The following is a 144179-nucleotide window of genomic DNA, read 5'->3' as shown; positions in this document are numbered from 1 at the left end:
CTGGGTTTGAGCCCAGGCTCTGTCGCAGCCGGCCGTGACCGGGAGGTCCATGGGGTGGTGCACAATTGGCCCAGCGTCGTCCGGGTTAGGGAGGGTTTGACCAGCAGGGATATCCTTGTCTCATCGCGCACCAGTGACTCCTGTGGCGGGCCAGGCGCAGTGCACGCTGACCAGGTCGCTAGGTGTACGGTGTTTCCTCCAACACATTGGTGCGGCTGGCTTCCAGGTTGGATGTGTGCTGTGTCAAGAAGCAGTGCGGCTTGGTTGGGTTGTGTTTCGGAGGACGCATGACTCTCGACCTTCGCCTCTCCCGAGTCCGTACGGGAGTTGCAGCGATGAGACAAGACAGTAACTACTACCAATTGGACACCACGAAATTGGGGAGAAAAAGGGGGTAAAATAATACAAAACCCCCCCCAAAAAATTAAATACACTGTAGCAAGCTAGCAAGCCCTCATTGGCGACCATATGTTATTGAGCGCCGCAATGTCAGATTCATATGAACATTTTATGTTAACTATCATTGAAGTTGGTGGTTACTTACTACTGGTTTCAGATCAGAGCTCCCAGTCGGAGCTCATTTTTTCCCAAGTTCTGAGTTCCCAGTTGTTTTGAATGCGGCATTCAACTCTGGTATCCTACAAAAGGAACTTTCGCTACCCGGAGGCAAAGTCATTAATATTGCCGCATTGCTTGCATATTTCAGATTTTTCTCATTCCAACTAGCATGTGAACACGGCATATCTGTTGGGTGAATGGTTAAGGCTTCTTGGGGATACAGTCAAGAGCCCTGAGATTGTGTGTGAGTGCCTTCAGAATGGGGTAAGCAGAGGGGGGTACAGGGGGGACAATCGGACAGAAGCTGGTAGAATATGGATTCGGGGAGAGAGAGAGGGCCGGCAATTGCATTGGGGAATGTTCCTACGTGTCTGATCCTGAATCCAAGTGTAGATTGATTGAGAGTAGGAGAGAATGGGGTGCGAAGGATATATACAGGTGGTTCAAATGATCCATTCAGTGGTAGGGTGGGGGCAGGGGTGTATATCCCAGATTTCAATGTTAAGAATATGTAAGCGATTAACTGAATATGTCTCAGTTTATGCGGCCAAGTTGATGGCCATGATTATAGGTTTGGGATGGGTGGAGGAGATGAAACCACTCAGAGTGGTGATCTGTTCTGATTTGGCTGCAGTGTTGAGTAGTGTGAAGATGGGAAGGTCGGATAGGGGAGACTTGTTTGTGGAGATGATGGAGCTGTTAACGGGATTGGAGAGGATGGGAGTGATGGTAAGCTTTTGCTGGTTTCCCGCCCATGTGCGTGTGGAGTGTAATGAGAAGACCGATGTGGTGGCTAAGAGTGCTGTGAGGAGAGAGGGGGTAGATATTCAGGTCCCACTGGGCCGCAGGGAAGTCAAGTCATTGATCCGCGCAATGGGCTTGATCTTTGGGTTAGGGAGTGGGAGGCTAGTAGTAAGGGGAGGCAATTTTATCACGTGCATCGGTCGGTAAAGGAAGAGGTGGGGAGTATGGGATGTAGGAGAGAGGAAGTTGCATGGAGTAGACTACGGTTTGGGCACATATGTTTGAATGCCACGTTGTGGATGATAGGGAGACATGATACAGGTCTGTTGGATGAGTCTTTAGTGGAGGAAACCGTGGAGCATGTTGTGATATTTTGTGAACTATATGACATAGATAGGGAGAGATACTGTGAAAGGGTTAGAGAGGCTGGACCAGGTTTGGGCTTCGGGTGGTGTAGTGGGGGGAGGAAAGGAGAGGGAAGTGGTGTCTAGAGCTCTATTTCACTTTCTTAGAGGAACAGGACGAATTAAGATAATTTATTGTAGGTAGACTGTGACTGGCTTCACACTCCAGTACAGTAGGGTGCTGAGTATGCGCCGTAAAAGTTGGATGCCAACCCAATCCCAAAAAAGGAGAAGAAGTAGAGGCTTGCCTGAAATTAACAGCTGTCTGGAGGCAGATAGAACAATATCATTAGGAATTAATAGGATCTCTATGCATAGAACCCAGCAGAAGCAGCTAGTTCGATGTTTAAGTGTGAGAGAGAGCTTACCAATGTGTTTGGGTTGGAAAGGGCAGTGAGTAGTGTGGACGAAATAAGGAAATTAAGAAAAGGGAGAAGCAACAGCTGTGATGGAATGCGAACAATACGGATGTCAGTTCTGATGATATGGAGCAGGAGGATGAGGGTCAAGGACCTGAATGGTCTGTTGTTGAAAGACATAGGAAGAAGAGTGATCATGATACTGAAAGCAGTGGAGCGTCTAGTAAAGAAAGCATAAAGAGGGCCAAGGTAGGAAGCAAGACTAATAATGTGTCGGAGTGGTAATGGTGTTTGATGAGACCACAGGGCCTCATTTACACCTTATCTGACAATCCAAGTTCGTAGAGAAAGAGATAAGTGAAGTCAAACTAGCCTGGTTCATCAGCAAGGGAAGATTCTGCAAATGGAAAGCTTAATGGGAAGAAGATTAAAAGCCATGTCCCTGGTGCTTATGCTGAGGTTTGAGCAGGTTTTGCCTGGAAAAGTACAGATAGGATTCCTTAGTTTCACTGTCCGCGAATTTGTCCCATCCCCATTGTGGTGTTTTAAATGCCAAAGAATGGGACATGTAGCTGTTCAGTGTTAAAGGAAAGAAAATATGTGCCAAGTGTGGAGGGGAACATGATTACGGTGAATGTGGGAGCAATGTGAAGGTTAAGTGTTGGAATTGTGGAGGGGAACATAGTGCAGCATTTGGTGGATGCCAGGTGCAGAGAGAGGCTATAGAGGCTCAGAGATATAGAATAATTATATAGTTGACTGTTTCCCACTATAGCGCCATAGGAGACTCTAAAACATGAAAGCCTTTAAAGACTGGTATAACTCATTAGAAGTTACTTTATACCCATGGTAGAAAGCTCAAGGGGGTGGGGTTTCCTCGTCACCAAGTTCAATAACCAAACACGCACACGAAGCACAACTAGAATACAAATGGGGAATTTATTAGGGAGATTTGCACAATGTGGGAAAGGGGGGAATTCTGCAACCACTTCACAGTCCACACTCCGTTCTCATTGTCCGTTCCATTCTCCAGGAGTAATCCTAAAACTCGGGTCCTCAGCCAAACTGGTTCGGTACACAGTGGGGGTAATCAGACAGTCCAGGTCACAATGGGTAATCACACAACTAATTCTCTCTCTTCTCACACTCTCCATAACACAGGTTTCCCTCTCAGTCCTCTCCCTGTTTGTGCAGCCCGCTTCCTCTTTCATCCCCAAGCACTCCATGGCTTAATGATCCACAGGCTTGCCTCGTTGGGACAGGAAGTCCATATAAGGCTCAGAGGTGGAGCCAGCTGGCTGCAAGATATCTCCCTTCAATCACCACTCCCCTCACTTCTCCCTGCCGACCCGGGCGTTACTGTCCTTATTCCGTCACATCCAAACCAGTGGTGCATGGTCCGTTACGAGGGTGAAGTGCCGTCCCAATAAGTAATATTTCAGCGTCTCCAGCGCCCACTTAATTGCTAGATATTCTTTCTCCACGGTGGAATATCTTTGTTACTGCGGCAACAGCTTCCAGCTAATGTGCACGACTGGTTGTTCCTCACCTTCTTGTAGCTGTGATAGGACGGCACCTACCCCTGTTTTGGACGCATCGGTCTGTACCACCAGTGGTTTCGAGAAGTCCGGTGTCACCAGCACGGGTCCAGAACACAGTGCCCTCTTTAGGTCTTGGAAGGCTTTCTCCGTCTTCTCGGTCCACGTCACCTGGGTGAGCAGACGGCTCCTGGTCAGATCTATCAGGGGGCTGGCTTGGGAGGCAAAGTGGGGAATAAATCTCCGGTAGTAAGTAGTCAATCACACAAACGTGCATACCTGCTTCTTGTGAGGGGGCGGGGCCAGTCCCAAATCACCTCCACTTTCTTCACCTGGGGTTTAACACATCCCCTCCCGATTGTGTACCCCAGGTACCCAGCCTCCCGCAGGCCGAGCTGACATTTCCTTGGGTTAGCTGTTAGCCCCGCCCTCCGTAAGGCCTGCAATACCGTGCTCACCTGGTTTAGATACGTCTCCCACTTGCTCCCATGGATCACAATATCATCGAGGTAGGCCACCGCATACTCACGATGGGGATGGAGAATCTGGTCCATCAACCTCTGGAAGGTGGCCGGGGCCTGGTGCAACCCAAAAGGCAGCTTCTTGTAGTGGAACAGCCCATCAGGGGTGGCGAAAGCAGTTTTCTCCCGCACCTCGGGAGCTAAGGGCACCTGCAAATAACCCTTCATCAGGTCGAGCGTGCTGATAAATCAGGCTGTCCTTAGCTGTTCAATTAGTTCATTAATTCGAGGGATGAGGTAGGCGTCAAACTTTTAAATTTCATTTACCTTTCTGAAATCATTACAGAAGCGAATGGTGCCGTCTGGATTCAGCACCAACACTATGGGGCTGTACCACTCACTTTCGACTCTTCAATAATATCAGCTTCCAACATCGTTCTTACCTCGGTCCTGATGGCCTCCCTCCTTGCTTCCGGTATGCGGTATGGTCTCAACCACACCTTTTTCCCGGGTTCGGTGATGATACTGTGCTGTACCAGATTGGTGTCCTGGTTCACTGGAGAACACATCCTGGTTCCCCAGTGGCACCTCCGCTGGCTTGGTCTCTGTGGTTCCCTTCTTTGGGGAAATAGAGTAGAGTACATCACGTGCATTCCATTTCTTTAACAAATTCACATGGTAAATCTGGGTCAGATGCCTACGTCCCGGCTGTCTGACCCTATAGTTAACTTCACCCACCTTCTCAAGGACTTCGTATGGCCCGTTCCATCGGGCCACAAACTTACATTATGAGGTGGGGACCAATACCAACATTTTGTCTCCTGGCTGGAAGGCTCTTTGTTGTGCCCCTCTGTTGTACACCCACGGTTGGGCCTCCTGGGCCTCCAGCATGTGTTACCGTACCGGGGCCACATGGTTGCCATCCGGTCTCTTATATCTTCTACGTGTTCCACCATGGTTCGATGGGGCGACGGTTGCTGTTCCCAGGCTTCTTTAGCCACGTCCAGCAGTCCTCAGGGTCGTCTCCTGTACAGGAGTTCAAAGGGAGAGAATCCTGTTGAAGCTTGGGGCACTTCTCAGCTCGAGAACATCAGGGAGGGTAGCAGCTGGTCCCAATTCTTTCCATGCGGCTCCATCACCTTCTTTAGCATCTGCTTCAGGGTTTGATTGAATCTTTCCACCAACCCATCGGTCTGCGGGTGATACACTGAGGTGCGCAACTGGGTTATTTTCATTCGTTTGCAGATATCCTTCATGATTCGTGACATGAATGGGGTTCACTGGTCGGTTGATATCTCGTCAGGGATGCCTACTTGGGAGAACAGCATGACTAACTCATGTGCAATTCCCTTGGTGCCCATGGTGCGCTGCGGAATGGCTTCCGGGTACCTTGTGGCATAATCCAGAATCAACATGATGTAATGTTGCCCTCGGTTGTTCTTGGGTAGAGGTCCCACCAGGTCCATTGCAATCCTCCTGAAAGGGACAGAAGTAATGGGTAGGGGAATTAAGGGGCTGCGAAAATGTGGTTTTACCACCACCTGCTGGCACTCCGGGCAACTGCGGCAGTAATCTTCCATTGCTCTCTTTACACCCGGTCAGTAAAATCATGCCTTGATCCGGTCTAAGGTCTTCTCCATCCCTAGGTGAGCCCCAAGAAGGTGGGAGTGCACCAACTGCAGGACAGGTTGTACAAAGGGACAGGGAACCAACAACAACTCCATACATTCATCATTCTTCTTCATGACCTGATACAGCAATTTCTTCTTTAAAGAAAAACGAGGGTAGGTGATCTGACTTACCCCCTCCATGGTCCATCCGAGAAGGGTTCTGTTGACACCTGGGGGTCCACTTCCTGGAATCCACACATCCAGGCATCTCTGGGCACCTCCCTCTAAAACCAGAAATAAATAATTCTAAATAACAAACTGGCTTTATTAGCAAATTAGGAAAAATGTCTCACCCCATGTTCAAGAATGGCCTTTTTCTCGCTCATTTTATATTATAATCTCCAAAATATAGTTATTTTTTAAACAAAGCGATTATTATTATTATTAATTTAGAATTATATAAAAGCACCTTGGATATTCTCACAGATATATTATTAACCCTGTTATTAGCAGGACAATATATAAACAATGGGATTGCCTTGCAGTTCTTCAGCTGTATCCTCTGAAATAGCGGTGGGCGCGCATGGTTCAAGGCACGAGGGCGGGGGCACAGGATGGGCCGCAGAGCCGCGCACAGAAGATGGACCTAGCCCATTGGGAAGGGAGGAGGAAGGGGGAGGGGGGCTGGACCCCCACCCCACCCCACTGGGTAGCACAGAGCAAGGGGCATTGCACTAATAATGGTGCAGACTAGGGAAATGTTCCCGCTGTTCTTAGTGCCAGTCTGCACGTTCAAACTAAAACAATATAACTAATAATGGCGTGAAAAATACCCCTTAGATAAGAATTCGGAGGGCAGATATGATTAAATATTAAAGCATTAGACCTCTCACTAAAGGTGTCACTCAAAAGTTGTACTAAATCCGAACTGGATTTAACGAAAAATGGCATGAAAAGCATACATCTGTAAATCCCAAACTCTGAAAATAATTGGAAAGGTAGATACAAATGATTTGTGACATTGTGGTTACAATAACGAATGTAAACAAGATGCTGTGTTTTTATTTACAGTAGTTATAGACAGCTGGGGCCTGTTGCACAAAAGTAGAATTAAGACATCCGGGATAAATGACTCAGCTGAGCTCAATGAAGCCAAAACATGTGCGTCCAGGCTTAATTGGTTGCACAAAGACCAAGCCAGGATGAGCAGACACGGATTCATTAAGCCAGGTGAAACCAATCCTGGATAGGTGCGCGCTCACGGCTCACTCAAATAGACCCCGCCACAGATCACAGATTAACTGATTTACCATGGCAACTAGAGCCGCGTACTTTTCCCCGTCGGAAGCACAAATCCTCATGGAGGCATACGAGGAGGTAAAATATATAATTAAGAAGAAAGGCAACACCGCCACAGTGATAAAGCAAAGAGAAAAAGCGTGGCAAAGTATTGCAGACCGCCTGAATGCGTAAGTAGTGCACAATTACACAGTCACCGCTCCGCTGAAACATCACAATTACAATTCAAATATTTAATTCACATCTCCAAAAATGCAGTTGTACTGTAATTATGAAACGGTTAAATTTTTAATTGAAATGCACTGCAGATATGAGTGAAATTGTGTAAAGTAACTCCATCACACTGTATAAAGCTATGATAGATTTTTTGATATTTTTACTGAAAACAAGACAAAAATACCAAGTAATTTTTTGCAGTGTGACTCCATTAAATGTGTGTGTGTGTGTGTGTGTGTGTAGATTAAACATGAACGGGCCAAAACGGACATGGCAGCAGGTCAAAATCAAATACAAGAACATTCTGCAGAATGGTATGGTCCCTGACTAATATTTAACAAAGCACAAGCATATATTGTACCCAGAAGGTGCCTGCTCACACATTGTCTGTACTGTTTTAGCAGTGAAAAAGAATACCCACAGACAAGGCACGGGTGGTGGGTCACCAAAGGCTGACCTTACCCCAGCAGAGGACATGGCCTTGGAGCTAAATAAAGGCAGGCCCGTCTTAGAGGGGATCCCTGGGGGGAAAGAGACGAGCATAGGTTCCTCCCAAGATGCCACCCGCTTCATTCAAGGTATGTCCTTCCATCTCTACATGGGATACAACCACATTCATATTGAATCAATTTGGACTGTCTGACTTTGGTTTACCTATTGCCTTGCAGTGTCTGGCAGCACTGTGTTCCTGTTAGAGCCACCAGCACAAGCACCAGACGATGCTGATCCAGTGAGTACTCCATCAAAGGCATACTGTAGGCCTGGCATGTCTTGTCTACTAGCTTCAATATGAATCCGATTAAATGTGATAGGGTGAAGGCCCCAGTGCAGCAGCAACAGCACATGATGGAGACGATGATGAGGAGGAGACCATCTCTCTGGATTCCAGAAGGCATGAGGTATCATGTTAAGACTGTGAAAGTACTATTTACTCTACAATGGTGAGGAGTCCTCATCAAAATCAAAAAATCTAATTTCTTTTACAGGACCCAGATGCTATACAGTGGGAAAACCAGCCTGGCAACATAGTGCGTATTAATAAAAGGACACCACATCCTGCCAAATTCCAGCTGCGCTAATTGTATTGTGTTCACAGAGCTCACAAGCTATCAGAAAGTTGTATGGCAACCACCTCCGGCGCCAAATAGAACTGGCAGACATAGACATTCAGTACAAGAAGAAAAAGATGGAAAATCTTGCACTGGAGTCCGAAATAAAAAAGAGGACAATTAGGAAACTGGACCTTGAAATAAAAAAACTTGAGAGGGAGGTGAGATATGCCTTCAATGTACACTGTATGCTAACTGTAACACAAATGTATTAATCATTATTTTTCTTTCCTCCCCCAGCTCCAAGAAGATGACACAGCTCAAAATAAAAATTAGGTATATTCTCGTAAAGTCAAGTGAGCCATGACATATGAGCTCTTATTGTGAGCACACAGGACGGTGGCATCTTTCTAAGGTTTTTTTATTTTCCCAGCAATCAGTACAACCAAGTCATCGTTATAAGGCATCGCCCTCTTTTGCCCACCCCCAGCACCAGGTGTGGCCACTAGCCTATATGAAGGCCCAAAATTGTGTGTTCCTTTCTGCTCTGACAATGGCATGCCCATTCGTGCGAGATGTGGTGGATGAAGAAGCACTTGTGCTGAGGAGAGCCTTCAGGCGAGAAAGGGTCTTCAGGGGACCGGTTGGACCCACTGGCCTTCCCTGATGACCATCTATATGAAAGATACAGGTTTTCTGCAGATGGCATCAGGTATCTATGCAGACTACTGGGTCCCAGGATTAAGCACCGCACTGCACGGAGCCATGCACTGAGTGTGGAGCAAATGGTTTGTGTGGCCTTGCGCTTTTTTTTCTAGTGGAGCCTTCCTGTACTCAGTGGGGGATGCAGAACAGCTGAACAAGGCCACAATTTGCCGCACAATAAGGAGTGTGTGTCTGGCTATCAAAGCATTAGCAGATGTCTTCATCTCCTTCCCTGGCCACAGAAGACTCTGTGACATCAAAGAGGAGTTCTATAGGATTGCAGGTAAGAGGATCTACAAATTACAGGACAACTGTTAACACATAGTAGGATACTCATTACTTTGTGTGACAGGTTTCCCCAATGTCATTGGTGCAGTGGACTGCACACACATAAGGATAAAAGCCCCCTCAGGTGCCCATGAGGCCGATTTTGTGAATAGGAAATCCTTTCACAGCATTAATGTTCAGGTGAACATAACTTTTTGATATTGTCCATTGACGAACACTCTGCATTGCAAGTGATGTGCATTGATTGGTGTAATATTCCTCATCTTATGATTTCAGATGGTCTGCAATGCTGACTGTGTGATCAGCAATGTTGTGGCAAAATGGCCTGGCTCAGTCCATGACTCCAGAATCTTTCGGGCCTCTGAAATCTATCAGTGCCTATCACAAGGTAAGCCACACAACCCCTATTTATAACCATCATGGCTGTGTCAAGAATATCACTGTGTTTATGAGGTAGTAATGATGAGATTTTGTGTTGACAGGTGAATTCTCTGGTGTGCTGCTGGGAGACAGGGGGTATGGCTGCCAGCCTTTTCTCCTGACACCTTTCACAGACCCCCAGGAAGCACAGCAGGCCTACAACCATGCCCATGCCAGGACCAGGGCCAGAGTTGAAATGACCTTTGGCCTCCTGAAGGCACGCTTTCACTGCCTTCACAAATTAAGGGTCAGCCCTGTTAGGGCATGTGATATTACTGTGGCTTGTGCTGTCCTCCACAATGTGGCCTGCCTGAGGAAGGAGAGGGCCCCCAGAGTGCCACCAGCCATGGACTGGGACAATCCGGCAATCTTCCCTGATGACGACAGTGGTCGGCTGCTGAGGGACCAATATGTGTTGAATTATTTTAGTTAGTATGTGTGCTTTCAATTTTGGTTAAATATGTCCTGCGGTGGCAGAGGAATTGGGTTTTTTTGGGTTCGTTTTTTTACGAATTTGGCCTCTTATGATGTTTGTGCGGTATACTGTGTGTAATACAAGGCTGCAGGGAGGCTACTGCATCCATTCATTTGTCTGTTCAGTTGATGTGTATGGATTTGTCCTGCATTTATTTTAGTGTGCAGACATGCAGGGTGTGTTATATACAGACCTTTGAATGTGTATGTATCATTTTGTATAATATGCTTGGATTCTGTGCTTTCCATCTTGTAGTCACTGTGACTTCAGTTTCGAAAGGAGCTGATGGTTTACCTGCTTTGTTTTGTCCTTATTCAATAAAGGAACATAATGTTACACATTGTGTTTTTATATTCATATGGAATGTGTATTTGTTTATATGACAGAGTACTAGGGCCACACTGAAGAAAAAGGATAAAGTCATAAATTTATGAGGCTGGTTCTTTCTGCAGAAAAGCTACATATTGTTTTTACAGTTTTGATACTTATGACAATGTGATACTTAATATTCTGGCACATCAGCATGTCTTTGTTTATGAAACCATACTGAAGTACAATTTCACGAAATGCCCCACATCTGTCATTTTAACAACTGTCCTCCTTTAAAACAACCGGTTACAATATTATTACTTGTGTTTTTTTCCCCTCTGTGGCCCTAATATTCTATCATTTTATATATAGCCTTATAGTCTATGGGAAACTGTAAATTATCTAATGATAGCAACATAATCTAAAAATTATTTTTTATCCAAAATCATTGAAATTAATGATCACAAACGTTTAAATAATGACAGTGGGTCTAGTTATGTGATAACAATGTATAGTGAGCAGTGAAATAACTATTGGTTTCCATTTGTGGTGACTGCTGACTGACATTAGGGATGAGATTAAATAGATCCTGGAATTTAGCCTGGTCTGGAGCAGGCTAGCTCCACAGAATAAATCTCCATGGTAATTTATACCATAACATATCCTCCTGCCCCCTATCCATCTTTAGTGCAACCGGATTACGGATCAATTGAGCCAGGATCACCAAGATATCCTGGCTTAATCCCTTATCCTAGTTTTGTGCAACAGGCCCCTGGTGGCATTTTGAAAACAGGTTTTCAAACACTTGTAGCCCGATTAGCAGGACAACAGACTCTTTATAGCCCAGCTACTGTAGGTGTGAAAGTCACCTTTCCAGTACTCCTCACCCTGCACCAAACTCCACCTTTAACACAGTTACAATTCAAAAACTAGCTGTTTATCTAAAAAAAAATGACATTCCGACCAAAGAGAACAGATGAAATTGTCGTTTTCATCAAGCCAGCTTCTTTCTATGGTGCTACCTGTTCCAGGGTTGGGACCATAACCACGAGAGGACTTGAAAATGAGCCGGAGCTGAGAGGATCACCAAAACTAAAAGGTATTTTGGTTTCAGTGCATTTTCTTTTTAACAAAGTATATAGCCTATCAATGTGTAGGCATACTGTGTAATACAATCAATAATTAAATAAAGGTTTAAAAATAAACAAATAAAACAAATTTGCGCACTAAAAACATGAATGTGTTTTTGCAGAGCATACAACCATGCCGACAACCATCCGTGGAGATCAGTGGACAAAGGGCTGTACAATGGGTCGCACTGAAAAAACGCATGGTTGACAAGCAAGTGGTTAGTTTTGCTATATTCTTAAAATGTGTACGCAGCATTTGTGTGTTGGAGTCACTTTTATTTCTTAATTGATCTACCGTTTCTATCATAGGCCACTGTAATCGATGGGGGCTCAGGGCGGTACCATTCTGTTCATCTGATGAATGTGCATATGGATATGGATTCAAACTTTGAAGACCGAGATTGAGTAATTTTTTTGAACTTAACAAGACAAGTCAGTTAAGAACTAATTCTTATTTACAATGAGGGCCTACCAAAAGGCAAAAGGCCTCCTGCGGGGACGGGGGCCTGGGATATTTTTTTTATTTTTAAATACAATATAAATATAGGACAAAACACAGATCACAACAAGAGAGACAACACAACACTACATAAAGAGAGACCTAAGACAACATAGCAAGGCAGCAACACATGACAACACAACACAGCGGTAGCAACACAACATAACAACAACATGGTAGCAACACAACATGGTAGAGGCACAAAACATGGTACAAACATTATTGGGCACAGACATTAGCACAAAGGGCAAGAAGGTAGAGACAACAATATATCGATAAAGCATCCACAACTCTCAGTAAGTGTCCATGATTGAGTCTTTGAATGAAGAGATTGAGATTTAACTGTCCAGTTTGAGTGTTTGTTGCAGCTCGTTCCAGTCGCTAGCTGCAGCGAACTGAAAAGAGGAGCGACCCAGGGATGTGTGTGCTTCGGGGACATTTAACATAATGTGACTGGCAGAACGGGTGTTGTATGTGGAGGATGAGGGCTACAGTAGATATCTCAGATAGGGGGGAGTGAGGCCTAAGAGGGTTTTATAAATAAGCATCAACCAGTGGGTCTTGCGACGGGTATACAGATATGACCAGTTTACAGAGGAGTATAGAGTGCAGTAATGTGTCCTATAAGGAGCATTGGTGGCAAATCTGATGGCCGAATGGTAAAGAACATCTAGCCGCTCGAGAGCACCCTTACCTGCCGATCTATAAATTATGTCTCCGTAATCTAGCATGGGTAGGATGGTCATCTGAATCAGGGTTAGTTTGGCAGCTGGGTGAAAGAGGTGCAAATAAGATAGAGGAAACCAAGTCTAGATTTAACTTTAGCCTGCAGCTTTGATATGTGCTGAGAGAAGGACAGTGCACCATCTAGCCATACTCCCAAGATCTTGTATGAGGTGACTACCTCAAGCTCTAAGCCCTCAGAGGTAGAAATAACACCTGTGAGAGGAGGGGCATTCTTCTTACCAAACCACATTACCTTGTTTTTGGAGGTGTTCAGAACAAGGTTAAGGGTAGAGAAAGCTTGTTGGACACTAAGAAACCTGTCACGTCCTGACCATAGAAAGCTGTTATTTTCTACGGTAGAGTAGGTCAGGGCATGACTTTTTTTTTCTAGGTTAGATTGTCTATGTTGGGTTGTTCTAGTTTTGTATTTCTATGTTGGGCTTTGTTTGGGATGATCTCCAATTAGAGGGAGCTGGTCATCATTGTCTTTAAATGGAGGTCATATTTAAGTTGGTGTTTGTCCCACCTGGGTTTGTGGGAGATTCATTTTGAGTAGTGTATGTTTCACCTCTGCGTCACGGTTTGTTGTTTTGTCATTCAGTTTATTTATGTATTGCATAGTTTCACAGTATGAATAAAATGTGGAACGACACACACGCTGTACTTTGGTCTGCTTCTCCTTACGACAACCGTGACAGAATCTCCCACCTCCAAAAGGACCAACCAGTGTGGAATGGACCAGTGGACTTGGGAGGAGATGAGCAGGAGTATATCCAGGGCTTTGGAGGAATTAGGGGCAGGAGAAAACCGCCTCCCATGTGAATAGGTGGAGGCAGCGAGAGCACGGCAACGAGGGAAGCACGAGAGGCAGCCCCAAAGATTTTTTGGGGGGGGCACACAGGGAGATTGGCAGAGTCAGGTTGGAGACCTGAGCCAACTCCTCGTGCTTACCGTGGGGAGCGAGTGACTGAGCAAGCCCCGTGTTATGCGGTGATGTGCACTGTGTCGCCAGTGCGCATTCACAGCCCGGTGCGCTCTGTGCCTGCCCCACGTACCAGGCCTCCAGTGAGGTGCGTGTCACCAGTCTGGCACCACCTGTGCCAGCCCCACGCATCAGGCCTCCAGTGCGCCTGCCCAGTCCGGTGTGTCGCCTGCTCCTTGCATCCGCCCTGAGGTGCGTGTTACCAGTCTGGCGCCACTTGTGCCAGCCCCACGCATCAGGCCTCCAGTACACCTTCCCAGCCCACAGCTTCCTGCAACGTTCCCCAGTCCGGAGCCTCCAGCGACGTTCCCCAGTCCGGTGAGACCTGTTCCGGCTCCACGTAAAAAGCTTCCAGTGATGATCCATGGTCTGAAGGCTCCAGTGATGATCCAAGGCACGAAGCCTCCAGTGATGATCCATGGTCCGGAGCCTGTAGCGATGATCCATGGCCCGAAGCCTCCAGTGATGATCCATGGCCCGAAGCCTCCAGTGATAATCCATGGCCTGGAGCCTCCAGTGATAATCCATGGCAAGAAGCATGTAGGGATGATCCATGGCCCGGAGCCTGTAGGGATGATCCATGGCACGAAGCCTCCAGTGATAATCCATGGCCCGGAGCCTCCAGTGATAATCCATGGCACAAAGCCTCCAGTGGTGATCCATGGCGCGGAGCCTGCAATGATGATCCATGGCATGGAGCCTGCTGCGGTGGTCTGCAGTCCAAAACCTCCAGCGGCGGTCTGCAGTCCAGAACCTCCAGCGGCTGTCTGCAGTCCAGAACCTCCAGCGGCTGTCTGCAGTCCAGAACCTCCGGTGATTATCCACGTTCCGGGGACACAAAAGCGGAGGGATCAGCGGGCGGAGCGGGGGTTACGCCCCGAACCGGAGCCGCCTCCTTTGCTGGAGGATCCACTGGATGAGAAGGTTCTGTGTACTGCACCAGAACCGCCATAGACATTTGTCACCCTCCCTACTCTCCCTTTTTTTTTAGGTGCATTCGGGGTCTGCGCCTTTGGGGGGGGGGGGATACTGTCACGTCCTGACCATAGATAGCTGTTCTTTTCTATGGTAGAGTAGGTCAGCGCGTGACAGTTTTTTTTCTAGATTAGATTTTCTATGTTGGGTTGTTCTAGTTTTGTATTTCTATGTTGGGCTTTGTTTGGAATGATCTCCAATTAGGCAGATGGTCATCATTGTCTCTAATTGGAGGTCATATTTAAGTTAAAGTTTGTCCCACCTGGGTTTGTGGGAGATTAATTTTGAGTAGTGTATGTTTCACCTCTGCGTCACGGTTTGTTGTTTTGTCATTCAGTTTATTTATGTATTGCATAGTTTCACAGTATAAATAAAATGTGGAACGACACACACGCTGCACTTTGGTCAGCTTCTCCTTACGACAACCGTGACAAAACCTTTGTTGTAGAGCATTTAACCTGTTAGGGCTAGGGGGCAGCATTGACACGGCTGGATAAAAAACATACCCGATTTAATCTGGTTACCACTCCTACCCAGTAACTAGAATATGCATATACTTATTACATATGGATAGAAAACACCCTAAATTTTCTAAAACTGTTTGAATGGTGTCTGTGAGTATAACAGAACTCAAATGGCAGGTCAAAACCTGAGAGATTCCTTTACAGGAAGTGGCCTGTCTGACCATTTGTTGAACTTCTTTTCCATCTCTATCATTTACTAAGGATCTCTGCTCTAACGTGACACTTCCCACGTCTTCCATAGGCTCTCAGAGCCCGGGAAAAAACAGAATGTCGTCATTCCAGCCCCAGGCTGAAACACATTATCGCCTTTCTCAAGTGGCCGATCAAGAGACACTGGCTTATGCGCGTGACCCCGACCGCCCCCGCCTTTGGGATTTTTTCCTCTGTTTGCCGAAAAGGAGATTCCCTGTCGGAATATTATCGCTTTCTACGAGAAAAATGTCGTAAAAATTGATTTTAAACAGCGGTTGACATGCTTCGAAGTACGGTAATGGAATACTTAGAATTTTATTGTCACGAATTGCGCCATGCGCGCGACACTTCTTTACCATTTCGGATAGTGTCTGGAACGCACGAACAAAACGCCGCTATTCGGATATAACGATGGATTATTTTGGACCAAACCAACATTTGTTATTGAAGTAGCAGTCCTGGGTGTGTATTCTGACGAAGACAACAAAAGGTAATGAAACTTTTATAATAGTAAATATGATTATGGTGAGTGCTAAACTTGCCGGGTGTCTAAATAGCGAGCCCGTGATGCCTGGGCTATGTACTTAGAATATTGCAAAATGTGCTTTCACCAAAAAGCTATTTTAAAATCGGACATATCGAGTGCATAGAGGAGGTCTGTATCTATAATTCTTAAAATAATTGTTATGCTTTTTGTGAACGTTTATCGTGAGTAATTTAGTAAAATGTTAGCGAATTCCCCGGAAGTTTGCATCACATGCTAATGTAAAAAGCTGGTTTTTGATATAAATATGAACTTGATTGAACAAAACATGCATGTATTGTATAACATAATGTCCTAGGGTTGTCATCTGATGAAGATCATCAAAGGTGAGTGCTGCATTTAGCTGTCTTCTGGGTTTTGGTGACATTATATGCTGGCTTGAAAAATGGGTGTCTGATTATTTCTGGCTTGGTACTCTGCTGACATAATCTAATGTTTTGCTTTCGTTGTAAAGCCTTTTTGAAATCGGACAGTGTGGTTAGATTAACGAGAGTCTTGTCTTTAAATGGCTGTAAAATAGTCATATGTTTGAGAAATTGAAGTAATAGGATTTTTAAGGTTTTGAAAATCGCGCCACAGGATAGCAGTGGCTGTTACGTAGGTGGGACGAATTCGTCCCGCCTAGCCTAGAGAGGTTAACACAAAATCCGGGGAGGGACCAGCTGAGTATAAGACTATCATCTGCATATAAATGGATGAGAGAGCTTCCTACTGCCTGAGCTATGTTGTTGATGTAAATTTAGAAGAGCGTGGGGCCTAGGATCGAGCCTTGGGGTACTCCCTTGGTGACAGGCAGTGGCTGAGACAGCAGATTTTCTGACTTTATACACTGCACTCGTTGAGAGAGTTTGTTAGCAAACCAGCCCAAAGACCCCTCAGAGACACCAATACTCCTTAGCCGGCCCACAACAATGGATTGGTCTTCCGTATCAAAAGCTTTGGCCAAAATAAAAATAGCAGCACAATATTGCTTAGGATCAAGGGCAATGGTGACATCATTGAGGTCCATTAAGGTTGCAGTGACACATTCATAACCTGAGCGGAGACCAGATTGCATACCCGGGAGAATACTATAGACATCAAGAAAGCCAGTCAATTGATTATTGACAAGTTTTTCCAACACTTTTGATAAACAGGGCAAAATAGAAATAGGCCGATAACAGTTAGGATCAGCTTGATCTCCCCCTTTAAATAAAGGACAAACCGTGACTGCCTTCCAAGCAATGGGAACCTCCCCAGAAAGGAAAGACAGGTTCAAAAGTTTGGAGATAGGCTTGGCGATGATAGGGGCAGCAACCTAAAAGAAGAAAGGGTCTAAACCATCTGACACAGATGTTTTTTTGGGTCAAGTTAAGGACAGACGAACCCCTAGCCAACAGCCAATGGCATCGCACGGCGCGAAATACAAAACCAACTAAAATACCACAATTCAATTTTCTCAAACAATCAACTATTTTACACCATTTGAAAGACAAGACTCTCGTTGATCTAACCACATTGTCCGATTTCAAAAAGGCTTTACAGCGAAAGCAAAACATTAGATTATGTCAGGAGAGTACCCTGCCAAAAATAATCACACAGCCATTTTCAAAGCAAGCATATATGTCACAAAAACCAAAACCACAGCTAAATGCAGCACTAACCTTTGATGATCTTCATCAGATGACACTCCTAGGACATTATGTTATACAATACATGCATGTTTTGTTCAATCAAGTTCATATTTATATCAAAAACCAGCTTTTTACATTAGCATGTGATGTTCAGAACTAGCATACCCACCGCAAACTTCCGGTGAATTTACTAAATTACTCATGATTAACATTCACAAAAAACATAACAATTATTTTAAGAATTATAGATACAGAACTCCTTTATGCAATCGCGGTGTCAGATTTTAAAATAGCTTTTCGGCAAAAGCACATTTTGCAATATTCTGAGTACATAGCCCGGCCATCATGGCTAGCTAATTTCACACCCACCAAGTTTGGCCCTCACCAAACTCCGATTTACTATAAGACAAATTGGATTACCTTTGCTGTTCTTCGTCAGAATGCACTCCCAGGACTTCTACTTCAACAACAAATGTTGTTTTGGTTCCAAATAATCCATAGTTATATTGAAATAGCTCCATTTTGTTCGTGCGTTGAGGTCACTAACCGAAGGGTGACACGCGAGCGCATTTCGTGACAAAAAAAATCAAAATATTCCATTACCGTACTTCGAAGCATGTCAAACGCTGTTTAAAATCAATTTTTATGCTATTTTTCTCGTAAAATAGCGATAATATTCCAACCGGGCGACGTTGTATTCATTCAAAGGCTGAAAGAAAAAAATGGAGTAGTCTCGTGGACGCGCATCTCCAGTGTCACTGTTCCCTGCCTGACCACTAACAAATACTCCTGCTGTTCTTAGCCCAGAGACAGGAGACACGTCATTCCACTTTCTGGCGCCTTCTGAGAGCCAATGGAAGCCTTAGAAAATGTCGCGTTACAGCACAGATGCTGTATTTTCGATAGAGATGCTACAGAAGGACAATAAATTGTCAGACAGGGCACTTCCTGTATGGAATCTTCTCAGGTTTTGGCCTGCCATATTAGTTCTGTTATACTCACAGACACCATTCAAACAGTTTTAGAAACTTTAGAGTGTTTTATATCCAAATCTACTAATTTTAGTTTCTGGGCAGGAGTAGTAACCAGATTAAATCAGGTACGTTTTTTATCCGGCTGTGAAAATACTGCCCCCTATCCCAAACAGGTTAAGGAGCTTCCTTAGCACCTCAGATTCAGTGACTGCCTGCAGGGAGAAACTTTGTAGCGGGGCAGGGGAAAAAGAGAGAGAAGCATCGGGGATACTTGCATTGGAAGGGGTGGGAGATGAGGAAATATTGGGCTGGCAAGGAGGCATGCCTGAGTCAAATAGGAATCCTGACTTAATGAAGTGGTGATAAAAGAGCTCCCATGTGCTTGATGGTAGGCTTTACCCTGGTCTAAGGTGCTGAACCAGGAGTAGCCACCAAGGGTGTCTGTCAGGTCTTTGATTCTGGATAATGGGTGCCTGTCAGCTACCGTCTTCTGGTTTAACAGGCGGTAGTCAATACAGAGGCGCAACGTTCCATCCTTTTTACGGACGCACACAACAGGAGTGGAGTAAGGAGACTTAGACTTCACTATCCACCCCTTCATCAGAAGATCCTGAATATACCCCTTAACTTCTTGGAACAATGGCTTCGGGACTGATGAGTACGCTCTCTGCACAGGAATGTCATCTTTGAGGTTGAGTGACATTTGCAGGCTTGGAATACACCCCATGTCATTGCTGTCTCGAGCAAACGCTGCTGATTCTTTATATAACATCTTCTTGGCTGTCTCTTCTGCCTCTCGTCTAGGTGACTGATGTCAACTGGCGGGTGCCACAGTGATGGGTTTCCATCAGCTGGTGGGCTGGTAACGCTGTTGACGTTCACATTGAATTCTGATTTGCTGGATGAGACTGTTTCAACCATCTTCTGAATGGGCTGAATACTGCCCAGAGCTGTCTTTTGTGGAAGGATGATGATGTGTTTTGATGCTACATATGGCCTCTTTGGGTCCTGGATTTCTAGCAAGCCTTCACCCATATCCAGTTGCTGTAGCAGCATACTCTTTTTATCTGGCTCAAACCACACTGGGGCATCAGATTGGTCCATACTGAGCGGAACTCTACACTTAACCCAAGCTTCCTGGCCAGCGGCAATGTCTCAGGCATCCTTGTTCCACATTGGGTTTTACGGTCTGCATACAGCTCACAATGGCCTTTGCTTTGTCAATCGGGACAGAGATGGCCCCACAGAGTAGGGTAATGAGGGTAGGTATGAGTCTCTCTGGTTGCCCTTGGACCAGTTCTTCAAGTACACTGATCCCAAGCAATGGCCTATCCAGTGGTAGACTACTCACTAGGAAAGCAACATTTATTGACAGGCTGGGGTCCTCATTTTTTACATTTAACTAGGCAAGTCATTTAAGAACAAATTCTTATTTTCAATGGCGGCCTAGGAACAGTGGGTTAACTGTCTTGTTCGGGGCAGAACGACAGATTTTTACCTTGTCTGCTCGGGGATTCGATCTTGCAACCTTTTGGTTACTAGTCCAACGCTCTAACCACCTGCCGCCTCATTCCTAGGTAAGTTTACTGTTATGGTAACCCAACCGTCGAAAGGGATAAGGTCTCCATTTACTGCATACACCTCCAGCTCATCATCACCGTTAATGATTTCAATTAGTTATCTGATATCAAGATCAGGTAGGTATATGTCTTTCCAAATACGATCTATCATGCTGACTTGAGCTCCTGTGTCAAGCAAAGCACTCACTGCTAAGCCATTCAAGTTACATTGGGTCAGGGCTCTTCTCCCTATGAGTCTTGCAACATGTTTATTTTTAGCAGCTGGTTGGTCTGGTGAGGGTAAAGTGGAGATCTTTCTCAGCCTACGTCTCTGTTGTACGCTGACTACTTCTGGTGTGATACAGGGAGGCGTATTGGTATTACCACATGGCTCTGTATTAAGCTCAGTTCTTTAGACACTATTAGCCTGGGATGGTTGTCGGGGCCCGGTCACTGGGCGTCCCCCTGCAGCGACCGGCTCCAGTTTCCCTGGCGCTTTGGTTTCTTTAGACAGCCCATGGCCCTGTGACCTTCCTCACTGAAAAAGAAGCAACATTGACTGTTTCATTGAATCGATTATGCTCGTGAGTAGGGTTGCATAGTGTTGGAAACTTTCCGGTAAATTTACGGAAATTTACCGGACATTTTCCATGGGAAGTTAAGCCCTGGAATTTGGTGAATTTTGCTTAAAATCATCAAAGAAGTTTGCTTATAACAGTGAACCTTTTTTGTGGGATACACATAAGGCAATTTTAGGTCTTGTGGCATATTTTGGTTAAACTATCCCCAATTCAATGGAACTGCAACCCTCTGCATGCACAGTGCATTCTTCCATCACATGTGCAGTGCACTCTTCCATCACATGTACATCTGATTCTCAAGATCTTACACACTAATGAGATGCTATTGAGCCCACCCTACTACACTGTCTGAGCCAAGGACGGCATGCTTTCTGGTAAGTTTTGATTACAATACTGGGTGGGGTGAATATATTTCATATGACATATATGATTCTTTGTTAACTAGTAAATAGTAGCCTACAGCAAAGTGTGTTTAAATCATTTCTAACTTGTTAACAATTTCAGCTAGTTAGTATTTGCTTACATGTGGGTTTTAGCTTACTTGAGCCTGCTAACTGAGGAGTGTTAATTCACCTGAACTATTTATCTGTACATGGAATTGTATTTGTTTTGTTTTTACTCATTTTCTTCTCATCTTCACAGGAAAATGCCACGGGCACTATCTCAGAGGTGGGACCAAGTCATTGTTTTACAAGTCACAAGTAAGTCTTAAGTCTTAGCACTCAAGTCCCAACTCAAGTCCCAAGTCCTAAACTTTGAGTTTCGAGTCCTAAACAAGTCATAATGTGCTCTTCACCAAATGTAATACCATTTCATATTTTTAACAAGAGTAATAGTTAGTATATTACAATTATGCAAGTCATGAATGCTTTTAAAAATATATTTATTACTTTCCAAATAAACTTTATATTTCCATGGAAATACATGGGTAGCCATAAGAAAGACCCCCCCCCCTAATAGCGATCGACTATCGAGGATCGCTATGGGACGCAATCGGGAGATGTAGGCTTGTACACAATCGCCCAACCTTAACACACACATTTACATTTACATTTAAGTCATTTAGCAGACGCTCTTATCCAGAGCGACTTACAAATTGGTGCATTCACCTTATGATATCCAGTGGAACAACCACTTTACAATAGTGCATCAAAATCTTTTAAGGGGGGGGGGGGGGGTTAGAAGGATTACTTTATGCTATCCTAGGTATTCCTTGAAGAGGTGGGGTTTCAGGTGTCTCCGGAAGGTGGTGATTGACTCCGCTGTCCTGGCGTCGTGAGGGAGCTTGTTCCACCATTGGGGTGCCAGAGCAGCGAACAGTTTTGACTGGGCTGAGCGGGAACTGTGCTTCCTCAGAGGTAGGGAGGCGAGCAGGCCAGAGGTGGATGAACGCAGTGCCCTTGTTTGGGTGTAGGGCCTGATCAGAGCCTGAAGGTACAGAGGTGCCGTTCCCCTCACAGCTCCATAGGCAAGCACCATGGTCTTGTAGCGGATGCGAGCTTCAACTGGAAGCCAGTGGAGAGAGCGGAGGAGCGGGGTGACGTGAGAGAACTTGGGAAGGTTGAACACCAGACGGGCTGCGGCGTTCTGGATGAGTTGTAGGGGTTTAATGGCACAGGCAGGGAGCCCAGCCAACAGCGAGTTGCAGTAATCCAGACGGGAGATGACAAGTGCCTGGATTAGGACCTGCGCCGCATCCTGTGTGAGGCAGGGTCGTACTCTGCGAATGTTGTAGAGCATGAACCTACAGGATCGGGTCACCGCCTTGATGTTAGTGGAGAACGACAGGGTGTTGTCCAGGGTCACGCCAAGGTTCTTAGCACTCTGGGAGGAGGACACAATGGAGTTGTCAACCGTGATGGCGAGATCATGGAACGGGCAGTCCTTCCCCGGGAGGAAAAGCAGCTCCGTCTTGCTGAGGTTCAGCTTGAGGTGGTGATCTGTCATCCACACTGATATGTCTGCCAGACATGCAGAGATGCGATTCGCCACCTGGTTATCAGAAGGGGCAAAGGAAAATATTAATTGTGTGTCGTCTGCATAGCAATGATAGGAGAGACCATGTGAGGATATGACAGAGCCAAGTGACTTGGTGTATAGCGAGAATAGGAGAGGGCCTAGAACAGAGCCCTGGGGGACACCAGTGGTGAGAGCACGTGGTGCGGAGACAGATTCTCGCCACGCCACCTGGTAGGAGCAACCTATCAGGTAGGACACAATCCAAGCGTGGGCTGCGCCGGAGATGCCCAACTCGGAGAGGGTGGAGAGGAGGATCTGATGGTTCACAGTATCAAAGGCAGCAGATAGGTCTAGAAGGATGAGAGCAGAGGAGAGAGAGTTAGCTTTAGCAGTGCGGAGAGCCTCCGTGACGCAGAGAAGAGCAGTCTCAGTTGAATGACCAGTCTTGAAACCTGACTGATTTGGATCAAGAAGGTTATTCTGACAGAGATAGCAGGAGAGCTGGCCAAGGACAGCACGTTCAAGAGTTTTGGAGAGAAAAGAAAGAAGGGATACTGGTCTGTAGTTGTTGACATCGGAGGGATCGAGTGTAGGTTTTTTCAGAAGGGGTGCAACTCTCGCTCTCTTGAAGACGGAAAGGACGTAGCCAGCGGTCAAGGATGAGTTGATGAGCGAGGTGAGGTAAGGGAGAAGGTCTCTGGAAATGGTCTGGAGAAGAGAGGAGGGGATAGGGTCAAGCGGGCAGGTTGTTGGGCGGCCGGCCATCACAAGACGCGAGATTTCATCTGGGGAGAGAGGGGAGAAAGAGGTCAAAGCACAGGGTAGGGCAGTGTGAGCAGGACCAGCGGTGTCGTTTAACTTAGGAAACGAGGATCGGATGTCGTCGACCTTCTTTTCAAAATGGTTGACAAAGTCATCCGCAGAGAGGGAGGATGGGGGGAGGGGGAGGAGGATTCAGGAGGGAGGAGAAGGTGGCAAAGAGCTTTCTAGGGTTAGAGGCAGATGCTTGGAATTTAGAGTGGTAGAAAGTGGCTTTAGCAGCAGAGACAGAAGAGGAAAATGTAGAGAAGAGGGAGTGAAAGGATGTCAGGTCCGCAGGGAGACGAGTTTTCCTCCATTTCCGCTCGGCTGCCCGGAGCCCTGTTCTGTGAGCTCGCAATGAGTCGTCGAGCCACGGAGCAGGAGGGGAGGACTGAGCCGGCCTGGAGGATAGGGGACATAGAGAGTCAAAGGATGCAGAAAGGGAGGAGAGGAGGGTTGAGGAGGCAGAATCAGGAGATAGGTTGGAGAAGGTTTGAGCAGAGGGAAGAGATGATAGGATGGAAGAGGAGAGAGTAGCGGGAGAGAGAGAGCGAAGGTTGGGACGGTGCAATACCATCCGAGTAGGGGCAGAGTGAGAAGTGTTGGATGAGAGCGAGAGGGAAAAGGATACAAGGTAGTGGTCGGAGACTTGGAGGGGAGTTGCAATGAGATTAGTGGAAGAACAGCATCTAGTAAAGATGAGGTCAAGCGTATTGCCTGCCTTGTGAGTAGGGGGGGAAGGTGAAAGGGTGAGGTCAAAAGAGGAGAGGAGTGGAAAGAAGGAGGCAGAGAGGAATGAGTCAAAGGTAGACGTGGGGAGGTTAACCTCTCTAGGCTAGGCGGGACGAATTCGTCCCACCTACGTAACAGCCACTGCTATCCTGTGGCGCGATTTTCAAAACCTTAAAAATCCTATTACTTCAATTTCTCAAACATATGACTATTTTACAGCCATTTAAAGACAAGACTCTCGTTAATCTAACCACACTGTCCGATTTCAAAAAGGCTTTACAACGAAAGCAAAACATTAGATTATGTCAGCAGAGTACCAAGCCAGAAATAATCAGACACCCATTTTTCAAGCCAGCATATAATGTCACCAAAACCCAGAAGACAGCTAAATGCAGCACTCACCTTTGATGATCTTCATCAGATGACAACCCTAGGACATTATGTTATACAATACATGCATGTTTTGTTCAATCAAGTTCATATTTATATCAAAAACCAGCTTTTTACATTAGCATGTGACGTTCAGAACTAGCATACCCCCGCAAACTTCCGGGGAATTCGCTAACATTTTACTAAATTACTCACGATAAACGTTCACAAAAAGCATAACAATTATTTTAAGAATTATAGATACAGACCTCCTCTATGCACTCGATATGTCCGATTTTAAAATAGCTTTTGGTGAAAGCACATTTTGCAATATTCTAAGTACATAGCCCAGGCATCACGGGCTCGCTTATTTAGACACCCGGCAAGTTTAGCACTCACCATAATCATATTTACTATTATAAAATTTCATTACCTTTTGTTGTCTTTGTCAGAATACACACCCAGGACTGCTACTTCAATAACAAATGTTGGTTTGGTCCAAAATAATCCATCGTTATATCCGAATAGCGGCGTTTTGTTCGTGCGTTCCAGACACTATCCGAAATGGTAAAGAAGTGTCGCGCGCATGGCGCAATTCGTGACAATAAAATTCTAAGTATTCCATTACCGTACTTCGAAGCATGTCAACCGCTGTTTAAAATCAATTTTTACGACATTTTTCTCGTAGAAAGCGATAATATTCCGACAGGGAATCTCCTTTTCGGCAAACAGAGGAAAAAATCCCAAAGGCGGGGGCGGTCGGGGTCACGCGCATAAGCTAGTGTCTCTTGATCGGCCACTTGAGAAAGGCGATAATGTGTTTCAGCCTGGGGCTGGAATGACGACATTCTGTTTTTTCCCGGGCTCTGAGCGCCTATGGACGACGTGGGAAGTGTCACGTTAGAGCAGAGATCCTTAGTAAATGATAGAGATGGAAAAGAAGTTCAACAAATGGTCAGACAGGCCACTTCCTGTAAAGGAATCTCTCAGGTTTTGACCTGCCATTTGAGTTCTGTTATACTCACAGACACCATTCAAACAGTTTTAGAAAATTTAGGGTGTTTTCTATCCATATGTAATAAGTATATGCATATTCTAGTTACTGGGTAGGAGTGGTAACCAGATTAAATCGGGTATGTTTTTTATCCAGCCGTGTCAATGCTGCCCCCTAGCCCTAACAGGTTAAAGTCACCCAGAACTGTGAGAGGTGAGCCATCCTCAGGAAAGGAACTTATCAAGCCGTCAAGCTCATTGATGAACTCTCCAAGGGAACCTGGAGGGCGATAAATGATAAGGATGTTAAGCTTGAAAGGGCTGGTAACTGTGACAGCATGGAATTCAAAGGAGGCGATAGACAGATGGGTCAGGGGAGAAAGAGAGAATGTCCACTTGGGAGAGATGAGGATCCCAGTGCCACCACCCCGCTGACCAGAAGCTCTCGGGGTGTGCGAGAACACGTGGGCAGACGAGGAGAGAGCAGTAGGAGTAGCAGTGTTATCTGTGGTAATCCATGTTTCCGTCAGCGCCAAGAAGTCGAGGGACTGGAGGGTAGCATAGGCTGAGATGATCTCTGCCTTGTTGGCCGCAGACCGGCAGTTCCAGAGGCTGCCGGAGACCTGGAACTCCACGTGGCTCGTGCGCGCTGGGACCACCAGGTTAGAGTGGCAGCGGCCACGCGGTGTGAAGCGTTTGTATGGCCTGTGCAGAGGGGAGAGAACAGGGATAGACAGACACATAGTTGACAGGCTACAGAAGAGGGTACGCTAATGCAAAGGAGATTGGAATGACAAGTGGACTACACGTCTCGAATGTTCAGAAAGTTAGCTTACGTTGGAAAAATCTTTTTGACTAGAATGATTAAAATGATACAGTACTGCTGGCTGGTGAAGTAGGCTAGCTAGCAGTGGCTGCGTTGTTGACTTTGTTTGAAAGTGTAGCTGGCTAGGTAACCTCGATAGTTACAGTGCTACACCTTATCATGATACAAAGGCAGCTATGTAGCTAGCTAACATAACACTAATCAAGACGTTCCTTTGTAATGTATTTAGTTTCTACAATGCTGCTCGTCGGTAATAGTTGGCTAGGTTTGGAAATGGCGTCGCGGGGGACGAAAATAGCTGGCCAGCTAACCTCGATAATTACTCTAAACTACACAATTATCAAACTATGACAAACTATGACAAAGACAACTTATTGACTAAAATGACTAAAATGATACAGTACTGCTGGCTGGTAAAGTAGGCTAGCTAGCAGTGGCCGCGTTGTTGACTTTGTTTGAAAATGTAGCTGGCCAGGTAACCTCGATAGCTTCAGTGCTACACCTTACAAGGCAACTATGTAGCTAGCTAACACTAGTTAACCTGGCTAGCTAACCTCGATAATTACTCTAAACTACACAATTATCTTAGATACAAAGACAGCAAAGACAACTATGTAGCTAGCTAACACTACACTAATCAAATCGTTCCGTTGCAATGTATTAGTTTCTACAGTGCTGCTAGTCAGTAGAAGTTGGCTAGCTCGTTACAGTAGACTAACATATGTCAATGGCTTTAGGAACAGCAGTAACATCAGGCAGGATTTAGGCTACCAACTGCCTAGCCAGTTGTAGCTCAATCTTGGGTGCAATGATCACGTTCCCGCACTGACTGACTGTGTGGAGGCTCATTGATTTAACGTTACGTTAGCCAACATGCTACACTAACAAAGTTATGAATTATATATCTGTTGGCTATATTTGCCATGACTTACTGTTCTTTGTGCAGCTTCAAATGTCGAACAAAGTCGGAAGTTGTTGCGCCTCCGTCTGTCATTTTCTTCCCGCATGTTTTGCAAGTTGCAATCCGTCTTTTGTTGATACAGTGTAGTCTTTATATCTGAAAATAATAATTGTGGGTTTCATCTTTCCAAGGGCTCCATCTGAATTCACCCGCCGACGTTCCTCTGCACTGCCACGCACAACTTTTTCTCAGCTGGCACAATTTGATTGGTTGCTGTCCGATTCAAACCAATTTGACCCCTCTGTATTTTCAAATCCCCACGGTGGAGGTAGGAGAGGCCTCTTAAGGAGATCATCTTCTCGTGTTTTGGGTGTTCCGTCAGCCCAGACTGCAGGCTTCTGCATGGCGTGTCACTGTTTTGTGTTGTAGAGGGCGGTGTGGACACCGGCTGTGAGGTAGGTACGGGAACATGTTGGAGAAGTGTCTTGCTAAGCTCCTCATAGCTTGCAAGCACTCTGTAAGTATTTGGTGTCGTTTTGACTGTGCAAGCTGTGACTGTGTGAGCTATGTCAGTAGCTGGAGTAGCATCAACTGGAGTAGCTGTGACTGCATGAGCTTTTTCAGTAGGTGGTGGGATTGTTAATGTGTCGCACGGCTCAATAGTATCACTTGGGTCAAACAGTGGTGTTACATTATGAGTAGGGATGCACAATATATTGGTGAACATATCGGAATCGGCTGATATTAGCTAAAAATGCCAACATCGGTATCGGCCTGATGTCTAGTTTAACGGCGATGTGAAAAAGCGATGTCAAAAATGACGTGCATACCTATATAATGTAGGTACATCACATAATGACGCCGCGTAAAATTTTGCGCAACACGTGCAACACAGCATTCCTAACCTAGCCCACAATGTCTGCTGTGTGGATCGAGCAGTCAACAAGTTGAGAGTCATTTGAAAGAGTAAGAAAATTTCAGTGAGACAACTCAAAGGCGAAATCCATTAACACCAAGATAATGGAATTCATTGCCCTTGACAATCAACCATTCTCTGTCGTGGGGGATGTTGGCTTTCGCAACTGGTCGAGCACCGGTACACACTACCAAGTGCGCTATTTTTCAGATGTTGCCCTACTGGAGTTACACAGTAATAGCGTCACTGATATTGCCTTCACGACATACTATGGAACGCCATTTGGGTCTTTGCGTGTCAAAAAAGATACATGTCAAATAACACTATTTGACGCTTTAAATAAGCTTTTAATTTGACACGTCAAATAACACAGCTCTATTATAGAATGTTGTGTGTTCTGAATTTGCACGTGCAAGCCAAGCACCACCACTTACTATCAGTAGCACTGTCAAAGTTGAACAAAAAAGTCTGCAAACAAGCAAACACCAGTCACGAACAATGTGTTTACAATACCACCGTTGGTAATAAAGCATTATTTGTTCGACCGCAACTTCTGGGGTAGCTAGCTAGCTTTAGCTTGGTACCTAGCTAGCGCCAATACAATCAGCCTTAAAACAATGACCAGTAGAAACTGCAGTAATTTTCATTATTCTTAGCAATGATTTAGGAATCCTAGTATTAGCTAGGTTGAACTTATTATTCGCCTTTTGAAATTGAACTTCAGTTCATGAAAATAAATAGCTAGCCAGCTACTTAACCCTGTTGCCCAAAGCTAACATTATAAGCAGCCAGCTAGCTTCATCTGGCTAGTGAGGCTTGACTGGACCGGGTTATGTGTTGGGAAGCTGGCCCAATAAGGATTAGGCACAATAGTGGAATTTGCGGTTTGCCTTCAAAATTAAAGTACCTCTTTGAATGTGATGCAGAAGGTTACAATTGGTGCAATCATGCCATATTTAGACTAGATAATGTTAAACAACGTTAGAATGTGAAGCAATGAAATGAGGTATCAGTCTACTCGGTGACACCCACAGAACACAACTGTGAAGAGTTTACTCAAATATTAGTGTTGTAGCGCTTATCGCGGGACTGTGACCGTGTGAAATCACCTCCCCAGTCAGCCTATTGTGTGTATTGACATTCATATTGCACTATACAGCTTTACCTAAGGATTGGGGATCAATGAAATGGGGTATCAGTCTACTCAATACCCAAGATAGTTTTTCCTAACGTCCTCCTCAGAGTTATCAGACTCCAAAACATTCATGCAGTATTGTTTTTCCTCTGGAATAATGTTCAATACACATAGGTTGACAATAAATGTGGCTCAATTCACATTTTTTTCATAGTCCTGCAATAAGAGCTACGACGCTAATGCTCTCTGGGTGTCACTGAGTAGACTGATACCCCATGTCATTGATCCACAATCCATAGGTAAGGCTGTACAGTGAAATAAGCATGCCCCCAATGCAATTCTAAAGTATAATACATCCAGTGTGATTTCAACAGATTTTTGTCAAATTATTGTCTTTTGTTGATTTTATATAACATTACAACCTTGTTTAGCATGATCTATTCAATTATGGCATAATTCTACTATTTGTATTCATTTGCGTCACTGTCAATGACATACTTTTATTTTGAAGGCTAACCGCAAAGTCCACTATTGCGGCTAATCCTTATTGTGGCTAGCTTCACATAGATGGATCCGACCACCATTAATCAAATAAGAACTGTCTTATAAATTAGGGTTATTTTATATGATGACACCTAGCTATATAGTTTTTTGGGGGGGGAAGAACATTGTTTGCATCCAGGAGCTAGCTAGCTTTTTTTATGACCAGCAGTGTAGGTGCGTGAGACAACTTTACCAGCGTCATAGCATAAATATCAATGAATCGTTGTGACATATGAAATACGAGTGATAATGTAATCACTACGTAAAAAAATGTATGAACCTGTATGAACCCCTTAAGCTATTATGTGACTTGCGATCATATTCAGGTCCTGATTTGTCAACAAGCTTATTTGACACGTTAAATAGTGTTATTTGTATATTTTTTGACACGCAAAGCCCCAAATGGCGTTCCATAGAAATCCTGGCTGAGAATGAAACGACTGAACAAATGAACAACAAAACAGCACAGCAAGTAAGTGAACAAAATAGGTTTTGATTATATTTAACTGGTAGTGGGGACATACGTAAATGACAACAAAATAACCTTTTGGACAGTGTGGTGTGAGTGTGTGTGTGTAACATTTACTTAACTAGGCAAGTCAGTTAAGAACAAATCCTTATTTACAATGATGGCCAACCCCGGCCAAACCCGGATGACGCTGGGCGTCAATTGTGTGCCGCCCTATAGGACTCCCAATCACGGCCGGATGTGATACAGGCTGGATTCGAACCAGGGACTGTAGTGACGCCTTTTGCACTGAGATGCAGTGTCTTAGACCGCTGCGTCCATCCGTGTGTTAACTATTTAACTGTACTAGAATGCTTAAAAGGCCGCTACATTTTTTTTATTGGTTTTCGGTATAGTTTTTTTGGTCAAGGAAAATATTGATATAGGTATCGGCCAAAAATGGCATATCGGTGCATCACTAATTATGAGTCTGTATAACAGCATCAATGTCATCTTTCAAAATCGACAATTCAACCATACCTCCATCCTCAATACTCACAGTATTGGCAATTTGAAAAAGTTCCTTTGCTGACAGGCTGAGCAGGCTCTTCCTCCCACTGTCCGACATTGCAACTTCTTCCTTTTCCTCAGGAACGGTCAACACCGTCCAGAATCAAGAATCCGTCTCTGCTCACATCAGTCTGTCCGCAACATGGATTTCAGGAGCAGATCCGTATTGGTCCCAGATGTTATCTATCACTGATCAGCTCCTGAGAAACAGGTGGCGCCTATCCCAGACGAGCTCCCAAAAATCTGTTACAGGTCCCAGTTTTGGGACCGGTTCAGCAGATAATAAACTCAGCAATAAAAGAAACATCCTCTCACTGTCAACTGCGTTTATTTTCAGCAAACTTAACATGTATAAATATTTGTATGAACATAACAAGATTCAACAACTGAGATAAACTGAACAAGTTCCACAGACATGGAATAATGTTTCCCTGACCAAAAGGCGGGGTCAAAATCAAAAGTAACAGTCAGTATCTGGTGTGGCCACCAACTGCATTAAGTACTGCAGTGCATCTCCTCCTCATGGACTGCACCAGATTGGCCAGTTCTTGCTGTGAGATGTTACCCCACTCTTCCACCAAGGCACCTGCAAGTTCCTGGACATTTATGGGGGGGGGAATGGCCCTAGCCCTCACCCTCCGATCCAACAGGTCCCAGACGTGCTCAATGGGATTGAGATCCGGGCTCTTCACTGGACATGGCAGAACACTGACATTCCTGTCTTGCAGGAAATCACGCACAGAACGAGCAGTATGGCTGGTGGCATTGTCATGCTGGAGGGTCATGTCAGGATGAGCCTGCAGGAAGGGTACCACATGAGGGAGGAGGATGTCTTCCCTGTAATGCACAGCGCTGAGATTGCCTGCAATGACAACAAGCTCAGTCTGATGATGCTGTGACACACCGGCCCAGACCATGATGGACCACCTCCAAATCGATCCCGCTCCAGAACGCAGGCCTCGGTGTAACGCTCATTCCTTCGATGATAAACGTGAATCCGACCATCACCCCTGGTGAGACAAAACCGCGAGTCATTAGTGAAGAGCACTTTTTTGTCAGTCCTGTCTGGTCCAGCGACGGTGCGTTTGTGCCCATAGGCGACGTTGTTGCCGGTGATGTCTGGCGTGGACCTGCCTTACAACAGGCCTACAAGCCTTCAGTCCAGCCTCTCTCAGCCTATTGCAGACAGTCTGCGCACTGATGGTGGGATTGTGCGTTCCTGGTATAACTCGGGCAGTTGTTGTTGCCATCCTGTACCTGTCCCGCATGTGTGATGTTCGGATGTACCGATCCTGTGCAGGTGTTGTTACACGTGGTCTGCCACTGTGAGGACGGTCAGCTGTCCGTCCTGTCTCCCTCTAGTGATGTCTTAGGTGTCTCACAGTACGGACATTGTAATTTATTGCCCTGGCCACATCTGCAGTCCTCATGCCTCCTTGCAGCATGCCTAAGGAACATTCACGCAGATGAGCAGGGACCCTGGGCATCTTTCTTTTGGTGTTTTTCAGAGCCAGTAGAAAGGCCTCTTTAGTGTCTTAAGTTTTCATCACTGTGACCTTAATTGCCTACTGTCCGTAAGCTGTTAGTGTCTTAATTAACGACCGTTCCACAGGTGCATGTTTATTCATGGTTTATGGTTCATTGAACAAGTATGGGAAACAGTGTTTAAACCCTTAACAATGAAGATCTGTGAAGTTATTTTGATTTTTACGCATTATCTTTGAAAGGCAGGGTCCTGAAAAAGGGACCTTTCTTTTTTTTGCTGAGATTAGTTCCTGATTAGAGAGATTAACACAGGATAAATTATGTGGCTGCCTACAACCCCCCCCCCCAGCTGAAGTCAGAAGTTTACATACACTTAGGTTGGAGTCATTAAAACTCATTTTTCAACCACTCCACAAATTTCTTGTTGACAAACTATAGTTTTGGCAAGTCGGTTAGGACATCTGCTTTGTGCATGACACAAGTAATTTTTCCAACAATTGTTCACTGTTCCAGTGGGTCAGAAGTTCACATACACTAAGTTGACTGTGCCTTTGAACAGCTTGGACAATTCCAGAAAGTAATATCATGGCTTTAGAAGCTTTTGATAGGCTAATTTACATCATGTGAGTCAATTGAAGGTGTACCTGTGGATGTATTTCAAGGCCTACCTTCAAACTCAGTGCCTCTTTGCTTGACATCATGGGAAAATCCAAATAAATCAGCCAAGACCTCAGAAAAAAAATTGTAGACCTCCACAAGTCTGGTTCATCCTTGGGAGCAATTTCCAAACGCCTGAAGGTACCACGTTGATCTGTACAAACAATAGTACGCAAGTATAAACACCATGGGACCAAGCAGCCGTCATACCGCTCAGGAAGGAAACGTCTCCTAGAGATGAACGTACTTTGGTGCGAAAAGTGCAAATCAATCCCAGAACAACAGCAAAGGACCTTGTGAAGATGCTGGAGGAAACCGGTACAAAAGTATCTATATCCACAGTACAACAAGTCCTATATAGACATAACCTCAGCTCAGCAAGGAAGAAGCCACTGCTCCAAAACCGCCATAAAAAGCCAGACTACGGTCTGCAACTGCACATAGGGACAAAGATTGTACTTTCTGGAGAAATGTCCTCTGGTCTGATGAAACAAAAATAGAACTGTTTGGTCATAATGACCATTGTTATGTTTGGAGGAAAAAGGGGGATGCTTGCAAGCTGAAGAACACCATCCCAACCGTGAAGCACGGGGGTGGCAGCATCATGTTGTGGGGGTGTTTTGCTGCAGGAGGGACTGGTGCACTTCACAAAATAGATGGCATCATGAGGAGGAAAATGATGTGGATAATTTGAAGCAACATCTCAAGACATTAGTCAGGAAGTTAAAGCTTGGTCGCAAATGGGTCTTCCAAATGGACAATGACAGCAAACATACTTCCAAAGTTGTGGCAAAATGTCTTAAGGACAACAATGTCAAGGTATTGGAGTGGCCATCACAAAGCCCTGACCTCAATCCCATAGAAAATTTGTGGGCAGAACTGAAAAATCAAGTGCGAGCAAGGAGGCCTACAAACCTGACTCAGGAAAATTCACCCCCAATTTATTGTGGGAAGCTTGTGGTAGGCTACCTGAAACGTTTGACCCAAGTTAAACAATTTAAAGGCAATGCTACCAAATACTAACTGAGTGTATGTAAACTTCTGACCCACTGGGAATGTGATGACAGAAATAAAAGCTGAAATAAATCTCTCTACTATTATTGCCACAGCTGTCATAGGAAGGAGCGGACCAAACTGCTGCATGTGTATCGTTCCACATTTTATTTTCACTGTGAAACTATGCAATACATATAAATAAACTGAATAACAAAACATGATGCAGAGGTGAAACATACACTAACTCAAAGACAATCTCCCACAAACCCAGGTGGGAAAAACACCTACTTAAGTATGATCTCCAATTAGAGACAACGAGGACCAGCTGCCTCTAATTGGAGATTATCCCAAACAAAACCCAACATAGAAATACAAAACTAGAACATAAAATAGAAAAACTAAACTAGAAAAAAAACCTGTCACGCCCTGACCTACTCTACCATAGAAAATAACAGCTTTCTATGGTCAGGACGTGACAGTACCCCCCCCCCCCCAAAGGTGCGGACACCGAACGCACCAACACAAAAAAAGGAGGGTAAGGGAGAGTGAACAAATGTATATGGCAGCTCTGGTGCAGTACTCAGAACCTTCTCATCCCGCAGAGGAGGCGGCTCCGGTTCGGGGCGTAACCCCCACTCCGCCCGCTGATCCCTCTGCTTTTGTGTCACCTGACCCTGGATTGTCGCCGGAGGTTCTGAATTGCAGGCTGCTGCTGGAGGCTCTGGGCTGCGGAACCGTCGCCGGAGGCTCTGGGCTGCGGAACCGTCGCCGGAGGCTCTGGGCTGCGGAACCGTCGCCGGAGGCTCTGGGCTGCGGAACCGTCGCCGGAGGCTCTGGGCTGCGGAACCGTCGCCGGAGGCTCTGGGCTGCGGAACCGTCGCCGGAGGCTCTGGGCTGCGGAACCGTCGCCGGAGGCTCTGGACTGGGGAACTGGCGACACAGTGCGCATCACCGCATACACGGTGCTTGCTTCGTCACTCGCTCCCCACCGTAAGCACGGGGAGTTGGCTCAGGTCTCCAACCTGACTCTGCCAATCTCCCCATGTGCCCCCCCCCAAAAAAAACATTTTTTGGGGACTGCCTCTCGGGCTTCCGTCGTTGCCGTGCTAGTTCCTCGTCTCGTTGCCGCTCTGCTCTCGCTGCCTCCACCTGTTCCCATGGGAGGCGATGCCATCCAGCCTGGATCTCCTCCCACGTCCAGGATCCCTTTCCATCCAAGATGTCTTCCCAGGTCCATCTCTCCTGACCACGCTGCTTGGTCCTTTGGTGGTGGGAGATTCTGTCACGGCTGTCATAGGAAGGAGCTGACCAAAGTGCAGCGTGTGTGTCGTTCCACATTTTATTTTCACTGTGAAACTATGCAATACATATAAATAAACTGAATAACAAAACAACAACCCGTGACGCTGAGGTGAACCATACACTAACTCAAAGACAATCTCCCTCCAACCCAGGTGGGAAAAACACCCACTTAAGTATGATCATCAATTAGAGACAACGAGGACCAGCTGCCTCTAATTGGAGATCATCCCAAACAAAACCCAACATAGAAATACAAAACTAGAACATAACAACATAGAAAAACTAAACTAGAAGAAAAAAACGTCACGCCCTGACCTACTCTACCATAGAAAATAACAGCTTTCTATGGTCAGGACGTGACAATTATTCTGACATTTCACATTCTTAAAATAAAGTGGGGATCCTAACTGACCTAAGACAGGGAATTGTTACTAGGATTAAATGTCAGGAATTGGGAAAAACTGAGTTTAAATGTAGTTGGCTAAGGTGTACGTAAACTTCCGACTTCAACTGTACCAGCGTGACACAGGCACACTTCTGATTCATTTTGATCGGCAAGGCTATTTTCTTGCCTAAATTCTCCCCCCCTTCTGTCTTGGGACTGCAAGGCCTGGCACACTTCAGAATCATTTTTGGTGACCTATCATGCCCTCTGATGTGTACCACAGGAATAATTAGACGCTAGACTCTTTTCCTACATTTTTTTACACTTTTTCTCTTTGAGTTTAACAAATCAAAAATGTATACTCTGGGTGATAAATAAAGTTCAAATATATAAGTCAACATGAGTGCTTATCCATAATCACAGTAAACTGTTATAATAATGGGAAAAAAATTTAATAAAAAAAATAAATGTATAATATAATAAACAAAACTATGCCTGAATGTGCCTCCATGAAGAATCCCCTTCCCAATAGGTCCCTTCGCCCTCAATAGGACACCCCCAGCACCTCCACTGTCCCCATCAACCTACCTTCAACCACACAACACAATAATGATAATATAAATTCAGATTAAAAAAAATATACCAAGATATATATATATATACACATACACACACATGTACAGTACATATACATAAACATATTCACAGGACACTCAACTTATCTCTTATCTCTTTTCCTACATCAGATATGCAGGTGACATTTCCACCTGGATGACAGCACATAATCAGCAAGACGGTGATGCCCTTCATCCGAGGGAATGCCTGCCCATTCTCAGATGTTAGAAAATCTGAGATGATCACAGTCATTTACATTCCAGTCTTTGTCAGCTCCATATTTGACTACTTCAACTCACACCCTGCTGGAATCCCTGCATTCTCAGATTCCCCTCTGTTGTTAATCTCTAAATTGAAATCAATAGTGTTTAAAAATGCTGTACTTGTATTAACATATATGTTCAGATCATTCCTGAGAGAGAAGGGGTGTAATATCTCCAGATGGGCGTGTGGTACCCTTCCTCACCCATGCCAACAAGATGTTACTTGTGGGTTCTTTGCCTTGAAAGTAAGTATGAGAATATAAGTAATGTATAATTAACCTACTGGAAGTATACTGACTAAAAAGCAAAACAGAACTGTCAAATTATATTATAGCTGTGTCGTTGTATACTTGCAAATTAGAATCTTAAGTGTAACATAATTTTGTTGGGGAAAACTGAAATGCCCATAAAAAAAATTCTCAGTTTGGTGAATACTAGAGGTAGTATCATCCGCTTTGTCTGATAATTAAATCATTGTAATTCAAGAAAATGTATTTAATGTTTTTAATATATTAAAATTTTCATCATACATTTCCGATTGGTTGTGACCGCTGCCCACAATGGTTCCACCAGTCCTGTATGAAAACTATCCCATCATTAGAGGATTATGTCTGCGCTGCCTGTCAGGACGAGGTTAGGATTGAGTTCCAAGCGACGGTATCGCCTGGAAAACTTTCCATAAAAAGTGGACTAAATGTTCAGTCGAGCTGTTGCAGCTTTCCAATATTTGTTTGTCTTTTTATATTTAATTTGTCATTTTATATCTTATTATGCAAAGATCAAAATTAGTATTTTTTTATTTAATGTTTGTTAACAAACTTAACTTTCTGTGATGTTTTGTATTATTGTGTGATAATATTTGTGTGTATTATCATTATTTTCTTAAACATTACAAAATGTTTCTAAAATAAATGTTTGTTTCTTTATACTCTAATTTTGCTTTCTGTGGCACACACTAGTGGTCAACATGAGCTACCAAAATTATTCTGAAGTGTGCCAGGCCTTGCAGGCCCAAAATAGAATTGGGGGGGAGAATATCAGCAGGCAAGAAAATAGCTTGCCGAAATCCCCCCCTCCTAATTTCCTTATTTTGATGGGGGGGGATTTCGGCAGGCAAGAAAATGGCCTTGGTGAAATGTAATTTATTTATTTCACCTTTATTTAACCAGGTAAGCAAGTTGAGAACAAGTTCTCATTTACAATCCCGCACCCTCCCTTCTAATTTCCTTAATTTTGTGGCTAGAGATACTTGCTGTAGAACAAACTTCACATCAGGATAGGCAACCGAAATGAATAATTCATGTATGTGTGTTATATTAAACATAGAGGGAGTAAAATGTAGGAAAGCATTTCAGAACAACTACTAGCTGAATAAGACATGGGAGACATGACGAATTTTGGCAAAGAGATTTATTTATTGACTAATACACTTGAAACAAATGGCCAAACTGAAAACTGCAGACATTACTAGTGCCTCCCCCATGATCAAACCAACATAAAAAATTAAATGAAACGTAGCTTAACGTGATCAGAAATCTCAACTCGCAAGCAAGTCGCAGCAATGAAGAATAGTCAGGAGCTCATGCCAGGGCACACAGGCTACATTAGCTAACTGGTTAGACATGATTTCACGACGGGCAATAACTGTCGACTGGTCTGTTTTCAGACAAATATGTTCAACTCATCTTTTATCGACTGACCATCACATTTAGGATTACTCAAATGTGGCTAGCTAGTTAGCTCAATGGCAAGGCAGTAGCGCTAGGCACTAACTAATCATGGACTCATGCCCTACTCGTTGATACATTTGCTCATATCAAGCAACACATACCAGACAGTTTGTGGAAAGGTAAACATAACAAATAGTGGGCACATTTTTTAAATGATCGGACAGTGAGACTAAAATTAATTGGTAGAGCTGGTGAAGCTTTAATTTATTTCATCATTAGGTATGTGCTACTGCTCATGACAGTTGATGAGCTAGCTAACGGCAGGTAGCCTAGTGGTTAGAGCTCAAATCCCCGAGCTGGCAAGATAAATATCTGTCGTTCTGCCCCGGAACAAGCCAGTTAACCCACTGTTCCTAGGCCGTCACTGAAAATAAGAATGATTCTTAACTGACTTGCCTAGTATAACAGACAGCTATGTGTAGCGTCTGTGTGACGTCACGCACTCAAGAAAGCTAAACCAATCACCCAACGGGTTCTTTGTCGAGACCCTCGTCCTACCGAAGGAAATTTCTGCGACTGAGAAGAGGAGAGCTGAATACCGGTATAGATTAATCAGCTCTCTGTTATTGTCAATGCATGTCCCGAGGTTCAGCTTGTAGACTTAAACGTGGAGGCATGCGAGGGTGTCTTTAAAAAAAAAGTGTCATCTTCTTTTACCCCAACAACAGAAAAGTGGATGAGGAGCATCGCCTGGGCAGGGAGGGGTCCCGTGGTGCAGGATTCATAACAGTGGGCTGAGCGGCGCCGCCATCTCCGTATGGAGCCGAGTTGTGTGCAGGCAACTATGGCTATGCTCGATGTCTCAAAAAAAACATCCACTATTTCTCGGAGTGTTGCCGTGGAGCGCAAGAACCTCATCACCGTTTGCAGGTAATGTGCGCATTTTTAAGATGTAGGCTATTACAAAATGGGTGTGCCTACAGATTTCGCTCACTCCTTAGGTTTAGGTCTACAGTAGCGTATTGTGAGGCGCTATCTCTTGTTTTTCTTATGAATCATTTTGACATTTGCAGACAACCTTCAAAACGAAGAGACCCAGCATTTCCACCACCCCTTCAATACAGAGCACTTGCAAGATACACTACAGCAGCCTTAGCTTGTGAAGCAATTACGTCATCCACAGGCCTATACTGTAACAAGATGACTTGGATGGGGAGGGGGCATATCTTTATTATTTAATGTTCATGAGCGAAACTACACATAGACTAACACAGCACAAGCGTGACTGTTTAAAAAAAAAAATGTTAATGAATCCTTTCCATCGACCTGGCTCTTGTGAGTTGAGAGTGTTTCATGTCATCATGGGCAATTTATTGTCTCCGCGCGGATGGGTGTCGTTGCTATGACGACAACCTTCTATGGGCAAGGACATAGCATAGCAGCTGGTACATTACATTACATTTAAGTCATTTAACAGAATGTAGGTACTCCCTGGTACCCCAGGGAGTCAGGATACATAGGCTCACGAGGCCTTTAAAATTGCCTACAATAGGAAGATGAGTAATAGGCTATTGCAATGTTGAGTCCTTGGAAATGCAATGTCCTTAGAAGTGGTCCTTAGTCTTTTTAAGGCTCCAGTCTTCTATAGTGTTATACAGTAACCCACAGGACAAGGGAATCGCCTCCTACAATTTTGCAGCATTTTTCTTCATTTTGGGCTCAAAAGAAGTGCATCACCCTGCTACATGCCACTGGCCACTTATATTCCGCTGTGTTTTGTATTATTGTTTTTTTCCCATGTTTTGATTTTGGAATGCCACAGTTGCCATAGGTAACAGTGCTGTCACAATGCATATGATGTATGCATTTGTGGGCCAATTTGTAAACTGTAGACTGACTACCTTACCCATAATGCTCCACTGTCCACACACTGGTTCAATCAATGTTGTTTCCATGTAATTTAATTTCATAAAATTACGTTGAACCAATGTAGAATAGACATTGAATTGACGTCTGTGCCCAGTGGGGCTCATTGACTGATCATTCCAAATTACCATAGCAATTATGCATCACAATAGTAATTCTATTTTGAAGGGCCTTCTATGATGTAAGGCAGGCCAGTAACTTTTGCAAACAAATTATTTTACTGTGCCTGGTCGCAGACAGACTTTTATAGTCACACAAGATGCCACCGGTGAATTTGAAATTAGTTGCCTAAAAATTGACTTGGCTCCAGTTGCATTTGAAACCCCCTAAAATGTCTGTGCAAAATTGTTTTTCTATGGTTGCAGTCCTCAAAGATTGAATTGCATTGAATCAAATTAATCCGATCCAATGATTTACCGCCCATAGTGTGGGGTGCCGCTAGTGTCCTTATAGTTGCATCAGAGCTATAAATATAGAGCATATTCTACATTAAGATCCAGTAGAACACATTAGAATTGAAAGAAAAAATGACTACCCGAACTAACCATGGATATAAATTCTCGTGTCTTGCCCTAGCTCGTTTGAAGTACAATGAAAAATCAGGTGAATATATGCACTGCTGGCTTCCCGTATTGTCAACCAATTATTCTCTTGTATCCGGGATGCCCCAGTGTAGCTGAAGGAGACATTGTTACCCTCCGAACAATGGAGAGTGAAATCACTTGCTTCTCTGCCTGGGCTTGTTACCAAACTACCGTTAGAATAAGCATTGTGATGTGTTACTCAACAGTGTGTGTGTGTGTGTGTGTGTGTGTGTGTGTGTGTGTGTGTGTATGTGTATGTGTATGTGTGTGTGTGTGTGTGTGTGTGTGACTGACTGCTCCCCTCCCTGAAATTCATCACAATGACTGACCACCTCAACATGAATGGCCCTCCATTTACATAAAGTCTCACACTAATATTTCTGAGCAGTGCTTTAGGGTGCAAAACAAGACAAAACACTGAGACTGTAGACTAGGATCCTTATCTATCTGGCTCTGCAGTAGCCTACCCATCAGAGTCTAATGACCTTAGGAAATGTAGGAGGTTGGAAATGGTTATTCAGCAGGGGTTAGTGCGACCAAATGGCTATTTTCACCCAGTAATATAGCTCTGTCTCATTGGACATTCTGTGAAAGGACTTCCTGAATTATTTAACGTAAAAGTTAGTGCATGAGTGTTTTGCTCTGCAAGAAATATCTCTTAGTTACCATAACAACAGATTGGTAAAAGGAAAAACATATTGTATGTAGAGGAACATATAGGCCTACAATAGGCAGATCTTGTCTTTGCCACATTGAACTTGCAAATTATACTGTTATTGCTTTTGTTGGAGCATGTGCTGTTTTCTTTCCTCACTGAGTCATTTCCTAGAAGTGTCTTATTCATGGAGTGTTGTAAATTTGAGCCTGCCGGTAAAAGCTGATTGACTCTTCCTTTGAGAGCTTCCTGACAGACTCCTGTTCTAAAATTATTGGAATCATTATTTGGTTTTCTGAATTTGTAATGATATTATAGTCTTATGAAGGTATTATGACAAGTTGCTTCAAGTATACTTTGTCATTTTTGGTCTGTTAACCTCTCTAGGATAGGTGGCACAAATCGTCCCACCTACGTAACAGCCAGTGTAATCCCGTGGCGCGTTATTCAAAAACCTAAAAAATGCAAAAACTTCAATTTTTCAAACATATGACTATTTTACACCATTTTAAAGACAAGACTCTAGTTAATCTAACCACACTGTCCGATTTCAAAAAGGCTTTACAACGAAAGCAAAACATTAGATTATGTCAGCAGAGTACCCAGCCAGAAATAATCAGACACCCATTTTTCAAGCTAGCATATAATGTCACATAAACCCAAACCACAGCTAAATGCAGCACTAACCTTTGATGATCATCAGATGACAACCCTAGGACATTATGTTATACAATACATGAATGTTTTGTTCAATCAAGTTCATATTTATATCAAAAACCAGCTTTTTACATTAGCATGTGACTAGCATGTGACTAGCATTCCCACCGAACACTGCCGGTGAATTTACTAAATTACTCACGATAAACGTTCACAAAAAGCATAACAATTATTTTAAGAATTATAGATACAGAACTCCTCTATGCACTCGATATGTCCGATTTTAAAATAGCTTTTCGGTGAAAGCACATTTTGCAATATTCTCAGTAGATAGCCCGGCATCACAGGGCTAGCTATTTAGACACCCAGCAAGTTTAGCACTCAGAAAAGTCACATTTACTATAAGAAAAATGTTATTACCTTTGCTGTCTTCGTCAGAATGCACTCCCAGGACTTCTACTTCAATAACAAATGTTGGTTTGGTTCAAAATAATCCATAGTTATATCCAAACAGCGGCGTTTTGTTCGTGCGTTCAAGACACTATCCGAAAGGGTAAAAAGGGTGACGAGCATGGCGCAATTCGTGACAAAAAAATTCTAAATATTCCATTACCGTACTTCGAAGCATGTCAACCGCTGTTTAAAATCAATTTTTATGCCATTTTTCTCATAAAAAAGCGATAATATTCCAACCGGGAATCTGCGTTTAGGTAAACAGACAAAAGAAAATAAAGCATTCGGTCGACTCGGGCACGCGCCTAAGCCCATAGTACTCTGATCGGCCACTTGCCAAAAGCGATAATGTGTTTCAGCCAGAGCCTGCCTCGATATCGTTCAGCTTTTTCCCGGGCTCTGAGAGCCTATGGGAGCCGTAGGAAGTGTCACGTTAGAGCAAAGTTCCTCAGTCTTCAATAAAAAGAGCCAAGATGAAACACCACTTGTCAGACAGGCCACTTCCTGCATGGAATCTTCTCAGGTTTTGGCCTGCCATTTGAGTTCTGTTATACTCACAGACACCATTCAAACAGTTTTAGAAACTTTAGGGTATTTTCTATCCAAAGCCAATAATTATATGCATATTCTAGTTACTGGGCAGGAGTAGTAACCAGATTGAATCAGGTACGTTTTTTATCCGGCCGTGTCAATACTGCCCCCTAGCCCTAACAGGTTAACACCCTCATCATTCACATGAAACAATCTTTGTGTTGATTGGTGGAAAAACGATCAGTTAGTAGTGACCTAACCGTCTCTCTCTTCCTGATAGGTTTTCAGTAAAGACTCTGTTGGAGAAGTACACCGCCGAGCCCATCGATGACTCATCAGAGGAGTTCATCAACTTCGCAGCTGTCCTCGAGCACATCCTCAGCCACGGCTTCACAGGTAAAACTAGTATAAACTATAGAACATTGACATATTATCAAATACATTTGAATAGTTGCCAGTACATAAAGACATATCATTTTAAAGTATCACAATCAGAAGAGGGATGCATTCCAAAAAGCAGTGTTTTGAGAGTGACCAGTCTCTACCCTTTCTTTGGGCGGGGTCAGGGTCGGGCAGCTGGTTTGATGGACAGCGCAGCTACTGGGACTTCATCAGGCTGGCCTGCGGAAAGGTCCAGAACAGCTGCATCAGCAGCATTGAGAACATGGAGAACATCAGCGCCTCGCGGGCCAAGGCAAGAGATTGGCATCCTTACTTATTTACTTACTTAAAGCCTAGTAGCGCTATGTTTGTCTCATTGGCATTTGGCAGGGACTACAGATTAAATGTAGCTATCAAGCTAAATCTGGTGCAATGGCATGTTGTACATGGTCCCTGACAAATAAACAAATAAATACATGTGATTAATAGTGTCTGGCTGTCTGCCTGTCTGTCTTCTGCAGGGTCGAGCCTGGATTCGAGTAGCCCTGATGGAGAAGAGACTCTCTGAATACATATCCACTGCTCTGAGGGACAGTCGGACAACCAGGTCAGCAGTATGCTCTGACTACAATGCAACCATGCCTCAACCATGCTATCGTAGCGGATATGAGTCTGGCATGGTTGCTCATGGTCACGTGATGAGGTAGCCCCACCTGCGAACGTCAAAACCAGTGTCTGCCCTCGGACCAAGAAGGAATTTCCTCTTGGACTAACGGTCTAAGACGTGACCCACGGGAGCAACCAACGTGTTAGAGGATATTCCATCTTGGTCTGAGGGCAGAGACTGGTTTTGAAGTTCGCAGGCGGGGCTACCTCATCACATGATCAGGAGCAACTATTGACAGCCACTATGACTATACAATGTTCACCAAAGTCCACAATACAACCATACCTGAACTAAGCCACAACCATACAGTGTGCACCAACAACTAATGCAGGCACACAAACTGGGTGCATAGCATGACAACTAGGGCTGTTGCTTTGACTGTATTAATGCTGCACCGGCAGTCATGAGTCAGGACTTGGGCTGTGGCAGTCACAAAATTTAGTCAGACGGTGATTGTCAAACAAATAACTGTTGGTCTCAAGGTAATTGAGCATTCAATTAAATAAACACATTTCGCATCTCCTGGCCTCCACACATAGCCTACAAGCCACTGATGCAAACCTTTGGAACATCTACATTTTAAAAAGTCGAATAAATCCATGTAATATAGCCTACACCTTCACAATAAATACATTATTTATTTTAGACAGGTCTAAAGAAACATGATATGAAGAAATTGTAGTCTATTGCAGAAGAACAGAATAGCATACTCTTGAGTTGTTACATCCTGATCTGGCTATGCCAAATGGCTGTGGGCTTCACTAGTTCATTTAGCAGACAAGATTTGCTTATAATTCCATGTCATTATTTTATATTATTTTTGAATATGAAGAATACAATTGAACAAAGCTGAATAAAATAAAAAGGATATTTTCTCCAAATGATTTGAGGGAGTGCGCACATGCGGCTATTCTGTGTTGAGTGGTTAACAAAGAAATAGGTACTTTTATATGTTTAATTCAGAGTTATTAATGTAACTTTAGTTGTTTTACAAACATTGGGCTATATGTTTAGATTTTTAATACACTGTCAGGCTGCATGATGCGACTCTAATGATGATTTGAAAAAAGTTGCTTGAAAGGCGTGAGCTCTGCTTTGTTTTTTTTGCGCATGCTGAACATACTTCATCAGTCTCTCATTCACAATTTGACAAGCACTTGATATTGCCTCAAATTTCCCGGCGTCATCCCCTGTGTGTGGCCGTAATGCACCCTAAAAAAATCCATGCCTTTTGCTAGTGGTTGTTGTGCCCATGGCCCAGAGTGCTGTGTTGTGCCTTTCTCCCTGAGTGCTGCGTGATCCGAATCACCTCTCACTCACATGGCTCTCCATCAAGTGATTGGGTCTTTCTCACAGGCTACAAGTGAAGACAGACACATCGGGGACGCAACTGCACGCGTCCTTACCCAATTCCAAGGTGCTTATTGAAGATATTGGAAGAACTGTCCACATTTACTTTTCATCAGCCAACAAGTCCTACGAACAGCAAAAGCACTAGCCTATGTCAAATTACTATCCCCCATAGTACAAAAGTTGACCTATTCTATTCAGTGCGGTAAATAAATATTCCAAACATTGTTTGGGACATTTGTGGTATGCGATAGATCCCAAAACTTTTTTTATGCAATGTGGCTGATGCAACAGATCAGAACATTTAGCAATTTAAAAAAAATAAACTATTAGGCTATTTCTTCACATTATAAGAGCAGCAATGCGTACATGGCAGTAGGCTATAAGCGCAAATGTTCCATTGGTGGTAAAAAAACATTATCAAAAGTGACTGCAAATGTGATTATGCATGTAATGCTTTTATTATAAAAGTGCATTTTTATGTGAAAATTATCTTTCCCAAACTTGAAACTCACACGCCAGTTAGGCTCTACACCCCTTGTAAAGCGGATTAATGTGCTTAATTTTAAGAAGTTATTTGGCCACTTTAGTTGTGATACAAACCTTATCAAAACATATATGCCTATGGGCTAGGCTACATGAGGTGTGCGATTATGATTTGAAAAAGTAACGCAAAAAAACCAAACCCTCTGGGTTTCCATTAGGATGGAATGGAAAATATGGCGCTGTTCAACGTGATGGTCGGGAGTAGGCTACAGCATAAGAGGATTGGAGGATTCTAAATTGTTTGCCTTCATTAGACAACTTTGTTCCAATATTTCTGTAAATCAGTGATATTTATTCCCATAGTAATTTGTTATGGATCCATAACTAAATCAACAGCTGCATTTTGAAAGAGTATTTTTATCATTAATTTATTAATGAAAACATAAAGATGCTGATGAAGAAACACAGTACTGTACAATATATGCTTTTACATTTGTACAATAAAGCATTTAAAGCATTTTGAAGATGTAAGCCACCTGCGTTTGTTTATTAGGCTACTGTGCAGTCTGACAAGTAAACATAGCCTACAATACATACTGTAGTAAACATGGGAAATTGCCTAATTCCTTACATAAGGGAGAGCAGGCCATGTCTGTACTAAAGAATGCGGGAGACCGGTGTTCAATTCCCCCGACGGGGAGGAAGGAGTAGGCTGTACTTGTATATAAGAATTTGTTCTTATCTGATTCCATATGTGTTATTTCATAGTTGTGATGTCTTGACTATTATTCTACAATGTAGAAAATAGTAAAAATAAAGAGAAATCCTGGAATGAGTAGGTGTGTTCAAACTTTTGACTGGTACTTACTTAATTCATTTGATTAATATTATGGTGTTTCTGTTCCAAGAAAAACGTAAAACCCTCTGGGTTTCCGTTAGGATATCTAAAAATATTTTTTTCAATGACGTGACGCCAATAATTACATTTAGGGGATTGGAGGATTCTAAATTAATATCTAAGGTGCATTGTCCATTAGGATCCGTGACAATATCTAAGGGGCTTTTATATAATTCTAAATTAATTAATAATAATAATAAATTGCTTTGTTTAACAAGTAACGATATTTTGGAGATTTCGTTTTCATTTAACCTAAAGTGAGAAAAAGACACACACACACACACACACACACACACACACACACACACACACACACACACACACACACACACACACACACACACACACACACACACACTGTTGAGTAACATATTCTAACGGTAGTTTGGTAGTGAAAAAAAGGCAATTCTTGAACATGGGGTGAGACATTCTCACTAATTTGTAAATAAAGCCAGTTTGTTATTTAGAATTATTTATTTATGGAGAAACCTAACTTGATTATTTAGCAAACCCAGATGATGCTGGGCCAATTGTGCACCGCCCTATGGCACTCCCAATCACGGTCGGATGTGATACAGCCTGTATTCGATCCAGGGACTGAAGTAATTCCTGACATTTAATCCTAGTAAAAACATTCCCTGTCTTAGGTCAGTTAGGATCACCACTTTATTTTAAGAATGTGAAATATCAGAATAATAATAGGGAGAATTATTTATTTCATCTTTTATTTCTTTCATCACATTCCCAGTGGGTCAGAAGTTTACATACACTCAATTAGTATTTGGTAGCACTGCCTTTAAATTGTTTAACTTGGGTCAAACATTTCGGGTAGCCTTCCACAAGCTTCCCACAATAAGTTGGGTGAATTTTGACCCATTCCTCCTGATAGAGCTGGTGTAACTGAGTCAGGTTTGTAGGCCTCCTTGCTCGCACATGCTTTTTCAGTTCTGCCCACAAATTTTCTATGGGATTGAGTTCAGGGCTTTGTTGTCCTTAAGCCATTTTGCCACAACTTTGGAAGAATGCTTGGGGTCATTATCCATTTGGAAGACCCATTTGTGACCACGCTTTAACTTCCTGACTGATGTCTTGAGATGTTGCTTCAATATATCCACATACTTTTCCTCCTCATGAAGCCATCTATTTTGTGAAGTGCACCAGTCCCTCCTGCAGCAAAACACCCCCACAACATGATGCTGCCATCCCCGTGCTTCACGGTTGGGATGGTGTTCTTCGGCTCGCAAGCCTCCCCCTTTTTCCTCCAAACATAATGATGGTCATTATGGCAAAACATCTGTATTTTTGTTTCATCAGACCAGAGGACATTTCTCCACAAAATACGATCTTTGTCCCTATGTGCAGTTGCAGACTGTAGTCTGACTTTTTTTATGGCAGTTTTGGAGCAATGACTACTTCCTTGCTGAGCGGTCTTTCAGGTTAGATCGATATAGGATTCGTTTTACTGTGGATATACAGTCGTGGCCAAAAGTTTTGAGAATGACGCAAATATTAATTTTCACAAAGTCTGCTGCCTCAGTTTGTATGATGGCAATTTGCATATACTCCAGAATGTTATCAGGTGAATTGCAATTAATTGCAAAGTCCCTCTTTGCCATGCAAAGGAACTGAATCCCCAAAAAACATTTCCGTTGTATTTCAGCCCTGCCACAAAAGTACCAGCTGACATCATGTGGGTTAAAATATGATCTCTTGAAGAGAGAACAGCTGTGCAGCCTGAGGCAAGGAACAGAGCGCAAGCTTTTTTTGCGACTTTCTCAAATCATCAATAGCCTATAGTCGCATCATGCAGCCTATATATGTTTTGATTTATAAGACTTTCGAAGGTTTGTATCATTCACAACTAAAGTTGCCAAATAACTCTAAATCAAGCATATAGGCCCTGTTTCAAACCCTTTTGCGCTCAACATAGCCACTTCATATGCCCACTCTAGAATGGGAAAAATATCCTTTCTATTTTATTCAGATAAGTTACATTATATTCTTCTTACTATAAAATCGTATAATATAAAATAATGGCACGGGACTTATAAGCATATCTTGTCAGCTAAATAACATGCCTACAGCCTATGGCATTGAGCATAGCCAGATAACATACAGTAGGCCAACTCATATTCTGTTCATTCTTCACATCATAATGTTTCTCTAGACCTGACTAAAATAATGGATTTATTGTGATGGTGTATATTAAATTGATTTCTTCGACTTTTTTAAATGTTCTAAATGCGTGCATCTGTGGCTTGTATGTGTGGACTCCGTGGAGGCCTGGAGATGCTGAACTTGTTTATGTTAATTAACGTGAGACCGGCAGTCTTTTGCATAACAATAACCGGGTGACAAAATGTCATGACCGCCACAACCTTAATGACAACTAATAATCCCAACAAACACCTAGGGTCCTGACACACCATATTGATGTGTGTGTGTGTGTGTGCTACAGGAGGTTCTATGGTGATGGGGCCATCATGCTAAGGGAAGAAGCCATGGTCCTAACAGGGATGCTTATTGGACTCGGAGCCATAGACTTCAGGTGAGGCTGGGAGAACATGCTTGATGAAATCAGAGAAATCAATTGTTTTTCTAGTGCTTTTAAAAAATGAATTTGTCAGAAAATGCTTTTCAAAAACAAGGCCTTGAGAAAGTTTGAGGAAGTTACAGCAACAATGGCAGAGAGAAACCAGGAGAGGAACTCAAGAGGGCCTTATTATTCTGTGATGGACATAGTCATATGACAAGGTTGCTGTCCATAGGTCCATGTTTGATTGGGTTATGACTTTCTGTCCACAGTTTCTGTCTAAAGGGGGAGGCCCTGGATGGAAAATCCTCTGCTGTCATCGACTACACGCCATACCTAAAGTTCACACAGAGGTAATGTAGAGCTATGTTAAAGCCACAATCTTGATTAAACAAACATTGGACAATACATTGTTTATACATTGTTTATAAAGACTGAAATGACCATAAAACATAAACAACCTTGTGTATTACAACCTGGTGTTATGATAGTGTTAGACAGTTTAAATAATCATGACGTTTGAACATGTTAGTTATTTTTTTAAATTTTTTACAAATAATCCTAAGTAAATAATATGGATCTTTATTGGAATCTTTGACATGGTAAATATTGTCCTTGTTTTTAGCGTAAGATCCCATTGGGGATTAAAACATTGTCCTTGTGTTGTGCATCTCACCAATAAGTCACTGCTGGGAGTGTGTCGTTGTTGTGGAAAGAATGACTTTCTCATGCGTGGTCCAGCTCCTCAACCAGTGGGATGTGTATTAATGTGCTTTCATTGATACATGACTATAGAATGGGACATACAGTATGAACGAAATTCAACTGAACTGAATTTTAGGGGGGATCATTCCTAGAGCTGTGGCGGTCATGACATTTTGTCAGCCAGTGATTGTCAAGCAAATAACAGCCGGTCTCACGGTAATTTACCGCTCATCAACATAAACACATTTAGCATAGCCAACAAGCAGACCTTTGGAACATCTACATTTTAAAAAGTCTAATAAATCCATGTAATATAGCCTACACCATCACAATAAATACATTTTTTAATTTAGACAGGTCTTAAGAAACATGATATGAACAAAATGTAGTCTATTTCAGAAGAACAGAATAGCATACTCTTGTCCTTATGTTAGGCACAGATCTGCCTAATGCCACATGGTTGTGGGCTATGCTAGTTCATTTAACAGACAAGATTCGGTTAGAATTCTGTGGCAATATAGTATGACGAATACAATTGAACATAGCTGAATAAAATAGAAAGGATATTTTCTCCAAGCGATTTCTGATGGAGTGCGCACATGCGGCTATTCTGTGTAGAGCAGTTAACAAAGAAACAGGTCCTCCTATATACTTAATTTAGAGTTATTTATGCAACTTTAGTTGTGATACAAACATTGGGCTATATGTTTTGATTATTAATACATTCTAAGGTTGCATGATGCGACTCTAATGATGATTTGAAAAAAAGTCTCATGAAAGGCACGAGCTGTTTTGTTTCTTGCGCAGTCTGCACACACTTCATCAGTCTCTCATTCACAATTTGACAAGCCCTGGATAATGCCTTGAATTTCCCTGGCGGCATCGCCTTGTGTGGCCGTAATGCCCCTAAAAAAATCCATGCCTTTTGCGGCCAGTGGTAATTCCCTTCTCCGGCTGCCAATCGCCGTGCTCTGAAGCACCTCTCACTCACATTAAACACTATATTTCCCTCATCAATCTACACACAATAGTCCATAATGACAAAGCAAAAACAGGTTTTCAGAAATGTTTGCAAATTTGTTAAAAATAAAAACCGAAATACCTTATTTACATGTGTTCAGACCCTTTGCTATGAGACTTGAAATTGATCTCAATTTCATCCTGTTTCCAATGATCATCCTTGAAATGTTTCGACAACTTGATTGGAGGCCAACTGTGGTAAATTCAATTGATTGCTCATTATTTGGAAAGGCACACACCTGTCTGTATAAGGTCCCACAGTTGACAGTGCATGTCAGAGCAAAAACCAAGTCATGAGGTCGAAGGAATTGTCCGTAGAGCTCCGAGACAGGATTATGTCGAGGCACAGATCTGGGGAAGATACCAAACAAATTCTGCAGCATTGAATGTCCCCAAGAACGCAGTGGCCTCCATTCTTAAATGGAAGAAGTTTGAACCACCAAGACTCTTCTTAGAGCTGGCCTTTATATTAGTGACCAGACGGAAGCAACTCCTCAGTAAAAGGCACATGACAGCTCACTTGGAGTTTGCCAACAGGCACCTACAGGACTCAGACCATGAGAAACAAGATTCTCTGGTCTAATGAAACCAACATTGAACTCTTTGGCCTGAATGCCAAGTGTCACGTCTGGAGGAAACCTGGCACCATCCCTACGATGAAGCATGGTGGTGGCAGCATCATGCTGTGGGGATATTGGGAGACTAGTCAGGATCCAGGGAAAGATGAACGGAACAAAGTACAGAGAGATCCTTGATGAAAACCTGCTCCAAAGCGCTCAGGACCTCAGACTTGGGTGAAGGTTCACCTTCCAACAGGACAACGACCCTAAGCACACAGCCAAGACAACGGAGGAGTGCCTTCGGGACAAGTCTCTGAATGTCCTTGAGTGGCCCAGTCAGAGCCCGGACTTGAAGCCGATCGAACATCTCTGGAGAGACCTGAAAATAGTTGTGCAGCGACGCTCCCCAACCAACCTGACAGAGCTTGAGAGGATCTGCAGAGAAGAATGGGAGAAACTCCCCAAATACAGGTTTGCCAAGCTTGTAGCGTCCTTCCCAAGAAGACTCAAGGCTTTTAAAGGTGTTTCAACAATGTACTGAGTAAAGGGTCGGAATACTTATGTAAATGTGATATTTCAGTTTTTTACATTTAGTACATTTGCAAACATTTCTAAAAACCTGTTTTTGCTTTGTCATTATGAGGTATTGGGTGTAGATTGTTGAGGCGAAAAAACAATTGAATACATTTTAGAATAAGGCTGTAACGTAACAAAATGGGGAAAAAGTAAATGTGTCTGAATACTTTCCGAATGCACTGTATCTCAATTCCTATTAGCCAATGCCCGTCATGTGATCGGGTCCTTCTCACAGACATCTCCGCGCCGAAGTAGGCTACAAGTGAAGACATACACATCGGGGACATAACTGTGTGCATCCGTCTTATCAAATTCTGAGGCTCATATTGAAGATGTAAGAAGAACTGTCCACAATTACTTTTCGTCAGCCAACAAGATGAGTAGGCCTAATGAACAGCAAAAGCACTAGCCTACGTCAATCTACTATCCCCCATAGTACAAAAGTTGACCTATTCTATTGATGAACTTGTCCTTCTGTGCGAGAAATAAATATTCCAAACACAATCTGGGACGCGGTAGATCCCAAATTAATACAACCACTCGCATCAAAAATAGATTTTTTAAAGCAATGAGGCTGATGCAACAGATCAGAATGTTTAGCTTAAAATGTTGATTAACTATTAGGCTATTAGTTTAAACCCTTTCTCATGCTTAAGAGTCTTCACAGATTTTGCAAAAATCGTGTGTGTCACATCCTGGCCAGTATAAGGGTTAATTGTCATTTTAGTTTGGTCAGGACGTGGCAGAGGGTATTTGTTTTATGTGGTTCAGGGTGGTGTGTTAGTTAGGAGGGCGTTTGATTTATTATTCCGGGGTTTTTGGGCACTGTTCCTTGTTTACGTATTTCTATGTTGATCTAGTTAGTTGTATGTCTATGTTTGGTTATTGAAGGCAGCTGTGTGGTGTTGCCTTTGATTGGAAGTCCTATATTAGTTGGGTGTGTTTGTCTGTTTAATTGTGGGAGATTGTTCTGTGTTTAGCCTTGTGTCTTGCCAGACTGTCTGTTAATCGTTAGTTCTCTTGTTTTGTTATTTTGGTGTTCATTTTGGAAGTTAGTAAACGTCAAGATGAGCTTACACATACCTGCTGCGTTTTGGTCCTCCATAACCGACAACAACCGTGACAGTGTGACACTAAACACTACGTTTCTTTCCTTACATTTATGATACTGTTGTTTGTTGTTGTATCATATACTAAGTATTTAACAAATGAATTACACATTGACCTTTTCCTAGTTAAAACTGAGTAATCGGGATTGTAAAAACGGACTATTTATTTGTTTTTCATATTTTGATGTTCCATTGTGGGTGTGGTTAAATGTGGAAGGCCTGGTCAAGTGCACAGCCAACACTTCCTGTCCTTTCAAAGTAGGAAGTCACCCTTCTATCTCCATCTATGAATCTATTATCTATTAATTAATTGATTAATAGCTGCCAATACCGTGCCACAGTGCCAAGATAAGGTAAGATTTCTCAATTTCTGCATAAGATTTAGTGTGTATTTTCGTATTAATGAACTAGCTGACTGATATATCCTAGCTACAGGTGTTGCGCGGGTCAGCTGTTTGTTCACCCGCAGCCACCCGCAATTGCTAATAACCCATCTGCAACCGCCCGACTATATGAGATAAAGTGAAAATCTAGGCTAGCACCCAACCCTAACCCGCAAATATAGAAAATGCGCTATAGGCTACAGGGTGGGGTGCAGGATTGTTTTTTGTTGCCTGATTAAGATGTGTTTATGCTTATAATTTCCGACATTTTTGGAGGTTATTTGTTAGTAAACTTGTCTATAATTAGATACATGTAGCTTCTCTTATGTCATATGCTGCCCTAGAAGGCTAAATGTATTTTTCAAGACTTGAAAATATTTCAACAAGTCCAGGCGATAAAAGGCTAGCTATACTGATAACTCAAGTTTGGTTCCCAAGTTTCTAAACCATACCAAACCATCTTTGGTATAGTGTCGTCATAATATTGGAATTGAGGAAGTGTGATCATAATCATTCAAATATTTTAGCGATCCGGAGTAGAATACGTCCTAAATGCCCCCCAGCCATCAGATATGAGCTAAACAGCTAACTTGCACTTGATATGGTTTTTTAGGCTATGGATGAGAAAGTGAACTTGTTCCATTTGTTTAGTTCAGTTTTATGCTGCTTTGTGATTTATTAACAAGGTTGTATAAAATAGGCACAATATGCATTTAATGATGCATTTGGTGATGTTCCATTCATTCGCACAAAACTTATAAACAAAAGCATTCACTGTGAAAGTTGACACATGTAGGCCCTTCGTATATAGGCTATGCGCAGCACTCCATTCAATTTATCAATTCAGTTATTGTTTTCTTGCTCAAACTGTGAGCAACACCTGTCAAACTCAGACATTTCTCTCAAAACACAGGGATGTCGATTCGCACGGGACTAGTATTATCAGAGGACTTGGGAGTTTGCCAGAAAACAGTAGGTTATTTTGGTTAGTCAATGTCCAGATTTCAGATTCCATTCAACCCAGTAGGCTACAGTTCCCTTGACATGAACTTATAGGCCTATTTGAAGTCTCGTCTTGTGACTGTCAAATTTTTATAAAGCCTCACAATCATTACACATAACATAGCGGTACTGCTATCATCCTCTTTTACCACTTCACCAAATCTTTTCCAAACATTACTTTTCTGGCCCTCCCTTCTCTTTATTTCCAACTCTCCTTTTGCAGCTTTTGTCTTATTGAATGAAACAATGTCCTTTTTGCCTCCATGGATTGACGTGAACTTTTTCTGGCAGGTCCCAAAAGCATTATTTTGCGGTTGGCTGTGTAGGCTATTTGGCACCTGTAGCCCTAAAGTTTAGGCTAATGCATTAATACCAAATAGCCTAAAATAATTGAAGAAAAACCTTAATGTAGCCTATATAAATTGCACAATAATTATACATTGATGGATTTTTTAAGGTATTGTTGACCCAAAACATCGCCAGAAGAAGAGGTACTTGGAGTGGACTTCTAGTCTGACCCATGAGGCGCGCACACCACCCACCGCTTCTGAGTATATTAATCGCTAATGTTCAGTCTCTGGATAATAAAGTTGACGAGCTGAGGGCGAGGATGTCCTTCCAGAGAGACATCAGGGATTGTAACATACTCTGTTTCATGGAAACATGGCTCTCTCGGGATATACTGTCTGAGTCCATACAGCCAGTTGGGTTCTCAGTTTATCGCGCAGACAGGAATAAATATCTCTCCGGGAAGAAGGAGGGCAGGGGTGTATGTTTCATGATTAACTACTCATTGTGTGATAACATAGTGGAACTCAAGTCCTTTTGTTCACCCAACCTAGAATACCTCACAATCAAATGCCGACCACATTACCTCCCAAGAGAATTCTCTTCGGTTTTAGTCACAGCCGTGTATATTCCCCCTCAAGCCAATACCACGACGGCCCTCAAAGAACTTCATTGGACTTTATGCAAACTAGAAACCACATATCCTGAGGCCGCATCTATTGTAGCTGGGGATTTTAACAATGCAAATTTGAGGAAAACGCTACCCAAGTTCTATCAACATATTGACTGCAGTACTCGCGCTGCTAAAACACTCAATCACTGCTACTCCAACTTCTGGGATGCCTACAAGGCCTTCCCCCACCCTCCCTTCGGCAAATCCCTTCCTATAGGCAGAAACTAAAACAGGAAGTACCCGTGCTAAGGACTATTCAATGCTGGTCTGACCAATCGGAATCCACGCTTCAAGATTGTTTTGATCAGGCGGACTAGGATATGTTCCGGGCAGCCTCCGAGAATAACATTGACGAATATACTGATACGGTGACTGGGTTTATCAGGAAGTGTATAGGAGATGTTGTACCCACTGGGACTATTAAAATCTACCCTAACGAGAAACCGTGGATAGATGACAGCATTCATGCAAAACTGAAAGCACGTACCACCACATTTAATCATGGCAAGGTGACTGGGAATATGGCAAAATACAAATAGTGTAGTTATTCCCTCCGTAAGGCAATCAAACAGGCAAAATGTCAGTATAGAGACAAAGTGGAGTCGCAATTCAGCGGCTCAGACATGAGACGTATGTGGCAGGGTCTACAGACAATCATGGACTACAAAAGGAAAACCAGCCATGACGCAGACTCCGACATTTTGCTTCCGGACAAGCTGAACACCTTCTTCGCCCGCTTTGAGGATAACACAGTACCACCGACGCGGCCCGTTACCAAGGACTGTGGGCTCTCCTTCTCCGTAGCTGACATGAGTAAGACATTTAAGCGTGTTAACCCTCGCAAGGCTGCCGGCCCAGACGGCATCCCTAGCCACGTCCTCAGAGCATGCGCAGACCAGCTAGCTTGTGTGTTTACGGGACATATTCAATCTCTCCCTATCCCAGTCTGCTGTCCCCACATGCTTCAAGATGGCCACCATTGTTCCTGTACCCAAGAAAGCAAAAGTAACTGAACTAAATTACTATCGCCCTGTGGCACTCATCATGAAGTGCTTTGAGAGGCTAGTTCAAGGATCATATCACCTCTACCTTACCTGACACCCTAGACCCAGTTCAATTTGCTTACCGCCCCAATAGATACACAGACGATGCACTCACCATCGCACTGCACACTGCCCTATCCCATCTGGACAAGAGGAATACCATAGTACCCTCCAAGCTCATCATTAAGCTCGAGGTCTGAACCCCACCCTGTGAAACTGGGTCCTGGACTTCCTGACTGGCTGCCCACAGGTAGTGAAGGTAGGAAACAACACCTCCACTTCTCTGATCCTCAACACTGTGGCCCCACAAGGGTGCGTGCCCAGCCCCCCTCCTGTACTCTTTGTTCACCCACGACTGCATGGCCACGCACGCCTCCAACTCAATCATCAAGTTTGCAGACCATTGCCAACAATGACGAGACAGGCTGCAGTGAGGAGGTGAGGGCTGTATCACCGCTTGGTACGGCAACTGCAATGCCCACAACCAGAGGGCTCTCCAGAGGGTGGTGCGGTCTGCCCAACCCATCACCGGGGGCAAGCTACCAGCACCCGATGTCACTGGAAGGCCAAAAATATCATCAAGGACAACAACCACCCGAGCCACTGCCTGTTCACCCCGCTATCATCCAGAAGGCGAGGTCAGTACAGGTGCATCAAAGCTGGGACTGAGAGACTGAAAAACAGCTTCTATCTTAAGGCCATCAGACTGTTAAATAGCCATCACTAGCACATTAGAGGCTGCTGCCTATATACATAGACTTGAAATCACTGGCCACTTTAATAAATGGAACGCTAGTCACTTTAATAATGTGTACATATTTTGAATTACTCATCTCATATTTATATACTGTATCTTAGTCTATGCCGCTCTGACATTGCTCGTCCATATATTTACATATTCTTAATTAATTTACTTGAATTTGTTTGTTTTGTGTGTATTGTTGTGAAATTGTTAGATATTACTGGCTAGATATTACTTCACTGTTGGAGCTAGAAACACAAGCATTTCGCTACACCCACAATAACATCTGATAAACACGTGTATGTGACCAATAAGATTTGATCTGATTTGATAAGAGATATGCCCTAGCTATAGTTTGTCAGTGGTTGCACATCTATCTCACTGGAATGAAGCACGGGTGTGAATAGTAGACATTATATCCTTTAACTGTTTACAGCAGGTCTCCAGCTACCCTGACCTGTCTGATCAGCCTGATACGGTGCCGTGGGTGTGTCCAGCTTACACCGGTGCAAATCTGTGTGTGTATACCAATGGAATTAATCATCCAACCAATGCCTCAAGTGTCGTGCTGTAGGTTCACCACACACACCTAGACACTTGTGGACATCTGAGAGAATTGGATAGGTGTAAGCAATACCACCAGCATTCCAATAAGCCTATCAGAGGGTAAGGTGGAGCTCTCACCATGTCACCACAAATCAATCCCTCTCGGATCTACACATGTCTAGACTCTGGGCAGTAGGGACTAGGGGTTGTTTCTGGACAGGCCATGGGTATTATGGTGGCTCAGTCAGTCTGGCACTATCAAACAATTTTAATAGCTGTCAAGTACTTGCTTCTTCTTTCCTTGGGAGAATCTCAATATCATTTCCTTGATTTGTTGCATCCTCTTTCCTAGTTTACACACACACACACACACACACACACACACACACACATACACATACACACACACACTGCTTGAAGAGTTTATTGATTATAATGATTTCATTACTGGTTATTATTATTGTCAATGATTTTGTTGACAGAACCCATTGTATTATATTATATCAACTATTAAAGAAATATAGAAATTCTGTTTTTTATCGTTTTAATTATTCTACAATCTTTAGCATGGCTATAAATTATAGAAAAGTTGACTAAAGCACAAACAGACCTGGCTACTAGGCAAAAGAAACATGCAGTGTCCATGTTTCGTGTGACATTTTCAACGACATGTAGATGTTTTGTTGTTGGTAAGAGTTATGGTCTCATTGTACCTATCTAGACTCTTATTCCTGTAACTACACATGTGAAGCTGCAAGAAGATCACATTTAAAAATGTTGACCCTGATGTCACACTTTGGCCCCTTTATTTATAGAAAGACCCAAAAGCAGGTGAGCTCGTTCTACTATTTTTGGCCATATTCTTGTGTTTTGTGGTGGAAAACTGAGCGGGTCGACCATAACACATCAACACTGTTACCCATAGATGGACAGGCTAGAAATGTTTTTAACAATTGCCCCTCCCTGTTGCAGACAACAAGCTTCCATTCCCCCTGTCACAAGGGGATTTATGGCTGATTTAAGATGAAATCGTCAACCCAGTTACGGTCAACCATGTTACTTTATTTTGAACTTACTGTACTTTATTCATTTCTTTATTCAACCTTGAGATAGGAAAACTATTTTTTTATTAAGTTGAACAGTGTTTAAACACTGTTTAAACAGCTGTTTAAAATGACCGCCTGAAATTTCAGCATGTTTGGGTGGGATGGATGCCTGCCTACGTCACCAGGTGGTAAATTTAAGAAAGAGAGTTCCAAACCTCTCTGTCAATAACAGCTAGTTTTCAGTTTTCCCCTCCCCACTCAGACCACAGCTAGACAGTCTTAGCAACCTTCATGCTTGAGAAATTGCTCTTTACTAAGAAGCTATTTTTGACCATTTTAAATGAAAATAAATAATAATAAATAATAACAGTAAGATACTTGATTGTTACCCAGAAATTATTTGATATTGAGATAAAAAACGGCTGCGTTGGCCAACACTAAAACATGCTTTTAATGGTGATCCTCTATAGAGAAAGATTTTTAATCCAGGACTAGGCTTAATCTGGGTCTGGCAAACTGGCCCAATATTACAATGCCTAAATAGGCCTATTATTGACATGTGTCGTTGTCTGTTGTCTGTTGTCTATGTAGCTATGACTATCTGAGTGATGACGACGACCGTCGGAGCATCGACAGCAGCACCAGTGATGACAGTGTCCCTGAGCACCCCTACGTCCCGCTGGTCACCGACGAGGAGAGCTGGGCCAACAAGTGCCGCAAGATGGAGCAGAGGTTCAAGATTGTCTACGCTCAGAAGGTGAGTGGCCATTTTGTATCTTTGTAGATCCCCACAGTAAGCCTTTGAGTGGCACTCAAGTACAGGGGACAAGATAGTCGTTGTTGGGTGTCTTTCTTCTATTCTTCTATTCACAGCTCACTTGCTCCCTAGGGTAGGTTGCTCCAAGGTGTACACTAGGTCATAGGTGTATCCTTGTACACTAGCCCTTGGTGTATACTCACACACTAGGCACTAGGTCTGTATTGTGGTGTATACACGTGCCCAGGCATGCCCCAAATGACTTTTACCTCAGAGATCAGGGCTGAATGTTATTGCACAGTTTGTTCTTATGAAGATGCTGCTCCTGCCCAACCAAAACTTGAAATGCCTCATCTGCAAGAGATAATGTGGCTCACAATTACTCTCTGTAGTCTATCATAGGACTCATTGATAAGACAGAAGTAGACGGAAGGCATCATTGGATATGTGTAGCTGGGTCATAGGGCACACTGTAGCAAAACTTTTTAAATAAAAAAAATTAAATAAATCTAATTTGACAAGTACCTCCCCATTTTACTCAATTTCAGCCCGTTTTCTTCCATTAAAAAAAAGCCCTGATGTGTGCTTGTCTCCAGGGCTATTTGGAGGAGCTGGTGCGTCTGCGGGAATCCCAGTTGACAAACGTGGAGACGGAGAACAAGGAGCTGAACGCGAGGCTAGTGGAGCTGGAGGAGCAGAGCCAGCAGGAGAAGAGGGAGCTGGAGGCCATCGTGCTGGAGCTGCAGGAGCAGCTGTGAGTGGCTACACACGCACACACATGCACGTGCAGGCACGAGCATGCATGCGACGTACATGTAGACAAACATACACACACAATGCACACAACTACAGAGACACATACAGGTACCCAGCTAACAACAAACATTCCCACAATTTTAGAGAACATTTCCCTAAGAACCTCATTAGGTCATTAACTAACATTTTCATAAAAATGTTCCTGTGATGTGCAAGGAATGTTTCCAAGAGACCATTCCCTTAATGTCAAATAGAACTTGGCTACCATGTTCTCAGAATGTTATATATTCATGTTCAAGACACGTTTCATAGGAATGTTGCAAGAACACTCATGTTTACAGTTTTCTGTTGGTTAGGAGAATATTCCATCAACATCCCACAAAACATACACAGAACATGGTTGCCATGTTCTCAGAACATACACTCTTAGAAAAAAATGCTATCTAGAACCTAAAAGGGTTCTTCAGCTGTCCCCATAGGATAACCCTTTGAAGAACCCTTGTTGGTTCTAGGTAGAACCCTTTTGGTTCCAAGTAGAACCCTTTGGGTTTCATGTAGAACCCTTTCCACAGAGAGTTCAACATGGAACCCAACAGGGTTCTACCTTGAACCAAAAAGGGTTTTACCTGGAACCAAAAAGGGTTATGCTATGTGGAAAACCCCTATTAGAACCCTTTTTTCTAAGTGTAAGATATTAGTGTTCTAGGCACGTTTCATGGGAACGTTGCAAGAAGCATACATGTGTCAACGTCCCACACAAACATAAACATAAGATATTAATGTTCTAGACATGTTTCATAGGGTTGTTGCAGGAATATTTCTGGGTATGTTTTGTTTAACATTACGATAATTTTCTCCTAACTCTAATGTCAAAACATGGTTAAAAAAAGGTTCTCAGAAGGTTTTTGCTAACATAGATAGAATGTTCCACTAACTAACAGAAAACGGGACACTCAAACATTAGGGGAACATTACAGGTAACATTACAAAAACTCTCTCCCTCTAGAATTGCTAGCTGGTTTTCTGTATAGTTGTCTAATTTTGGTAGGGCAAGTTAACCGGTTTTAATCATACTCCTGAATCACTATGATCAATAAAATATTTTCTTTAGTGTACTTTTAAGACGGGTGAGATTTACTTCAAATGGAATTCATCCTATTGCTTACACCTATCAAGTTGTTTCAGATTTACACAAGTGCATAGGGAGGAGGAGGGGTTAGGGCTTTTTCTGGACAGGGCCTAACTATGCTGTCCCAATAGGCACATGTATTGAGATATCCCTTATTGGGACAATGGTTAGGGCGTTTGCTTTGGTGCTGGTGGCCTGGGTTTGAGACCCGTCACTGGCCTACACACAATGTCAAAGTGGAACTATGTTTTTAGAAATGTTCACTAATTAATTAAATACAATGCTGAAATGTATTAAACCCCTTTGTTATGGCAAGCCTGAATAAGTTCAGGAATAAACATATGCTTAACAAGTCACATAATACGTTGCATGGATTCAAGGAAACCACTCAGGGATTTCCCCATGAGGACAATGGTGACTTTAAAACAGCGGTTAGCAATGGTGCTGGTGGCCTGGGTTCGAGAGGGAGTCTACCTACTCTCACATTCTTATTTTATTGTAAAAAAAATTGCTGGGGAGGGAGGTAGATCAGCTTTCATATTGCAGATACATTGTAGCTTCCATCAATGTAACTGTCTGCATTATTTCCAATCCCCATATGTAGAGGACCAGTCAAACGTTTGGACACACCTACTCACACCTACTCAGGGTTTTTCTTTATTTTTACTATTTTATACATTGTAGAATAATAGTGAAGACATCAAACCTATGAAATAACACATGGAATCATGTAGTAACCAAAAAAAGTGTTAAACAAACTATATATTTTACATTTGAGAATCTTCAACGTTTCCTTCACTCTGCAGTCCAACTCATCCCAAACCATCTCAATTGGGATAAGGTTGGGTGATTGTGGAGGCAAGGTCATCTGACGCAGCACTCAATCACTTTCCTTCTTGGTCAAATAGTCCTTACACAGCCTGGAGGTGTGTTTTGAGTCATTGTCCTGTTGGAAAACAAATTATCATCCCACTAAGCGCAAAATGGTGTATCGTTGTAGAATGCTGTGGAAGCCATGTTGGTTAAGTGTGCCTTGAATTCTAAATAAATCACTGACAGTGTCACCAGCAAAGCACCCCCACGCCATCACACCTCCTCCTCCATGCTTCACGGTGGGAACCACACATGTGGAGATCATCCGTTCACCTACTCTGCGTCTCACAAAGACATGGCGGTTGGAACCAAAAATCTCAAATTTGGACTCTTTTCTACCAGTCTAATGTCCATTGCTCATGTTTCTTGGCCCAAGCAAGTCTCTTCTTCTTACTGGTGTCCTTTAGTAGTGGTTTCTTTGCAGCAATTCCACCATGAAGGCCTGATTCATACAGTCTCCTCTGAACAGTTGATGTTGAGATGTGTGTGTTACTTGAATTCTGTGAAGGATTTATTTGGGCTGCAATCTGAGGTGCAGTTAACTCTAATGAACTTCTCCTCTGCAGCAGGGGTAACACTTCCTTTCCTGTGCCGGTCCTCATGAGAGCCTGTTCTTAAATGACTTGCCTAGTTAAATAAAGGTAAATAAAAAAAAAGAGGTTTAAAGTCCTTGAAATTTTCCAGATTGACTGACCTTCATGTCTTAAAGTAATGATGGACTGTCATTTCTCTTTGCTTACTTGAGCTGTTCTTGCCATAATATGGACTTAGTCTTTAACCAAATAGGGCTATCTTCTGTATACCACCCCTACATTGTCAACTGATTGGCTCAAACGCATTAATAAGGAAAGAAATTCCACAAATTAACTTTTAACAAGGCACACATGTTAATTGAAATGCATTCCAGGTGACTACCTCATGATGCTGATTGAGAAAATGCCAAGAGTGTGCAAAGCTGTCATCAAGGCAAAGGGTGGCTACTTTGAAGCATCTCAAATAATATTTAGATTTGTTTAACACTATTCACTTCACTATTATTCTACAATGTAGTAAAAATTATTCTATAAAATAGTAAAAATAAAGAAAAACCCTTGAATAAGTAGGTGTGTTCAAACTTTTGACTGGTACTGTGTATATATATATATAAATACATATATTTTTGTAAATATATTTTCCTTTATTATTTTCCACTAACCCACCCCTCCCCTAATTGAGTATACTAATGAACAACAACACTTAAGCTTCTACTTCCAGCTTATACATACTATATGTCACGGGATACTAGGAGTGGTGGTAGCAGTCAGGTGCAGAGAGCAGAGGTAAGGTATAATGTCCTTTATTCTTACCGGCACAAAAACGGTCAACGCCAAAACAAACGGGCGCGTAAACAAACGACCAACCCAGAACAACGGGCACACAGTCCGGAGAGAGAATACAAGGCTTAAACCAGCACATCCAAAAAATACAACGACAGCAAAAGTAATCCCGCACAAACCTGGGCGGGCTAAGCAGGCTTAAATAAACACAAATCAAGAAACACAATAGGGAACAGGTGCAACCAATAACACTATACAAACAGAAAAGGAAAAAGGGATCAGCGGTGGCTAGTAGGCCGGCGACGACGACCACCGAGCGCCGCTCGAGCAGGCAGGGGAGCCACCGTCGGTGGGATTCGTGACAGTACCCCCCCCCCCGGCGCGCGGCTCCCGCAGTGCGCCACCGCCGGCCTCGAGGGCGACCCGGAGGACGAGGCGCAGGGCGATCCCCATGAAGGCAGTGGAAGTCCCTCAGAAGTGAGGGGTCCAAAATGTTCTTCACCGGTACCCAGCACCTCTCCTCCAGGCCGTACCCCTCCCAGTCTACGAGGTACTGTAGGCCCCCCACCCGACGTCTGGAGTCCAGAATGGCGCGTATAGTATACGCCGGGGACCCCCCAATGTCCAGGGGGGGTGGAGGGACCTCCGGCACCTCACCTTCATGCAGGGGACCAGCCACCACCGGCCTGAGGAGAGACGCATGAAACGAGGTGTTAATACGGTAGTAAGATGGAAGTTGTAACCGGTAACACACCTCGTTTATCCTCCTCAGGACTTTAAACGGCCCTACACACTGCGGCCCCAGCTTCCGGCAGGGCAGGGCGGAGGGGCAGGTTTTGGGCCGAGAGCCAGACTCGATCCCCTGGTGCAAACACAGGGGTCTCCCTGCGGTGCTGGTCAGCGCTCTTCTTCTGCCGTCTACTCGCCTATGTTAATGCGTCCTGGACGGCTCTCCAAGTGTCCTTCGAGCGCTGTACCCACTCCTCCACCGCAAGAGCCTCGGTCTGGCTCTGGTGCCATGGAGCCAGGACCTGCTGGTAGCCCAACACGCACTGGAACGGTGACATGTTAGTTGATGAGTGACGGAGGGAGTTTTGGGCTACCTCTGCCCATGGGACGTACCTCGCCCATTCCCTGTCCCGGCAATACGTCCGTAGAAACCTACCCACCTCTTGGTTCACTCTCTCCACCTGCCCATTACTCTCGGGGTGGAAACCCGAGGTCAGGCTGACCGAGACCCCCAACCGTTCCATGAACGCCCTCCAAACTCTGGACGTGAACTGGGGACCCCGATCAGAAATGATGTCCTCGGGTACCCCGTAGTGCCGGAAGACATGGGTAAACAGGGCCTCCGCAGTCTGCAGAGCCGTAGGGAGACCGGGCGATGGGATGAGACGGCAGGACTTCGAGAACCGTTCCACAACGACCAGGATTGTGGTGTTCCCCTGAGATGTGGGAAGGTCGGTGAGAAAGTCCACAGACAAGTGCGACCACGGCCGTTGTGGAACGGGGAAGGGCTGTAATTTCCCTCTAGGCAGGTGTCGAGGAGCCTTGCTCTGAGCGCACACCAAGCAGGAGGAGACATAAAACCGCACATCCTTAGCCAATGTGGGCCACCAGTACTTTCCCCTAAGACTCCACACTGTCCTCTCGATCCCAGGGTGACCCGAAGAGGGGAGATTATGGGCCCATCGAATCAATCGATCACGGACACCAAGCGGCACGTACTGAGCACCTGCTGGACACTGAGATGGTGCATGTTCCAACCGTAACGCCTGCTCGATCTCCGCGTCCACCTCTCATACCACAGGTGCTACCAAGCATGACGCTGGGAAGATGGGAGTTGGATCGATGGCCCTCTTCTCGGTGTCATATAGGCAGGACAGCGCGTCGGCCTTCGTGTTTAAGGAGCCTGGCCGATAGGAGATTGTGAAACGAAATCAGGTAAAGAACATGGCCCACCTGGCCTGACGCGGATTCAGTCTCCTAGCTGCCTGGATGTACTCAAGATTACGGTGGTCAGTCCAGATTAGGAAAGGGTGCTTAGCCCCCTCAAGCCAGTGTCTCCACACTTTCAGAGCTTTGACTACAGCTAACAACTCCCGGTCCCCCACGTCATAGTTCTGCTCCGCCGGACCGAGCGTCCTTGAAAAGAAAGCGCAAGGGCGGAGTTTTAGTGGCGTGCCCGAGCGCTGTGATAGCACGGCTCCCACCCCAGTCTCGGACGCGTCCACCTCCACTATGAATGCCAAAGAGGGGTCCGGATGAGCCAGCACGGGAGCGTCGGTAAACAGCTCCTTCAGACGACTGAAAGCTCTGTTCGCCTCTGCTGACCAGCGCAAGCGCGCCGGGCCCCCCTTCAGCAGTGAGGTAATGGGAGCAGCCACCTGACCAAAGCCCCGGATAAACCTCCGGTAGTAATTGGCAAACCCTAAGAACCGCTGCACCTCCTTTACCGTGGTCGGAGTCAGCCAATTACGCACGGCCTTAACGCGGTCACACTCCATCACCACCCCCGAGGTGGAAATGTGATACCCCAGGAAGGAAACGGCTCATTTGGAAAACACACATTTCTCAGCCTTAACGTACAGGTCATGCTCCAGCTGTCACCCAAGCACCTTGCGCACCAGGGATACATGCGCGGCGCGTGTGGCGGAATAGATCAGGATGTCATCAATATACACCACTACACCCTGCTCGTGCAAGTCCCTGAGAATCTCGTTGACAAAGGTTTGAAAAACGGCTGGAGCATTCTTTAACCCATACGGCATGACGAGGTACTCAGAGTGGCCCGATGTGGTACTAAACGTGGTTTTCCACTCGTCTCTTCCCCGAATACGCACCAGATTGTACGCGCTCCTGAGGTCCAGTTTCGTGAAAAAACGTGCTCCGTGAAATGATTCCACCGCCGTAGCATGAGAGGTAGCGGGGTAACTAAACCCCACTGTGATGGAATTTAGACCTCGATAATCAATTCACGGACGCAGACCTCCCTCCCTTTTCTTCATGAAAAAGAAACTCGAGGAGATGGGTGACATGGAGGGCCGAATGTACCCCTGTCTCAGAGATTCCGTGACATATGTCTCCATAGCAAGCGTTTCCTCTTGTGACAATGGGTACACGTGACTCCTGGGAAGTGTAGCGTTTACCTGGAGGTCTATCGCGCAATCCCCTTGTCGATGAGGTGGTAATCGGGTCACCCTCTTCTTACAGAAGGTGATAGCCAAATCGGCATATTCAGAGGGAATGCGCACAGTAGAAACCTGGTCTGGACTCTCCACCGTCGTCGCACCGATGGAAACTCCTTTACACCTGCCTGAACACTCCTCTGACCACCCTCTGAGAGCCCCCTGTCTCCACGAAATATCAGGATTGTGATTGGCCAGCCAGGGAATCCCCAGCACCACCGGAAACGCAGGTGAATCAATGAGGAAGAGACTAATCCGTTCCCCATGATCCCCCTGCATTACCATGTCCAGTGGAACCGTGGCCTCCCTGACCAGCCCTGACCCTAATGGTCGGCTATCTAAGGAGTGCACGGGGAAAGGTTGGTCCAACGACACCAGGGAAATCCCTAGCCTTAATGCGAGCCCACGATCCATAAAGTTTCCAGCTGTGCCTGAATCGACTAGCGCCTTATGCTGAAAAGAGGGAGAAAAGGAAAAGTTATAAGCACAAACATATGGCCAACAGGGAGCTCTGGGTGAGGCTGGTGCTTACTCACCTGGGGTGAACGAGGAGTGCTCTGCCTGCCATCCCGATTCCCAGAGGAGCTCCTCCAGCACCGGTCGGCAGTGTGTCCTCTCTGACCACACCGGGTACAGGAGGAGCCTCCTCCTCCGGTCCCCCTCGATGCGGCCCCCCCTAGCTCCATAGGGATGGGAGCTGGAGGGCCTGGAGGTGGAACCAACAGGGCCCGTTCTGGACGCCTGCGGGCAGCCAGCAGGTTGTCAAGACGAATGGACATGTCAATGAGTTCATCTAGGGAGAAGGTAGTGTCCCGGCAGGCTAGCTCACGGCGGACGTCCTCCCGGAGGCTACAACGATAGTGGTCCATCAGGGCCCTGTCGTTCCACCCCGCCCCAGCAGCCAAGGTCCGGAACTCGAGAGCAAAGTCCTGTGCGCTCCTTGTCTCCTGCCGCAGGTGGAACAGCCGTTCACCCGCCGCCCGGCCTTCTGGTGGGTGGTTGAACATGGCCCAGAAACGGCGGGTGAACTCGGGGTAGTGATCCCTCGCCGAGTCTGGGCCATACCACACTGCGTTGGCCCACTCCAGGGCACGACCCGTTAAGCAGGAGACGAGGACGCTCACGCTCTCCTCTCCCGAGGGAGTCGGACGAACGGTAGCCAGGTACAACTCCAGCTGTAACAGGAACCCCTGGCACCCAGCCGCCGCTCCATCGTACTCCCTGGGGAGAGCCAGGCGTAGGGCCCCGGATCCGGACGCCGGAGGAGGGGTAGTAGGTGGAGGGGGAAGAGGAGCTGGGGATGAGGTAGGGAGGCCACTCCTCTCCCATCGGTCCATCCTCTCCATCATTTGATCCATGGCTGAACCGATCCGGTGGAGAATGCTGGTATGATGGAGGACCCGTTCCTCCATTGATGGGAGAGGGGGCGCGGCTGCTCCTGCTGACTCCATAATGTGGTGCGGGATTCTGTCACGGGATACTAGGAGTGGTGGTAGGAGTCAGGCGCAGAGAGCAGAGGTAAGGTATAATGTCCTTTATTCTTACCGGCACAAAAACGGTCAACGCCAAAACAAACGGGCACGTAAAAAAACGACCAACCCAGAACAACGGGCACACAGTCCGGAGAGAGAATACAAGGCTTAAACCAGCACATCCAAAAAATACAACGACAGCAAAAGTAATCCCGCACAAACCTGGGCGGGCTAAGCAGGCTTAAATAAACACAAATCAAGAAACACAATAGGGAACAGGTGCAACCAATAAGACTATACAAACAGAAAAGGAAAAAGGGATCAGCGGTGGCTAGTAGGCCGGCGACGACGACCACCGAACGCCGCTCGAGCAGGCAGGGGAGCCACCGTCGGTGGGATTCGTGACACTATATACATTTTACGGACACAATCTATTTTACAATAGTTACATTTTGTTTGTTTTAAGTCTTGTCCTTCCTCTACCTTCAACCTCTCCCATCCATTTCTGATGTCCGTCCAGTTTGATTTACAATTGAAGTCGGAAGTTTGCATACACTTAGGTTGAAGTCATTAAAACTCGTGTTCAACCACTCCACAAATTTCTTGTTAACAGACTATAGTTTTGGCAAGTCGGTTAGGACATCTACTTTGTGCATAACCGTCACGACCGTCTTTTAAATAATTTGACCAAGGCACAGCGTGAGTAGAGTTCCACATTTTATTGCTCGTGAAACTTAAAAAAAACAACAAAGAAATAACGATCGTGCAAAACATAGCACACAAAGGCCCTCACACAAAAACAATATTACATTTACATTTTAGCAGACGCTCTTATCCATAGCGACTTACAGTAGTGAATCCACACATTTCATACATTTTTTCGTACTGGTCCCCCGTGGGAATCGAACCCACAACCCTGGCGTTGCAAACACCATGCTCTACCAACTGAGCCACACGGGACCGTATTCCACATCGCAGGTGGGATATCCCACATCGCAGGTGGGAAATCCCAGGTGGGAAAAAGAACACACTAAGTATGATCCCCAATTAGAGGTAACGATTATCAGCTGCCTCTAATTGGGAACCATACACATACACCAACATAGAAATAAACTCACTAGAAATCCCCCTAGTCACACCCTGACATAAAGGGCGTGACAATAACACAAGTAAGTTTTCCAACAATTGTTTACAGACAGATTATTTCACTTACAATTCACTGTATCACAATTCCAGTGGGTCAGAAGTTTACATACACTAAGTTGACTGTGCCTTTAAACAGCTTGGAAAATTTCAGAAAATTATGTAATGGCTTAAGAAGCTTCTGATAGGTTAATTGACATAATTTGAGTCAATTGGAGGTGTGGATGTATTTCAAGGCCAACCTTCAAAATCAGTGCCTCTTTGCTTGACATCATGGGAAAATCAAAAGAAATCAGCCAAGACCTCAGAAAAAAATTGTAGACCTCCACATGTCTTGTTCATCCTTGGGAGCAATTTCCAAATGCCTGAAGGTACCACGTTCATCTGTACAAACAATAGTACGCAAGTATAAACACCATGGGACCACGCAGCCGTCATACCGCTGAGGATGGAGACGCGTTCTGTCTCCTAGAGATGAATGTACTATGGTTGGAAAAGTGCAAATCAATCTCAGAACAACAGCAAAGGACCTTGAAGATGCTGGAGGAAACCGGTACAAAAGTATCTATATCCACAGTACAATGAGTCCTACATCGACATAACCTGAAATGCCGCTCAGCAAGGAAGAAGCCACTGCTCCAAAACCGCCATAAAAAAGCCAGACTACGGTTTGCAACATGGGGACAAAGATCGTGCTTTTTGTAGAAATGTCCTCTGGTCTGATGAAACAAAAATAGAACTGTTTGGCCATAATGACCATCGTTATGTTTGGAGGAAAAAGGGGGAGGCTTGCAAGCCAAAGAACACCATCCCAACCGTGAAGCACAGGGGTGGCAGCATCATGTTGTCTGGGTACTTTGCTGCAGGAGGGACTGGTGCACTTCCCAAAATAGATGGTAACATGAGGTAGGAAAATTATGTGGATATATTGAAGCACCATCTCAAGACATCAGTCAGGAAGTTAAAGCGTGGTCGCAAATGGGTCTTCCAAATGGACAATGACCCCAAGCGTTCTTCCAAAGTTGTGGCAAAATGGCTTAAGGACAACAATGTCAAGGTATTGGAGTGGCCATCACAAAGCCCTGACCTCAATCCTATTGAAAATGTGTGGGCAGAACTGAAAAAGCGTGTGCGAGCAAGGAGGCCTACAAACCTGACTCAGTTACACCAGCTCTGTCAGGAGGAATGGGCCAAAATTCACCCAACTTATTGTGGGAAGCTTGTGGAAGGCTACCCGAAAGGTTTGACCCAAGTTAAACAATTTAAAGGCAATGCTACCAAATACTAATTGAGTGTATGTAAACTTCTGACCCACTGGGAATGTGATGAAAGAAATAAAAGCTGAAATAAATCATTCTCTCAACTATTATTCTGACATTTCACATTCTTAAAATTATGGGACATTCTAGAGAGGTACCTGAGACAGCGTTTTCCACTACCATCAACAACACATCAAATTACGGAATTTCTCAGTTTTTGTAAACATACACAGAAAATGGTTGCCATGTTCTCAGAACATAATATATTAATGTTCTAGAGATGTTTCATGGGAACATTGCAAAAAAATACACATCACAGTTGCAGAGCCAATCAAGGCACGGATTGGTGAACAACTGATCCATTCATATCGCTTTGTCTATTGGCAAAGGATACTTTTAACATACAGTGTTTTCACACTGGATTACATTGTGCATGTTTATAGAGTAATTATTATTCAACATGTCTTCACCTGGGATTTGAACTCACAACCTCCTGGTTCGTGATACTCCAATCTTTCCCGCTATGGTATGACACCATGTCCATGTCAAGTATCGGTTAATATGACTATTCTGATCATTGATTTGATTGATCTATTTCAGCAATTTAAGGGCTTTCTGTATAGTTGTCTAATGTTGGTTGGGCATATTAATCTGTTTTAATGATACTCCTGAATCACCATGATCGATAAAATATATTTTCTTGAGTGTACTTTTAACAGAGCTGAGATTTACTTCAAAGTGCATTCACCCTATTGCTTACACCTATCAAGTTGTTTCATCTACATAAGTGTAAATGCCTAGGGAGGAGGGGTTAGGGTTTCTTCTGGACAGGGCCTAACTCTACTGGCCCAATAAGCACATGCCCATGAGATAACCCTTATTGGGACAGTGTTTAGGTCGTTCCTCATTAGTGCTTGTGGCCTAGGAGGCTGGCCTTCTCGGCAGAGTTCCTCTGTCCAGTGTCTGTGTTCTTTTGCCCATCTTCATCTTTTCTTTTTATTGGCCAGTCTGAGATATGGCTTTTTCTTTGCAACTTTGCCGAGAAGGCCAGCATCCCAGGGTCGCCTCTTCACTGTTGACGTTGAGACTGGTGTTTTGCGGGTACTATTTAATGAAGCTGCCAGTTGAGGACGTCTGTTTCTCAAACTAGATACTCTAATGTACTAGTCATTTTGCTCAGTTGTGCACCGGGGCCTCCCACTCCTCTTTCTATTCTGGTTAGAGACAGTTTGTGCTGTTCTGTGAAGGGAGTAGTACACAGCATTGTACAAAATCTTCAGTTTCTTGGTAATTTCTCGCATGGAATAGCCTTCATTTCTCAGAACAAGAATAGTCTGACGAGTTTCATCAGAGAGGTCTTTGTTTCTGGCCATTTTGAGCCTGTAATGGAACCCACAAATGCTGATGCTCCAGATACTCAACTAGTCTAAAGAAGGCCAGTTTTATTGCTTCTTTAATCAGAACAACAGTTTTCAGCTATGCTAACATAATTGCAAAATGATTTTCTAATGATCAATTAGCCTTTTAAAATTATAAACTTGGATTAGCTAACACAACATGCCATTGGAACACAGGAGTGATGGTTGCTGATAATGGGCCTCTGTACGCCTATATAGATATTCCATAAAATAATCTGCCATTTCCAGCTACAATAGTCATTTACAACATTAACAATGTCTACACTGTATTTCTGATCAATTTGATGTTATTTTAATGGACAAAAAATGTGCTTTTCTTTCAAAAACAAGGACATTTCTAAGTGTCCCCAAACTTTTGAACTGTAGTGTAAACTTCCATAACGGTAGTGTATATACAGTGATAGAGTGGGGATTGGAACCAGGTGCCTCCTGGACGTAGGCCTCCATGGCTTCGGTCTCTGCATGTGAGAGAGGGTAGATGTGCCTCCGCGGGAGGGTAGAACCAGACAGTAGGTCGATAGTGCAGTCCCATGGGCGATGAGGGGGCAGGCACGTGGCACGAGTCTTCAAAAAGGCCACCTATAGGGACGTGGGTGGCCTGGTCCGGAATTTCCACGGAGGTGGCACAGATTGACACAGAGAGACACCTCCCCTGACACTCCCGCGACTAACCCAACAACCTCCTCTCTGTCCACGATATACTGGGGTTATTCAGCTGTAGCCAGGGGAAACCTAAAACTACGGGGTGTGCAGGAGAGTCTAAGATGAGGAAAGTGATGCGTTCATGGTGGTTGTGAGCAACTGTGAGGGAAATGGGAATCGTGGTTTGGCGCACCAGTTCTGTTCCTAGGGGACGGTTGTCTAGGGCAAGGACTGGGATAGAGGGTTGTAAAGGGACTAGAGGAATGCGTATGATAAGGCCACTGACCGGTCTAGGAAATTGCCTGCAACACCTGAGTCCACTAGGGCAGGACTCAGTGGAGGGGGCAGGATAGTCAGGGGGAGGACGGGCTGGATGGACAGAGAGGAGCAAGGCACGTCCACACCTACCTGTGAAGGTGCAGGAGCGCTCCTCGGCCTGTCGCTTCCTTGCCTGGTTCTCCTTCTGGGACAGTTGATCCAGGGGTTGTCTGACTCCCCACAATAGGAGTAAACACCCTGTTGAAACCCCGCGGGGAGCTGGGAAGGTGGTGGTGTAGCCTGCAGTTGGCGTACGGCCCGGGTATCTCATCCATGGCAGTCCCAAGGCGCTCCAGGCACGAGTCGTGGTGGCGGAGCTTCGCTCCTACAGTAGAGAGGTCAGGATGTCCTGCTGCTTCCTGTTTTCTTGGGTCGGTCATTCTGTCACTGGTGTAGAGAGGAGTAGGCAGGAGGCAGTCGCAGGTTTAGAACTACTGAATTTATTTAAGCACCATAGATCAAAGTGGGACGAAACCCAAATGCTGTTGTGCTCAAAATATATCTTCATAAACAAAAGGCACAGGGTGACCTCAAAATGCAAAATATAAAGTACTCATACAGTGATAGAGTGGGGATTGGAACCAGGTGTGACCAATCACAGACGAAGGGGCGTAGACTTCGCCTCCCGAACATCGGGAGGCCTCGATAAAAAAATGTGTGTGCCCGAACACCCAACAAAACCCTTACCGAAGTCCAAAACTAACAAAATGTCGTCATAATATATGCACAAACTCTTCCGAACTGTTTTGTCTGGGAAGCCTGGCCCGCCCTACCGTACCCCCTTGCCTGTACAAATAAAATATTTAAATACAGATAATTTATTTCACAAGACGCGTGCTGACAGAAAGAAGCAATAATCTCAGATAAAGCATCCGAGCGAGTGAAACAGCGCTCCTCTGTCTCATTATGTGTAGACCATGTATCTGATGGTGTTTGGACAACGAGTATGACATCATACTCTTTTTGTCCTGACAGCATCAGATACATGGGCTACATATAGTAAGACAGAGGAGCGCTGTTTCACTTGCTCGAATGCTTTCTCAGGTGAGATAGTTTCAGCAAAGAGGAAAAGGAGAAGTGAGAGGGCTCACTCTCGCCAAAATATGATCAAAATAAGCCCAATGCGTTTCTATGAGCTTAGTATGCAGACCTAAGCTTGCCTTCATGCTTTTGGGACAACGATTCCCATTGTTAGGGTGGAGACATGAGCATCTCATCATTATACTGTATACAGATCTCTGGTTTCAGCCACTTGCGAATTGGAAAGGAAAGTTGGCGGATAAACAGTGCTGGCTTCCTCTAAAGTAAATTGATGTTTTACGAAAATTATATAATTATACCTGTCTAAATAAAATCATTCAATATACTTCACCAGAGAGCATGATTTAGCCCACAGAGGATTATTAGCTTCTTGTAAAAAATTGCTGTGGATTCTTTCAAATCACTTAAGCCTATGCCTATTTGTGAAGCCAGCAATTTGGGCAGCCTAGGTGATTATAGGGTTGCGGCTGTCAGTGAGAAGCATCTAAATGTGTATGAAGACAATGTGTCTTGAGTGCATGCACTCAGCTCTCCAGAATGTGCTCAGATGTCTACAGCCAATCCTTGCGCATTCATTGTTTCATTGTGTGAATTATTTTCCCTTTGAATGGTTATTTTCATGAATTCCCCATTACATATGTCACCAGCAGTAAATGTAGCTTTAATCCCCATCATTTGGTTACATTCATTTCTGTTAATGCATGTATTAATTACAGTCATTTATGATTCTCATTGTCGGGGTGGAAACGTTATTTGCAGAGTTCACAACTTGCTACACTTCTAAGAAACCAGTTTTGGTTTATTTCATAATCATCAATTCCAAGTTTTGTAAAAAAAAAAAAAAAAATGTAATTGACTTTTGTTTGGAGTGCTCCATGTGAGCAATGAGCATGTGTCTGGTTTCTCTGTCCTGATGATACTGAGGGAGCGTGCATACCTGAGCACGCATAGAAGTACTTGGCCTGCTGCGCGCAAATGTAGGAAAGTGCCCCTTTGGAAATATCTGATTTCTGGCCTTTTATAACTCACCATGTCCACCGCTAATAAGCTGAGCTTCGTGGTCATTTTTTCTTCACCTCACACAGTAAGTCAACAAAAGTATATATATATATTTTTTTTACATCCATTGCGAATGATAATAGTTCCTCACAGTATTTTAAAAATCTTTCCAACACTCTCCCGGCCTCGATAATCACCAAGCCAAATATCATGATCTGATGATCCCATATATCCAGTGTAAATGTCGTAAAATACCTGAACACTTCTTTCTCCCTTGCTCAAAAACAGCTGTCTGTTCCGAGCTCACTGGCATGGAAAACTCTGAGGGCCCGGAATAGGCTAGTTGATACAATGTTGCAAGTTCGCGGATTGATTTGATACAATGCTAGCTCAAGTAAAGACAAATAGAGAGGCAGATAGGCTGAGTAGAGAGATTAATGTGGTTAAAAGAACCTGGATTTTTATGAGGATATTCTCTGCTGTTTTTATTTTTTGGCTTTAGGCTTATGTATTTTACTTAGTTGACGATGGAAGTTATACGCTTACTGCTGCATTGGCCTATAGGAAAACATTTTTTTTTAACCGCCAATCGATCAGTGTATCAATGTGTTATATGGCTGGTGCTCTCGAATGAGTTGAATTTAAACTTTTAGATTTTTTCCTTTTTTTTTATTAAGATTTTAATGATTAACCACGTGACATTTCTCAGCCTGAGAAATGAAAACGTTATTATTGAAATTAAACTGTTCTACGAAAATGCGAATATGAAAATCATAACCGGCACAGAGATCGGTAGAAATGGTATTATAAATTGTAAGCTTCCCCAAACTTGAAACTCACACGCCGCCTATGGTCTTTACTGTAACACCCATTCAAAAATGTGTGCAAGCTCAAGCGCATGCACATGCAGAAGGTCCCATGAAAAAAATGTGCCCCCCTATGGAAATCAAATTCCCATCCAACTGATTCTTTATGGCCCCAGCGATGCACCCATCTGATCTAATTAAAATACGTTTCTCAATGACAGATGTTTGTTCTACATGGTATGTGGTGTCGAGTTCAAAAATACTATGGAGTTCTCTTTGAGATGCTCAGCTATATACAGGTGAAGTCGGAAGTTTGCATACACCTTAGCCAAATACATTTAAACTCAGTTTTTCACAATTCCTGACATTTTATCCTAGTAAAAATTCCCAGTTTTAGGTCAGATAGGATCACCACTTTATTTTAAGAATGTGAAATGTCAGAATAATAGTAGAGTGAATGATTTATTTCAGCTTTTATTTATTTCATCACATTCCCAATGGGTGAGAAGTTTACATACACTCAATTAGTATTTTGGTAGCATTGCCTTTAAATTGTTTAACTTGGGTCAAACGTTTCGGGTGCGTGTCAAGTATGTAAGATAAAAACACTATGTTAAAACCCCTGTGTGTGAGTATCCCTTGCCAACAAACAAAAAGAGCCGTGAATCACCAATCAGGCCCTTGATGGGCTTGGCCGTAGTAACCAGGCATGATATGTAATGATTATTTTGGGGGGAAAACATGGGACCATCAGGTGACATCCTGACTGATACACAAGAAATGTTCTTGCAACGGTCCCATGAAACATGTCTCAAACTTTAATATCTTACGTTCTGAGAACATGGCAACCATGTTCTGTGTATGTTTGATGTGACATCAATGGAATATTCTCCTAACCCTCAGAAAACTGGACACAGGAATGTTCTTGCAAAATTCTCATGAAACGTGTCTAGAACATTAATATCTTATATTGTGAGAACATGGCAACCATGTCCTGTGTATGTTTGGTGGGACAGTGATAGAATATTCTACTAACCCTCAGAAAACTGGACACAGGAATGTTCTTGCAACGTTCTCATGAAATGTGCTTGGAACAGTAATATCGTATATCTTGTATATTCTAAAAACATTGTAACATAGATAGAATGTTCCCCTAACTAACAGAAAACTGGACACTCAAACATTAGGGTAACATTACGGGTAACTTTACAAAAATGTTCTTTCTCCCTAGAATTGTTAGCTTGGTATGGCGTACACATATTCACAATGAAGTACAGGGATATCACTGTAAAAGCCTACCATATTGACACAATTTGGATATGCTTTGATTATACTGGGATTCTTGTGTTTTGCAGGACGAGCCTGATTCCGTGTGACTCCAACATTTTGGCCAAAAACCTGTCAATCCCTCTCGTCAACCAATGGCAACAGCCCTACAACAATCATGACGATGGCAAGCTCTTTCGCAGGTGTGACCACATCCTCCCGGCAAAATGCTTGTCTTTGTACTGCATCTATGTAGCAACAGTTTGGTTTAATTAGTTCCTAAATTCATAAAGACGTTATTTTATTCATCAGTCAATTGAAATAAGGAGGAAAAGGTGCAGCCAATTATGTTTGTTTTTTAAATATTTGTCTGCTTGGCCTTGAAACACGACAGAACTTTCAGATTGAAATTAACGATATGAGGTAGGTATGATTGTTTGTCATGTAGAATCGGGGATCGTGTCAGCGCTGCGAGAGAGAGAGGGAGTGTGAGAAAAAGAACGAGAGTATATTTACTATGTCCCCATATGCCTGTAGGAGGAGCTTTCCCAGCACAGAGCTGCTGTCAGTGGTCAGCCTGGACTCCGACTCCCAGAATACTGCAGGGCAGCAGAATGGAGAGGCGTGGTGCACAGCAGGTGCTGTAGTCACACACTCATACACACTACCCGTATTGTTCACAAATAAGGATACATGACGATACACCACACACAGACAGCAACGCATCTATGGACCCATGGACACATGCATGCATAAGATCGCCACACACGCAAGCGTGCAGAAATCATGCACATGTGCACACGCACACCTGTGCTCTCATAAAAATAAAAACACGAACACGCCTACAGCTAACATAACACACATTTCATGTTGGTTTTGACAACATATGTCCTTCCCCTAGATAAAGACTACACCCCTTCCATGATGGTCCTGTGTGGTTCTCTAAACTCCCTGCCCAGCTGCAAGTCCCTGGCAAGCCTTAAGTCCAGCGAGTGCCTGGTCCACATCAGCACAGACAACAGCCCTGCCCTCTCTCCCAGCTAGAGGGCACCAAAGAACGACTGCCATTCACAAACACTGGGGGACACAGCACAACCCAACATGAGAAACCCGGGTCGTGTTCATTAAGCACCAAATGGGTGAAGACAAACTGAAACAGGGAGGGACTACCTGGACTTGTCAAAATATAAACACAAATTTTCCTTTTTTTCTTCTGCTGTCAAAAGGAGGACGATGTTCCCCCTCAATAAACCTTTAAATTCCCTTTATTCCACCCTCATTCCTCAAATTCAATGCTCTCTCATTTCAAAACACTGTCATTCTATAAGACTGTCTCATCTCTGACTGAAAAGCCTGTCTATCACATGCATCTCCAATCGTGTCAAAAAAGAAAACCAACCGGAAGAGCTGCAGTACTGCCCAAACCCTTCAATTCCACTGTCTTTAAATGTCTTTATTCGGCTGAACTGCGGACCACCTGCTATAGATGGGAAATATGGTTGCTTACTTGAAAACATAGCCATTATACAATTACAGATCATAATTTACAATTTACAGCAACTACAAACATGTATCTCTCCCGTTGAACAAAACATTTAACCTCCCTAGAGGGTTGTACTGTAGAATTACAACTATCTGTCTGTGTTCGTCTGTCTCTGTCGTCAGTCTTACAAGTCTGTCGGTAGTAGTATCGGTACTAGTATCTACTTTCTGCCTACTGTGAACTCTTGCAGTGCAGGACTTTGAACTGTCAGGACCACCTTGACACCATTCAGAAGCGTAACCATTTTTTGTTGTTGCCATATTACACCTGACGTGGCATTATTACAAGTCTGTTAGCACAAGCTAACATTGAGGGATGCAAAAGGATTTCTATTATATAATTTCTAAACTTACAGTAGTGGCCACTCTGATTGTGAAGAATAAATTAGCATTGCTTCAAATTACCAAGTAAGTATCAATGAAGCTTTGGGCCCGACTCAGTCAATTCTGTTATCCAGGTTTTCAGGATATAGCGAAAATAAATTGCTCTTGTACTGCACGAATGCACGGAATTTAAGTGTGGGAAACAACAAGAGACATAACTGCATATCAATTCAAGGCTGTGTTGCTGCGCAGGACAGATGTTGCCTTTCACTTATCCTTCTGACCTGGATTGAATTGTTTTGATTGAATTGTCTGTTTGTCTGTGACTGCGTTTTTGTGTGAGTGTAGGACTTACTTGTATGAGTATTGGATGTTGTAATTTTTGGGGGGGTGTATGCTATTTATTTTGTATTATGATGAATTCCTATTATACTTACTCGTTTTATTTAACTTCATGTAGATCGCTATCTCATCCCAGGTGTTGGGAGTTTGGATATATGTCATTTAAAGCAGCAATAAAACAACCTTTTTTTTGTTAAACATTACATTGCTTGTGTTGTTGCTAAAGTAGGGATAATTATGGTACAGTGCCTTCAGAAAGTATTCACACCTCTTGACGTTTTCCACAATTTGCTTAACAAGTCACATAGTAAGTTGCATGGACTCACTCTGAGTGAAATAATAGTCTTTAACATGATTTTTGAATGACTACCTCATCTTTGTACCCCACATTTATCAATTATCTGTAAGGTCCCTCAGTCGAGCAGTGAATTTCAAACACAGATTCAACCAAAGACCAGGGAGGTTTTCCAATGCCTCCCAAATAAAGGTACCTATTGGTAGATGGGTGTAAAACTAAATAAAAGCAGACATTGAATATCCCTTTGAGCATGGTGAAGTTAATAATTACACTTTTGATGGTGTACCAATACACACAGTCACTACAAAGATACAGGTGTCCTTCCTAACTCAGTTGCTGGAGAGGAAAGAAACCCCTCAGGGATTTCACCATGAGGCCAATGGTAACTTTAAAATAGTTACAGAGTTTAATGGCTGTGATAGGAGAAAACTGAGGATGGATAAACAACATTGTAGTTACTCCACAATACTAACCTCAATTACAGAGTGAAAAGAAGGAAGCCTGTACAGAATACAAATATTTAAAAACATGCATCCTGTTTGCAATAATGCACTAAAGTAAAACTGCAAAAAAAATGGAAAGGAAATAACTTCATGTCCTGAATACAACGTGTTATGTTTGTGGCAAATACAACACAACATATCACAGAGTACCACTCTTTCAAGCATGATGGTGGCTGCATCATGCTATGGTTATGCTTGTCATTGGCAAGGACTAAGGAGTTTTTTAAAATTAAAATAAACACAATAGAGCTAAGCACAGGCAAAATCCTACAGGATAACCTGGTGCAGTCTGCTTTCCAACAGACACTTGGAGACAAATTCACCTTTGAGCAGGACAATAACCTAAAACACAAGGCCAAATATGCACTGGAGTTTCTGAACAAGATAACATTGAATGTTTCTGAGTGGCCTAGTTACAGTTTTGACTTAAATAGCCTTGAAAATCTGTCAAGACTTGAAAATGGCTTTCTAGCAATGATCAACAACCAACTTGACAGAGCTTGAAGAATTTTAAAAAGAATAATGTTAAAATATTGTACAATTCAGGTGTGCATAACTCTTACATGCTGATCAGACGGCGCAGGTGACATCGCACACATGTTGATTTTGTCCCCCCACACCAGCCGCAATCAGGACACTCAGGTTGAAGTATCAACGTCTGAACCAACTATATTAATTTGGGGACAGGTAAAAAAGCATTAAACATTTAGAGCAATTTATCTAGCTAGCTTGCTGTTGCTAGCTAATTTGTCCTGGGATATAAACATTAGGTTATTATTTTACCTGAAATGCACAAGGTCCTCTATGCTGACAATTAATCCACAGATAAAATGGTGAACCGTATTTGTTTCTAGTAATCTCTCCTCTTTCAGGCTTCTTCTTTGGACTTTATATGGCGGTTGGCAACCAACTTTAAGGTGCATCACCACAACCAACTGGAATGGAGTGTGAGCTTAAGTGCAACGATTGAATAACATGTATATATACTTTTATTTTGCAACGGTATGGTCACGGTATGGTCAGCATGTTAGAGACTTACCCAGAAAGACTCACAGCTGTAATCGCTGCCAAAGGTGATTTTAACATTTATTGACTCGGGTGTGAATACTTATTTATTTAAATGTGATATTTCTGTATTCTTTTTTTTAATACATTTGGAAAAACATTTAAAACCACGTTTTCACTATGTCATTATGGGTTGTGTGTAGTTGGGTGAGAAAAACATATTTAATACATTTTGAATTCAGGCTGTAACACAGCAAAATGTGGAATAAGTCAAGGGGTATGAGTACCTTTTGAAGGTACTATATGTTGACTTATTGCATTTGCTATGTCACAATATAATGTTATCTCTACTGTAGTGCACGACCCATATCCATTCTTCTTGAATGATATGTGTCTTTGTGTCATGTAGGTTCATATATGGGTTCTAGTTCTGAAAGACGTGCCAGTTTTTACGAGCCTGATTTAAAAGTTATCTCGCATTGTTTTCAGTGCATTTTCTTATTTGACCTGAATGGAAGTACAACATGCTATGATGAGACAGTGCTCTGTTATGTTTCCGCCATTCGCCATTAAATTCTAAATTAGACCCTTAAGATCTAAGAGAACCACTACCGTTGTGTACTTCACCAAACCTACCAGATCTTCCCCTTTTTGTAGTCTTCCTCCTTTTGTATTCTAACTTTTAGTAAACCAACACCCCTCCCCTTTAAAAAAGGAACCAGCCGAACAAAGACTGGGGTCAGAGGATAGAGTCATTCATTAATTAGCACAGTCAAACAGACATAGAGGTCTGTTTGACTACCGCAAACAACTGCTGTAGGTCTCTCGTGGAAGATGGTAATAGATGATGTTGAGGAGTGAGGACACATTCCTGGTTGACATACTGTCCTATTTGTTCCCTAGGTATAACCCAATGATGTATTCACACACACACACACGCACGCACTCGCACACACATCTATGGTATGACCCCATGTGGGCTATGCTATAGGTCATGGAAAGTTTGTGAAGGGTAAGTGATTTTCTGTCGTGACGCTTTTTGACTTGTGAGGGCAGCAACACAAGACATACAGTATGTACACTGTGTGCGTGGACATGAGGTAGTGAGTGTGACCCTTTGTGATAATGCTGCTCATTCACTCCCTCCCATTTCAGGGAGGCCGATGCAATGGCCTGTTATCTCTGGTGTAGGTTGAAGTTCCACTTGAATTGCTGATCTAGGGTCAGTTTTGCTTTGTACCTACCAGTGGGTAACCTTTTAATATAGGTTGGTTAAAGCTGATCTAGAATTTGTGGTTAAAGGCTACTACTTCTGGTTTGAGTGTTATCTCTATCCCCTCTCCAGTCACAGCATTGACACTCCCTCTCTCACAGCTCAGGGACAGTTATCTATCACAACGCACACTGTCACACACCACCCATGTTCCACAATCGCCCCTCTGCGGAGATACACCTCGTTGTCCACCCTCAGACACACACACACACTAACACACTGATTACATAAGAGTGAGCCGTTATTAGAATGAATGAAGATGTGCTTATGCATTGAATTCATTCATTAATAATGGATGTATAGATGAATGTCATTTGAAGACTGCACATTGTGCACAACAAATATTATTCCAGGATTTCAGGTTAAAAGTAATTGTAAACAACAATATTGAAATGCAACATTTTATATGCTTGAATAGCCTAGGCTATGTGATAGGATTTTGAATCCGTGTCCAGTTTGATTATCCCAGTATTGAAACAAAAACAAGAGGACGTTCAAATCAATATGACAAATTAATTGGGCAGTGACATGTTTTTTTTCTGTCACAGTGATAGATTGGTAGTGAGTTGCTCAGTGGACTTATGGTAATACATTTCACCAGCCAACCAAATCTCAGATTCAAAACTGGACCCACCCCGCATAATTACATCCACACGAGCGTGAAAGTTCTTTGAGTTGGCGTGAATCAACAACGCAAGAAACTCTACCGTGACCACCTCAACTTAGTTGGTGATCAAAATTAAGTTCCATTGCGAGTAATGGTGATGATATATCGTTTACTAAGAAGACTAACGATATGTAGTTTATTCACTTACTGAGGTTGGACTGCTTCCTTCTTTGACAAAAGTGCTGAAATTGCTCATTATCGTCACAAAGGAACTCTGCTGGCTGGCTAGCTAGCTAATTCGCACGAGCGAGAGAGCAAAGACGATCCATTTAACTATTTCTTAGGCATAGCCCAGTTAGAACACTCTTTTAGCTAGCTACCCATTAAAAACATGTACTGACTTGATTAGTTATCAACGTGAAGTAGTTAAGATCTCAGAGGGAACAGGTAGCCGCTGTTTTAGCTTGAGTGAGACCTCCCCAGTCAAGTTGTAGAAGTTGGCTATTCTAGCGTTTACCAGAAATTCAACGAGCTAACTAAACCTCGAGTTGCAGCCGTCTTGGGAAGATGTCTTGCCGAAGCGGAGTCAGCCAGACCCGGGGAGACACTTCTGGTCCACAGCCCTTGAGAGCAACAGTCCCATTCCAGCTGCACAGCAAAGCACAGACCAGCTTGAAAAATGGCAAGTCAGGTATGGTAAACACAGACAGTACAGATATAGCTAGCTAAGGTTACCTACATGTTTGGATTTTCATTGAGTTTCTCATTCAACATAAACCCAAACAAACAGTTTGAGCGTGGGTGAGAAAATAAGGTCTTGCAATTATACTGTTAATTGTTCATTTATGCTAACTGCTTTCAAAAGTTATGCTTTCATCTGATAACAACCAGTAAAATGTACAACAGAACAATTTAATAATTGCCTGACAAAGGAAATGGTTGAAACAATGTTACACCCATTCAACCATCCAATGCTGAGTAAGGTCACTTGAACAAAAACAGACAAAATGGCTGTAATATACAGCAATTTCTGTAATATTACTCTAGGCTACATAACTTAGATTGTATGACTTCATTTGAAACTGTCGTATAGCAGTGGTAGTAATACAGCTGTACTGTTGGAACCTTCCGGCAAAAGTTACTAGTTAAAACAGGTTGAACACCTTTCTGGGCTTTATGAAGTATCAGTCTCCCCATCACCAAATACAACTAAAAGAAGTGTAATGGGGTTCTACACTAGCTTTTTCCACTGGTGGCACCAGCACATGATTTGGTCCACACACTTGTTTTAACAAAAAAAAGAAGATAATTGACCTAGTTTGAGTCCTATAATGTGCCTGCATTCCGTACAGAACCAGGCTAATAATGACTATTCATCTTTTAAATTACTATGCCCTTGTTCTTACATTGATTTGGATAGATTTACTGTAACAGCAAAGAAAAGAGACTGCTCAAATAAAGTGCAACATGTATTTATTGCAGATGTCGAAGGTTGTTCTTTTCTGCGAAATCCTCTAGAGAGCAGAATTTCAAAAACTATTTTGTTGTTTTTCAATGTCAACAACAATGTGTAAAACCACATCGGGTGACCATTTTATGAGGTCTGGGAAAAATCTGAGAAATGTCTTATTTGTTTGTTGTGTGTTACCGTTTAATTCAGGTGCACACCAGCCAGACAGTTGTTTGACAAGCAGTGTTTCTGTAGCGCACTTTGTAGTTAACTTTTTAATTGCTTTTCCATCTACCCGAAAACGGTTAGGCTATCAATAGCATCGTTAATGGCTAAGCAAAGTAGTGGACATATAGGTCCTATGCTCTCTGCACATGCAATTGAAAGATACTGGCCCCAAAATATTTAATTTCTTGCCCGGTCAAGATCTGACTGGAAAGTGAATGATGCGTGCATCATTTCAATAGCAGGTGATTTTATTTATACAGAGTTCATAAACATTGGCAAGTGAAATTCAAGGAATTTCAAACACGTTTTCAAGCACTTAATTTTAATTGTACATTTTATATCTAATTGTTTTAGCCTATAGGGAAAAGAAATCCACTCAAAATGTATGCAAAATGGTATGCATTACCGCTTTTAAGAATATATATATGGGCTCCCAAGTGGCGCAGAGGTCTAAGGCACTGCATCTCAGTGCTAGAGGTGTCACTACAGACCTTGGTTCGATTCCAGGCTGTATCACAACTGGCCGTGATTGGAAGTCCCATAGGGTGGCGCCCAATTGTCCCAGCGTCGTTAGGGTTTGGCCGGGGTAGGCCGTCATTGTAAATAAGAATTTGTTCTTAACGGACTTGCCTAGTTAAATAAATATTAAATATATATTCTTTATAGGCCTACCCAATGGCATTATGCATTGACATTCACATTATTTTTTACATTCTAAAATTTGTCAGAATAATGTGGGCATTGTCTGATTTAAATAGACGGCATGCTCCTGAAAGATACATTTAAAGAAAAAAAACACCTTAAAGTTGTATCTCAAATAGACAGTTTAAAAATGGCTTGCTATTTCCTCATAGAACATGATGAGCTGGCCAATCAGCGGTCATGCATGAATATTTTTATTGACCAGTATACGCCCACATCATTCTGTTGTTGGGGTATGCCCATCCATTCCAACACAGAAAAGCAGCTTTTTAACATGCTTAATAATGACAATGTTTTGGAAGGAAAACTGTTTCACTCATGCTGCATGACTAAAAGTATGTTGACACCTGCTCATCGAACATCTTATTCGAAAATCATGGGCATTAATATAATAATTAATAATACTAGATGTTGGAACATTGCTGCGGGGACTTGCTTCCATTCAGCCATGAGCATTAGTGAAGTCGGGCACTGATGTTGGGCGATTAGGCTTGGCTCGCAGTCGGCGTTCCAATTCATCCCAAAGGTGTTTGATGGGGTTGAGGTCAGAGCTCTGTGCATGCCAGTCAAGTTCTTCCACACCGATCTCGACAAACTATTTCTTTATGGACCTCGCTTTGTGCAATGGGGCATTGTCATGCTGAAACAGGGAAGGGCCTTCCCCAAACTGTTGCCACAAAATTGGAAGCACTGAATCGTCTAGAATGTCATTGTATGCTGTAGCGTTAGGATTTCCCTACACTGGAACGAAGGGGCCGAGCCTGAAAAACAGCCCCAGACCATTGTTTCTACTCCACCAAACTTTACACTTGGCATTATGCATTGGGGCCGGTAGCGTTTTTCTGGCATCCGCCAAACCCAGATTCGTCCATCGGTCTGCCAGATGGTGAAGTGTGATTTCACTCCAGAGAACGTGTTTCCACTGCTCCAGAGTCCAATGGCGGCGAGCTTTACACCACTCTAGCTGACGTTTGGCATTGCGCATGGTGATGTTAGGCTTGTGTGTTGCTGCTCCCGCCGAACTGTTCTTGCAATTGGCATTGAGGAGTGTTTCTGTCAGTTATAATGCCCTTTTGTGGGGAAAAACGCATTCTGATTGGCTGGGCCCGGCTCCCCAGTGGTTGGGCACTGGCTGCTAAGTGGGTGGGCCTATGCCCTCCAAGGCCCACCAATGGCTACACACCTGCCTAGTCGTGAAATCCATAGATTTGGGCCCAATTAATTTATTTCATTTCAATGGACTGATCTCCTTATGTGAACTGTAACTCAGTAAAATCTCAGAAATTGTTGCATGTTCCGTGTTTATATTTTTCTTCAGTATAATTATAGGTCATATTTAATTGAAATCTGGACACACTGGGCAGTTGCTGTAATGTTACAGTATTATCGAACACCACCAACAGTGCATGTTGCCTAGGTAAAATCTTATTTCAGCAGCTGCAAAATGAAAGACATGATTTCTAGACTTGACATTATACATGTTTTCCCAACTATGCATGTTAAAATAACCCCTCCTTTCATTGTTATCAGAGAAGAAGACCAAAGTGCGACAGGTGACCCCTGGGATGCGGCGAACACTTTCTCTGGATGCCATTGTGGGCCCCTACCTACAGGGCCACTGGCCCAAAGAGCCCGAGGGCCAGGCAGGCCTCTGCAGGAAGAACCAATCAACCCAGGTGACTACCTCCCATTGAATCCTCTGACAATATCCGTTTGTTATATTTCCTCCATTTTATGTATCTGAATGGGGAAAGTCACAGAAAGTTTTTGATTTAAGCCCAGGGATGGTAGTTATAGATGTTCTGCTAGTTAGGCTTTGTTAGGAACATTAAGCTATATGTATGTAGAATAAAAACAGACACAATTATCTACAATAGGCTATGCCTACATCATTTGACTTGTGTTTTGAGGTTAATAATAGCCAGCACAATTGACTGTAAATTACCTGTAAAAGTATTTGTCTAGGCTTTGGAGAGGTTGCATTTAGGGCTGGGCTTGTAGCAGAGGATTGAGAGTGAGCGAAAAGGCAAGTACTGAGAGACAGAAAAATGAGTGTTAGGTGGTGATTCTGCTCTCTAAAGGAGTGAGAACCACAGTCGTGTGAACATGTCTGGAGTCAGCTGACAGGGCCTTTTTTTTGTCGCGCAGCAGGCTGCACCCATCCTATCTGTGTGCTTGCGCTCTGCAGGGACTCGCCACTAGCCCACATCCTCTCCCTCTTTCTCCATCTCTCTGAGGCTTGAGAGGCAGCAAGCAGATTAGGTGTGTGTAGGGGTATGGTGTGAGTCTCTTACCTCAAGCCCTTATGCTCTGCTTTCTCTCTGTGCAAAGATTTGTGTTCTCATCACAGTATGCATGATGTAATGTCACTTAAGCATAAAGCACATCTGGTAATAGACGATGGACATGACACAATGTGTCTTACATGTCCCCTCGTTTGTCCTAGTCAAAAGGTCAATGTTGCATGTTATTAGACATTATTCAAGGCCCTAAACATTTAAAAAAAATTTAAGAAACACAATTGAAGACACCAATGCAGTTATGCATTTTTAACTTGCATTAGGCATGGATAAAATGTTTTTGATTCCATGTGCTGAACCCCTCATGACATGGAATAACGTGTGACTTAGGAAGATGATAATGATGACACTGTGCTCTTCCTCCTCCAGACGCCTGACTCGTGGTCAGACGAGGCTTCAAACAGGAAAGGCAGCGAAGGACACAAACGCTCTGCATCGTGGGGCAGTGCTGAGCACCTACAGGAGGCATGTACTGCACTGACACCCACTCACATCGCATGAAATCACAAGTGTTTGTGTGAGAACAGGAGTTGAAAGCTTTTGGGTCTCAAAAAGACAGATGTAGGGTTGCAAAACTCCTGGTAATTTACCAAAGTTAGCATATTGTTTGGACATTTTGGTAATTATGGAAACTTTGGTAATTTATATTTGAATAATAAAACAAAATATATTAAGGATGTAACGATTCACCGATGCGCATTAGTCCCCGATTTTAAATGTTTAAGATACAAGTGCATGGGTCCGTGGACCCCAAACCGTTCCATGTAGCATGTATTGGTCAGAAAATGGATTCAAATGTTACAAATCACCGGTTCGTATTTCTCTTGGGCTCTTATTACATTCTTTCTACCTTCTGAAAATACCTAATCTTTTGTGACAACTGATGTGTCAAACTGCATGTAACTGTGTTGACAGTCATTGATCTACAAGTAATTTTGCATGCCCCACAACCCCAGGCAATAAATGCCCAAATGGCTTATGTGTTATTAGGCTTTATTAGTTGTGACAACCTATGTAATTTGCTAGGTTATTGTTAGGTTATTGTTATCAATGTGCTGTTGAAATTGTGTTTTGCTGGTATTAAAGTAGCTACCGGAGAGACAACTTTCATCTGGTTATACCTGCTTAACCTCTTGGGTAGGGGGCAGTATTTTGACGTCCGGATGAAAAGTGTGCCCGTAGTAAACTGCCTGGTACTCAGGCCAGGAAGGTAGGATATGCATATTATTAGTAGATTTGGATAGAAAACACTCTGAAGTTGCTAAAACTGTTTGAATGATGTCTGCGAGTACAACAGAACTATGGCAGGCAAAAACCTGAGAAAAAATCCAACCAGGAAGTGTGGAAATCTGAGGTTTGTAGTTTTTCAAGTGATTGCCTATCCAATACAGTGTCTATGGGGTCATTTTGCACTTCCTAAGGCTTCCACTAGATGTCAACAGTCTTAAGAACGTTGTTTCATGCTTCTACTGTGAATGGGGGGAGAATAAGAGCATATGGAGTCAGATGACTGAGAAAATGACATGAGCTCAATCGCGCGCACTCCCGTGAGAGTTAGGTGTGTTCCTTTTCATTTCTGAAGACAAAGGAATTGTCCGGTTCGAATATTATGGAAGATTTATGATAAAAACGTGCTAAAGATTGATTCTATACATCGTTTCACATGTTTCTACGAACTGTAATATTACTTTTTTGACTTTTCGTCTGAACTTACTGCACGAGCACAGTGCATTTGGATTACTCGACTGAACGCGCGAACAAAATGGAGGTATTTGGACATAAAGATGAACTTTATCGAACAAAACAAACATTTATTGTGGAACTGGGATTCCTGGGAGTGCATTCCGATGAAGATCATCAAAGGTAAGTGAATATTTATAATGTTATTTGTGACTTCTGTTGACTCCAAAATGGCGGGTATCTGTATGGCTTGTTTTGATGTCTGAGCGCTGTACTCAGATTATTGCAAAGTTTGCTTTCGCCGTAAAGCTTTTTTGAAATCTGACACAGCAGTTGCATTAAGGAGAAGTGTATCTATAATTCTTTGAATAACAGTTTTATATTTTATCAATGTTTATGATGAGTATTTCTGTAAATTGATGTGCTCATTCACCGGAAGTTTTGGGAGGCAAAACATTTCTGAACATTACACGCCAATGTAAAATTTAGTTTTTGGATATAAATATGAACTTTATCGAGCAAAACATACATGTATTGTGTAACATGAAGTCCTATGAGTGCCATCTGATGAAGATCATCAAAGTTTAGTGATTCATTTTAGCTGTATTTCTGGTTTTTGTGACACCTCTCCTTGCTTGGAAAATGGCTGTGTGGTTTTTCTTGTCTAGGCGCTGTCCTAACATAATCTAATGTTAAGCTTTCGCTGTAAAGAGTTTTTGAAATCGGACACTGTGGTTGGATTAACGAGAAGTGTATCTTTAAAATGGGATATAATAGTTGTATGTTTGAGAAATTTTAATTATGAGATTTTTGTTTTGAATTTGGCGCCCTGCTATTTCACTGGCTGTTGGCGAGTGTGTCCCGCAGGGATTTCACTGGCTGCTAGCGTCCCACATACCCCAGAGAGGTTAACAGGGCTTACAATACATTTTATTTGATTGTTCAGGTTCTCCATCAGCAATAGTTTTGGTAGTTTTGCTTCAAACAATCATTGTATATGGTCATTTTTAGATATACAGGTTAAAGTTTCAACATTTTATAGACAGCAGTCCCTTTTGAGAGGCGCTCTGCATGGCCAAAGCGAGAGGAGCAGACAATATCACTCTGTAAAAACTTCCAAGTGTTCAGAACCAGTTGATTTGCGATAAGGGGGTGAAATCCAAAGTTGTGCTATATATTCATTGCCTACAGTGCATTAGGAAAGTATTCAGATCCTTTCCCTTTTTCAAAACATTTTTACGTTACAGCCTTATTGTAAAATGGTTTAAAACATTTTCCTCATCAATCTACACACAATACCCCATAATTCAAAGCAAAAATAGGTTTTTATAAATGTTTGCAAATTTATAAAATAAAAACTGATACCTTATTTACATATTTACTCAGACCCTTTGCTATGAGACTCAATTCAGCTCAGGTGCATCCTGTTTCCACTAACCATCCTTGATTGGAGTCCACCTGTGGTAAATTACATTTATTGGACATGATTTGGAAAGGCGCACACCTGTCTATATAAGGTCCCACAGTTGACAGTGCATGTCAGAGCAAAAACCAAGCCATGAGGTCAAGGAATTGTCTGTAGAGCTCCGTGACATGATTGTGTCGAGGTACAGATCTGGGGAAGGGTAACAACACATTTCTGCAGCATTGAAGGTCCCCAAGAACACAGTGACCTCCATCATTCTTCAATGGAAGAAGTTTGGAACCACTAAGACTCTTCCTAGACCTGGCCAAACTGAGCAATCGGGGGAGAAGTGCCTTTGTAAGGGAGGTGACCAAGAACCCGATGGTCACTCTGACAGAGCTCCAGAGTTTCTTTGTGGAGATGGGAGAACCTTCCAGAAGGACAACCATCTCTGCAGCACTCCACCAATCAGGCCTTTATAGTAGAGTGGCTAGACGGAAGCCCCTCCTCAGTAAAAGGCACATGACAGCCTGCTATGAGTTTGCCAAAAGGCACCTAAAGTACTCAAACCATGAGAAACAAGATTCTCTAGTCTGATGAAACCAAGATTGAACTCTTTGGCCTGAACACCAAGCATCACGTCTGGAGGAAACCTGTCACCATCCCTACGTTGGAGCATGGTGGTGGTGGTGGTGGCAGCATCATGTTGTGGGGATTTATTTCAGGGACTGGGAGACCAGCCATGATCGAGGGAAAGATTAATGGAGCAAAGTACAGAGATCCTTGATGAAAACCTGCTCCAGAGCGTTCAGGACCTCAGACCGGGTCAAAGGTTCACCTTCCAACAGGACAACGACCCTAAGCACACAGCCAAGACAATGCAGGAGTGGCTTCGGGACAAGTCTCTGAATGTCCTTCAGTGGTCCAGCCAGAGCCTGGACTTGAACCCAATCGAACATCTCTGGAGATACCTGAAAATGGCTGTGCTGCGATGTTCCCCATCGAACCTGACAGAGCTTGAAAGGCTCTGTAGAGAAGAATGGGAGAAACTCCACAAATACAGGTATGTCAAGCTTGTAGCGTTAAGACTTGAGGCTGTAATCGCTGCCAAAGGCGCTTCAACAATTGTGGGCGGCAGGTAGCCTAGTGGCTAGAGCGTTGGTGCATCCCCGAGCTGACAAGGTAAAAAATCTGTCGTACTGCCGGCCATCATTGTAAATAAGAATTTGTTTAACTGGCTTGCCTAGTAAAATAAAGGTTAAAAAAGAATGTACTGAGTAAAGGGTGTGAATACTTATGTAACTGTAATATTTCATGTTCTTTATTTTGAATACATTTGCAAGAATGTCTAAATCTGTTTTTTGCTTTGTCGTTGTGGGGCATTGTGTGTAGATTGAGAGAACCTAACATGGATTTAAGGCTGTAAGGTAACAAAATATGGAAAAAGTCAAGGGGTCTGAATAATTTCCGAATACACTATGTCATACCTGATTTAAAAAATATATATATATAATACATTTGAGACAATCTAGTGTGTGTGATGGTGATTTCAGTGGGGGGGGACCAAGAACACAAGTCCCCAAGTCCAGAACAGACTCTGGGAAACTACATGGAACTCTATTCCACATCAAGTTACTCGTGCACGCAGTAAAATCAGATTTAAAAAGAAAAAACTACAACTTGTGCAACAACGCGGACTGTGAAGAGTCATACACACGCTAGCGAACACGCACTCTACACACGTCAGTAAAGGCTCCAACAGCGAGTTGCAGTAATCCAGACGGGAGATGACAAGTGCCTGGATTAGGACCTGCGCCGCTTCCTGTGTGAGGCAGGGTCGTACTCTGTGAATGTTGTAGAGCATGAACCTACAGGATCGGGTCACCGCCATGATGTTAGCGGAGAACGACAGGGTGTTGTCCAGGGTCACGCCAAGGCTCTTAGCACTCTGGGAGGAGGACACAATGGAATTGTCAACCGTGATGGCGAGATCATGGAACGGGCAGTCCTTCCCCGGGAGGAAGAGCAGCTCCGTCTTGCCGAGGTTCAGTTTGAGGTGGTGATCCGTCATCCACACTATGTCTGCCAGACATGCAGAGATACAATTCGTCACCTGGTTATCAGAAGGGGGAAAGGAGAAGATTCATTGTGTGTCGTCTGCGTAGCAATGATAGGAGAAACCATGTGAGGATACGACAGCGCCAAGTGACTTGGTGTATAGCGAGAGTAGGCGAGGGCCTAGAATTGAGCCCTGGGGGACACCAGTGGTGAGAGCACGTGGTGCGGAGATGGATTCTCGCCACGCCACCTGGTAGGAGCGACCTATCAGGTAGGACGCAATCCAAGAGTGAGCCGCGCCGGAGATGCCCAACTCGGAGGGTGGAGAGGAGGATCTGATGGTTCACAGTATCAAAGGCAGCAGATAGGTCTAGAAGGATGAGAGCAGAGGGGAGAGGGTTAGCTTTAGCAGTGCGGAGAGCCTCCGTGACACAGAGAAGAGCAGTCTCAGTTGAATGACCAGTCTTGAAACCTGACTGATTTGGATCAAGAAGGTCATTCTGAGAGAGAGCGCAAGAGAGCTGGCCAAGGACGGCACACTCAAGAGTTTTGGAGAGAAAAGAATGAAGGGATACTGGTCTGTAGTTGTTGACATCGGAGGGATCGAGTGTAGGTTTTTTTGAGAAGGGGTCCAACTCTCGCTCTCTTGAAGACAGAAGGGACGTAGCCAGCGGTCAAGGATGAGTTGATGAGCGAGGTGAGGTAAGGGAGAAGGTCTCCGGAAATGGTCTGGAGAAGAGAGGAGGGGATAGGGTCAAGCGGGCAGGTTGTTGGGTGGCCGGCCGTCACAAGTCGCAAGATTTCATCTGGAGAGAGAGAGGGGAGAAAGAGGTCAAAGCATAGGGTAGGGCAATGTGAGCAGGACCAGCGGTCTTGTTTGACTTAACAAACGAGGATCGGATGTCGTCAACCTTCTTTTCAAAATGGTTAACAAAGTCATCCGCAGAGGGGGAGGAGGGGGCGGGGGGGAGGAGGATTCAGGAGGGATGAGAAGGTGGCAAAGAGCTTCCTAGGGTTAGAGGCAGATGCTTGGAATTTAGAGTTGTAGAAAATGGCTTTAGCAGCAGAAACAGAGGAAGAAAATGTGGAGAGGAGGGAGTGAAAAGATGCCAGGCTATATCAGCCAATAGGGTTGACGTATACTGAATAAACGCAACACGTACAGTGTTGGTCCCATGTTTCATGAGCTGAAATAAAAGATCTCATAAATGTTCCGTAAGCACAAAAAGCTTATTTCTCTCAAATGTTGTGCACAAATTTGTTTACATCCCTGTTAGTGAGCATTTCTCCTTTGCAAAGAAAATCCATCCAACTGACGGTGTGGCATATTAAAAAGCTGATTAAACAGCATGATCATTACACAGGTTCACCTTGTGCTGGGGGCGATAAAAGGCCACCAAAAAATGTTTTTGTCATGCATCACAATGTCACAGATGTCTAGTTTTGAGGGAGTGTGCAATTGGCATGCTGACTGCAGGAATGTCCACCAGCGCTGTTGCCAGAGAGCTGAGTGGTCATTTCTCTACAATAAGCTGCCTCTAACATCATTTTAGAGAATTTGTTAGTAAGTCCAACTGGCCTCACATCCGGCTTCTTCACCTGCGGGATGGTCTGAGACGAGCCACACGGACAGCTGATGAAACTGTGCGTTTGCACAACTGAAGAATTTCTGCCCAAACTGTTAAAAACAGTCTCGGGAAGCTCGTCTGTGTGCTCGTTGTCCTCACCAGGGTCTTGACCTGACTGCAGTTCGGCATCTCAACCGACTTCAGTGGGCAAATGCTCACCTTTGATGGCCAATGGAACACTGTAGAAGTGTGCTCTTCACAGATGAATCCCGGTTTCAACTGTCGACACCGTGTATGGCGTCGTGTGGGCAAGCAGTTTAAGAGTGCCCCATGGTGGAGTTATGGTTTGGGCAGGCATAAGCTACGGACAACAAACACAATTGCTTTTTATCAATGCCAATTTGAATGCACAGAAATACCGTGATGAGATCCTGAGGCCCATTGTCATGCCATTCATTCTCCGCCATCACCTCATATTTCAGTATAATACACGGCCCCATGTCGCAAGGATCTGTACACAATTCCTGGAAGCTGAAAATGTCCTAGTTCTCCTATTGCCTGCATACTCACCAGACATGTCACCCATTTGAGTATGTTTGGATCGACGTGTACGACGGCGTGTTCCAGTTCCCACCAATATCCAGCAACTTCACACAGCCATTGAAGAGGAGTTGGACAACATTCCACATGCCACAATCAACAGACTGCGAAGCTGGTCAGGAGGAATGGGCCAGAATTCACCCAACTTATTGTGGGAAGCTTGTGGAAGGCTACCCAAAACGTTTGACCCAAGTTAAACAATTCAAAGGCAATGCTACCAAATACTAATTGGTGTAACTGAGTCAGGTTTGTAGGCCTCCTTGCTCGCACATGCTTTTTCAGCTCTGCCCACATTTTCTATAGGATTGAGGTCAGGGCTTTGTGATGGCCTCTTCAATACCTTGACATTGTTGTCCTTAAGCCATTTTGCCACAACTTTGGAAGTATGCTTGGGGTCATTGTCCATTTGGAAGACCCATTTGCGACCAAGTTTTAACTTCCTGACTGATATCTTCAGATGTTGCAGTGAAATAATCTGTCTGTAAACAATTGTTGGAAAAATTACTTGTCATGCATGAAGTAGATGTCCTAACCGACTTGCCAAAACTATAGTTTTGTTAACAAGACATTTGTGGAGTGGTTGAAAAACGAGTTTTAATGACACCATCCTAAGTGTCTGTAAACTTCTGTCTTCAACTGTATAGTCGCACTTGATCTCGCCCGCCCAACAAAATACGAGGGGAGGCTACTGAATGTAAATCAGCAAGAATTAGGCTTTGAGTTTGAATATTGCGACAGTTGCTTTTAATACAATAGATAACAAATAACCCACACAACAAAGAACTCATCGAAATAATCTTGCATAACTTTGATGGGAGCAGGACAATTTGCAGGCAGACTCAAATGTGTTATCAATATTTATTTCTAGTCAATGTCAGAGCCTAAACTATAGCCTAACATATTTAAAAAGTTAATTTCCATGGAAAGACAACTGCGTGTGCTAGTCCGCCCATGCACATAACCTACAGGCAATTTTAATTGAGACCAAGCCTAGGCGCATTTTCTCACACACCCAACATGAGAGGAGAGGTAGGCTACTGAACTTGAAACAGAATAAGTGATGAGAGTTTGTGAATAGTGCGACAGAGGGGATTTTAAAACAATAGATAAAACTTACAAAACAAAGACAACCGTTCTGAAATAATCCATGGGAATGCAGCTCTTACAGCCTTAGAGACTGTTTGTATTTTGAGGTTGACTGACACTACTCTGCCCGTCACAGATTGCCAAGCTGAAACACCTGCTGCAGCAGCACTTCCCCAAACCCGGGGGCGTCGGGGGGTAACGAAAAGGTCCGCCACCACAACTACCTTCAAGGCAGCTACTCCCCAGGCACCATACAGGTATGACTCCCGCACTCCACCATTGATCTTTGTCCTGCATCTGCTCACTTCATTCAAAGTTGGTCCAAATGTATATATTTTTTTGTATTATGAACTTAGTATTCTAGACGAGTGTACGGCTTCTCTTATTGGAGTCAAACACCGAGTATACAAAACATTAATAACACCTGCTCTTTCCATGACAAACAGTTTCTATCTCATGGCCATCAGACTGTTAAATAGTCATCACTAACCGGCCTCCTCCCAGTACTCTGCCCTGAACTTTAGTCACTGTCACTAGCTGGCTAACCACCCTGTTACTCTACCATGCACCTTAGAGGCTGCTGCTACTATGTACATAGTCATGGAACACTGGTCACTTTAATAATGTTTGCATGCTGTTTTACCCACTTCATATGTACAGTGCCTTCAGAAAGTATTCAGACCCCTTGACTTTTTCCACATTTTGTTACGTTACAGCCTTATTCTAAAATAGAATAAATAAATAAATCCTCAGCAATCTACACACAATACCCTATAATGACAAAGTGAAAACAGGTTTTTAGAAGTGTTTGCAAATATATTAAAAAGGAAAAACACAGCTTATTTGCATACGAATTCAGACCCTTTGCTATGAGACTCAGAATTTAGCTCTAGTGCATCCTGTTTCCATTGATCATCCTTAAGATGTTTCTACAACTTGATTTGAGTCCACCTGTGGTAAATTCAATGATTGGACATGATTTTGGAAAGGCACACACCTGTCTATATAAGGTTCCACAGTTCACAGTGCATGTCAGAGCAAAAACCAAGCCATGAGGTCAAGGAATTGTCCGCAGATCTCAGACAGGATTGTGTCAATGCACAGATCTGGGGAACGGTACCAAAACATTTCTGCAGCATTGAATGTTCCCAAGAACACAGTGGCCTCCATTCTTAAATGGAAGAAGTTTGGAACCACCTAGACTCCTCCAAGAGCTGGCTGCCCGGCCAAACTGAGCAATTGGGGAGAAGTGCCTTGGTCAAGGAGGTGACCAAGACCCCAATGGTCACTCTGACAGCGCTCCAGAGTTCCACTGTAGAGACGGGAGAACCTTCCAGAAGGACAACCATCTCTGCAGCACTCCACCAATTAGGCCTTTATGGTAGAGTGACCAGACGGAAGCCACTCCTCAGTAAAAGGCACATGACAGCCTGCTTGGAGTTTGCCAAAAGGCACCTAAAGGACTCTGACCATGAGAAACAAGATTCTCTGGTCTGTTGAAACCAAGATTGAACTCTTTGGCCTGAATGTCAAGCGTCACGCCTGGAGGAAACCTGGCACCATCCCTACGTCATGAACAAGGGAAAGTTGAATGGAGCAAAGTACAGAGATCCTTGATGAAAACCTGCTCAGGACCTGGGGAGAAGGTTCATCTTCCAACAGGACAACGACCCTAAGCACACAGCCAAAACAATGCAAGAGTAGCTTTTGGACAAGTCTCTGAATGTAGAGAAGAATGTGAGAAACTCTCCAAAATACAGGTGTGCCAAGCTTGGAGCGTCATACCCAAGAAGACTCAAGGCTGTAATCGCTGCCAAAGGTGCTTCAACAAAGTACTGCGTAAAGGGTCTGAATACTTATGTAACTGTGATATTTCAGTTTTTTTATTTTTAATACGTTTGCAAAAATGTCATCTGTTTTGCTTTGTCATTATGGGGTATTGTGTGTAGGTTGATATGGGGGGGACGATTTAATACATTTTAGAATAAGGCTGTAACTTAAATATGGAAAAAGTCAAGCAGTTTGAATACTTTCCGTATGCACTGTAAATTAAATGAGTCATACCATGGATCATTTATCTTAAAACAATTCCTTATGTCAGCTTCTATATGTCAGCTTAGACCCAGTATTCAGAATTAAAGAAGGATTTTTAAGCTGAGAGACATGGATAGGGTGAAGGGGCAAGACAAGATTGCAGATTGCCTTTGAAAGGGGGGGTATGGTAGTAGGTGCCAGATGCACCAGTTTGTGTCAAGAACTGCAATGCTTCTGGGTTTTTCACACAAGTTTCTCGTGTGTATCAAGAATGGTCCACCATCCGCACGACATCCAGCCAACTTGACACAACTGTGGGAAGCATTGTTGTCCACATGTGCCAGCATCCCTCTGGAAAGCTTTCAAAACCTTGTGGAGTCCATGCCCCAATGAATTGAGGGTGTTCTGAGGGCAAAACTGGGGGGTAAAACTTATTTTAGGATGGTGTTCCTAATGTTTGGTATACTCAGAGTTAAAATAAAAAAATGTATGTACATTTTATTTCTTATTAAGTAAACATATTCTGGTACTGGGAATGTGCACATTTTGTCCAGCCACTCAATGCAAACTATTTTCAAGCCATGTATTCTCTGAGGCAATCTGCAGTTGCTACATTTATTTTTGGACTTATAAATTAATGCTCTGCACCCACTGATTCTTCCGGAATAAATCTTATAAATGCCTCGTGAGCTTACTTCAACTGTTGTTACCCCATCAGAACCCAAAATATAAGCTTGTTTTACTCCAATGTTTGTTAACAAAGTAAATGAAATAAACATTTAGCCTCATGATAGAAACAATCATTTTGATATCATGGATGGTCAGTCCTTGCATCCATAGCTCAGTCTATGCATTTGATAGTGGTTACATTTATCCAGCCCCATATCTCAGATTTTTACAGAAACAGGGGCGGTGGACCACAGTCAATTTTACAGAACTGAGTGGTGGACCACACAGTCAATAAGCAAAGCAGCATATCAGAGGAAGTGAATCAAATAGCCGACTAGTGAAGCAACAGGAAAGTGACGATATCACTACCCACTTCTGCTTTCTGCACCAGCTGTGGAACACACTGTTTCCGATGCCAGCCTGTAGAAGTGGGTTGTGTTCATTAGGGCACACAGCCCAAAAATGTTTTAAACGTTTTGCAACAAATGAAAATGAGCATTTCTTAATGGTCAAGCCCAGCTAGTATAGCCCTGTTTTCAGTCTTGTTTTCTTTAGTTTGAAGATGCATGATACTCATCGGTTCCTGGTTCAAATGTTTAAGATACGAGTGCATCAGTCCGCTGGAGCCCAAACCGATCCAAATGTAGCATGCATCAGTCAGAAAACCCATTCAAACGTTACGAATTGTCGGTTCCCAAATTAGTTTTGCTCATTACTTTTTTTCTACCTTCTTAAAATACCGAATATATTTTGTGACAACTGATGCTTCCTCTCCTTCAGTGTTAAAATAAGCATGTAACTGCATTGACATTTGGGGGGGAAAAAAAACAATTCTAATAAATTCAACAGTTGGACAAGGGATGAAGATCCATCAGATATTAACTGAATTATAATACATCAAATATTTTACTACTAGGGAATTTAGTGGGAATTCAGGTATTACATTTGTCAAATAGCATTTTTTTCTTCTAAATGCACTAATGCATACATTTTCTTATTGTATATGTTAACCTCTATGGGCTAGGTGGGACGCTAGCGTGCCACCCGTGGTGCACTCCATCAACAGCAGGTGCATTTCAAGAGCGGCAAATTTGAATCCAAATAAATGTCAAAATTCAAATTTTTCAAACATACAACTATTTTACACCCTTTGAAAGATAAACATCTCCTTAATCTAACCACGTTTTACGATTTCAAAAAGGTTTTACGGCGAAAGCATAAATTTAGAGTATGTTAGGACAGTACATTTACAAGAGTTGTGTGTAATGTTTTGTCGATTCAAAGACAGGGTCACCAAAACCATAAAACCAGCTAAAATGATGCACTAACTTTTTACAATCTCCATCAGATGACACTCCTAGGACATTATGTTAGACAATGCATGCATTTTTAGTTCTATCAAGTTCATATTTATATCCAAAAACAGCGTTTTACTATGGCATTGATGTTGAGGAAATCGTTTCCCTCCAATAACCGGCAGTCAAGTCAGCGTCACAAATTAAATAATTAAAATTAGAAAACATTGGTAAAATATTATATTGTCATTTAAAGAATTATAGATTTACATCTCTTGAACGCAATCAACTTGCCAGATTTAAAAATAACCTTACTGGGAAATCACACTTTGCAATAATCTGAGCACTGCGCCCAGAAAAATACGCGTTGCGATACAGACTAGACGTCATGTAGGGGAGATCTAAAATCGAAAATACTATGTAAATAATCCATTACCTTTGATTCTCTTCATCAGATGTCACTTCCAGGTATCACAGGTCCATAACGAATGTAGTTTTGTTCAAAAAAGCTCATCATTTATGTCCAAAAATCTCCGTCTTGTTAGCACATGATCTAAGCCAGCCGGACTTCTCGTCATGAACCAGGGGAAAAAATATATTTACGTTCGTTCAAACATGTCAAACGTTGTATAGCATAAATCATTAGGGCCTTTTTTAAACAGAACATGAATAATATTCAAGGTGGACGAATGCATACTCTTTTATAACGTATTGGAACGAGGGTACCCAACATGAACTCGCGCGCCAGGTGTCTAATGGGCCATCATCGTTCCATGGCTCTTGTTCGGTCAGATCTCCCTCCAGAAGACTCAAAACACTTTGTAAAGGCTGGTGACATCTAGTGGAAGCAATAGGAAGTGCCAAAATATTCCTCAGCCCCTGTGCTTTTCAATGGGATAGGTTTAAAGGTAATACAACACATCAGGTATCCACTTCCTGTCAGAAAATGTCTCAGGGTTTTGCCTGCCAAATGAGTTCTGTTATACTCACAGACACCATTCAAACAGTTTTAGAAACTTTAGAGTGTTTTCTATCCATATATAATAAGTATATGCATATTCTAGTTACTGGGTAGGATTAGTAACCAGATTAAATCGGGTAAATTTTTTTTATCCAGACGTGCAAATGCTGCCCCCTAGCCCTAACAGGTTAAACTAAAGACGTGCATAAATATATTGGTGTATTTGCGTATATAAATACATTAACATAAAGGGCTGGAACAGGGCTGCAACCACCCAACACTTGCTCTGTCTACCCTACCTGAATTCACCTGTGCTGTCTAGACTGCCTCTAATTACTGTTGTCATGTTCTCTTTCGTAATTCAACGGAGGTGTCAATAACAGGATAACCTCGGATTATAAATCAACACACTCGACACATACTCAACATTGTTTGCGAGATCAGACATATCACTAATCCAAATGTTTTAGTTTCGGAAGTGGCTTTCATTTCAGAGCATCTAATTTGTAAACATTTCAACGGTACTAAATTATTACTTTTTTCAATTGCACAGAAAATGGACACCCATCAAAATAAGTTGTCTTCACTTTCTTGTGATGTTGGTGTGTTAAATCCCAGATTAAGTTTTAGCGTTTCTTAGATACAACGAAAGAGAACGTATTCCATTGAGCCCATTTTGTTTTTTTGACAGGTCATTACAAACATTTCCTCTGTAATGTTAACCTCGCTAGGGTAGGGGGCAGTATTTGCGCGGCCGGATAAAAAACGTACCCGATTTAATCTGGTTATTACTACTGCCCAGAAACTAGAATATGCATATAATTGTTTGATTTGGATAGAAAATACCCTAAAGTTTCTAAAACTGTTTGAATGGTGTCTGTGAGTATAACAGAACTCATATGGCAGGCAAAAACCTGAGAAGATTCCTTACAGGAAGTGCCCTCTCTGACCATTTCTTGGCCTTCTACACTCTCTTTATTGAAAACTGAGGATCTCTGCTGTAACGTGACACTTCCTACGGCTCCCATAGGCTTTCAGAAGGCGGCAAAACGTTGAATGGTGACTTTGCAGGCCATGGCTGAAAAACAGAAGCGCATTTGGATAGTGGTCGATCAGAGAACAATGAGACTGGGGGCGCGTGCACGTGCCGACACCATGTTTAAATTTTTTCGTCTTGGAACGAAAACAGGTTTTCCCGGTCAGAATATTATCGCTTTTTTACGAGAAAAATCGCATAAAAATTGATTTTAAACAGCGGTTGACATGCTTCGAAGTACGGTAATGGAATATTTCGAATTTTTCTGTCACGAAACGCGTCGGGCGCGTCACCCTTCGGATAGTGTCTTGAACGCACAACAAAACGCCGCTATTTGGATATAACTATGGATTATTTTGAACCAAACCAACATTTGTTATTGAAGTAAAAGTCCTGGGAGTGCATTCTGACGAAGAACAGCAAAGGTAATCCAATTTTTCTTATAGTAAATCTGAGTTTGGTGAGGGCCAAACTTGGTGGGTGTCAAAATAGCTAGCCCGTGATGGCGAGCTATCTACTCAGAATATTGCAAAATGTGCTTTTGCCGAAAAGCTATTTTAAAATCGGACATAGCGATTGCATAAAGGAGTTCTGTATCTATCATTCTTAAAATAATTTATGTTTTTTGTGAACGTTTATCATGAGTAATTTAGTAAATTCACCGGAAGTTTGCGGTGGGTATGCTAGTTCTGAACGTTACATGCTAATGTAAAAAGCTGGTTTTTGATACAAATATGTACTTGATTGAACAAAACATGCATGTATTGTATAACATAATGTCCTAGGAGTGTCATCTGATGAAGATCATCAAAGGTTAGTGCTGCATTTAGCTGTGGTTTGGGTTTATGTGACATTATATGCTAGCTTGAAAAATGGGTGTCTGATTATTTCTGGCTGGGTACTCTGCTGACATAATCTAATGTTTTGCTTTCGTTGTAAAGCCTTTTTGAAATCGCACAGTGTGGTTAGATTAACCTCTTACATCTAGACGTTCCGCTAGCGGAACACCTGCTCCAATATCCAATGATAGGCGTGGCGCGAATTACAAATTCCTCAAAAATACAAAAACTTCAATTTTTCAAACATATGACTATTTCACAGCATTTTAAAGACAAGACTCTCCTTTATCTAACCACACTGTCCGATTTCAAAAAGGCTTTACAGCGAAAGCAAAACATTAGATTATGTCAGCAGAGTACCAAGCCAGAAATAATCAGACACCCATTTTTCAAGCTAGCATATAATGTCACAAAAAACAAAACCACAGCTAAATGCAGCACTAACCTTTGATGATCTTCATCAGATGACAACCCTAGGACATTATGTTATACAATGCATGCATGTTTTGTTCAATCAAGTTCATATTTATATCAAAAAACAGCTTTTTACATTAGCATGTGACGTTCAGAACTAGCATACCCCCCGCAAACATCCGGTGAATTTACTAAATTACTCACGATAAACGTTCACAAAAAACATAATTATTTTAAGAATTATAGATACAGAACTCCTCTATGCACTCTATGTCCGATTTTAAAATAGCTTTTCGGTGAAAGCACATTTTGCAATATTCTCAGTAGATAGCCCAGCCATCACGGCTAGCCATTTAGACACCGACCAAGTTTAGCCCTGATCAAACTCCGATTTACTATTACAAAAGTTTCATTACCTTTGTTGTCTTCGTCAGAATGCACTCCCAGGACTGCTACTTCAATAACAAATGTTGGTTTGGTCCAAAATAATCCATCGTTATATCCGAATAGCGGCGTTTTGTTCGTGCGTTCCAGACACTATCCGAAATGGTAAAGAAGGGTCGCGCGCATGGCACAATTCGTGACAAAAAAATTCTAAATATTCCATTACCGTACTTCGAAGAATGTCAACCGCTGTTTAAAATAAATTTTTATGCAATTTTTCTCGTAGAAAAGCGATAATATTCCGACCGGGAATCTCCTTTTCGGCAAACAGAGGAAAAAATCACAAAGACGGGGGCGGCCAGGTCACGCGCCTAAGCCCAGAGTCCCTTGATCGGCCATTTGAGAAAGGCGATAATGTGTTTCAGCCTGGGGCTGGGATGACGACATTCAGGTTTTTCCCGGGCTCTGAGCGCCTATGGACGACGTAGGAAGTGTCACGTTAGAGCAGAGATCCTTAGTAAAAGATAGAGATGGCAAAGAAGTTCCAGAAATGGTCAGACAGGCCACTTCCTGTAAAGGAATCTCTCAGGTTTTGACCTGCCATTTGAGTTCTGTTATACTCACAGACACCATTCAAACAGTTTTAGAAACTTTAGGGTGTTTTCTATCCATATATAATAAGTATATGCATATTCTAGTTACTGGGTAGGATTAGTAACCAGATTAAATCGGGTATGTTTTTTATCCAGCCGTGAAAATACTGCCCCTTAGCCATAAGAGGTTAACGAGAGTCTTGTCTTTAAAATGGTGTAAAATAGTCATATGTTTGAGAAATTGAAGTAATAGCATTTCTAAGGTATTTGAATATCGCGCCACGGGATTCCACTGGCTGTTGAGTAGGTGGGACGATTTCGTCCCACATACCCTAGAGGTTAATGGGGAAAAATGACAGGCACAAGCAAGACTATGAACAAGTCTCAGGAGAAAAATGAAAGCAATCAATCAGCGAGATTTAAGTGACGAGTGGAATTTGATTCCATCAAACACAGGAAATGGATGGATATAGTAGACAGATCCTCAGGTGGGCGGGGCATGCACGTTGCTATGTTGATCTGCAAGTTATTTTGCATGCTGAACAACCACAGGCAGTATCGGTAGCCAAGTCAAACTGTGCTGCTTGGTGCGCGGCATGTTCAGCATTCAAATGGCTTGAGCAAAATTAGGCTTTATTAGTTGAGATGCAACCAATGTAAGTTGATAGGTTAGTTATCAAATGCGCTGTTAAAAATGTTGTTTTCCCGACTACAAGTAAGGTACCGGAGACAACTCAACCTGCTAATCGGGGCTTACATTAGATTTTATTTCTATTAAGTTTCACCAGCAGTTTTGTTTTACAAAATCTGTATATGGTCATTTTTAAATATACAGGGTAAAGTTGGTAATTTCATGACGAGGACAGCAATCACTTGTGTGAGCCGGGTCGAAGTGGGTGGAGAAGTGAAGCTCACTCTGTAAAAACTTCCAAACAGTCAAAACCATTCCATTTTGAGACGGGGTGAAATTCAACATTGTGCTATATACAGTGCATTCGGAAAGTTTTCAGACCCCTTCACTTTTTCCACATTTTGTTATGTTAGACTTATTCTAAAATGGATGAACTTTGTTTTGATCCTCATCAATATTTTTGCAAGTTTGTTAAAAGTAAAAAACAAACCTTTATTTACGTAAGTCCTCACACCCTTTGCTATGAGACTCAAAATTGAGCGCCGGTGCATCCTGTTTCCATTTACCATCCTTGAGATGTTTCTACAACGTTATTGGAGTCTACCTGTGATAAATTCAATTGATTGGACATGATTTGGAAAGGCACACACCTGTCCCACAGTTGACAGTGCATGTCAGAGCAAAAACCAAGCCATGAGGTCGAAGGAATTGTCAGTAGAGTGCCGAGACAGGATTGTGTCGAGGCACAGCTCTGGGGAAAGGTACCAAATCATTTCTACAGCATTGGAGGTCCCCAAGAACACAGTGGCCTCCATCATTCTTAAATGGAAGAAGTTTGGAACCACCAAGACTCTTCCTAGAGCTGGCCGCCTGGCCAAACTGAGCAATTGGGGGAGATGGGCCTTGGTCAGGGAGGTGAGCGCTGTATTCATTGCCTACTGCATAACACATTTTTAAGTGGGTGATGGTGATTTCAGATCAAAAAAGGGGGAAGTAAAAAAGCATATTGCCCCCCCCCCAAAAAAAAAATCGGATAGTGGACTAGAAGATGCCTGCTAGTCTCCTTCATGGCTTAGCTCAGGTGACTACATACACCATAGTCATATACATAATTTACACACACTGCGAAGTCAGCTCAGACAGATCCAGCTCAGAGGCCCAACTCATGAGCTCAATTAGCAGCAGATTTTAATTTGGAATTGAAAACGTATGTCTTTATGTAACAAATGTTATGCACCGAACCAATTTGTTCCTCTAATCAAACCGCATCGAATCATTTTAAACAAAAAATGATATTTTCTGTATCGGAGCCCATGGATCTAGATACGAGTCGAATAGTCTTGAAAGGGAAAGATACACAATGAACATGACCCTTCTATAGGCCTTCAACCCATATGCACTGCATTATCGTCATTGTGCAAGGAGAGAAGGAAGTATGGGCCAATACACACTTCAGAAATAGACCTACTCTCATCAAAACACGAAGAATAGAAATAAGCACAGTGATAGTTATAATGCATTGTAAAATATATCAAACCTGGGTTCAAATAGTAATTTGCTATCTTTCAAATTCTTTGAGTGTTTGCTTGAGCCTGCCTATTGCCGGATAGGCTGGATTTGTACTTTTGGTATGGTTCCATTGTTCTAGGTTATCTCACTCAAACACAGCTAAAGCTTTGAACGATTTCCACTACTAAGCTTATTTAAACCTGGGTTTTAATTTCCTTACATTTCCGAAGTTTAGTCACTAACTGATAACTCAGAGGATGTGTACTGGGAGCGATATGACATTTTTATGTGCTCTGTTTGCGTGGTGTGTGTCTTGTCTGCTTGTGTGTGTCCATACTTGCATGTTGCAAGTGTCTATTTGGTGTACCTATGCCCTACGCTTGCTTGTTTGTCTATGCCAATGTTTTGTTTACTCTATACATTGTACATGCATTATGAATGTGTACTTTATGTCCTACTGTATTGTTCTGTTGTCTCGTTTTACTGTAGTCTTCCACTGATTGTCAGTCAATTTTGAAGTATGAATTCAATTTATTAAATCAGCTGATGCTTCTCTCTTTTCTCCCCCAGCCCAACCCACCCACCCCCCTGTACAAGCTGACCCCTCGTCTGCGCCGCAGCGTGGAGGGCCTCAACCAGGAGCTGGAGGGCATGTTCGTGTGCCAGCCGCCCCACCATCAGTGCTGGGTAAGACATTTACATTTTTAGATTGTGCTAATTTACAATACTCACTCCTCAAGGGAAAATATATTTTTTATATTGCGATAATCCATCTCGTTACCTTACCTGGTTTCCTGAATTAGTTCTTAGTTTAAAAATAAATATATATTTTACCCCCTTTTTCTCCCCAATTTCGTGTGACCCAATTACGATCTTGTCTCATTGCTGCAACTGTGAAGATCGAGTCATGCGTTCTCCGAAACATGACCTGCCAAACCGCACTCCTTAACACCTGCTCGCTTAACCCGGAAGCCAGCCGCACCAATGTGTCGGAGGAAACACCGCTCAACTGGGGACACGAGTCAGCGTGCATGTGCCTGGCCTGCCGCGTGGAGTTGCTAGAGTGACATCCCGGCCGGCCAGACCCTCCCCTAACCCGGATGATGCTTGTGCGCCGCCTCATAGTTCTCCCGGTCGTGTTTGGCTGCCTGGGATCAAACCCCGGTTGTTGGTGATCAGGCCTACCATTGTTGTGTCGTCGGTAAACTTAAGGATGGTGTTAAAGTCGTGCCTGGCCATGCAGTCATGGGTGAACAGGGAGTACAGAAGGGGAATGAGGACGCACCCCTGAGGGGCCCCCGTGTTGAGGATCAGCGTGGCAAATGTGTTACCTACCTTACCACCTGGGGGCGGCCCGCCAGGAAGTCCAGGATCAAGTTGCAGAGGGAGGTATTTAGTCCCAGGGTGCTTAGCTTAGTGCCTTCAAAGCTTATCACAATCTGTCACTTCAAGAGTTGTTTCAACAGGTTTGCAGAAAATCTCAATCCTAAACAGAATGTTTAAATATAGCTGCAAGTAGCAATAAGAGGTGCACGCTGAGAGGAAGCATGGAAGCATTATACATAATCCCTTGTGTAAATGTAACTATTCTAAACAAAGATGCCATTTTCTAATCTTTGGATGTATTGCTTTTCTCAAATGTACTAGAGACAGACATGATTAACATAAATTCTGAGTTTGGAGTTCATGAGAATTATTATTTTTTATTATAATCTTGTAATAACCAAAAAAGTGTTAAACAAATCAATCAATATTTGAGATTCTTCAAATAGCCACCCTTTGCCTTGATGACAGCTTTGTACACTCTTGGTATTCTCTCAACCAGCTTCGAGGTAGTCACCTGGAATGCATTTCAATTAACAGGTCTGCCTTCTTAAAAGTACATTTCTTGAATATCTTTCCTCCTTAATGCATTTGAGCCAATCAGTTGTGTTGTGACAAGGTGGGGGGGTATACAGAAGATAGCCCTATTTGGTAAAAGACCAAGTCCATGTTATGGGAAGAACAGCTCAAATAAGCAAAGAGAAATGACAGTCCATCATTTCTTTAAGACATGAAGGTCAGTCAATACAGAACATTTCAAGAACTTTAACCTCTCTTTTTTTATTTACCTTTATTTAACTAGGCAAGTCATTTAAGAACAAATACTTATTTTCAATGACAGCCTAGGAACAGTGGGTTAACTGCCTTGTTCAGGGGCAGAACGACAGATTGGTACCTTGTCAGCTCGGGGATTCGAACTTGCAACCTTTCGGTTACTAGTCCAACGCTCTAACCACTAGGCTACGCTGCCGCCCCCTCTTTGGTAGGGAGCAGTATTTTCACCTCCGGATAAAAGGCGTGCCCAAAGTAAACTGCCTGTTACTCAGGCCCAGAAGCTAGGATATGCATATAATTGGTAGATTTGGATAGAAAACACAAGTTTCTAAAACTGTTACAATAATGTATGCGAGTATAACAGAACTGATATGGCAGGCGTAACTCCGAAGACAAACCATCCCCCAAAAAAAGTATTTTCATCCTACCACTGATTTCAATGGCTGGCACTTTTATAATAGGGCGAAATCGTGCCCGATTGCAGTTCCTAGGGCTTCCACTAGATGTCAACAGTCTTTAGAAAGAGTTTCAGGCTGGTTTTTGGAAAAATGACCCAGAAGAAGTAGTTTTTCTAAGGGCTTGGCTGTAGAGTTTCCATGCGCATGGCCGAGAGAGTGCGTTTTTTTTGTTTATCTCCGGTAAAGACAATAACGATTCTCCGTCTTAAATTTTGTTTATTTGCGTATTAGGGTACCTAAGGATTGATTTATAAGTTTACTGGTAACGTTTGGGATTCATTTTGTATGCATTTTGACCGATGGAAACCGAGTGGATTATTGACTGAAGTGCGCCAGCTAAACTGAGTTTTTATGGATATAAAGAATACATTTATCGAACAAAAGGACCATTTGTAATGTAACAGACCTTTTGGAGTGCCAACAGAAGATGATCTTAAAAGGTAAGGCATATATTATATCACTATTTCTGACTTTCGTGTCGCAACTCCCTGGTTGAAAATTATTTGTTATGCATTTGTGTGCTGGACGCTGTCCTCAGATAATCTCATGGTTTGCTTTCGTCGTAAAGCCTTTTTGAAATCTGACACCGCGGCTGGATTAGCAAGAGGTTAAGCTTTATTTTGACATATTGCATGTGTATTTTCAAGAATGTTAAATATTTACAATTCTGTAGTTTGAATTTGGCGCCCTGCACTTTTACTGGATGTGAATCAGGTGGGACGCTACTGTCCCACCTAGCCTAGAGGTTTTAACAATAATTCACTGTATCACAATTCTAGTGGGTCAGAAGTTTACATACACTAAGTTGACTGTGCCTTTAAACAGCTTGGAAAATTCCAGAAAATAATGGCATGGCTTTAGAAGCTTCTGATAGGCTAATTGACATAATTTAAGTCAATTGTACTTGTGGATGTATTTCAAGGCCTACCTTCAAAGTCAGAGCCTCTTTGCTTGACTTAAATTTCAGAAAAGAAATTGTAGACCTCCACAAGTCTGGTTCATCCTTGGGAGCAATTTCCAACGCCTGAAGGTACCATGTTCATCTGTACAAACAATAGTACGCAAGTACCTTGTGAAGATGCTGGAGGAAACAGGTACAAAAGTATCTATATCCACAGTAAAACGAGTCCTATATCGACATAACCTGAAAGGCTGCTCAGCAACGAAGAAGCCACTGCTCCAAAACCGCCAGACTACGGTTTGCAACTGCACATGGGGACAAAGATCGTACTTTTTGGAGAAATGTCCTCTGGTCTGATGAATCAAAAATAGAACTGTTTGGCCATAATGACCATCGTTATGTTTGGAGGAAAAAGGGGGAGGCTTGCTAGCCGAAGTACACCATCCCAACCGTGAAGCACGGGGATGGCAGCATCATGTTGTGGAGGTGCTTTGCTGCAGGAGGGACTGGTGCACGTCACAAAATAGATGGCATCATGACGTAGGAAAAGTATGTGGATATATTGAAGCAACATCTTAAGATGTCAGTCAGGAAGTTAAAGCTTGGTCGCAAATGGGTCTTCCAAATAAACAATGACCCCAAGTGTACTTCCAAAGTTGTGGCAAAATTGCTTAAGGACAACAAAGTCAAGGTATTGGAGTGGCCATCACAAAGCCCTGACCTCAATCCCATAAAAGATTTGTGGGCAGAACTGAAAAAGCATGTGCGAGCAAGGAGGCCTACAAACCTGGCTCAGTTACACCAGCTCTGTCAGAAGGAGTGGGCCAAAATTCACCCAACTTATTGTGGGAAGCTTGTGGAAGGCTACTCGCACCGTTTGACCCAAGTTAAACAATTCAAAGGCAATGCTACCAAATACTAATTGAGTATGTAAACGTCTGACCCACTGGGAATGTGATGAAATAAATAAAAGTTGAAATAAATCATACTCTCTACTATTATTCTGACATTTCACATTCTTAAAATGAAGTGGTGATCCTAACTGACCTATGACAGGGAATATTTACTACGATTAAATGTCAGGAATTGTGAAAAACTGAGTTTAAATGTATTTGGCTAAGATGTATGTAAACTTCTGACTTCAACTTTATGGAATTTTCTATGACATTTCCTCCATTTTGAGAGGTAGTCTCAACCTAATAGAAAATTACTTACAAGCATGTTCATTAAACAAGCATTAACATGAGGGAAAAAGAAAGACTTTCTTTCACTTAATATATCGCAATTGAAAATGACTTTCAACCCTTGGCCTTGTTGTCTCATCTTAGCTGCCAGTGTCCTTTACAGTCCATTATGCCTTGTCCATTTTCCTACCTGTACACCAGCAGCGTGAGAGAAGTTTGGACAGGATCTCTCTCCATGCTCACTCCACGTGGACTCCTGTCGCACTCTGTAGAAGTGGTACAGGGCAGGCCCGTAGTGAGCTAAATTTTCGCCATTACTTCAGCCGGTTGGGGGGGGTGTTGTTGAGGTTCACACTGTTCTTGGTCAAATGTTTCCTTCTGTGCATCTAGACACTACCTGTGGTCATCTTCACCATAACCTCGAGAGAGGACAGACTAGAACAACAGTTTAGTTTAGGGCATTTCTGATTCAGGAAATCCATAAATTATTTAATCTGACCAATTCTTACTCCTACCAATATATTTATACAGATTTCTATCTCAAATGTCGAAGAGAATAAGAATACACACTTTAAACCATTTTCTCCCCCAAATTGGCTTATACTCCTATCATCTTGGTGATCTCACTGCAAAGTTACAAGGTCAGGGAGTTAGAGGGCCAATCCTTAGGGAGACATCCCGACCATACAGCAGACCCAATCTGGTGAGATTTGTATCGAAACAAGAACAACCATAACAACAGTAATACACACATTACTCGAGGTGTTGAAACTTCAATCCATTTGGAGTAAATGTCAACCATTACCAATATATATTTTTCCCTTTTACAGGCAGGCATGTGAAGAAAATCTACTTGTTTATTTACCAACAGGCCCCAGGGGACCGGTAATTAAAAAAACAATCATGCCTGTTAAATAAAAAAATAAACAAATTAGAATAGCATCAAATTAGAATTACAACTCTTGATAACTCCATAAGGAAATAATTCTATCCCATAAAGTAATGGTAAAATAGACTAGAGACAGGTGTCCCTCATTCAGGGGTAGCATTCTCTCTGTCCTTCTCGTGGTCCACACATAGGACTATTACAAAATTATAAACTTCTTCTAATTACTAGTGTTTACATAGCCCATTTTAGATCTCACCCAATGTCTCCAGTCTTTCTAGTGAGGGTGTCGGGCCTCAACAGGAAGTCAGAACAAAGGTCATTCAACCCCATTAAGTGTTTTCTTTGCCTGTACCTCAGAAACCATAAAAAAAATATTTCAAACATTTCCATCATTCTACGTACCCAGTTTACAACCAAATTAAAAAAGACCCCACACAATAAATCAAACACAGTATTAACACCACTTAACAAATATTCCTAATAGGTGAGTTGTGTGTGCGTGCTGGTGTGGGGTAAAACGTATGGCATAAACAAATAAATGGCCAGGCCTTACTTATATGGGAGCTCCCCCTACGGCCGGAATCGGATACCTTTATAAAACTGCAGAATTTTACTAACTACTCTCCCAAGGCTGTTGCCTTGGGAAACATTTCAAAGGGAGAGAAATTAAACATTTTGTTAGTTTTCACTTTGCTAAATCTTAATCAGTCCAAACAATTCAAATTCGAAATGATTAACTTCTCATTGCCTTTGTTACCTTCACTAGTCTACATCTCTACTTTTTAACTTTAGAAGCCCTCTCAATCACCATCACCCAGTACATTTCTCTTCCATTCTAACACTTGTTTCCCTCTACAATCTCTACTATACTCTACCTCTGTCTTTCCATCTGTCACTTTACCAGGTGAACAAAACGTTTTAAATTACAGACAAAACAAAACATGAGCTTCTGTTCACAGGAAGGCCACTGTCCTCCCTCCACTCATTAATCGTTTTTGTCTAAAATGTAAAAGGTAATTTTAGGTTTGGCAACCCCAATGCTGTCGCCTGACACAATTGCTTTTTCAAAACTACAAACAATTACTCACTATTTACGTCACTCAAATTTCTTGTGACCCCTCCTCCCTTTCGTCAATTTTATAAATCTATTTCAGAATAAGACTAAATAGAATGTCTCACAAGATTAAAAACCCCCAGGGTTTTCCTGAGTCTGCAAGGAGTGTTTGGTTGTTTCAAAGAGCGCATTGTTCCTACTCGATCATGTGTAATGTGCTTCGTCACTTCCAAAATTGAAACCCTCATATGTTATTTCTTGTTTCGCTGGTTGTACTTTCCCATAAGATGTCTTGTGACCCTTCTCTACCAAATAGTTTACTAATGAAGGTAATGTCTGGCATATGAGTTTCTTCATCTTTTTACGCCAATAACAAATTAACGACATACTGTACCAACACAGAACCCTCAAATGAAAACCCTTTAGCGATTTATTTAAATGCACCATGATACAAAGTTGGACTTTTTTGGAACATTCTTGCTTTCGCCCAAATATGCTGCCAATTTTAATATGTTACCTTTTAGAATTCACTTTGATTTTCGCAAGGATTATCCAACCCCAAAATCAGCTCCACTTCAGTCGCCCTGTAGCAATATCCGGTTATTGTTACTGGTCCTATGTTCAATGACATGGATGGTAGTCACATCGCTTTCGATTTTGCCTGTTTCCCCACTAAATATAATACTTTTCCTGTTGTAAATTTTGCCAATTTCGAACTCTTGCCCCGCTACACTCACTTTTCCAATAACCAACAGCCTCACACCTAAAACATGGTGACTTTCACTGTGACACTATTAACCACACGCACAGCTGCAAAGTGAGTGGAATTGGATTCCACTCTCAAAACCTCCTTTACTATTTAATCCCAATAATAAATGTTGGTCCACTCCCCCCTCAAGATCCATTTTGAAAACAGGTTACAAACCTGCCATCAAAGCTTAGGTACACATTTTTATCAACATCCTCACATAGCCAAGCTGTGTTCAAATACCAATACTAATATACTACGTACTTAATGAGTATATACTATTAGTTCATTTTTGTACAGTAAATGAACGGTAACCTTTCAGTTGAGCTTTGCATGTATACCGGTAGTTGATGCTAATGCTATGCAGCCTCTTGCTAACTTGTTAGCATAACAAATTACTAGTTAGACATTTTATGACTTCGGTTGTTCGGAAATTCAGACTGTTCAGAGCGCACACTGCCTGCTCTGGCCGAGGAGCAGGGTTCATCTGAGCGTTCTGACCTCACAACGGCAGTCAAGCACCCAAGCCAACTGGCTAAAGTTGGCTAGCTTGCTAGCTACTTCCAGGCACAAATTAGAGAACACCTCACTCTGACCATTTTACTCACTCTAGCAGAACTGGTTAGGCGTTTTTCATGTTATCCAAAGCATTGGTGACCAACTGTGCTGCTGCCAACAATTTAATAAAGTTTTTTTCCCCCAACGATTTTCTGACACCGGCCATATTCAACGGGTGTTGAGTGTTCATAAATTCAACGGTTATTCTGCGCTCTGGTGCATTCAGACGAGAGTGCTCTGAAATCGGAGCAGATGGCCAGAGCGACTTTACGAAGCACCCAATTTAACAATGTCCATTGAGAAAGCATAATGACTGTACCATTTAGCTAAGCTAAGAATGACGTGAGTAATCATGTCAATAAACATTGGGTAGTTACATAGCATATAGTTAATATATACTGGCAAGTTCAATGTATTAGTAGCCAACTAACGTTAGGTAGCTAGCTAACATATATTACGGGTACATACTGCTGTAATGCTATGCGATTCATAAGGATAGCCTAACTAACAAATTGGCAGTCAACATAACGTAACTTATTTGAAGTCATTACTTTGACATTGCTCAACATTTTCTTACCATTTGTCATAATTAAATTAATGATTTTGTGTCCTGAAACCAATAAGCATACTACATACTCAATTTACTTCACAAATAGTTTGTTTATTGCGGTTATCCTGAGTACATCAAAACACTGATGTATTGAGCTTTTGAATTTTATTTTGTCATTGTGCCAATTCAACATAGCATCTCAGAATTCTTTGTTAGATTGGAATTTTCCATCAACAGGGAAATGCTGCCCAATTTTATCCATGATTAGATTCGAGCCATATACGAGCCGAATTGGTAGAATGCCCTTGTGCTTTTTTTAGTGCCTCTATGGCTTTGCTATAGTTTACCTCTTCTATGATGGTTATTTCTGTGCCTTTCTCAACGGTGTCGAGTTTAGATTTCCTCAGTCACGGTTTCAATATATGCCAATTTAAAAAAATCCAAGGTAGTCATTCCCACTTCCGTGGAGAGTAGTTATGGTATTTGTGCCTTTTTAATTGGTCACGGCACCTGATTCCTTGTATTAGAACCAATACTGAAGCTCGGCCAATTTACTACTGGAGAATGAGACCTAATGTCTTATACCAGTCTAACGATTCATCTGTCCATAATGTAAATCTCTCGTCAATACACACACACACACTCAGGAAACAAATCAAACACACAAAACAAACAGTATTTCGTTAGGAACTTCTTCCTTTCTTATAATGAAAAAATGTATTTCTTCTCCCTCAAAATATTTTTTTCATGACTCTGTAATTTTAAATGTTATACCCACATTGTAGTTCCTATGCACATGTCTGTGTAGGGTTTAAATGTATAGCTGGTTTCCCAATCATAACCAACTGTTTTACCAGTACACTGACGAATTCATTTTCTTTTACAATGTTTTAAAAAAAAAAAATTATTTTACCTGCCGGAATATTTTCTTTTCTATCTCCAGGATTGTGCCCTGCGATCACAACTCGTAACCGTGTCATATCGTCCCATGGCCGCTTCTCTGCTTCAACGGAGAAACACAACGCCTGTCTCCAACCAGGATACTTCTGCTTCAACACAAATATTCCAATTAGAGATGTCCCTGCTTCGACAGGGTGTTTGCCCTAATTACAATTTTATTAATTTTTTTTAACCTTTATTTAACTAGGCAAGTCAGTTATTAACCTCTCTAGGGGGTGTGGGACGATAGCGTCCCACCTGGCCAACATCCAGTGAAATTGCAGAGCGCCAAATTCAAAAACAGAAATACTCATTATAAAAATTAATAAAACATACAAGTGTTATACATCGGTTTAAAGATGAACTTCTTGTTAATCCAACCACGGTGTCAGATTTCAAAAAGGCTTTACGGCGAAAGCATACCATGCGATTATCTGAGAACAGCGCCCAGCAGACAAATTATTATAAACAGTTACCAGTAGAGGCGTTACACAAGTCAGAAATAGCGATGAAATTAATCACTTACCTTTGATCTTCATATGGTTGCACTCACAAGACTCCCATTTACTCAATAAATGTTTGTTTTGTTCGATAAAGTCCCTCTTTATATCCATAAACCTCCGTTTTGTTCAGTAATCCACAGGCTCAAAGGCAGTCACAACAGGCAGATGAAAAATCAGAAAAGTATCAGTAAAGTTCGTAGAAACATGTCAAACGATGTTTATAATCAATCCTCAGGTTTTTAGTCATAATAATCAATAATATTTCAACCAGACAAAAGCTTCGTCAATATAAAAGGAAAACAAGAAAGGCGCGCTCTCGGTCGTGCGCATGAAAAACCTCTGGGACACTGCATTGTCCACTCATTCAGTGGTCTTACTCCCTCATTTTTCTGAATACAAGCCTGAAACAATTTATAAAGACTGTTGACATCTAGTGGAAGCCATAGGAAGTCCAATTTGAGTCCTAAATCAATGGAATCTGTATTGGCAGTCAATGGAAAACTACAAACATAAAGAAATCCCACTTCCTGGATGGATCTTTCTCAGGTTTTCGCCCGCCATATCAGTTCTGTTATACTCACAGACATTATTTTATGCATATCCTAGCTTCTGGGCCTGAGGAACAGGCTGTTTACTTTGGGCACGCTTTTCATCCGGAGGTGAAAATAGTGCCCCCTACCCTAATTAAGTTAAGAACAAATTCTTATTTACAATGATGGCCTACCCCGGCCAAACCTTATTTACAATGATGGCCTACCCCGGCCAAACCTAACCCGGACGACGCTGGGCCAATTGTGCGCCGCAACTATGGGACTCTCAATCACGTCCGGTTGTGATACAGCATGGAATCAAACCTGGGTCTGTAGTGACGCTTCTAGCACATCTTCAAATAATATTTTTGCAGGAATCTCCTTGCGAATGATTTTGTCGAAGATTGTATCTCCGCCACTCGGGAGCCCAGATATTAGATATCTGTTTTATATGATTTCCTAATAAAAAAATTCTAGGACTTACCCTATTCTGAAATAACTCTGCTACAACAAAGTTTCTAACTAGGGGTGTCTTTTGCTTGTACAAAATACCTAATGTGCGCCACCTGTTCCCAAAACATGATTTTCTATGATGTTTAAAAGAAAATCAGTCTCACCCTTAATTTATTTTGTCTGTTCATAATGACGTATCCACTCACTGACGCTCCCTGCCAGGTCTGAGGCTGGGCAATTTCTGCTCCGCTTAGTCAGAGTGTGGGGCTTCCTGCCACGTCTAATGCAGCCTCTGCGTACAGTTAACCTCGATCCGCGGAGTTAGCATCTCATCCTCATCGCCAAATTGTCCGAGAGATTCTATTGGGAGACTGCAGATTATTTCAAACAACAATTGTGTAAGATTTCCAAAAATGAAGCGATCAACCATCGCTAAGAATTGTTCAGAGTTGAAAAGCTTAACATAGTTGGGTCTCTGATTTTATAGAAAAAGTACAACCTATTTTTGTCTACGTGGCAGTTTAGCAGTTGTGTGGAAACGGGGGCAGAACATAGTGTAAAAAAGGCGATTTGGTTTGTCTGTGCAGGTTGATAGCACGAGGGCTCAACCGTATAACTGCGTTCTGTCACATTTCACACTATAATGTGCTCTTTCCTGCAAGGTTCCACACAGCTGACTTCCTGCCGATTTAGTAAACCCACGGGATGTCTTGCATACTGCAGTTGCACCTAAACTGATCTTAGCTATACGCCCAGTCTTATGACGAAGTCACTCAAAGACAAGTTTGTATCAGGTTAGAAAAAACACTAGCATATAACTAGACTATTCTTTAAGCAGTAAAACACAGGATAGCATGACCAACTATGTAATTTTCCACAACAGGTTCACAACTGAATTGCTTGCTTTTTCCATGTTTATTGAGATATCAACACCTGCTTCGACATAAACATTCCTACTAATGCCCTCAAAACACTGTTTCAAGTTGATAGAGTAAAGATAAGTTGAGTTATTAGGGCTTGATTGAGAACGCAATATTATTTTTATGAAGTTGCCATTTTCTCTTCCATCTGACGTATTGCTTAGCTTTTTTCCAAACTTAGTAGAGGCTGACATGATGAATATACATTGAGTTTCAAGTCAATCAGATTTGCAGTTCATGATACGTTTTTTTTAATGATTTTCGAAAACATCGACAGGGCAGAAAATCCAATATGGCGGACCTCATGGGTCTTTGAAGCAAAGTTTTTCCTTATGCTAAATACTGCTATACCAAGTTTTGTGTTTTTTACATCAAATGGGTCAGCGGGGCTGAGCCTTACACTCAGATTTTGTTTATTTTTATACACCACCAACTATGGGCCAATTGGTGCAGTTTTCGGTGTCAGAGTAGCAGTGTTAAAGTTCTTCGATATTGCCAAAGTAAAAAGAAAAACAAGTATCGGGCCTGGCGATATTGTGACAAAAGTGGAAGAATAATAAGAATTCCTTCAAACAATAAGGAGGTATTCACTCTTGTCCTGTTGTCCAGTGTATTCACTGCATTCATTTCTGTCTCTCTCAGATTCTGGAGGTTCCTGACGGCCACAGGGCTCCAGTTCCACCCCTGAGCTGCAGCAGTGGCTCCCAGAGCGACCCCTCCACCATGCCCCTCTCCCCCACACCCTCACCCTGCTCCTCTTTCTCTTCCTCTTCTGTAGAAGACCTACCTGTGAATCAGGACCCAGGTCAGTCTCTCCCCAATATAGCCCTGTAACAACATCAGTGCAGTGTTATGTTAAGTAGTGTACACAAACTTGTTCAGTAAGGTGCACACAAACCTGCAAAATGTTTTGCAATTGAAAACTGTTCTTATTGGACAGGTTCAGGGTGTACCTCCCGGGTTTATCTGTTTCAAAACGTTATCTCCCTACTGAACAAGACCCATTTGGTTTATCAACATAAAATTGAGTAATACCAGGCAGGAAAAGCTAAATTGGCTATAAATGGTTGAGACAGTTTCCACAGTAATGGTGCCTCTTTACAATGACGTGATACAACGTTTCCACTTGTTGTAGCATGAAATGCATGCACTAGAAACAGGGCACACTTTGTGAGAGAGATAGCTAGCCAAGCACACAGCTTGCTGATATCTAGCTGCTTGGCTAAACACAGAATGTCAGCGCACTGTTCTGATTGGCCAGTCGCAAGTCTTTAGCTAAGATTTCACATGTTGAACCTAGGAAACTCCAGCAAGACCGTTCAGATCAAGCAAACTGCATAAAACCGTCTCGGCTGCTGTATCTGAACTGGGCATCAGTGATAGGAATTTAGAAACACAGATATTGGACCTATTCAGATATTGGATCTATTCTCACACCACGCTTCAGGTGTGGCGGAGGGTGCAGAGCTGTGTCTCCTGTCTCCACTGTCATCCCAGCGTGGGTGGGAGCCATCCCCCTTGCTGCTCTCCTCCTCGCCCCGGCCCAACAAGAGCTACTGCTTCCAGAGGGAGCCCCCCGAGGGCTGCGAGAAGGTCCGCGTGTGTGAGGAGACCAGGTAGGTTCTCGCAAATACTCGTACACGCACACACATGCACAATTGTTTGATGTGCACAGAAACGTACATGCACACACAAATGTAAATACACATTAACGTGTATGTATGGACAGATGTATTCTTTGGTATATAGATAAATACAAAACATTCTGACTTGCATGCATTTATTCCAAAAAGCTTATGAACAGTAACATATGGCTCCTTAGATTGAGTCTGCACTGACCCCCAGTGGTTTCAAAGTTATTGTAGACTGGGTGTGTCAATCACAGGGTTCATATGATCATGAAAATCCTGAAAAAGTAATGGAATTTTAAAATGGTGTTTCCCAGTCCTGGAAAAGTTTTAGAAAATAATAAAATCCGAAACGTAATGGAAATTATTTTATCATTTCTGTTATTGTGATTTATTTCAATATTTTATCAATAAAAATCATATCTGCCAGGATCGGAATAACACTTTAGCTCGTCTGTATTTGTGTGAGATGAGTGGGCCGTTGCTCAAGGAGAGAGAGCGAGTCGAACATTTCAGCAGCAGGTAGGCATAGCCTATAAAATATGATTAACTAGCCAAATCAAAACATATCTTGTACCCTCTAGTTAAGTGTTTAGCTGTTATTAGCATGTATTAATGTTTTCGTCATGTCCTAAAAAAGCGTATCCCCGACACTCACGAATAAAGCCATACAAGGTTGATGTACATTTTTGAACGATTCATATGATTCATTTAAACAATTATTTGATGAAACAAACAATTCACTTAACCATTGTATTAGTTGGTATTCGGTTTAATTGCATTGATCTAATCATCTGAATCAAAATAATTAGAATTGTGAACATTCATTTCAGTAAAAAAAATATTAGATGTAGCCTTTCTTTTGGATTATGTGGGTTCAAAATGTGTATATGATGCCAGTTGATTTGGGCATCTAACGTATGGGATGTTGCAATAGATGCTAGTCAGCCTGCAAAGTAAACACTTCTAAGCTGATTAAGATAAATATGACTAAACTAGAAAAGGTACATTTCATGAAGAACATTTCTGGGCTTGCTTCAGCTGAATAAAAAGATTTGTAGCCTACCATAGCCATTTGATCTTTGATATATTGAATGAGCTAATTATTTGTTTTACATCAAGGTAGCTCTCCAGAGTGAGGGTTGACCACATGTTTTATACTGTTGCCTAACAGGTATTCTACTTTGGGGGGGGTGTTAAGTGCCTTGCTCAACAACAGGTGATGGTACATGGGATCAGAGAGCAGCCTCCCAGTGTCGATACCACATTACGCATACTTTTTTTTTACACTTTACTTCAGAGACGCCGTCAATTGTTGGTCATGGAAATTCGGTTAAAAGGAAAAGTCATTAAATTCCATATGTCATGTGTATGAACCCTGATATCAGGTCTACTAACATATTTGAACAGTTTGTGATCCTGCTCCTAACAACTGTCCTTTTCTCTCCCACAGCTTTCCACACCTAGCCCAGTCCTCGCTCCTCCTCTCCTCCTGCCCCGACCCCAACAAGGTGAACTTCACCCCCCACGGCGGCTCTGCATTCTGCCCGGTCAGCCTGCTCAAGCCCCTGCTCCCATCCATGGACCTGCTGTTCCGCAGCCTGGCCGTGTCCCCAGCCACGGGCTGCTCTGGCCAGGGCGCAGACCCCTACCAGGCCCCCTCGCCTGGGTACCTGGGGTCTCACCCCGACTCGGTCACCACTGCTATGTAAAAGGGGCTACATTAAAGGGGGAAATGTCAAGGCAGCGGTATGCTTTGAAAACTACATTACACATCATGAGGATGTCTTGGTTACTCCCCCCAGCCTTGTTGATTGTGGCCCCCCACCCAAATTAAACACAATGTTTCAAAGTGCTCAAGAAGACAGCCTTTTGACCAACCATGCTCCAGTTTAGTAAGAGTTCACAAACTCGTTACTGTTGACCAAAAATGTCAGGGAATCTTTTTTGGACAGTAGTGGCTTCCATTTTCTTTTCTCTTGACTTCATCATAGCTTTTTTTAAAGTGTCATTGGCTGTGCTCTTTTTTTTTTTTTTTTTTCCGTATCCGTACTGAAAAGACATGACACACCAGCTGACTTTTGGCTTTTAACCTTGGGTGCCAACCACAGTCGCTGCCACATTGAAAGTGGTCCGAAATGTATTAACTTGTGGACCAATAGCCACTGAGAGGCAAGCATACTTTTATAAAAGGATCCATTTATTTGGTCATTTTTGTTAGAAAAGAAAATGTAAAAAAAAAAAAGAAGAAGAAATAGACAATGTATGAGGTTATGTTATTTGCTTGAATCAGTCCCCAAGATGACATTTGCTTTTTAGAACAGATCGGTCCATAAGGGTTTCGAATCGGAACATAATTAGATTTTCTATGTTAGGATGGTACATATAACACTGCGAGTCATTGGATTGTCAATGGCTATAGTCATTTTTGCAACAATGCTGATCTTTTGTATTAATGTTCATTAGTCACTATCTTATGATGCTCAAAAGACACTGCATTGCTTCAACATTTGGCAGGATGGTGTAGGGTAGTCTTATCATTTGGCCAAACTACTAACCGTCTTTTATTCTCTGGAAGAGCAATGTTTCCTATGATTTTTCTAGGGGACGATGCTCCACCCCTCACTTTATGCACATTGAACTCTCGTTTTGGGTTTTAGGAGCCTGTTGGCGGCCCACTTCTCTTTTAATGGTGATTCAGATTTTCCCTCTCTTTGTATGAAAGGTGTCTTGGGAAAGCTGTACTCTTTGGAAATGTAATGTTCTGCTCTGAATTAGTTTGTGTATTGTAGAAAAAGGCTGCTGTCAAATACCAATTAATTATTTAAGTTATTAGAAAGGGAGGCAAATGCTCTTCACCAAAATCTGGTTGCTTTTAGTATTTAAAGATATTTATATAGAATTTTCAATTGAAATAAACTTTTTTTTAACCTTAAAGTAACATCCATGACACACACATGCAGATGTTTTCCCCTCCCCCCTTAACCATCTTAGTGTCCTCAAACAAGGCATGACAAATCAGTTTGCCCCATTTGTGTTCGATGAATTATATTTTTCTTTCTTGCATGCTTTTTAATTATTTTTCTAATAGCCTAGTTTATATAGGTAATAAGATGAGTCTTTGACTAGTTTTCCTTTTTTCCCTGCTTTTCCTCGTGATGGTGAAAGAAGACATTTATAGAAGTTTGGTGCTATTTCTGTTAATGTTTAGTGCCTCTTTTTATTTTGTTTCAAATAAGGGGATTTATAAATGTTAATCAGAGCATAGCTCTTCTAGTTGTCTAAATGTGTATAGCTCTGTGAGGACTCTTACGACACTGTTGACTACCTATGTAATGGTCTAGAGTCATCATCTGATCTCATTGGTAAATGTTGATAATTTTCTTGATGTTTTTTTTCTTCCTCTACCAAGGTTACAAGATCAAGTTAATTGAGAATCTTTGCACAAAGTGACACCTATTTTTTTCCATTTGCAATTTCTATTTTTCTTGTACTTTAGAGTAACCTTGTTTTGCTGTATGAATGTATTTTGGTATATTTTCCAGTTATCTGCAACATAAGCTAAAGAAGGTTAAAAAGTATGTTCGGATGGTCATTTCAGTTCCCCACTCTGTCCGTTTTATGTTAGGGGACTGACAAGCAAATTGTATTTGGGGTAATTATTATTTACTTCAAGGAGAAGGTTTTATGTGGCAGCTATTTTATGTTTGAACACATTTCTGTATAGTTTTATAGTTCTTATTGAAATCGTTTTCAATGTTTTGGGGGAATTTCCCAGGTGTCATCTTGAAATAGGGTTCCATTTGGAACACAAGCCTATGGTACCCCCACTTGGTTCCTATACAGGCGATTGACGGTAAAAGAGGTGGTCTTTATATTATAGACCGGCCAGTGTAGACACTTCTTATACACTGCCTAACCATTGTACACTGCAATTTGCCCACCTGTGCAGCGCACGCTTCCCAACATGTTTGGTTCTCCCATTATTAAAACCGATATTTGGGGGTGAACGCATCATCTAGCGCAACAATCGTAATTGCTTTTATGAACAAGACGCTGAAAAGCCACCCAGCCGTTAGTGTTCCCAGCATACATGGTATGGTTTCTGATCAACCGGCTGATGAATTTGAAACGTGCCTTTGGGTTTTATAAGCGCGCGCCGATTTTACATTTTAGGAGATTCGTGTACTATAATGGCTGAAACAATCCAGTAGCCTCGAAGAAAGTCCATTAATTGTTGCTGTTATAGATTTTTTTCAATAGGCATATTGATACTAGGCTATAATAAAAAGCGTTTCTTTACGTTGCTGTTGAGTTAAAAGTAAAATGTAGGCATAGGCCTACTGTAAGAATTTATACAGGGCTAGCTCCCATGGTTTTATTAACACACAGGTGCTGCAACCTGCGCCGATGACAAAAATCTGGTATGTTTGGTGCATAAATGAAGAAGCAGATGTGCGCTTCACCCAGGTCTGTAGAATAAACATAATGTAAACATCTTTCTGTTAAATACATACATTGCACACTATGGCTGCTAGGTTTTATGTAAACTATAGAGAAAGGGCGGGGCATGACAGATGAATTAAATATCGTTTAAGTAAACTACAATAATTCCGATTTGTACATTACATGTATAGCCTATCACATTACAGAAGTATTGATGGGAATAATTCCGCGTTTACATGCTAGTCGGAAATAGGAAATTCGGACATTTCTGATTAGTTAATAAATTGAACGAGGCGCGTAATTAACTACAACTAGTTAGCAAGTCAAAAGTGACCCAGTTCTGACTAGTACGTGAACGCGGTAAAAAGGTTGGTTTACATTTGGTCTATCCACATGTCTGTAGAAGGTTGTCACAGTGACATCGTGAACATTCAATTGTCGTCCGACAAGCGCAGATAAACTTCACCAAGCTCTGGGACAGTGCTGGTCAGAAAGAAAGCTAGCTAGCTGATGAATGCAGACAATGCCCCCCCCACACACACACACACACCAAAAAACGACAATTTGTTTCAGTGGCTATAGTTAGCTAGCTAACTATCTAGCTTGGTGTCATCTAAAATACCACACATTTATACGTCGGTTCATTTCATTAGTTATGGTAGGACACACTTATGTGAAGCTAGCCACAATAATGTAATTTGCGGTTCGCCTTCAAAATTAAAGGCCCTATTTGAAAGTGATACATTGACACCAACAAAACACAACTGAAGCGTTTACACAAATATTACTGTCGTAGCTCTTATTGCTGGACTTTGACTGTGGGAAGTCACCTCTCCAGTCACCCTATTGTGTGTATTGACATTCATATTGCACTGTACAGCCTTACCCCATTTCATTGATCCACAATCCATAGGTATCAGTCTACTCAGTACCCAAGCATGTAAATCTTGGTGGGGCAAAGGGTATTCATGTCAGCAAAGCCACTAAACAATACATTAATTGCACTTTACTGTTGACAAACAGTGCCCACAAACTGTTAGGGCTGACTTAAAGCTGTCCCAACAGCAGAGCTTTCTTTTCAGCACCATGGAGTGAATTCTTCCCACTTCTACACCTGGCTATCAGCGGAGCCTTGTCTAGCAGTTAAACAGTTCATTCAGACTCATTTACTGCCTTTTAAAAAATCTGACTTGCTTAAACATGTGATTTCTACTGACAATTGAGATGTAAAACTATGGCATAAGGGGACTGAGCACCTAAGAGGCAATCCATAATTTCGATCAAGACATTAGTGAGCTAGGACGGACGTAGTCAATATCACTATTTGGTCAGCACTTTTGAAAAGTACAGCGACGGAATTCACAACATGGGCCGTTTATACAGTATTCTCCCTGTACACCAACTGTAGGATAAATAAAGGGGCCATACAGTTGGAGTTGGAAGTTTACATACACTTAGGTTGGAGTCATTAAAATTTGTTTATCAACCACTCCACAAATTTCTTGTTAACAAACTATAATTTTGGCAAGTCAGTTAGGACATCTACTTTGTGCATGACACAAGTCATTTTTCCAACAGTTGTTTACAAACAGATTACTTCACTTATAATTCACTGTATCACAATTCCAGTGGTTCAGAAGTTCACATACACTAAGTTGACTGTGCCTTTAAACAACTTGGAAAATTCCAGAAAAAGATGTCATGGCTTTAGAAACTTCTGATAGGCTAATTGACATAATTTGAGACAATTGGAGGTGTACCTGTGGATGTATTTCAAGGCCTACTTTCAAATTCTAGTGCCTCCCTACCTTCAAATTCTAGTGCCTCATTGCTTGACATCATGGGAAAATGAAAAGAAATCAGCCAAAATTGTAGACCTCCACAAGTCTGGTTCATCCTTGGGAGCAATTTCCGAACGCCTGAAGGGACCACATTCATCAGTACAAACAATAGTACGCAAGTATAAACACCATGGGACCACGCAGCTGTCATGCCGCTCAGGAAGGAGACGCGTTCTGTCTCCTAGAGATGAGCGTACTTTGGTGCAAAAAGTGCAAATCAATCCCAGAACAACAGCAAAGGACCTTGTGAAGATGCTGGAGGAAACGGGTACAAAAGTATCTATACTGCTCAAAAAAATAAAGGGAACACTTGAACAACACATCCTAGATCTGAATGAAAGAAATAATCTTATTAAATACTTTTTTCTTCACAAAGTTGAATGTGCTGACAACAAAATCACACAAAAATAATCAATGGAAATCCAATTTATCAACCCATGGAGGTCTGGATTTGGAGTCACACTCAAAATTAAAGTGGAAAACCACACTACAGACTGATCCAACTTTGATGTAATGTCCTTAAAACAAGTCAAAATGAGGCTCAGTAGTGTGTGTGGCCTCCACGTGCCTGTATGACCTCCCTACAACGCCTGGGCATGCTCCTGATGAGGTGGCGGTGGTCTCCTGAGGGATCTCCTCCCAGACCTGGACTAAAGCATCCGCCAACTCCTGGACAGTCTGGTGCAACGTAGCGTTGGTGGATGGAGCGAGACATGATGTCCCAGATGTGCTCAATTGGATTCAGGTCTGGGGAACGGGCGGGCCAGTCCATAGCATCAATGCCTTCCTCTTGCAGGAACTGCTGACACACTCCAGCCACATGAGGTCTAGCATTGTCTTGCATTAGGAGGAACCCAGGGCCAACCGCACCAGCATATGGTCTCACAAGGGGTCTGAAGATCTCATCTCGGTACCTAATGGCAGTCAGGCTACCTCTGGCGAGCACATGGAGGGCTGTGCAGCCCCCCAAAGAAATGCCACCCCACACCATGACTGACCCACCGCCAAACCGGTCATGCTGGAGGATGTTGCAGGCAGCAGAACGTTCTCCACGGCATCTCCAGACTCTGTCTCGTCTGTCACGTGCTCAGTGTGAACCTGCTTTCATCTGTGAAGAGCACAGGGCGCCAGTGGCGAATTTTCCAATCTTGGTGTTCTCTGGCAAATGCCAAACGTCCTGCACGGTGTTGGGCTGTAAGCACAACCCCCACCTGTGGACGTCGGGCCCTCATACCACCCTCATGGAGTCTGTTTCTGACCGTTTGAGCAGACACATGCACATTTGTGGCCTGCTGGAGGTCATTTTGCAGGGCTCTGGCAGTGCTTCTCCTGCTCCTCTTTGCACAAAGGCAGAGGTAGCGGTCCTGCTGCTGGGTTGTTGCCCTCCTACGGCCTCCTCCACGTCTCCTGATGTACTGGCCTGTCTCCTGGTAGCGCCTCCATGCTCTGGACACTACGCTGACAGACACAGCAAACCTTCTTGCCACAGCTCGCATTGATGTGCCATCCTGGATGAGCTGCACTACCTGAGCCACTTGTGTGGGTTGTAGACTCCGTCTCATGCTACCACTAGAGTGAAAGCACCGCCAGCATTCAAAAGTGACCAAAACATCAGCCAGGAAGCATAGGAACTGAGAAGTGGTCTGTGGTCCCCACCTGCAGAACCACTCCTTTATTGGGGGTGTCTTGCTAATTGCCTATAATTTCCACCTGTTGTCTATTCCATTTGCACAACAGCATGTGACATTTATTGTCAATCAGTGTTGCTTCTTAAGTGGACAGTTTGATTTCACAGAAGTGTGATTGACTTGGAGTTACATTGTGTTGTTTAAGTGTTCCCTTTATTTTTTTGAGCAGTGTATATCCACAGTAAAACAAATCCTATATCGACATCACCTGAAAGGCCGCTCAGCAAGGGAGAAGCCATTGCTCCAAACCGCCATAAAAAAGCCAGACTACAGTTTGCAACTGCACATGGGGACAAAAATCGTACTTTTTGGAGAAATGTCCTCTGGTCTGATGAAATTGTTTGGCCATATTGACCATCGTTATTTTTGGAGGAAAAAGGGAGAGGCTTTCAAGCCGAAAAACACCATCCCAACCGTGAAGCATGGGGGTGCAGCATCATGTTGTGGGGGTGCTTTGTTGCAGGAGGGCACTTCACAAAATAGATGGCATCTTGAGGGAGGAAAATGATGTGGATATATTGAAGCAACATCTCAAGACATCAGTCAGGAAGTTAAAGCTTGGTCGCAAATTGGTCTTCCAAATGGACAATGACCCCAAGCATACTTCCAAAGTTGTGTCAAAATGTCTTAAGGACAACAAAGTCAAGGTGTTGGAGTGGCCATCACAAAGCCCTGACCTCAACCCTATAGAAAATTAGAGGGCAGAACTGAAAAAGCGTGTGCGACCAAGGAGGCCTTCAAACCTGACTCAGTTACACCAGCTCTGTCAGGAGGAATGGGCCAAAAGTCACCCAACTTATTGTGGGAAGCTTGTTGAAGGCTGCCTGAAACATTTGACCCAAGTTCAACAATTTAAAGGCAATGCTACCAAATACTAATTGAGTGTATGTAAACTTCAGACCCACTGGGAATGTGATGAAAGAAATAAAAGCTGAAATAAATCATTCTCTCAATTATTATTCTGACATTTCACTTTCTTTAAATAAAGTGGGGATCCTAACTGACCTAAGACAGGGACTTTTTACTAGGATTAAATGTCAGAATTGTGAAAACTGAGTTTAAATGCATTTGGCTAAGGTGTATTTAAACTTCCGACTTCAATTGTATATACAGACAATGAAAGCTCTTACAATATTTGATGATTACATTTCTCTAAAACAGGTTACAGGCTACATGTGCACCAACAAGTCAGAACATTAGGCTATGTTATAAGGGGTAAATTGACCAAATTATTAGGGTAAGGCACATGGGCTGCTAACAGCTTACTACATGACCTACACTTATGTATACTTTAGCTAAGAAAGTGATACTATCTCCCTGGTATATTACTTAATCTATGCAGCAGCATACAATACATTTTTAGACTCACCTTGTGCTGTGCTCACTTGAACAGAAAGGTGCCGCGGCGATCCTTCTTGTGGGCAAATTTTGGTGCTTTCAAGACAACTGTGAAAAAACAAGGTTGAATCATGATGTCATTTATCTTCAGGTCGGAGCTCTAGAAAGAGGTCAGAGTTCCCGACTTGGGATTCCAAGTTTGATGACCGTTCAAAACGTATTTTTCCAGTCAGAGCAATTTTTTTTCTCCACAGTTCCAAGTTGTATTGTACTCCCTGAAAAATGAAATTTCCCAGTTCCGAGTTTCCAGTAGTTTTCAACGGGCAGAAATCATGCTGGATTGAGAGCATGAATGTTTATCCTTCTAAACTTGGAAAAGAGACCACTAAACCCAGACTTGGACTCCACTGAATAGCAGGCTAGGGATTGCTTTGCAATGCTTGCTGTTAGCCACTGATTCTTTCCAAACCACTCATTGTTGAATTTGTGATTTCCAACTTGTGTAATGTTTATGGCCGATGATCACCAACACGTTTTATCTATAATTTCTCTTCATATGACCGGTGTCAGTAAACATCAAAAAACATTTTTTTTATTGTTGCCAGCAGCACAGTTGCAGTCACCAAATCAAATTTTATTGGTCACACACACATGGTTAGCAGATGTTATTGTGAGTGTAGCGAAATGGTTGTGCTCTGGATAACATGAAAACAGCCTAACCAGCTCTGCTAGGGCTAGTAAAATGATCAGAGTGTGGTGTTCTCTCATTTGTGTCTGGAAGTAGCTAGCAAGCTAGCCAACATTAGGCAGTTAGCTTGGGTGCTTAACTGCCGTTGCGAGGTCAGAACTCTCAGATCAACCCTTTACCTCCGCCAGAGCATCCAGTGTGCGCTCTAAACACTCTGAGAGCGAAATGCTCTGAATGTACAAACGAACAATCTCACAATGCAATCTGACAATGCTCTGAATTTACGAATGCCCAGAGTGCACTCTGGTACTCCAGATTTACAAACACACCCGGAATTGTAAGATGTCTAGCTAGTCATTTGTTACGCTAACAAGCTAGTAAGAGGTTGCATAGCAACAGCATCAACTTCCAGTAGACAGGCGAAGCGCTAATACGCTCAACTGAAAGGATACCGTTTCCTTTACAGTATACTAAAATTAACTAATAGTATGTAGTATATACTCATTAAGTATGTAATATACAGTATGTTACTATGGGTATTCGAACACAGTTCATGTTTGTATGCGGCTTTATTAACTAAATTATTATTCTTTTTTTACATTGTTTGCAAACTGATATGTGACACGTATTAATGCCAAAATAAAGTTTTTGAAATTTTCCGGACTGACTGACCTTCATGTCTTCAAGTAATTATGGACTGTTTGTTTCTCTTTGCTTATTTGTTCTTGCCATAATATGGACTTGGTATTTTACCAAATAGGGCTATCTTCTGTATACCAGCCCTACCTTGTCACAACACAACTGATTGGCTCAAACGCATTAATAAGGAAAGAAATTCCACAAATTAACTTTTAACAAATTGAAATGCGTCCCAGGTGACTAACTTATGATGCTGGTTGAGAGAATGCCAAGAGTGTGCAAAGCCGTCATCAAGCCGAAGGGTGGCTACTTTGAAGAATCTCAAATATAAAATACATTATTATTTGTTTAACACTTTTTTTGTTTAGTACATGATTCCATATGTGTTATTTCATAGTTTTGATGTATTCACTATTATTCTACAATGTAGAACATAGCATAAAATAAAGAACAACCTTTGAATGAGTAGGTGTGTCCAAACGTTTGACTGGTAGTGTGTATATATAAGAAGAAAGAATTACAAAAATCTAATCCTGTCCTAATCGTCCTCTGGAACATGGGCATTCTGCGGTAATAAATACATAACCAATGTTCTCTATTAATACTAGTCCTCTGCAAATAGGGCTTAAATAATAACTCATGCAGAATAAAACATTTCTTGCAGTAAAATTATACACCAAATGGGAACTTGGGAACAGGAGTGTAGAAATAGGATTTCTTTCTTTCTGCATCTTGAGAGAATGCAATGCTCAGTTAGATAAACATCTGTAGAGGTGCCATCTTCATCAGAAAAGCATAATAAAAGCTGATATTATTTCAACCACATAAAATATGCATCGAAGCCGAACTGAAATCCTAAACATGTTGGGTCGTTTTCCCAGCTTTCTTTTTCCTTACATCTGGTCAAACTGATGTCATTTAGACATTTGCACAGAACATTTTTCTGCTACACAATTTTTTTGCTCCACAAAAGATGACAGAGAACTTTACCGACGCCAACTATACTGAACAAAAATATAAACGTAACATGCAACAGTTCATATAAGAAAATCTGTCAATTTAAATAAATTAGGCCTTAATCTATGGATCTCACATGACTGGACAGGCACACAGCCATGTTTGGGCCTGGGAGGGCATAGACCCACTCACTTGGGAGTCAGGCCCACCCACTGGGGAGCCAGGCCCAGCCAATCAGAACGAGGTTTTCCTCACAAAAGGGATTTATTACAGACAGAAATACTCCTCAGTTTCATCAGCTGTCTGGATGGCTGGTCTTAGACAATGCCGCAGGAGAAGAAGCCGGATGTGGAGGTCCTGGGCTGGCGTGGTTACGCATGGTCTGCGGTTGTGAGGCCGGTTGGATGTATTGCCAAATTCTCTAAAATGACGTTGGAGGCGGCTCATGGTAGAGAAATTAACATTTTAATTCTCTGGCAACAGCTTTGGTGGACAGTCCTGCAGTCAGTATGCCAACTGCACGCTCCCTCAAACTTGAGACATCTGTGTCATTGTGTTGTGACAAAACCGCACATTTTAGTGGCCTTTTATTATCCCTAGCACAAGGTGCACCTGTCTAATGATCATGCTGTTTAATCATCTTCTTAATGTGCCACACCTGTCAGGGATGTAAACAAATTTGTGCACATCATGTTTGAGAAATAAGCTTTTTGTGATCATGGAACAATTTGGGGATCTTTTATTTTGTTCAGAATACATTGTTTATTAGTGACATGCTGCCACCAGCCATGTGTGCATGCCATGCTAGCACATAGTGCATGGTCCCATGCGTGATGTGCCCAAGAACACCAAGGTAACCTGCCTAAATGACTACTGACCCGTAGCACTCACGTCTGTAGCCATGAAGTGCTTTGAAAGGCAGGTCATGGCTCACATCAACAACATCATCCCAGAAACCCTAGACCCACTCCAATTTGCATACCGCCCTAACAGATTCACAGATGACGCAATCTCTATTGCACTCCACACTGCCCTTTCCCACCTGGACAAAAGGAACACATATGTGAGAATGCTGTTAATTGACTACAGCTCAGCGTTCAACACCATAGTGCCCTCAAAGCTCATCACTAAGCTCAGGACCCTGGGGCTAAACACCTCCCTCTGCAACTGGATCCTGGACTTCCTGACGGGTCGCCCCCAGGTGGTAAGGGTAGGCAACACCACATCTGCCACGCTGATCCTCAACACGGGGGCCCCTCAGGGGTGCGTGCTTAGTCCCCTATGTACTCCCTGTTCACCCATGACTGCGTGGCCAAGCGCGACTCCAACACTATCATTAAGTTTGCCAAAGACACAACGGTGGTAGGCCTGATCCCTGACAACGATGAAACAGCCTATAGGGAGGAGGTGAGAGACCTGGCAGTGTGGATCAAGACAAAAGAGATGATAGTGGGCTACAGGAACGGGGCTGTAGTGGAGCGGCCTCCGACCGCAGGGCGCTACAGAGGGTAGTACGTATGGCCCAGTACATCACTGGGGCCAAGCTTCCTGCCATCCAGGACCTCTATACCAGGCGGTGTCAGAGGAAGGCCCTAACAATTGCCAAAGACTTCAGCCACTATAGTCAAATACTGTTCTCTCTGCTACCGCACGGCCAGCTTTACCAGAGTGCCGAGTCTAGGTCCAAAAGGATTCTTAAAAGTTTCTACCCCCAAGCCATAAGACTGCTGAACAGCTAATCAAATGGCTACCTGGACTATTTGCATTGACCCCTCCCCCTCCATTATCTACGGTGCTACTACTCTCCGTTTATTATCTCTGCATAGTCACTTTACCCCTACCTACATGTACATATTACCTGAATTACCTCGACTAACCTGTGCCCCGCACATTGACTCGGTACCGGCACCCCCTGTATATAGCCTCGTTATTGTTATTTTATTCTTGGTATTTTTATTTTTTACATTAGTTTATTTAGTAAATACTTTCTTATTTTTATTTTAACTGTGTTGTTAGGGCTCGGAAGTAAGCATTTCACGGTAAGGTCTACACCTGTTGTATTCGGCACATGTGACAAATAAAATTTGATTTGATGTGATAAGGCAATATGATGATCTATACTGTACCATAAACTTAAACAGCAGGGGGCTGTATATTATCAAGGAAGACGTAATGGCCGGGATTAAAACCCCTAAAAGTCTAAGCCTTGGGGGTGTTCTACTAAGCTAACATATGGAATTGTTTTAAGATGGTCATACCATGGATCATTTTGGTATTTGATTTTGAATGTTAGGACCCCCGTAGGTGTCCCCAAAGAATACATATACATTATTTTATTGATCATTGAATTTGGCCTTACTGCTATTAGCCCATAGAAAAACTGATTGAATAGCATATTCATACATGGTAAAACAGATGGTCAAAAAATAAATCAAAAGGAAGTTTGTTTTGAAGTGTCTCCTGTATCTGAGCGATATAAGAAAAATCACTGTTTTTTGGGACCCATATTCCCAATGGGTTCACAGGTTAACCCCTTTTTTGTGGCACTAAACTACTTCCATATACACTACCGTTCAAAAGTTTGGGGTCACTTAGAAATGTCCTTGTTTTCCATGAAAACATACATGAAATGAGTTGCAAAATGAATAGGAAATATAGCCAAGACGTTGACAAGGTTACAAATAATGATTTTTAATTTAAATAATAATCGTGTCCTTCAAACTTTGCTTTCGTCAAAGAATCCTCAATTTGCAACAATTACGGCCTTGCAGACCTTTGGCATTCTAGTTGTCAATTTGTTGAGGTAATCTGAAGAGATTTCACCCCATGCTTCCTGAAGCACCTCCCACAAGTTGGATTGGCTTGGCTTGATGGGCACTTCTTACATACCATACGGTCAAGCTGCTCCCACAACAGCTCAATAGGGTTGAGATCCGGTGACTGCTGGCCACTCCATTATAGACAGAATACCAGCTGACTGCTTCTTCCCTGAATAGTTATTGCATAGTTTGGAGCTGTGCTTTAGGCCATTGTTCTGTTGTAGAAGGAAATTGGCTCCAATTAAGCGCCGTCCACAGGGTATGGCATGGCGTTGCAAAATGGAGTGATAGCCTTCCTTCTTCAAGATCCCTTTTACCCTGTACAAATCTCCCATTTTACCACCACCAAAGCACCCCCAGACCATCACATTTCCTCCACCATGATTGACAGATGGTGTCAAGCACTCCTCCAGCATCCTTTCACTTTTCTGCATCTCACAAATTTTCTTATTTTTGATCCGAACACCTCAAACTTAGTTTAATCTGTCCATAACACTTTTTTTCCAATTTTCCTCTGTCGAGTGTCTGTGTTCTTTTGCCCATCTTAATCTTTTTTTTTTGGGCCAATTTGAGATATGGCTTTTTCTTTGCAACTCTGCCTAGAAGGCCAACATCCTGGAGTCACCTCTTCACTGTTGACGTTGAGACTGGTGTTTTGCGGGTATTATTTAATGAAGCTGCCAGTTGAGGACTTGTGAGGCGTCTCTTTCTCAAACTAGATACTCTAATGTACTTGTCCTCTTGCTCAGTTGTGCACTGGGGCCTCCCACTCCTCTTCTATTCTGATTTCTTGCCTTCATTTCTCAGAACAAGAATAGACTGACGAGTTTCAGAAGAAAGTGCTTTGTTTCTGGCCATTTTGAGCCTGTAATGGAACCCACAAATGCTGATGCTCCAGATATTCAACTAGTCTAAAGAAGGCCAGTTTTATTGCTTCTGTAATCAGAACAACAGTTTTCAGCTGTGCTAACATAATTGCAAAAGGGTTTTCTAATGATCAGTTAGCCTTTTAAATAATAAACTTGGATTAGCTAACACAACGTGCCATTGGAACAAAGGAGTGATGGTTGATGATAATGGGCCTCTGTACGCCTATGTAGATATTCCATAAAAAATCAGCTGTTCCCAGCTACAATAGCCATTTACAACATTAACAATGTCTACACTGTATTTCTGATCAATTTGATGTTATTTTAATGGGCAAAAAGTGTACTTTTCTTTCAAAAACAAGGACATTTCTAAGTGACCCCAAACTTTTGAACTGTAGTGTATACTTCCATAATTCTTTTTAAGTGGTACTGGGCTACCTTCAGACGATAATTGTGTTTGTGAGTCATATCTTTCCATAGATGGGTCATATTAGGTTTGGACGCTACAGACGTTTTCTTGAGAAGACCGATATTTGGAATGTCTCCTGCACTGACAAACACTGCAGTCAATTTCACATCGACTATAAGGCGTTGAAACGGCTTAATGGTAGCTTCCATGTTATTTAAATAGGCTATAACTGTTGTGTCTCTTCCTATGAATAGGCCTATGCATTACTCTAAGATCAAAGCCATGTATCCTAGAAATTACTAGAGACCACAACCCTACAATAAAAATGCAATGAATCAATAAAACTTATTTGAGGAAGACCCTATAGTAATGAACATTTTTATATTTGTGGGTTTGATATGATAGTTATACCTGCACATTCAGTCAAATATGATTTAATTGGTTGTTCTAGAAGAGGTGGCTACTGTAACATCTTGATGTTGACACAGTGCCAGTGTGGAACCCCATGGTATTGATCCTTTTACAGTATTTGATTTACATGTCATTTGAACCGCAGTCCACAGGTGCATGCCATGTATGGTTTTGAATGCCACCTAAATATATTACAAATGTTAAAAGGTGTCTGCCTGACTCATGGTCCATTCATCTCTCCTGTCTACTCTCACCCTATAGTTAATCCCACTCGTTGTTTTCATCGTGGGCGGAACAGTCATGTAAGTATTTTCTGCATCTGAGGGAAAACTCACTGTGAGTCTGCCTTTGATGTTCATAAAACTCCACGGACCACTCTTGCGCAGTGGAATGCAGAACGTTTTGTGACCACGGCAACACCGTTCTGCCGAGTACACCCAAACCAGAGAGGTTGTAAACTTGCTTGGGATATTTTGCCTACATTGGCTATTGGTTGAGACACAGGCCCAAATCTAGCTTGGTATGTCAGGGTGGGCAATTGGAAATGTGAATTGGGCCAATTTTTGGAGGTAATAATTAATTTAGCTTATAGTTTATTGAGATGCATGAATACACCACACCAAAAGCTTGATTTAATGGCTGTTTTAAAATAAGTTTCCTGCAATTCTACGTAGTAGTGATTTATGTTCACTACTTGGTCAATTGATATGATAACATGTTTAATCTTTGCAAATACATTCTGAGTTCACCTCTGTTTTCTTTTATTCTGTAAGAGTATATTGTAATAGAGTATATGTGTTCAAGCTAATTAAATCAAAGTTTATTTATGATACAGTGTGTGAGCTACAGAATACAATTAAATGCCTACCTGCGATGAAGCTCTCCTCAAACAGTGCAATGATATTAAGCAACATGTTTTTGTAATTACATTGGGGTATAGCCTACAAATAGCTATACCACTTAGTTGTAGGCCTATTAGGCTATAGGCCTGCTGCAAATTATTGTTGTTTGTTCCTGAACTGTGCGAATGGCAGAGCTATCCTTCAGCACCACAAGTTGGTTCAACTTCTTTAACATCATTGAGCGATCCTGGTGCTGTCCTTTCAGCACCATGAAAATGACATCTCATCAAGATATGTTGCCTACGCCTAACAGTCATACTCATCACTTATTATTTTTACAATGTCACGTCCTGACCAGTATAAGGGTTATTTGTTATTGTAGTTTGGTCAGGACGTGGCAGAGGGTATTTGTTTTATGTGGTTCAGGGTGGTGTTTTTGTAGAAGGGTATTTGATTTATGTATTCCGGGGTTTTTGGGCACTGTTCCTTGTTAATGTATTTCTATGTTTAGTTTAGTTAGTTGTATTTCTATGTTTAGGTTAATGGGGGGTTGGACTCTCAATTGGAGGCAGGTGCTTTCTCGTTGCCTCTGATTGAGAGTCCTATATATGGGTAATTGTTTGGTGTAGTGTTTGTGGGAGATTGTTTCTTGTTTTGCGTGTGTGAGCCTTACAAGACTGTTTTGTTGTTTGTGAGTTCTTTGTTGTTTATTATTTTGGTGTTCACTTTAGTTTATAAATAAATCAAGATGAGCATCCACATTCCTGCTGCGTTTTGGTCCTCAGTTCCAGACGACAACCGTGACAGAATCTCCCACCACAAACAGACCAAGCAGCGGAGGAAGGAGCAACAGGTGGACTTTGAGGAGCAAGGGGAATTTAAGTTGGACCAACGGGAGAAATGGACATGGGAACATATTATGGCCGGGGAGGGCCCATGGAGAAAATGGAGCGAAGACCGGGAACGCTACCGAGGAACACGACTGGCGTTGAAGCACGAGAGGCACCCCCAATAATTTTTTTTGGGGGGGGGGCACACGGGTAGTTTGGCTGGGCCAAGGGTGAGCCCTAAGCCAGCTACCCGTGTTTATATGGAGGACCGTATGGAGTGGAGGGCGCCGTGTTTTGCTGAAGTGCGCACAATCTCGCCCATACGCACGCACAGTCCAGTGCGAGTTATTCCAGCCCCTCACAGATGCCGTGCTAGAGTGGGCATCCAGCCTGGTAGGAGGATGCCTGCGCAGCGCGTCTGGTCACCGGTGCGCCTCGTAGGACCAGGCTACCCTACTCCCGCTCTACGCACAGCAACCATCAGGCCCCTGCACAGCCCAGTTCGCCCTGTACTAGCACCCCGCTCGTACAGGGCTAGTAGTTCCATCCAGCCAGGACGGGTTGTGCAGGAGGTGAGATCAAGACCGCCTGTGCGCCTCCATGGCCCGGTGTTTCCAGTTCCTGTCTCTCGTGCGGACCCGGAAGTGCGAAACCCCGGTCTGGCACGTCCAGTACCAGCACCACGCACCAGGCTTCCAGTGCGTCAGCCCAGTCCGACTCGTCCTGTTCCTGCTCCCCGCACTAGCCCTGAGGTGCGTGATCCCAGGCTGATACCTCCAGTACCAGCACCACGCATCAGGCTTCCAGTGCGTCAGCCCAGTATGACTCGTCCTGTTCCCGCTCCCCGCACTAGCCCTGAGGTGCGTGTTCCCAGGCTGATGCCTACAGTACCAGCACCACGCATTAGGCATCTAGTGCGTCAGCCACTCGCCAGTCAGGGGTCGTGTGACGACCCTCCCACTGTCTGCCGTATTCTCTCTTTGTTCTTGTTTCCTTATTAGGATGCCGGTGGGCGGAGTTGGAAGGGTCGTCAGCTAAATGGGAAGCACCTGGGCCCGGCTGGGTCCCAGGATAAATAGACCTCTTCCACAGTCATTAAGGGGGACTCTCTCCATGCAGACACTTTGTTGATTTTGGTTGTGTAGTTTTGTGGCTTTTTGGTTATTTGCTTTGGCACCTTTCAACACCCTGCATTATTACATTCAGGTATGCAAAACACTCACTTACACTACTGATTACTGATTACACACGCCATTGTTTATTATTTAGTTACTTTAGTTAATAAATATATATTTTGATACTCCTTGTCTCCACGTTGTCTCCCTTTTGTTGCGAACTCAGAGCCGGTTCGTAACAAGTGGGGGCTCGTCCGGGATCTTGAACTTGCGTTTGGGAGAAAACGTGGAGGTATGTTAAATTGAGGTGCTTTGTTTGTTAGTTTGAGTTTGGTGCTTAGTATTGGTTGCCTTTGTTTGTTTGGTTTGTGTGCTGTGTTGGAGAGAATACATTGGTTAGTTTCCAGGCCCCTGCCTAGCCTGGAAACGCTTGTTCTACTTGCTGTTGGGACGTTGGTCTGAGGAGGTGAGTACAATCAGCTGTGTACCTTGGTGGGAGATTTGGATAGGGCAGTGAAACTTACTACCCGGAGCTATAACCTTTTTCCCCTGATAGGCTTAGCGACGTGTTTCATTTTTGGAATATGTTGGGCATTGTTAATGTTTGTTATTTTTGTGTGGTGTCTGTGGACTGAGCAGTTGTCTCGGGGGCACATCCGTGGCTTGGGGGAATCTACCAGCATGCTGGGGGGTTACTTCCTTGCCAGCGGGCTACAGTGCATAATTACCCACCGCAAATCTGCATGAACACTAGGGTTGAGTTATTGTAGATTTTGGGGAAGCTCCATTTTGGTGCCCGGTGTGATTGTATTTTCTCTTTTTGTGGTCTGGTGTGCTCAGTAGAGGGGTTGAGTGAGAATTTTTTTGACTATGGCGTCTAAAGTAGACGAGTTCATTCGCTTTCCATCAAAGGAACTGTTAGATGTATGTACTAAAGAACAGCTGTTGAAGGTTGCTGAACACTATAAGGTTGAAATTAGTGATAAACGTAAAAAAAAAATATATTAGGTTAATATTGAAAGCCAATCTGATGGAGAGTGGTATTCTTGAAGATACCACTGGGGCAGCCTCTGCTGAGGACTCGCCGTCTCCCCGATATGTTACAATTACCGCTCCATCGGTTAGTCCTAGTAGTCTTCTTTTTGAACAGCAGAAAGAGCTGATTCTGTTACAGCTAGAGCATGATCGTGTAAAATATGAGAAGGAATTGGAATTTAAACAGGATATGGAGCGTGCTGATCGGTTAAAATATGAAAAGGAATTGGAATTTAAACAGGATATGGAGCGTGCTGATCGGTTAAAATATGAAAAGGAATTGGAATTTAAACAGGATATGGAGCGTGCTGATCGGTTAAAATATGAAAAGGTATTGGAATTTAAACAGGATATGGAGCGTGCTAAAATCAAGCTGCAACAAGAGCGACTAGAGTTGGTTAGGGAAGGAAAGCTCTCGGGGGAGAGTTTGCTCTGGGAAGGTGATGCAGATTTACTTAGGAGTCGTTCCTCTTTTGGTCGTGCCCCGGACACATTTGACATTGTTGGGAATTTACGGTTGTTGCCTCAGTTTAATGAAAAGGACCCTGAGACGTTCTTCTCGTTGTTTGAGCGTGTTGCTGACGCTAGGAGTTGGCTTGATTCTGACCGCACTTTAATGTTGCAGTGTGTGCTGACTGGTAAAGCGCAGGAAGCATATTCAGCTCTTAGTGTAGCCGACAGTGTCAGTTATGATAAGATTAAAATGGCAGTGTTACAGATTTACGAATTGGTTCCTGAGGCTTACCGCCAACGATTTAGAACTTTAGAAAGGGATGATAGGCAGACTCATGTTGAGTTTGCGCGAAAATTATCTTCACAGTTTAATCGCTGGTGTTCCGCCGCTGCGGTTATGACTTTTCAAGGGCTGTGTGATCTGATTATGCTAGAGCAATTTAAGGACACAATCCCTGGTCATATAGCGATGTATATTAACGAACGAAAAGTAAAGACTGTCGCTGAAGCTGCGGTTTTGGCGGACGAATATGTTTTGACTCACAAAAGTGTTTTTGTAGAACCCCGTACTTGGAGTGAGTGGGGGCGTTCGGAGAGATTTGGGCCTCGCTCACCGAGATACTCTGGTTCACGGGCAGAGTTTTATTCAACTAAGGTTGAGCCTGACTCCCGTGGTAAAACTGACTTTGGTCAAGAGTGTCACTACTGTCAAGGCTCAGGTCATTGGAAAAACGAATGTCCGGTTCTCAGGTCTAGGGGTAAATTCAGTACGTGTGTTAACGTTAAGTGTAGGCCTCACGGCGTTAGCTGCGTCTGTTCCACATCAGTTTACTCCTGACACATTGTCTCAGGCCCATGGGCATGTGAAAGTCCATATTGACCCAGGCTATTTACCTTTCATTACGGAGGGTTTTGTGTCTATGTTAGGAAGTAAGAACCTAGTGCCAGTGAAGATCCTACGAGACACAGGTGCCTCGGAATCGTTTGTGTTGGAATCTGTGTTACCTTTCTCTGCTGAGACTGATTCTGGGAATAGTGTTCTAATTAGGGGAATAGGTTTGAACAATCTGTCAGTTCCATTGCATAAACTGATATTGGATTGTGGACTGGTGAAAGGTGAGGTTGTTGTGGGGGTGCGTCCTTCGTTGCCTATTGAGGGTATCGACGTTATCCTTGGGAATAACTTGGCTGGTGAGCGTGTGTGGCCTGTCGTGTTTCCATCTCTAGTGGTTTCCACTAAACCGTCAATTGTAGGGATTCCTGATGAGAGTGCGCAGAGTTTCCCAGCGGTGTTCTCTGCGGGTGCAGTGACGCGGTCTGTGGGCCATGGTGACCTGGTCCCTGCTCCGGTGAGTGAGAATACCACAAAGAAGTCTATCACTGTTTTCCCTGTTATCCCGTTATCTGTATTCCGCTCCGATCTAATCAATGCGCCACGGACTGACCCCACATTAGAAGAGTTGCGTGACCAAATTGTGCCTGTGGAACACTTGGGAGATGTCGCACATGGTTATTTTCTCCAAGAGGATGTTCTGATGCGAAAGTGGAAGTCTACAGAGGATGGTAAACCTGTTCGTTTGGCTGATACCGTTACTTCCCTTGGTTCTTGCAATGCTAGGTCTGTGCATGAGGACGAAAATGTTCCTGGTCCCGATGATTGTATACTGCAGGGTAGATAGAAAAATTCAGAGACACTGGATATTTTGGATAGCCCTTTTACTCAGCTACCTGTTGACGGGCGGAAAGAGCTGGTTGGTCTGATTCGGAAAATTCCAGGTTTGTATTCTGTGACACCTACACGTACAAACTTGATAGAGCATGATATTGAAATTGGAGATGCTGACCACATTCGTCAGCGGTTCTATAGAGTTTCTGTAGAGAAACTGCGTTGTCTGGATGCTGAGGTCAGGTACATGCTGGAGAGTAAGATAGCAGAGCCTTCTTTCTCCAGTTGGGCTTCTCCCTGTATCTTGGTCAGTAAACCGGATGGAACGGACCACCGTAAGGTAAACGGAGTCACTAAGCCAGATTAATTTCCTCTTCCTCGGAGGGAGGACTGCGTTGATCAAGTCGGCGCAGCTAAGTTTGTGAGCAAATTTGACCTGTTATTGTGCTATTGGCAGGTGCCACTGACGAGTAGGGCACATTAAATGTTTGCCTTTATTACACCCTCTGGTCTGTACTCGTACTCGTATTCGATGAGTTTAGTGACTATGAATCGTTGGGAAATGACAACCGTTGAGAAGTGACTATGAACCGTTGGGAGATGTTGTTTGCGTTTGTAGCTGATGTGGTCTCTTGTGCGCCCTGTTCCTGAGTGTTATGTGACTGACCATTGTTTGGTTTTGTCATGTTCTAACTTTCCTGTCTGTTCCCTCCTGGTCTTGTGTTCTCCTTTCCTCTTAAATTTTGCTTCCTGTGCACAAAGGTTGCTGAGGTCTGGGGAGAAGGAGGTTGGCTGCGGCAAGTGGAAGGTGAACATGTAACCCCTCATACATTTGGGACGCAGAGGCCTGTGTCAATTTGGGACGCAGAGGCTGGTACGTTGTTCCGGGGCCCTTGTTGGTCCCCGGTTTTATGGGGGGGTGTGTGACGACCCTCCCACTGTCTGCCGTATTCTCTCTCTTTGTTCTTGTTTCCTTATTAGGATGCCGGTGGGCGGAGTTGGAAGGGTCGTCAGCTAAATGGGAAGCACCTGGGCCCGGCTGGGTCCCAGGATAAATAGACCTCTTCCACAGTCATTAAGGGGGACTCTCTCCATGCAGACACTTTGTTGATTTTGGTTGTGTAGTTTTGTGGCTTTTTGGTTATTTGCTTTGGCACCTTTCAACACCCTGCATTATTACATTCAGGTATGCAAAACACTCACTTACACTACTGATTACTGATTACACACGCCATTGTTAATTATTTAGTTACTTTAGTTAATAAATATATATTTTGATACTCCTTGTCTCCACGTTGTCTCCCTTTTGTTGCGAACTCAGAGCCGGTTCGTAACAGGTCGCCAGGCCGCCAGTCAGGAGTCGCCAGAGCCGCCCGCCAGTCAGGAGTCGCCAGAGCCGCCCGCCAGTCAGGAGTCGCCAGAGCCGCCCGCCAGTCAGGAGTCGCCAGAGCCGCCCGCCAGTCAGGAGTCGCCAGAGCCGCCCGCCAGTCAGGAGTCGCCAGAGCCGCCCGGATCAGCCAGAGTGGCCCGTCTGCCCGGATCAGCCAGAGTGGCCCGTCTGCCCGGATCAGCCAGAGTGGCCCGCCGCGCCGGATCTGCCAGAGTGGCCCGCCTGCCCGGAACCGAGGGGGTCTGCCTGTGACCCAGAACCGGGTGAGTCTGCCTATGACCCGGAACCAAAGGAGTCTAGCAGCAACCCGGAACTGAGTAAGTCTATTAATGGTCCAGAACTAAATATAAGTAACTGTGTTTCAAATGAGTCTGCCGACAGTGTGGAATGGAAGAGGTCTGCCTACAATCCGGAACGAGGGGAGTCTGCCTACGGCCCGAAACGGATTAAGTCTGTCTGCATTCTGGAAGACAGTAGGCCGGAGCCTGAACCACCACC

The 144179-nt window shown here is 42.9% G+C and overlaps 2 protein-coding genes across 3 annotated transcripts; both read left to right on the top strand.

Annotated features, from left to right (window-relative positions):
* Positions 1–38685: 38685 nt before the first annotated feature.
* rundc3ab (RUN domain containing 3Ab) lies at positions 38686–79908 on the top strand. 2 transcript variants are annotated; one of them, XM_014158631.2, is made up of 12 exons: positions 38686–38901; positions 39029–39230; positions 43387–43502; positions 43673–43800; positions 44009–44094; positions 49347–49436; positions 49694–49774; positions 59706–59871; positions 60468–60625; positions 77587–77700; positions 78035–78135; positions 78399–79908. In XM_014158631.2, exons 2-12 carry the CDS (start codon positions 39118–39120, stop codon positions 78539–78541), a joined length of 1296 nt encoding a protein of 431 aa, XP_014014106.1. In that variant the 5' UTR covers positions 38686–38901; positions 39029–39117; the 3' UTR covers positions 78542–79908. The 2 variants fall into 2 exon arrangements, with proteins under 2 accessions (XP_014014106.1, XP_014014105.1); XM_014158630.2 differs by having other exon boundaries at positions 38834–39230.
* Positions 79909–83428: 3520 nt separating this feature from the next.
* fam117ab (family with sequence similarity 117 member Ab) lies at positions 83429–124757 on the top strand. The gene is made up of 8 exons (XM_014158633.2): positions 83429–84082; positions 87302–87447; positions 88441–88536; positions 96605–96725; positions 107404–107520; positions 119260–119422; positions 120065–120233; positions 121699–124757. The coding sequence occupies exons 5-8, from the start codon at positions 107485–107487 to the stop codon at positions 121955–121957; spliced, it is 627 nt and encodes a 208-aa protein (XP_014014108.2). The 5' UTR covers positions 83429–84082; positions 87302–87447; positions 88441–88536; positions 96605–96725; positions 107404–107484; the 3' UTR covers positions 121958–124757.
* Positions 124758–144179: the final 19422 nt, after the last annotated feature.

This window comes from Salmo salar, chromosome ssa19, assembly GCF_905237065.1.
Source record: "Salmo salar chromosome ssa19, Ssal_v3.1, whole genome shotgun sequence".
In the NCBI taxonomy this organism is placed as follows: Eukaryota; Metazoa; Chordata; class Actinopteri; order Salmoniformes; family Salmonidae; genus Salmo; species Salmo salar.
Note: the sequence above shows the minus strand (reverse complement) of the source record. Positions and strands in the feature narration are given on the sequence as shown.

Excerpts from the sequence above, each read along its gene's own strand:
- rundc3ab (XM_014158631.2), top strand. The coding sequence starts at position 39,118 with ATGGAGCCGAGTTGTGTGCAGGCAACTATGGCTATGCTCGATGTCTCA. Across the intron at positions 60,626-77,586 it reads CTGGAGCTGCAGGAGCAGCT|GACGAGCCTGATTCCGTGTG; the intron begins GTGAGTGGCTAC and ends TGTGTTTTGCAG. Across the intron at positions 78,136-78,398 it reads AGAGGCGTGGTGCACAGCAG|ATAAAGACTACACCCCTTCC; the intron begins GTGCTGTAGTCA and ends TCCTTCCCCTAG.
- fam117ab (XM_014158633.2), top strand. The coding sequence starts at position 107,485 with ATGTTCGTGTGCCAGCCGCCCCACCATCAGTGCTGG. Across the intron at positions 119,423-120,064 it reads ACCTGTGAATCAGGACCCAG|GTGTGGCGGAGGGTGCAGAG; the intron begins GTCAGTCTCTCC and ends ACCACGCTTCAG. Across the intron at positions 120,234-121,698 it reads CGCGTGTGTGAGGAGACCAG|CTTTCCACACCTAGCCCAGT; the intron begins GTAGGTTCTCGC and ends TCTCTCCCACAG.